This window comes from Conger conger, chromosome 11 (genome assembly GCF_963514075.1).
Source record: "Conger conger chromosome 11, fConCon1.1, whole genome shotgun sequence".
NCBI lineage: Eukaryota > Metazoa > Chordata > Actinopteri > Anguilliformes > Congridae > Conger > Conger conger.
The window spans coordinates 15,312,686-15,454,147 of NC_083770.1; the positions used below are offsets into that span (position 1 = coordinate 15,312,686).

Below are 141,462 nucleotides of genomic sequence, written 5' to 3' on the forward strand. Positions count from 1 at the left end.
AAAAGCCGTTGGTGTGTTCCTGACCTGTACGGTTTAGTTTGTGTTTTACTTTCGGTCAGAGTGAAAGTGGAAATACTGAGAGAGTACAGTACAAGGCTTTTTTTGCATCTTTTTTTTGAAGCTGACACTTCCTGAGGAAGAGAGGCTGTGACCTCACTTCCTGTTCTTCCAGACGAACAGGGCCGTCCATGCCTGTGCAGGTAGCCTAAAGTCAAGGAGCCGCCACCTGGTTTGTGTCAGCCTTCAGTCTGGTCTGACTGATCTTGTAGATTTTGTTGGATATCCACAGCTGCCCAAATGCGAGTCTCATCATGCATTGCATGGCGGAGAGGCAGTGCTGGTCGCAGGCTGCGTCCCCTGGTGAACTGCCCTTGGCTGAGCAGAAGCCGGCCTGGGATTAATTGTGACTGAAATATTGGTCTGTCTGCATAATCCAAACTAGGCCAGAGGTCGCCTGTGTACAGTGTGTGAGCGTGGCTGTTTGAGGCCAGCTGGACCAGAACATTTATCATATTTATTTTATATGTATATTATTGAATATTTTATATATATTTTGAGGGGAAGGGGTGAGGTGGGGGGGGGGGGGGGGTTAGGCTTTGCATAATTCAAAGCAAGGGTGTGAAAAATAGTTGATCTAATGTAATAATTACGGTTATTACTTGCTGGATAAGTGCTGTCAGGACCAAGGTAAAGAAGATGGCACTCTGAGGTTATGGCCAACATGGTTTCTATTTGTCAGGGCTCATGTTCCTCAATAGGGCCAACTTCAATTCAGAAAGTTCAGAACATTCATTGGAGAGAATTCCCCCAATGTCCTGTGAGCGTTTCGCAATTTATGTTTGAATTTCAGTTCATTTCCTGAACTGACTGAACTGAACTGGAATTGACCACAAACTTTGGTCATCAAACATTTTGACGTCACTTAACACCTCTAATCAATGTCGGTCATGGAGGTCGATGTTACGACACGATTTTATTATTACTTATTTTCTTTATATTGGTAGTTCATGGCGGCGGCACGGATGGTGCAGTGGGTAGCACTGCCGCCTCACAGCAAGGAGGTCCTGGGTTCGAATCCCCGTCGGCCGGGGCCTCTCTGTGCGGAGTTTGCATGTTCTCCCTGTGTCTGCGTGGGTTTCCTCCGGGTACTCCGGTTTCCTCCCACAGTCCAAAAACATGCAGGTTAGGCTGATTGGAGAGTCTAAATTGCCCATAGGTATGTGTGTGTGAGTGAATGGTGCGTGTGCCCTGCGATGGACTGGCGACCTGTCCAGGGTGTATTCCTGCCTTTCGCCCAATGTATGCTGGGATAGGCTCCAGCCCCCCTGCGACCCTGTTCAGGATAAGCGGGTTAGGATAATGAATGAATGAATGAATGAATGAATGGTAGTTCATGGCACCCAATACATTGATCTATTATAGGTAGGAAAGTGGTCACGTGGACATCAATTAGCATTGTATCCATTGCTATTACAACAGTTTGAGCAAGTAAACACCCTCCCTGTACTTACTGTGTACAGGCTCCTGCCAAGTCTGCCGACCGCACGAGTCAATCACTGATTATCTGTCAAACATGAATCAATCACAGATGAATCAAATGCACAAATACTGTAGATCACACAAGAATCACTCACTCTTGAATGAATAACTAATGAATCAATCATGTATGAACCAAGTATTAATTCAACAGTCGCTGCTATTGCCAGAGGGAGTGATCAGTACAGAATATCAGATCAGACGAGAGTAACCAGAACTAGTGAAATGCAAATGGTAGTAGAGTAGGAAAAGAGAATGAGATTAAATAATATAAACATAACTGGGTAGATGTGGAAATCTTTTTGACGTCTTAGGAAGACTATAAAAAGCTTCATTATCCTCATTACTTTCACTCGGTGAGAAAAGGCATGTTTATTATGCATATCTCATGGGGTTTATGGGTAAAGTTTAGGTGGAAAGGTCCTGTTTTTTATGCGTCGTAGGAAGATGTCTGTGACAATGTTTTTGAAAGCGAGGGTTGTGGAATATCTGGAGTCTCCTCCACCCGTTACGGAAGAGGCCCTGCTGTCAGGAACGGTGGCGCGAGCCGTTGAAGGACTGCCGGGAATGAGAAAATACGGTGCGTTCAGGACCGGATGCTTCCGGTAAACGGCCCAAGGTCATGGTTGCAGTCACTGACACGGCTCGTTCTCTCTCTGCCTGTCTGATTTTGACAAGCTGCAGTGCGGGATGGACTCACTGTCACCAGCTCTCTCTACTTTTATTTAATTTAGTATTTTTTATTTTAAATTAATTTCAGAATGTGTCCTTTTTCCTTATTCTAATTGGATATTGAAATTAAACTTTTTATGAAGGAGCTGGTTCCCAGTGAAAGCCTCCTTTTCCCCTCACGCCCCACAGAAGTGACCTCCATTTGGGGCTATTTTTAGGGAGAGGCTATTGGACATGGTCTGGTTGCGGTAATTATGTGAAAATAAATGTGTGCGGTCGCCCTGACCCAGTAGACCGGGTTCTGTAACCCAGTTTGCAGTCAGCACCGGTGATTGGTAGCTAGATGGGTTAGTTTCAGTGGGTTGATGTGGGAGCCCGTCTGGTTCCTATGACCACGGTGTATGTCTTACATAACCGTAGCCATACCTCGATCTGTGCCTCAATGATCCTGTCATAATTATTAGTGCTATTGGTAATATTATTAGTGTTCATATGTGTGTGTGCACACATATATAGGTACAAAAATAAGGTACAAAAAGTGCCTACAATGGTAGAAATGCTTGTCCGTGGTGCGGTACCCTATACTGTAGGTACATAAAATAGTGTGTGTGTGTGTGTGTGCGCGTATGTGTGTGTGTGCGTGCGTGTGTGTGCGCGTATGTGTGTGTGTGCGTGTGTGTGTGTGTGTGTGTGCGCGCGCGTATGTGTGTGTGTGAGTGTGTGTGTGTGTGCGTGTGAGTGTGTGTGTGTGTGTGTGTGCGTGTGAGTGTGAGTGTGTGTGAGTGTGTGCGTGTGTGTGTGTGCGTGTGAGTGTGAGTGTGTGTAAGTGTGTGTGCGTGAATGCTGTGCATCCTCCTCTTTACCAGGCCAATTCCTCCTCTCAGCTACATGCCGTTGACGTTGAACCGCGGCGCCTCATGAACTGATAAAATACTCCTTTTTTCCCACTACGTCTCTTTCATGTTTCATATTTGGATCCACAAATTGAGTGGAATTTGTGACAGGGATGTCAAGCCCACGACACTCTTTTTATTAAATCCGCGCAGCTCAGTGTGCAGATGAAACATATTGTTTGTCTGGTTCTGTTTGGCTCCCCGGGGCTGCTGATTTGGCGTAGTTAATAAGGGTGAATTAATAACTGTCACAAACTCCACAGGGCGCTGCCGTGATGAAAGGCCTTCCCAAATCGGCTCTGTCACCATGGCCACCCGTCGGGTTTGACGGCCAAGGAAAATAAACCCTTTATCCCAAAAAATTTTCTGCCCCGGAAGTTTGGTGCTGCCGGCGTTCAGCGTTTTGGTTGCTCGTGTGTCTGGCATGCGAGACGGCGGCCGCGTGCCCCGGGTTCCGGCTCGCCCCTCACGCCCGCGAATACGTCTTTCTGTCTTCCTTTCTTTCTTTGCGGGAGTGTGTCTTTCATTTGCTCTCTTTTGAAGATGGAACTAAGTGTAGTTATGGAATTAAAATGATGCTATTGCCACATCGCTGAGCTAGGGCCAAGGTTGTGGGAGGTGGGGGAGCAAGTTGGTTTTAGCCGGCGGTGTATTCTCCTCCTGTTTTCTCATTAGCGCCACCTCTGGTGCCTCTGGGATCTAACTTTGCCACTTTCCCCATTCGCATGACCCTCTCTCACACTGTGTCAATTTCACAAAGCCCTTTGTATAGTGTAAACCACAGATATGGTGTAATCCAGGGAGATCAATTTCTCACTTTATATCATCATTTAGATTGAATCTCTCATCCCTTGTGATGGTGTTGGTTGTGTAATTATAGCACAGTGCTCTTGGCAGCCAACACCACTGATTGTCTATGAGCTGTTGTTTGGACTTCAACGATACAGAGTGTACAGAGGTTGAGTGGCAAGCTATGCTAGTGCTAGCCTCTTCATGTATATTTTATGGCAAAGGTGCAAAAGCAGTCAGTCAAATGATTAGGAAAACAAAATACAAATTCCGTAGGTCTGAAAATGATAAATGTTCCTTTTTATCCATTCCTATAATGTTTCAAATTATCACACTTGAACTATATGTAATAATGGCCAAATGAGGGTGTCACGAGTATGGTTGGCATTTATTTAGCACCTTTATCCAAAGTGCTGTACAATTGATGCTTCTCATTCACCCAGTCATACACACACTCACACACCGACACACCAACAGCGATTGGCTGCCATGCAAGGCACCGACCAGCTCGTCAGGAGCATTTGGGGGTTAGGTGTCTGGCTCAGGGACACTTCGACACAGCACGGGCGGGGGATCGAACCAGCAACCCTCCGACTGCCAGACGACTGCTCTTACTGCCTGAGCCGTGTCGCCCCATTGGCAAAACATGAGTCATAACCAGTCATAACAGCATGTTGCTGTGTATTATTGTTCAGCGTATTATTAGAAATGTCACAAGGCTGTCAGCAATGTATTCACGGGCGGTTTTGCTCAATTAAGTATTACGTCGTGATTACGACACGGTTATGAAGGCTTGGAGCTCGAGTACCAGTTTCTGCTGACTCAGCGCCACTCCAGATGAAAGGCAGACGTCAATGAGTGGCGGTTTGACCCTGACAGGAGCTGTGATGAAAGGGCAATCGTCACCTCTGATTAAACCGCGCCCGCGGGCGGTCCTCCTCAGCCCCGGCCCCAACAGCTTGACCCGCGCTCCACTCCACCCCGCGGAGCCCGCTCAGTGCGCACGGGTCAACGGGAGGTCAGGAAGTCGTTTCCACCCTTTGGCGTGGTCGTGTCAACCCCCCCTCCCTCCACTCCCCCTCTCCCAATTTGTTCATTCGCACTTCAGCCTGATTAAGGCCCTGTTATGTCAGAAGCCCTCTGTAACTGACATTTCTCACACCCTTCTGTGCCTCTCCTTTCTGACAATCCCGGGGCGATTACATTTTTTTGTCAGGTGGCCGGGAGAACGCCCAGTGCTGTTGATTGGGGAAACTGGGGTGATTGACAGGTGTGCTGTCCACTGACTTCAACAGAAATGCAGCTGGGTGGGTCCTCCCTGTTTTAGAAAGCAGTCCTGCAGTCTCACTGATGTCATTCAGGGCTGTTGTTCAGTTTTTCTCTGCAACGCTTTTGATTTAATCAGAAAATTGGATGAATATTTCAGAAAATAACAGTGCATGACAACCTGTCTCAATAACAATGAAGACTGTTGTGTGTGTGTTTTGTGTGTGTGTGTGTATGTGTGACAGTAACTTTAACTGCAGACTTTATTGCAGTTGTTAGTTTTTTATTTTATTTTGACCAGTCCTTGAGTCAATGGAAACCCTGGGTTAGCGTGTAGCTGTGAGCCTTAGACCCTGAATCAGTTATATTTGGAGTGGTGAGGGAGTGGTGGTCACTGAGTATAAAGAGCTTAGCTTCAGCCCTCCATGAGGACATCTTTTTCAGATGGGACTATACTTAGGGCGGTGGGCCTATATGCCCCTCCCCCCATCGCTGTGCATTCTGGGAAATGACAGAACTTCAGGTTGCCAAAGACGCTTAGCAGTTATCATCATTTCCGCATCCTCTTTGCCACAGTTCCCTTGATAAAGGTATTTATATCTCAGTGGTTTTCACCTGGAGAAAGAAAAACACTGACTGCCTCCTTTTGATAATGGGAATCTGTGCACCAAGCAATGCCTTTGATCCCTATAGATAAAAAACTTTTAATTTAATTAATGCGCCTCTAAGTACACCTTCAAAATGGCTGGTGTGCTGTACTGTTGGTCAACTCATTTAATTTCGCTGTGCTGCATCCGTTTAGCAGGTGCTGTCATCTGGAGCTACTTGTGAAAGTACATAAGAGCTTTCAAATAGGGTCATAGCACTAGAGGAAAGGGTGATTTGCACTCTGAGACGCAGTCAATGGGCTCTGCAGTCTTACTGACTCTGAAACAGTAGGTATGTACAGTTTCTCCTGCATAAATAATAATAATAATAATTATTATTATTAGAATTATAATACATTATTTTATTTCTTTAGTGCTGTAAATAAAATGCACATTTTATTGATGACACTATAGGAATAAAATTATTTATGCTGTGATGCTAGATATAATGTACATGTATGTATTAACACTTTACAGAGCAGATGCATATGACTGTATCAAAGAACTGGACAGTGCACCATACAGTGCAGCAGTAACACAGGAGCAATAGTCAGTAGAAGTGCAAGGGGTGGATAGTTTTTAGTTCTTCCCTCTCCTACTGCAAAGTCACCCAGGGTTGTCTTGTGACAGCCTTTAGCTTGGAGTGTGATTAGTATGGCCAACCAGAAGTCTCTCCTGGGTTTACTGCTACAGTGCATACTCTTGTCCTTGAAATGCAGGGATAGATTAAAACATGCAGTATGCAAAAAATGAGGAGGAGTTAGCGAGAGCACTGCGGACCCTGGTGTAAAATCCAGCTGTGACCAGCTACCAGCTGTTTTCTCAGCTGGGACTCTTGAGTTTTAGATGAGATTTAGTTTAGTTAAGGTATGTACATTAGTTTTTTTTGCTGTTGTTGGGTTGGATGGGGGGAGGGGCGGTATGAAGAGGTCTCAGCGTCAGGGAGACGGTCAGCTCCGAGTCTCTGAGTCGCCTTGCGTTCTCGCTCCTCTTGGCTGCGCGGCCGGCTCTAAGTGGTGAAACAGCGTTTCCGCAGCTTAGCGGCATGGAACATTCCATATTCGACACGTCTTCCCCCTCTAATCTCATTACAGAGCTGTTGCTGCAGAGGCTGCTGTAACTGCTTAACCTATCAGCTGAGAGATACACACACACACACACACACACACACACACACTAGCGAGTTCCTCTCTGCAGACACCACACTGCAGCTCCACTGTCAGGCATATCCAAAAATGAAAACTGATGTCGTGGGTAAGCGAGACTTCCTGTTTTTGAGTGACTGTGTTTTGGTTGGGGGGAGGGGGGGTCGGGGGTCTGTAAGCCATGTGGGGGATGGGGGAGGGTCTTGTGCCTGCAGCTCGCGCTGAACTTCTTTGAACTTTGTACTGCATGTGACAGCTCTCCTCGCGTTCTCAGAAGGACCAAATACAAGGATGCGTGACGTTTATTGCGCCATTAAAATTTTAAAAAACCTTTTTATTTTATTCACTGCCTTTGTTAGTGTTAGTGTTCGGGCATTAGAGGTCGTTGCTGTGTGTGTGTTGTCTACGCGTACAGAACACAAGGCTTTGCGAATGGGCAGAATGTAGCTCACGACCCAAACGGGGCCTTGCTTCACAGAAAGCGCGTTCTCTGAGAGCTGCTTTGCAGCGGCTGCTGGCCTGCGGTGCTTACGGGACGCTCTCCCCCACGCGTCACAGAGTTCCTCCTCCTTCCGGCCCACGCTGCCCCTCAACCCGGCTCTCGGTAACGTCTATGGTTTTGGGCGGAGGGCGCGGGCTCTGGTTTCGCCCTCGCCAGGCCCACGCAGAGGGGCTGCGTGCAGTGCGTCAGCCGAACGAGACGAGCCTGGCTCTGGCATTCGATGCGCCTCCCTGGGCATAGGCGAAGGGAGATTAATTGTGAATCACTGCGTCAGATTATCCATTTTGGAGCGCAGAGAAGCATGTTCTCATATAATTTAGGATTAGATTGTGTGGCTAATCTCGTTATGGGGAGTGTGCCGCCTCAGCCTCCCTGGGGTGCCTGGCTGACATCCCTGAGCCCTTTCCTCACTTGTTTCTCATTCATTTCAAAAGAAGAGATTCATACGTTTTGAGGGTTTTGGCCTATACTGTATTTGTTTCCCACTTGTTTCTCATTCATTTTGATGGAAGAGATTGTTATGGGAGGTTTCTGGCAAGCAGCCAAAACCAGCCTTCATTTTTGAAGCTCATTTCATGGTCTTGTTGAGAGTTGGTGCTCACTAGCATCAATGTAGTTGGCTCCAGTAAAAGTCCAGTCTCTAGCTCCAATCTGTACAATATGGCAAATGACAAATCGCTTTTTACGAGCCCGCGGATCATCGAGGAGTGACGTCACAGACGCTTTGTTCATGTTTTTCTACAGTCTGTGGTCTTGGGTCTGCTGTGCGCTCGTGTCTGACTTATTTCTCTTTCTCTCTCTGTTGTTCCTCCACAGCCCAAATCGAAGTCATACCCTGCAAGATCTGCGGGGACAAGTCATCCGGGATCCACTACGGAGTCATCACCTGTGAAGGCTGCAAGGTGAGAGAGAGAGAGAGAGAGAGAGAGAGAGAGAGAGTGAGAGAGACAGAGAGAGTGAGAGAGAGACAGAGAGAGAGAGTGAGAGAGTGTGAGAGAGAGATAGAGTGAGTGAGCGAGAGACAGACAGAGAGTGAGAGAGAGAGAGAGACAGAGAGAGAGTGAGAGAGAGACAGCCAGAGAGTGAGAGAGAGAGAGACAGAGACAGACATAGAGAGACAGAGAGAGAGCGAGAGTGAGAGTATGTGAGAGAGAGAAATAGAGAGAGGGAGAGATAGAGAGAGGGAGAGAGAGTGAGAGAGAGAGAGAGGTTCAGTCATTGTTCAGTCACTAGCATGTTTTCCAATGCTGTCTGTGTAATGTTTTTGTAATCAAAAGTACAAATGTGACAAAGGGATAATCTAGCTCTAAGCCCATTTTCATACAAGGATATTCCCATCATGCATAGGGAAGAGGACAGAGATAATTCCCGTTACATTACATTATAAGAAGAAAAGGTGGAGTCATTGCCCAATGACATAATTCACTTCCACCTCAAATTACAGATATAAATTAAAGATTCGGGTTTCCACACCCCCACTGGGGCCACCCAACCCACCCTCTGCAATTCCCTGTATCCCACTAATACCCCTATAATTGAAAAACATTAGTGTAAACGTTAGCTAAATTGAAGCACACACACATAAAAAGGAAGAGTAGTCACGTTTTAATCCAATGAGTCCATTGCCACACAAGTCCAATGCATGCAGTGTACATAGGAACCAATAACATTGTTTAAATTATGCTTACGTTGCATTCCCCTCCTCTGTTACAAATGGTTTATACTATATAATATTACCCTGTAGACGTTTGCTGTTTGCTTATTGGTAATACATGTCTGCGGAGATTGGTTCCCCAGTCAACAATATAAGTCACATGGGCCTCATTTCCAGTACCCCGCCCACTCCCAGTAAACCAACCGGGGGTGGCAGTGGGAGGCTGCGGTGCGGATATCGTATTTGATCCCTGCGTTTCCGAAATGATCGCACAGCAGTTACTCCGAGGGTAGGGCAGAATCTACCCAGTCAGGATTTATAGGTGGAGCTGGTCTTTAAATAGACGCAGGATGGAGCAGTTGACGAGCCCAGCCCTAATCCGTCCCGAGGACCCGCAGAATCAGCTCACATCTCCAGCGCCTGCTGTGAACGTGTGGCCGGGCCGGTCCCCTGATCCCACTCAGGGGGCGTTAAGCAGCAGGCTTTAATGGGATGGCTAATGAACTTTGCTGTTAATAAAACAAACTCTCCCATAATGTTCCGGTTGGGATCGCACACTCTCAGAAGAATGGGTTTCAAAAGCGTCATCCGTGTCTGCGTAGAGCAGGGTGGCCCAACTATTTGTTTCGGCTCTAATTTGGCATGTTTTGCTCTACTAATGAGCAGCGTCAATGAGATTTCTAGCTGTTGAATGAGAGGTGCTTTGTTAGGGTTGACCGTTGTTCGTGAAGACCTACATGACGGTAAATCTCCAGGAACAGGGTTGGGCAGCCCTGCCATGGAGTTCAAGGGTTCTATATCGAGCAAAATGGTTAAATCATAGAGGGTTCCAGAAAGAATTAAAATTCTTCCCCTCTGAAGACAAGCCAAAGAAGCCTTTCAGAGCCTAAGACTGTACATGTCTCCACGTCTCCTCTTTGTCTGTTTGGATCAGTGGAGCTGAGAATGACTTGCTTTATGCTCAAAACTTCAGACAGGACTCGGGATCTGATGCAGTGAGACATAAGCTCAAAGAGTAATGTGAGGAAAAAGAACGGATATTCACCCAAACACGCGATCATGTTTTCTGTCTGGTTGTCACCACTCCTCTCTTTCACATTCAACCCCAATTAACCCCAATCTTTCTCACACAAATATGTCTTGCTGTCTCTGACCATCTGTCTGCCTGGCAATCTGCCTGTCTGTTTGTCTGTCATAAGATGTGTACTAGCAATTAGGCAAATTGGTGCACTGGATATGTGAAACTATGTCCAAATGGGAATGGCATTGGTTTTCAGTTCTGTCTTAACTCTGTGTTTATTGGGCTAATTTACTAATCGATACGTTTTCCTTTTCTTTCCGGAATATTCCAGGGGTTCTTCCGAAGGAGCCAACAGAACAATGCCTCCTACTCCTGCCCCCGGCAGAGGAATTGTTTAATCGACAGGACAAACAGGAATCGATGTCAACACTGCCGCCTGCAGAAGTGTCTCGCCCTCGGAATGTCTAGAGATGGTGAGAGCGGCGTTTTCTCATTGTTAACCGGAGTTAAACTGGCCTGACCATTCTCTAAAAACACTGCAGGTTGAGCGACTGGCAGAAGAGGCTTGCCTCAACGCAATCAGTACATTTGACAACCATCGCGGGATTGCTTTCCTACCGCAATCTGTAGATTAAGCAGCCTCCTAGAAGCCTGTTCTTACCCGCAGTCTGTAGAGTTCAGGAATGAAACAAGTGAGAAACGGCACAGATTTCAGCGAGAACCAGACAGCAGATAAGACGCTGGTAGTAGCTGGAGTGTAACATCCTATTTCCCTCTCTCTCCCCCCTTCTCTCTCTCTTCCCCTCTATCCCTCTCTCCCCCTCCCTCTCTCTCCCACTCCCCCTTTCTCTCTCCCTTCTCCCTCCATCTCCTCCTCTTCCCCTCCCTCCCCTCTTCCCCTCTCTCTCCCCCTCCCCTCTCTCTCCCCTCTCCCCCTCCCCTCCTCTCTCCCCCCCTCTCCCCGTAGCGGTGAAGTTCGGGCGCATGTCTAAGAAGCAGAGGGACAGCCTGTACGCGGAGGTGCAGAAGCACCAGCAGAGGCTGCAGGAGCAGCGGCAGCAGCAGACGGGCGAGGCCGAGGCTCTGGCCCGCGTCTACAGCAGCAGCCTGTCCAACGGCCTCAGCAACCTCAACACCGAGATCGGCGGCACCTACGCCAACGGGCACGTCATCGACCTGCCCAAACCGCCGCCCGGCAACGGCTTCTACGGCGTGGACTCCACCCAGCCCTCGCCCGACCAGTCCGGGCTGGACATGGCGGGCATGAAGCAGATCAAGCAGGAGCCCATCTACGACCTCACCCCCGTGCCAAATCTCTTCGCCTACAACTCCTACCCCGACGGGCAGCTGGCGCCCGGAGTCACCATGACCGAGCTCGGTACGTCAACCCCTCACCTTCGACCCCTCACCCACTGACCCCTGTCCCCCGGCTGATTTTGGTACTGAACTACACTCGAAGGGAGGACAGCTCCAATAGGACAGCCCTATCTAGTTAAACGGTTCTTTGTCAGGCAAAATGGTTCTTTGTCTGGGAGCATTCATACTTCACACCAATGACAGAAGGTTCGATAAAGAACTAGAAAGGGTTCCTCTGTGGAATAGAGCCGTGAAACTCTGTGAACTCGTCAGTGGGTTATCAATGCGGGAGGCAGCCATACCATCATGCACCCTGAGGAGATGCCGTATTTCAGATGAGACGTTAAACTGAGGTCCTGACTCCTGTGGTTATTACACATCCCATGACACTCATCGCAAAGAGAAGGGGGTTCCCTGGTGTCCTGGCTAAATTCTGTACCAGGCTCTCTCAACCTGCCACCTAATAATCCCCTGATTGAATTGCCTAAATTATTGTTCTCTCCCTCTCCACCTCTGGTGCTGATGTGTTGTGAGCTTTCAGGCACAAAATGGCTGCCGCTGCATCACCCAGGTGGGTGCTGCACATCGGTGGTGGTTGAGTTTCCTCCTCATCAGTGTAAAGCCCTTTGAGTATGAGAAATGTCATTACAAACAGCAGCTATCTTGTGTGTTAATGTCACACGCTTTCCATTCCTGCAGTCCTTTTAATCGCTGCCATATTATAATTCAGAGACACTCAAATCTGGCCCTTGAGGCCAGTAGCACTGCTGGTTTTCATTTTTCCCCTCTGATCAGAACAGGGTTGAAGCTGGCACACTTTGTGAGTTAAATCTCTGGCCAGTCAGTGGCATCAACTGATCAGTTAACTATCAGGTAGAATAGAGTACCGGTACAACTGGCCCCGGGGGGCCAGATTTCAGTATCAATGCACTAAATTCATTGAAAAATAACTTAATAGCTTAAAAAAGTAATAAAGAAAAAGACACAAGCCATAGAAAGTAAAAGTAATAGTCATGGAAAATGAAATTAAATTCCTTTTATAGCTAACAAAATAAAAAAATAAAAAAATACTCTGCACTTTGATGTCACTTTCAATCAAGGCATGCCGTGTCAAGTGGGTTGAAAGTCCTCCCGAATTTATGTATTAAAAACCCACCACACCTAAAGTGAATGGTGTCTGGCAGAAACTGCCAAGAGCATGTTCAAAACAGCCCAGCTCAACGGTTAAAAATAACCGAAAATGAATCACGTATCTCTCCGAAAAAACACATCTTTAAAATGTCATGGAGAAATCGGAACGATGAACTATCGAGTGAGTGATGGCGTGATGGAGCGTGATGTAAGAGGACATGAGCAGTTGGGGGGGGGGGGGGGGGGGGGTGTTGTTGATGAAAAGTTTTCCGAAGAAAATTTCTAATATTCCTGTGCTTGCCATCAGTCCTCCCAGTAATAAGACTTTTAATAATTTATAAATTGGGTTTCACTTCAGATTGTGGTAATGTATAAAATATAGTAACGACTACACTATACATAATTAAAATGCTTTATTGATGGTTAATTGAAAATAATAATGAGATTTAATTAATAAATGTTGCAGAATAGGTGAACAGTCCACATGGAAAGAATATAATTTTTTTGTTATTTCGAGCACTTTTGTTCTGTTGCTGCCGTCTGCACAGTGTGGCTTTATTTCATTCCAGACTGCTCGATTTTCTTATTATTAACACATTCTCTCACATTTATTAATTATGACTAAGGAACAGTGGTATATATTTTTTAACAAATGATAATAACTGTTAGTTAATACACTGAATAATGCATAGCATACTGAGTTATTTAAGGGTTTTTTTTCTTTTTAATTGAGTTAAGCAGTCTCAGAATATGTCCGTGTGTTCTTCAGTGCGGTCTTGCTGAAGGCGGCTGATGTTTAGGTCTCGATGGTGTGATGGCCTTCTGCGGGTCATCTGAATTTGAGAAATCGCCGTGCGTGCGGCCTGTGGATTGGACGTGAGCGTTGCCTGAGGGGCGGGGCCAGTGCTGGCGACTCAGAGACGGAGGCGGTCTGGAGGCTCAGACGGTCTTAGGCAGGCACATGTGTCGCGTTTAGCCGCTTGGCGTGTGTGGCAATGACGTGCCTGTGAGCCGCCGACCACGTCTGCAGGGCGGGGCGCACACTGGAGGGGCCCCGCCCGTGTTCTCCGTGTGTGAGGCGTGTGCTCCATGTACGTCGGAGCTGCCCGACCCTGTTCCAGGAGGTCTGCCATCCTGTAAGTTTTCGCTTCAACCCTAATTTGGCACACCTGACTCTACCAATTAGAAGCTCGACAAGATCTCAACGAGGTGTGCTTTGTTAGGGTTGGAGTGGAAACCTACAGGATGGTAGGTCTCCAGGATCAGGGTTGGGTAGCCCTGCTGTACATTGTATGTGTGCCCATAGTATATGCCAGTGAAGCTTGTGCCCACGTCTTTAGCATGTGTCCATATCTTTAGCATATGCCCATAACTTTAGCATGTGCTCCTATCTTTAGCAGGTGCCCATATCTTAATGTGTGCCTATATCCATGTGATTTGCTTCTCTGGAGGGCACCCTGCTTTTAAAACAACAAAAGGAAGAGCGCTATGTTCAAAGCTCACTCAGCTGTATCTAAATGAACAGCTCTAGCCATAGCTTTCTTTCCCTCTCCCTTTCTCTCTCTCCCTCTCTCTCACACACACACACACACACAGCATCATCCACCATTTCATAACACCCTAGCCCTCATTAATGACCGTCTTTCACACAACTGCGGGCTAAAAACAGGGCATATTCACTGCAGCTAAATAAAGCTCTGAGATAGCGTGGACTTAAGGATAGTGATACCATGGGCACATACAAACGGTGGCTATTCTTCATAGCTTGGCGGTTTGGGTGGTTATGACGGTGCCATCCAGGCCCTGTGATGTAACCCGTCTCCCGTTGTTCAGAAAAACACTCACGGCAGACTAAATTTAGACGTACCACATTTATTCCCGGGGTTTTTATAAAAGCGATTCTGTAGAGAAGAGTATATGTGCGGTGGGGCTGTGAGTATGTGTGGTGCGCAGTGTGTGACCCTAAAAGGCTTGAATTTCATTCAGCGTCATCATTCGATAGCAGAAAGTGATGTTTCATTTTGCTCGTGTCTTATTAAATTCGGTGTGGAGAGGTTCTCTGTGTATTCACGCTGTGTCCTCGCTGGGACGGACTCCAGTGCTCTCTGCCGTCAAACGGCCCTCCGGCTGCTACCCACAATCCACCGCATTGTGTGACCAACAACTTGGCACAATCATTTTTATCATCCAAAATAAAATGGTCTAAAAAAATGGACAATATGAATAACTGTTTGTTGATTCCTTTTTCTTTTACTGTGGAACCGAATTCTCAGAATCGGATCAATACTGGGGGGTGTCTCATAGCAACAGACACGACCCCAATCTACTGTCTAATTTTGTGTCCTCGCCTGGTGTCTGTCTGAAACACTGGCGTCGTGTCTTAATCATAAAATTATTACTGCATTCTGTTCCAGTTTGGATTTACTGGAAACCTTTAACTTCGGGTGGGGGGGAGGAGGGTGTGATGCCGTGCCCCAGTGTTACCCTGGTACCGATACTGTTCTTGTGCCTCCCCCCAAACAGATCGAATCGCGCAGAACATCATCAAGTCCCACCTGGAGACGTGCCAGTACACTGCCGAGGAGCTGCAACAGCTGGCCTGGCAGACGCACACGTACGAGGAGGTCAAGATGTACCAGAGCAAGGTGGGCCCCTGCCAGACCGCCGGGAGAGCGGGTCCGTTCGGATCCGTTTGTCCACTGCGCTCTTTTCAAATCGAACAATGACAATGAGGCGAAATTCACAACGTCTGCATTATTTCATTTGTTGTGTTTTCAAATAGACATTGCATGATATAACTGCAGTGCCGTTTAATCAGTCAAGAAAAACGTCTCTAAAACTCAGAAACTGCATTTCTCTCTCTCTCTCTCTTTTTCTGTTCTACTTTCTTTCCATTCCTGTCGCTCATCCCCTCCTCTGCCTCCCTCTCTTTTCTGCCTCTCTCTCTTTTCTGCCTCTCGAGTTATTTCTCCTCTCGCCCCCTGTCCCCTCCCCGTCTTCATTAAAAGCCGCCCTATTGGCTGATTGAAATTTCTCCGCTCGTTAGCCTCGCCGGGTAACCGCCTCCCCGAAGGCACTCCCGCCACAAAGGGAAGCGCCCAAACCGAATCTAATCCCGCTAAAGAGCGCCAGCGCTCTCCCGCTGACGACGGCCTCTTCTCGAGCAGAGCGTCCGCGCTGCCACAGCCGAGCCGGCTTTTCATTAAAACCCGCCGAGCCGCCGCTAATGGCCCGGGCCAAATTAGAACTGAAGACGTCTTCCCTCTCCCTGTGTCAAACTGATTATTAGTAATTATTCTGGGAGATATACGTATAAAAAAAACCTTTGAAAATGTATTTCACGGACATCTTCTGACAGTGGAAATTAAGAATGCATAGAGAAAAATTGCTGAGATCATATTCTTTGTTACAGGAGTCTTTTTTTTTTTTTTCACTGCAGCCAATTTACAAGTTTTGAAAAGTGAAGGAAAAACCTTCTGTTTGTTGTATAGGTTAACCCGGGTGATTTCTGATAGCAAGCAGAAGTTCTTGGAGTGTGAACACAAGTTCAGACTTCATGAGATGCATGTTTTCAGCCTGCACTTTTGTTTCATGTTGTACACGAAAAGTTTTGTTTTTACTTTTTTTGTAAAACCTTCCACGGGCTTGCATCTCCTCTTGTCAGAGCACAGATTTTCTGCTGTTTTCTGTCTTTTCCCTTGTCTTTTCCGCAATGTACTGTACTTTAAGTCATTAAGAATTCATACCCTCTATTTTAATATGAAGTACTGTGCTATTGCAAGTGAGTGCTATGAATCAGCTATGCTGCTTCATGCTGTTACATAACTTGTGCAGCTCATTAGCTAAAGGGTCAAGAGTGATATGATAAGGGTTAGGGTTGCAGTGAGGTTGATAGCTAGAATTTCAGGGAGCAGTGGTAATATTTGTGATATAAGGTCAAGTTGATATGCTGTCAGCATATTATTATAATGCAGCTGTTAATGCTTTATTAACCCTTCATAACAGCTCCATATTATAAAATGCTTCCAATGAATGAAAATGAAACCATTATCAACTGGACAGCCTGTTTTTGTCATTGTAATGGCATTATATGTTTAACAATGTGCATGATCTTGTGTCTGTGTGTGTGCGTGCGTGCGTGTGTGTGTGTGTCTGTGTGTGCGTGCGTGTGTGTGTGTGTGTGTGTCTGTGTGTGTGTGTGTGTGCGTGCGTGTGTGTGTGTGTGTGTGTCTGTGCATGTGTGTGTGTCTGTGTGTGTGTACGTGCATGTGTGTGTGTGTGTCTGTGTGTGTGTGTGTGTGTGTGTGTGTGTGTCCTCAGACGCGGGACATGCTTTGGCAGCAGTGCGCCATCCAGATCACACACGCGATACAGTACGTGGTCGAGTTTGCCAAACGCATCACTGGCTTCATGGAGCTCTGTCAAAATGACCAGATCCTCCTCCTCAAATCAGGTACGATGATTCCCAATACGTTTTTAAAAACATGACACTTCAGCCTGGATCAGGGCTCCAAATTGTTAGCATTTCATACAAAACTCAGCTCTTAATTATTCAATTAGCCTAATACTACATGTATGTGTGATGTGATGCATTGTAATATCTTTTGGCTGTTTACTGATATGAGCATTTGCCTGTATTGATATTATTAGCTTATTAGCTAACAGAGTACAAATAGAAACAAACCTATTAACATTAGTCTGTAACAGTGTCTTAAATCTCTTTTTCTTCAGAAAGTTTCTTCAGAAGTTGGCAGTTTAGAAAAGTTTCAAATTCGGCTTGTTCGTGTTTTCCCCAAAGGTTGCCTGGAGGTCGTCTTGGTACGAATGTGTCGGGCATTCAACCCCCTGAACAACACGGTCCTGTTTGAGGGGAAGTACGGGGGCATGCAGATGTTCAAGGCCCTAGGTACGCCGACCGCACAGCAACCACAGATCAACCGCAAACCAACCGTAAAACAACCGCAAGCCCGATCTAGGCCAGAGAGCCGGCGTCTGACTATTGGACCATTAATAACGCAGAGCTTTTTTAAGATCCGAACGGGACTCATCCGTAGCTTGAGGGGTGCTGCTTGTGGGTCAGGAAAGTAGAGCAAGTTTACTGTTGGGGGAGGTTTGGGAGAGGGGCGAAAGGAAGGAGGGGTGAGAGGAAGAGAAGATTTTAAGAGCTGAGCGTATTAGGCAATTGGGTACATGTTTATTATAGTTGTACCTATTCAGTTACTGATGTTATTGTCCTTTTGACATGGATAACTACATGCACAACCACACCTCCAAACTGAGATCTGTCTGTGTGTGCGTCCGTCTCCCCTCCGCAGGCTGTGATGACCTGGTCAGCGCCGTCTTCGATTTCGCCAAGAGCCTGTGCTCCCTGGCGCTGACCGAGGAGGAGATCGCCCTGTTCTCCGCCGCCGTCCTCATCTCCACAGGTGAGATGGATCGCCGTGCCTCCATGGCCAGTCTCTCACCTGGGTTCAGCTACAGGCCCAGTCTCTCACCTGGGTTCTGCTACAGGCCCAGTCTCTCACCTGGGTTCAGCTACAGGCCCAGTCTCTCACCTGGGTTCAGCTACAGGCCCAGTCTCTCACCTGGGTTCTGCTACAGGCCCAGTCTCTCACCTGGGTTCAGCTACAGGCCCAGTCTCTCACCTGGGTTCTGCTACAGGCCCAGTCTCTCACCTGGGTTCAGCTACAGGCCCAGTCTCTCACCTGGGTTCTGCTACAGGCCCAGTCTCTCACCTGGGTTCAGCTACAGGCCCAGTCTCTCACCTGGGTTCAGCTACAAGCCCGAGTCTCTCACCTCAGTTCAGGTGCAGGCCTGGGTCTCTCACCTGGGTCCAGCTACAGGGATCTGTTAGCTTTCGCGATGGGGCCTAACTCACTCTTTCCATCGGCTTCAGCTTCACTGGTTTTAGTTCACCTGGTTTCTGGTCAACAGCTTCAGCTTTGGGGCTTGATTTTGTCAGTGAACTCCAGCCATGAATTTGTCTCTAAAAATCTTTAAAATTGATATTGGCTGTACAAAATTAATACTTGTGAAAGTGTAATTGAAGGAATTTGGTTTTCTGCTGCTTATTAGGAAACATTCCTTTTCTCTGTAGATGTTCAGTACATATCCTGTGAGACCAAGTGACAAAGTGAATTCGGTCTCCAGTATTCCCAAACACACTTCTTCCCATTGAATGTGTTGTTGAATGAGGATTGGATTTTCCATCAGAATATCTAACTTTTTAATAAAGTCCATTATAAGAATATTCATCTAAAAATATGGTCCTTGAAAATTGTCCATGAAGCTAAAATCTTTTCCTTTAGAAATATTTGTCAGAACCCTGCTCTTAAGTTCAGCTAGAGGGTGATTTTAAGCTTTAGTGAGAAGAGATCTAACAAGGTTTCTCACATAAATGTGTAGCTGTGAGGTTCCTTTTTATTAAAATATATTTCATTTGTCACCTTGTGGCATTTCAGATTGCCACTTTTATTTATTTCTGAATCTTCCAAAAAAGCACCGTCATCTCCATTCTCTCATCTCACCTCAGTTCAAATGAACAGTCGTTTAAATTTAAATTGGGAATATTTGATATATTCTATAATTGTGAAGTTACCTTTTGATTTCAAATGCCCAATTCCATTTTCCTTTTGAAGTTGCAGATTAAAAAGAGCAAAGAAATATTAAGTAAGCCCTTTCCAAAGTACCCCTCCTCCCCCTTCAAGAGATTTCATTTTCTGAGTGGCTTGTACAATACTGAATATTCTGAAATGCACCAACTGCTGCATTTGAAAATTTAAATCTGAGTCTGTAGATTTGCCTTGTTTAAACAATTTAGATTCCGACAATTATATCTCTTATTCTTTGTCTGTCTCCATCTTGCTCTCTCTCATGTTCTCTCAATTTGCTAGTTCTCTCAAGTTTCTAACAGGTAATAGTGGTAGATACCAAATGCACATTCATATTTTTGAAAATTAATATTGCATTAATTTCTATCCAAATGCAACAGGAATTATTGTAAACAAAATCATTATACCGCAAAATTACAAGGGACCTTTACAATTATTCCGTTTTAAACCAAAAGTGACAGTTTTAAATTACTTGTTTATCTTATTCATAGCTACATGCTTACAGTATTTTATTCAGCGCTACTACATGGTTTTCAGTGTACAATTCATTTCTACAGCCGGATATCAACTGAAACAAGTTATGTGAAGTACTTTGCTCAAGGGAACAGCAGCAGTTTCCTACCCGGGGATCGGTAGGATAAAATCGGGAGCCTCTCATGCTGTGACACGTTTGGCTGCATTTTTTCACGTTCCCTCTTTCTGTGTGTAATTGTCAGACCGTCCCTGGCTGATGGAGCCCCGTAAAGTGCAGAAACTCCAGGAGAAAATCTACTTCGCCCTGCAACACGTCATGCAGAAGAACCACCTGGACGAGGACGCGCTGGCCAAAGTACGTACCGCACCTTCACTGCACCTCTCTTACACCCTTTTTACAGCCCTGTTACGCCCTCCTTACACCCCTGTTACACCCTCATTTAGAGCATCCCCTCACAACTAACATGGAATGAGGTTACACAGTAAAATGTTTAGTGTCAATCCAACTCAGAATACATATGATTCCAACAGAGACCATATATATCTTTAAGAGTTGATTCAACAATGAACATTTTACTGTGTAGTTATCTGAAAAAAATAATAGTAATAAATCCATGGACTAAAATGTACCTGTAGTGTGTGAAGTTCTGTGAGCATTTTTTAGTCCATTCATGTCATTTCATTTCTTGAACTTGAATAAACTCAGCTCAGCTCCACTACCTATGTTTCCATGAAAATCTATTTTACCCTGGAGCACCTGCAGTGATCCACAGCCAGCTCACAGGAGTTAGCAGCGCGGCTGCTTTGTGTGTTCACGCAGTCCCTCACTGAGAGCTCCTCTCACACGGGTGGATTTACCACTGGGGAGCTGACTTTCCAAAAGCCGTGTAAATTTGGCGCAGATGAAAACGTGGCTCCAGGTTCACGCAGGGCCATTCTGGGGAAGCACTCTCCGCCTGGTGTAAAAGAGCTTCAGCTCTGCCCCGAGCTGCATTTCCTGGTTTCATTTTTCATTTTTGGTGGCATCTATCTGGAGAAGGAAATACACCGCCATATAGCGCCGTGGGCTGCAGGATTTTCTTCAGAAACCCCGCTGGGATGCGTCTCGCTCCGGTAGCTAATCTGGTTTGTGTAGTTTGATCGTATTAAAGGGTTTTGTATTACCGCTGACTGTGGAGCGCAGCGTGGTTTATTCTTTACCTAGGGTTTCTGAGAATCTCACAAAGGCATTGCGATGCGGGCATAGCAAAGACAGACCTGAGACATGTCTCTTCTGATCATCTCTCGCTGCTAGCCTTCGGGGGGAGGCAGCCAAAGCATCCCTTACACATTTTACACACCTCGCAGTCATACTGTGAACTCCCTGTGAACTCCCTCGCTGTATCCACGGACACTGAATCCTCTCTGAAGCGCAGGGTTGTCCGTTACGTTTATACTGTGCCCCAGCAGACTAAGTCTGTCACTCCATTCCTTTATACACAAATGTTTAGTTGAGGGCTTTGTTTCTTAGTACTCTTCAACTGTTTCTAACAACCTTCTGTGTGTGTGTGTGTGTGTGTCTGCCTGCCTTTCCTGTGTGTGTGTGTGTCTGCCTGCCTTTCGTGTGTGTGTGTGTGTGTGTCTGCCTGCCTTTCGTGTGTGTGTGTGTGTGTGTGTATGTGTGTCTACCCTTGTGTCTCCCCAGCTGATCGGCAGGATCCCCACGTTATCAGCGCTTTGTACGCTGCACACGGAGGAGCTCCGGACCTTCCAGCAGCTGCACCCCGAAACCGTCAACATGCTCTTCCCCCCCCTGTACAAAGAGCTCTTCAACCCAGACTCTTCCACCGGGCCCAAGTGACTGCTGGAGGAGGGGCAGGGGGGAGAGACGTGGCCCGTCCGACCCTGACTGCCTGTGACCCCAGCCTGACCGTCTGCGAACGGACCCTAGCTGTCAACAGTCCGGCCCGCGAAGACAACAAACAACAGCAACAACAACAACTGCCACTACAACAGTAACCATTCTGTCCCGAAAAAAAAAGGAAACATCACATCTGAAACACTAGGAATGTCCTGCACTTAAACTGATTTTATTCACCGATACAGTCTACGAATGTAAATATCGGGCCCAAGATAAGGGGCTTTCAAGAACTGACCAGAAATGTACAGAACTTCAGAACAATTTAATTTGTCTTTTAATTGGGTAAGCTTATTTGTTCTTTTTTTTTCTTTTTTATATATTGTGGTATTGAAGGATAATGGGGAAGAGGAGTAGTTTTTGTTGATTTCCCCAAAGGGAGGGGGGAGGGGCTGGGGTAAAAAAAAAAAAAGAAGAATTCATAAAGCTATTGTAGATACTCTAGTGCAGAGCAGATTTTCAGTATTAATTCTTGTTCTGTTTCTAATTTAGTCCTAATTTAAAACAAAATCTGCCTGAAAGGCTAAAAATTTGTCTGTGTTTTGTTAGTTTTACATGTACAGAATTTGTAAAGTTTAAATAAGACTTGTAAAAGAACTTTGTGGTAAACTGGGAACATAATGATTAGCTTGGGTACAAAAAGAAGCCTTGTCTGGATTCTATAGACATGTTCATATAAAGAGGATATTACTGTCAGTTGAGGATTATAGAACTGTAAATTATTTTTTGTTTTCTAAAATGGTAATTTTTCCACATTGAAGATATAGGCTATATTTTGTGAAAATGCTGTGGCTGAACAAAATTTGCTGTCCTTTCAATGACATTTTATAGCTGCACTAAGGTCAGTAGTGACTGGGCTGCTGTTGAACAATCGCTGATGATCCGTCGCTGTAGGGGAGAAGACAAAAAAGACTTGCCACCTCAGCTGGTGTCGAGCGCTATCTCGAGGTGTTTTGTGATGTTGGCTCATCGCGATAAGGTTGCTTTAACATCGCGAGGAGGCCGCGTCCTCAACCAACCGAAAAATTTGCAACAATAGAGACATTTTGCACAGAAGCCTGCAAAGACAAGAGGCTAGTTCAACAAAAGGTTTTTTCGCAGAACAGCAATAATTATGTCATTACTCCATTTGTAGGAAATTTCCTACGAACAGGGTATTTTCTATAAGCAGAGTTTGAACTACAAAATGCAATACATATATTACTAGAAAGCAAAACAGAAATAGTATATGCTTTAAGAATATATATTGAAAGCAATCATTCTAGCCTACTACTGGATTTGAATTTGCATTCATTGTCATTTTTTTCCACAAGTTAAAGGGCCGATTGATTTCACATTTTGGGTTGATGCATCCGCTAGATTTGTCAGGCATTTTTCAAGTGTGTTCCTGCATCCTTAACGATTCTACCGCCGGGAGAAGTTCTCTCATGAAGGTCTGATTGACAGAGCTCTGGAACGAAAATAGCTGTGACACACAGTCAGCCTACTGATCATTGCAATCATGGAGAATTCAATCTCTTCTCCCCTGTCTCGCCGCATAAAAAACCTAATACTTTCATGAGCAAATTGTACTCGGTTACATTGTCGAAGCATCATATTTTGGGGTACGTGCATCTCTTCTGGTTACCTTGGAAACATAGTTTGGCTATTGGAAGGTGCGTGCTGCCAAGGCACTCGCAAGCACTTGAAAACGTCATGTTTAATTTTGTGATGAAATAGCCTGTATTTCTGTCAGATACAGCGGTGCTTGTTTTCTATGGTTCTCAAGGGGAAAAACCTGCAAACTTTAGTTCCTCTACATATAGTTTTGCTTAAAGTTTGGCATTTGATAACCATTCCCGTAGCACCGTACACTGTGCAAGAATTTTGCATTTGCGTTCACAAAATCTATCCGAGTGCCATCAGCTGGCACTTACTGTACAGAGCCATTCCTGTCTCGTCATTGGTTTAAAAAGACTTAATTGACAGAAACTCACGCTTCTTGGTACCATGCAATTCTGGAACACAGTGCAATCGAATCATTCCACTAAAAAAAGTTTCCAGTTGCAATACTTCAATCGAATTTTAATAGAAAACTGTGCTAGACAATCACTTAGTGTGTTTTTATTTATTTTGTAGTAAGTCAATATTTATCTGAAATTCTCAGCATGTCTGCCTACTTTTTTTAAATAACTGTAATTAAAATTGTTTGGCCACTACGAATAACTGCTTTTGGTTAGTATATGTTCTATTTATTTTTGAATACTCAGGGGCACAAAAATCGGTTAGTAAAAACATACTTTTCTCTCATTGTACATTGTACAAAAAAACAATTACAGTTTGAAGGCTAAGTTTGAGGGTGGGGGCACTAGCATTAGTTATTTTGAGAACATACACGGCCCAACAGGATACACTGTTTAAAATACTTGGCTTCACCACTAGATGGGGGCATTATAAAGTTATTTCATAATTTTGTCACTTCACTGCGGTAAAAAAATATACCTGTAATACGGCTCTTCCTTATTACAGTCTTTTTTTAGTAATCAGAAATTGGCTGGCAAATAACTTTAAGAACTGAGGACACACCGCTGTTCTTTGGCCCGATGGGGAAACCCTCTGATCTGCATTGGGTATTGTACAGACCAGAAGAGGGCTTATGTGTTGATGGTATATCAACAACCTACCTTGACTTTCATGTTAAGTGAATTGAAGCACACAGTAAAATGATGTTACTTTAACAACAACAGGGTCCAACAGGGATCAATTGAAGGACTTAAAAGGAATCACTGGTAATATTATTAGTCAAAACAATCAGTGAAAAAAGATCTATACAAATCCAGAATATATAAATAAGTGTGTGACATACATTACCCAGCGTTATTTTTGCATGATGCTAACAAAATTAATGTGACTCTTGGTCAGATTCCTGCAGTAATCTTTGTTACAACTTTGTCTTTTCCCCCAAAAGCTTACCTGAACGCCCAGTTCATTGCTTTGGATGCAGTTCAGACCTATTCACGCTGCAGTTTGGTCTGTTCAAACCTATTCACACTGCAGTTTGGTCTGTTCAAACCTATTCACACTGCAGTTTGGTCTGTTCAAAACTATTCACACTGCAGTTTGGTCTGTTCAAACCTATTCACACTGCAGTTTGGTCTGTTCAAACCTATTCACACTGCAGTTTGGTCTGTTCAAACCTATTCACACTGCAGTTTGGTCTGTTCAAACCTATTCACGCTGCAGTTTGGTCTGTTCAAACCTATTCACACTGCAGTTTGGTCTGTTCAAACCTATTCACACTGCAGTTTGGTCTGTTAAACCCTATTCACACTGCAGTTTGGTCTGTTCAAAACTATTCACATTGCAGTTTGCTCTGTTCATAAAGCAATGGGAGCCATTTTGTGTATTTGTCACAAAAAATGTCTTGTTATTTCACTAATACACCTTCTGACAAGAAAGTCTATCAGTTTAAATAAAAAGATATGTGTCTGTCAAGCAGTCATCTGTTGTAAAATGAATTTACTGAAGAATGGAATCTGACCTAAGTCAAAAGAGAATCAGTTTTCTCTTTTGCAGCAAACAAAGAAAATCTTTTTTTGCCACCATCTCTCACACCACCCCTATTCTCACACTTGCTAGCCTCCACCCCCAAGAAACGCCGCACCCCACTAACAACATCCGTCAGTCACCTTGGATAGACAATCACTTCTCAATGTAGCTGCTGCCAGCTGCATCCTCTCTCAGGGAACTTTCTTTGTGCTTAAAAGAAAATTTAAAAAAATCACCACTTTTTGGAAATAATGACTTGCAGTGCGCAAACTAGGACATACCCAGACAAGGCTTTCTCCTGTGTAGATGGAGAGCAATTAGCTGGTTTTGCAGTCAAAGCATGGATGTGTTTTGATTAAATTTTAAGAAGTTTAATAATTAATATAACAACAGTAATAATGAAAATTCTCTCCATAAACAATAAATAAGTCAGTAAAAAAGGAAGAAGAAAAAAACATGCTGACACTGTGGGTTCAGCTGAAATCGACTGACTTCTGCTCTTGTTTTTAAGTTCTGCTTCTTTCTCACTTAAACTGTGAAGGGGCTTGGTCTGGGGCAAAGTTTTTTTGGTTTGTTCATTTAAAAACATTTATCAAACATTATCACTGTAGCAATAACTGGAAGCATTTAAACACTGTCATGTTTGCATTGTAAACAAAACAAAACAAAAAAATGTCTATATAATATTGTTGTTTGATCTTATTTTTGTTTTTTATTTTTGCATGCCGTCGCATTAAAATGAAGTTTCCTGTGATGCTTCGGGCTGGGGTTAAGGACAGGGGTGTTTTTAGGGAGCCGGGTGGGTTAGTCTCTCTGAATGTCCTGGGGCTTTTTCCAATATGGATAGAGCTGTACACATAACAGTGAGTGTGCCTCTGTGGGGAGTTTGGGGGCCCTCAGACGCCCCCTACAGGTGGTAGAAGTCTTTACACTGGGACTGCTTGTGATTCCAAGGTTTGGTTTTCTTTGATAGGTTAAATACAGTGAACTATTTTTTTTTTTGCACAAAGCAAAAGCTAGTGAGAAGGAGGACGTGGATATTTAAAAAATAAATGTAGCTAAATGCATTACAATGCATGAAATTGGGATGGTGTAGCTTCAAATTTGTCTTTTGTCGTACAGATTAGAATGTGTTTGCCTCCCAAAAAAAAAAATTTAAAATATGTAGCACCCATGACCAAAACCCTTACGAGGAACCTAGGGTACTTTAATACTGTGTAAGGACTAGAAACAAAAATAAAAAATCAATATTTTTTGAAGTGCCATAGCTAGAGTGAAGTCTTCTCAAAGGCATCATGGGATAGATGCTTTACTGTACACGTCTACTGGAGAACCAATCAAACTGGAGAATTCATAAGCAAGTGTGAAAATAATTACAATGTTTTTTTGGTTGTTTTTTTTATGAAAGGTCCTGGCCAATTGAGAACCTGTTACCTGTTAGCTATGAACCCAATATTGTGGCCAGCTCAAAGCCACTTTGAAGGATGGGGTTTTATTTGTTTGGTTTTTTGTTTGTTTGTTTTGTTTTTTTGTTTGATTTATGGAAGTTCTGAATTGGTCAGGTCCCCTTTAGTGTTTCTTCCTTCAAGTTGTAAATACTAAGTGAAGGACTGAAAATGATTTTGTTAAATTCTATATTTTATGCTTTTGTAGACATTTGTGGGAAAAAAAAATAAAGCAAATTTTATGGATGCATTTTCCTCATTTTGCTGTATTGATATTTTGGTTAGTTTCTTTTTTTCTACCATGAATTGATTGTAATGCATTTTTTTCAAGCAGCTGTCCTTTGGTTGTACTGAACGAGCAAACGTAGCAAAAGACACATCATGTGCACTTCTGGTTCTCCTGACTTTCCAAAGAATATGAACTGAATGTTCAGTCAACACTAAGCAATTTTGCATCTTTTATGCAAAGGTTTCTTATGACCAGTTGGAATTTATATACTACCCAGAAAGTCATTTTGAATAAGATGAAGTAGATTTTAGGGCAGGTTTACTTTTGTACAACCACGAATGCATGCTCCTAGCTGACAAAGTACTGACAAAGAATTTCTGTTTCTAGAAAGGGTCACTTTTTTTCCCCCCAAACCATGCACAACAAACTATGTGTCCATGATTTGGCAAAAAGAGTTTCTTAGAAGGGACAAATATTGAGATGCTAAGGAAGTGCTAGCATGCGCAGCTTATTTTGCTTTCACAGTTCACTTCCTAAACTTGTGTAATGATTTGTTAGTCATTAATCCAGACTCTTTGTTTTGCTTACAGCCATCAACACATACACATACATAAAACGGAAAAATATATATTTTGCCGAAATAGCCGAGTATTCCCTAACTATAACTTTTTTAACGGGAGTGGGATTCCAGTGACAAAAAATAAGACTGTGTTAGAATACAATTGTAATCTCCAATAGCAAGCATTTGAGTCTGTGCATTTCTTTAATAAAAAGATTGAATTGTGTTTTTAGTACTTCCCAAGTCTTTAAAAATTTAGAAAAAATTACATTTCAATTTGCCTTGATGTGTATGCTTATTTTACCTAAGGAATAATTCCAATACGCTATTGTTTATATACTGTAATTTCGACACATTATTTTATTGTGTACTTATACCCCTGAAATCACTGTTATAGTCCGATTATACCCCGAAAGTGGAAGTTCTCATTGTTTCAATTTGTAAATATTAACCTTAATCTTGTAAGGCATCTAATGTTTTACATTACATTAGAATGTAAAGAAAAAATCTTGTTTATTTCCAGTTAAAAAAAAAAAAAAGAGTAGTTAAACCATTAATGTTAGATTTAATTTTATAATGCACAGAATATTTCTGAATGTTTGCTGTAAATGACAATCAATGTTTGTTTTTTCCTTCTTTGATGCTAAAAAAAATAAAGTTCATAAAATCCGTCATTGTGCACAGAAATTTATTCGGAAGGTTTTTACATTATAATCATTACATTATAATCACATTATAATTCATGTCATCACAGACTAAACCAGGCATTTAGCCTTAGTGGGCAAGTTGAAACAGGCTACAAACTTTAAGCTGAAAAACAGGGCCCAACTCAGAGGAGAAAACGGCGACAGTTTTCGAGGTACAGTATTTATGAGCTTGCCTCTCTTGTGTATTTAAATAACCCGCACATCCAGAAGAAAATAATCCCCAGTGTTCTTTCTACAGGATTGAATGAGATGAATCACTGAAATCTCAACACAATTGGTGAAAGGCAACTAAGATACCACAGTTCACACCCGTCCGTTTTTGACACAGCTTTAAATGGTAAAAATGGACAGAAGGGCAAACCTGTATGTAACAAAACATAGTCAATTTAAAACACTTATCAGCCCAGACAAGCAAGTCGCACACGGACAGCAAAGGGACGTGGCAGTTCTGCTGCATTCCTACTGTCTTTGGAAGTAAATGGATCCACTTCCAGGTCAGAGGTCAAAGCCGGGTCATGATCACAGCACTGTCCTCTTCAAAAGCTGGCTTTATTTTTCCAGGGAGGGCTTTGGCTTTCCTCAAATCTGACAACAACAACACAGTAATAAGAATAGTAATATGAAATAAAACTCATCAGCAGTGTGGCAACACAAATGAATAAATTAGAACAAACAAGGAATTTGATGAGACTGAAAATTAAGCTGATTTTTTTTTCTTCCCATGAATAATTTGTTTTGATTTGATGGTATTCTTGAAGTGGATAAAAAAACAAAACAAAGCACCTTTGAAAAATCAAAACACGCGTGGGCAAGAGGGGGTGTTCATCAGTTTGTTTATTTGTTTTTCCTTGGAACTTCTGAGGGGCTGGCTCCCACTAGATCTTAACAAGCTTCATGTGTTTGCGATGAGACGGTAATTAATATGTAATCAAAGTAAACACTTTCTTATGGCGGGGCACAGCACAAAAGACAGCCCTTCCCTCCCGGCTGCCTTTGTGTTGTCATGGAAATGTGATAATTTTCTCTTTCATAAAAGCTCTTCCGTGCTTAATTAGCCGCACAGCTTTGCGTTCATCTGAAGGTTCGGCGTTTGGTTTCAATGCCAAGAGGAATCTTGGCTGAGCTGGGCTGCACGGATGCCAGAGCAAGGCTCCGATTCTACCTGGGGGACCTGTGTGATTCTGTTAAGCTCAAAGAGCGATTACTGACCTGTGTGATTCTGTTCAACTCAGAAACAATTATTACTGACCTGTGTGATTCTGTTTAACTCAGAGAGATTACTGACCTATGTGATTCTGTCTAACTCAGAGACAAAGATTACTGACCTGTGTGATTCTGTTAAGCTCAAAGAGCGATTACTGACTTGTGTGATTCTGTTCAACTCAGAAACAATTATTACTGACCTGTGTGATTCTGTTTAACTCAGAGAGATTACTGACTTATGTGATTCTGTCTAACTCAGAGACAAAGATTACTGACCTGTGTGATTCTGTTTAACTCAAAGAGTGATTACTGACCAGTGTGATTCTGTTTAACGCAGAGACAAAGATTATGAACCTGTGTGATTCTGTTTAACTCAGAGACAAAGATTACGAACGTGTGTGATTCTGTTTAACTCAGAGACAACGATTACTGACCTGTGTGATTCTGTTCGACTCAGAGACAAAGATTACTGACCTGTGTGAATCAGGCTGAGTCACCTGAGAGAGCACAATTTCATGCACAGACTGTATGAGGCAGTGTGAATCGACTCCTGCTTGAGTCGATTAGTTCAGACAGAGTGATTCCAGACAAAGACCTGAGTGAGTCGTTGTGCTCACCTGAGAGGCAGAGTTTGGCACAGCAGCCGGTACAGGTGTGCTTCAGGATGAAACCGTGCATGGCCTCGTCCCCAAGGTTGCCAGGGCCAAACACCAAATCACCCGGCGAGCTGCCGTGTAGAAGCAGACAGCCATTAGACCTGAGAGCCAAGACTGTGTCCAAGTTAGACCGTTTAAGGTCATACAGGGGTTCCCAAACTTTCTTCTGACGCGACCCCAAATGAATGTTCAGAAATATACGTGATGCCAACACCCCACCCACACACACCTAACAAAACCGTTTACGTGTTATTATATTGGCGATATACCACAACCGCTCGTGTCTCCTTGCTTTATTATATGTGGATTGTTGTGATGTTTGACATGTAGTAGCCTACATTCACATCATTTAGAGATTTGTTACTTTTTATGAGTTTTTTTCCCCCCCAAATGTTTACCCCTGCAGTTAATTCCTGGGAAATGACAGTCAGGAACGGTGGAATGGTAATTTCTTGTGGAACACAGTAAGCCTCTGGGATTCCACAATATTCCAAACGCTCCACAGATAACACACCTTCCCTTTTCACAGCGCCTGTGTGCGCGTGTACCTTTTATCGTCTGACGTGATGACCGACGGGCCCGTCAGCTCCAAACCTACCCCTGGAGACGAGAGAAGAGAGAGACTTTCACACAAACCAGCACCGCACGCCACAATGACTACACGCACCCTCTCAGCTATTACATCATCTGTGAATAAGCAGTGAATTATTGGTAACACTTTACAATAAGGTTACATGAATTGGCATTAACTAATGTAGTTGTGAACTAATTACTGAAAAGTCAGTCTGTACAGCTTTGTCCATGTATCTGCACATTAATTCGTTCATTCTTGTTAACAACAACATTGGTTAATGCTAAATCATATTGGCATGAAAAAAAACTATTTGTAAATGGTTAACTAAATATAAGTTCATCATATGGTTTGAAAATGTATAAGTATTCATGTAACTAATACTTTTGTATTAGTTTGTAGCTTAAACATACTTGAAACTAATTAAAAGATAATTTCATGCTTACTTCATGCATTTGTTTCATTCATGTTCAATTCAATTCATGTTCACAACTCTATTAGTTGATGCCAATTCATGAACCTTATTCTAAAGTGCGACCAAGTTATTTGTATCAGAGCTGAAACACATTCCGGATAAAAGAAAACAGAAGTTAAAAAAGAAGATAAAAGGGAAGATGAAGGAGACCTTGGAGGTCGAGCACCAGAACCTCCCCTCTGGAGTAATGATAGGTCCAGTGAGAGAAGGCCAGCACGGTCTCCTCCAGCCCGCACACCGGGCTCGTCTCCCCCCCCGTGTTGTCGTTATATTTCCGGAAGTGTCCGTTCAGGTTCCTCTCGATGGTCAGCCACTGGTCCCGGGACCGCCAGTGCAGCAGGAAGACGTCCAGGAACCTGCGGATGGAGGTGGGTGGGATACGTCCCAAACAAACACCAAAAATAAATTGCCCACAACCCCCACAACTTTGGGGAGTGTGGGTTAAGGTTTAAAGGGACAGTACTTACTTTGGGGAGTGTGGGTTAAGGTTTAAAGGACCAGTACTTACTTTAGGGAGTGTGGGTTAAGGTTTAAAGGGACAGTACTTACTTTAGGAAGTGTGGGTTAAGGTTTAAAGGACGAGTACTTACTTTAGGGAGTGTGGGTTAAGGTTTAAAGGACGAGTACTTACTTTAGGGAGTGTGGGTTAAGGTTTAAAGGGGCAGTACTTACTTTGGGGAGTGTGGGTTAAGGTTTAAAGGGACAGTACTTACTTTGGTGAGTGTGTCATACTGTGCGGTTTGATCTGGTTGAAAACACGCATCAGTTTCTGTGCAGCACGCTGCTGCTGAATCTCCTGTGACAGACACATTACATTTTTCACATTTCTGCTTCAATAACACAACATGCATATTAATAATCAGCAAAAACACATCCATGTCCATGTGCCCATAATCATATACCCTCATTCATAATCACATCTCCATATTCAAATCAATATCCCTACACCCACACAAACATAAACATAATTCTAACTCTATTTACATATCCATAATCATATCTGCTTATCATAACCATATCTGCACTTCCATTGATATATGCATAATCATTTACCCTCAACTATAAACAAGTCTCCATATCCATAACATAATCGACATATCTATCATAGACAGAATATATCATCTTTTATTTGATAATTTATAAATTATAAAACATGACATCTATAATCTTTACTGGGGGGAGAATATTCTTTCTGTAATATGGAGGTCATGAACTCTGTGAGCATTGCTGGGGAACAGATGCTGAGGCCTGAACAGACATTACTAATGAATACCTTGACATATCTGGACAACCATTACAAATGAATGCCCTGGGACAAGAGGTAGAGGTCTGACCAGACATTACTAACAGATACCTTCAAACAAAGATATATACAGACATTAATAATAAATATCCAGAGGCAATGATCTGAGCAGACATTACTAATCGATATCTTTATGAACAGACATTGATAATGGATACCCAGAGACAGTGGTCTGAGCAGACATTACTAATTGATGCCTTTATGAACAGACATTGATAACGGACACCCAGAGACAGAGGTGTGAGCAGGCGTTACTAATCGATGCCTATATGAACAGACATTGATAATGGACACACAGAGACAGAGATCTGAGCAGACATGACTAATCGATGCCTTTATGAACAGACATTGATAATGGACACACAGAGACAGCAGACATGAGTAAACGATACCCTGAGGCAGAGCTGAAGCGCCGTGTCGCTGCGGAAGGCCCTCTCCCAGGTGTTCACCGCTTCGGGCAGGAAGGCCTTGGCGATGTAGACGGTCCCGGGGTCCAGCACCCCGCCCTCGGCCCAGGTGCACAGCACACGCGTGGCTCTGCGCAGACGGCCGTGCGTGGCGTCCCAGGAGAGGGGCTGCAGCAGGGCCGACCGGCCCCGCCAACACCACGAGGGCCCGGCTTCTCCCCCGTCCTCCGCCGATGACCCCTCCTCCAGGCAGTAGATGCTCACCTCCTCTCCGGCTGTTGGGGGGTCAGGGGTCAGCCAGGGCAGGGACAGGGGATGGGGGAGGAAGAAGAGGAGGATAGGATGACAGACAGGAAGCGGAAGAAGAATCAGACTTGACCATATGAAATGCATTTCGTGGACATAGTATCACATAGCAATGTAAGCTGACTGTCAGTATTAGACCATGTCTGAAACAGCTTATCTGCCGAATATTGACTTGTATGCAACTTGCATACTCCAGTAGAGGGCAAATAAACTGTTTCGGACATGGCCATAGACTTTCAAGGCACAATGGCTGAACTAGAATTTTGTTTTACTTTTTTCCTTTCTGACCCATTTGTCTTCTTTGCACAAATCTTGTTAACACATTTCACACAACTAATAGTTATCATCCAAAGGGTTATAACAAATATGGCCAAAAAACGAATTTTCCACATATAAATGCATAAAACATAGCAGCATTCATTATAACATTCAGTATCCATTATCACTAGGAGTACAGTATCATTCAGGGATTCAAATCACATTCAGAGCTCCTTGGTTCCCCCCAGTGGTAGAAGGACCCTACAACTGCAAAAACAAGATAATTTTGGGCAATCTTTCTGGTCTGGTCTGCTTGGAGAGTTACCTGAAGACATATTTATCGGTTTTCAGCCATTTAAAATAAAATGTGTTTTTCTTGATCACTGTTATAACATGTTTACTATAGCAGCATGTTTATTGCGTAATTTCTTTATGGAATCATATGTAATATTTCCAAATCCTTCGCTTACCCAGTAGTGAAATGGGAGTGAAGGGTATGGTGCCGGCGAGTCTCATTAAGTTATTCCTCTCCACCGCTGAAATGGGCAAAGTAAAGGCACACACACACAGAGAGTGAGGTCACAAACACAGAGAGTGAGGTCACGCACACACACAGTGAGGTCACACACACATAGAGTGAGGTCACACACACACAGAGTGAGGTCACACACACAGAGAGTGAGGTCACGCACACACACTGTGAGGTCACACAAACACAGTGAGGTCACACACACACAGTGAGGTCACACACACAGAGAGTGAGGTCACAAACACAGAGAGTGAGGTCACGCACACACAGTGAGGTCACACACACATAGAGTGAGGTCACACACACAGAGTGAGGTCACACACACAGAGAGTGAGGTCACGCACACACACTGTGAGGTCACACAAACACAGTGAGGTCACACACACACAGTGAGGTCACACACAGAGAGTGAGATCAAACACACATAGAGTGAGGTCACGCACACACACAGTGAGGTCACACACACATAGAGTGAGGTCACGCACACACACAGTGAGGTCACACACACACACAGTGAGGTCACACATACAGAGTTAAATCACAAACACGCACAGAGTGAGGTTGCATCAATGACCTCACAGATGAAATCGTGCAGCACTTCTCAGAATAATGACACTCACCTGAATAATGAGGATCGAGATCTTCACCGGTCTGGAACGTGGAGCCCTTTGCTTAAAGACGAGAGAAAATGTTAAATCTATACTGTGTGCGCACGTGTGTGTGTGTGAGTGTGTGTGAGTGCGTGTGTGTGTGTGTGTGTGTGTGAGTGTGTCTGTGTGTGTGTGTGTGAGTGTGTGTGAGTGAATGGGAGAGAGATCAGGCTGTGCAGAGACCTTTTGAGGAGCAGATGCTCAAAGTGAGAAAAGGGCACATCGACCTAGAAAAACAGTTTGATGACACCCAGGTACATAATATAATTTACCAAACTGAATGAATGAAATGACAGCAACATCAAATACAAATAATACAAATTTTAAAAAAATGTTTTTTTTTAATCAAATCAAAGGGGCACTTTGGACAAAAGGGGCAGGGACTCGTGCCAGGTGTGTAACAAGCATGTGCATGTGTGGGGCAAACAGAGAGAAAAACAGAAAGAGATGTAATAAACAGAGAGAAAAACGGAAAGAGATGTAATAAACTGGGAAAATAAACTTGGGAAGGAAAAAAAGAGAGATGTAAAAGGAACAAACATTGAAGGTGACACTCACAGTCCAGTCCAGTCACACTCTGAACCCTACAAACAGAGGGTAGATCACATAGGTGAATCCTATCTGAATGCAGAGTTGCTCTTATTACCATGTATTAACATGTATTACACATATGTTATTACGCATGTATTACTCATATATAACACAGTTATTACGGTGAGGGAACTTACGAAGATCTGCGGCTCTGAGACATGGACCAGCTGCTCCACACCGATGGGGTGGCGCCCAAAATATCCTGGAGAGACAACACCATCATCCACTTCAGCTTACTGTGTTAATGTGAATCAGACCTGGGTCAAACACCTAATGATTTTAGATTCAAATACTTTTCTGTGCTCAATTGATCTTGCCTGATAGAATTGAGCCAGCCAAGAGCACCAGAAGGCAGGGTTTGCCCTTTTTGAGAGTATTTCATAGGTTCCAATACACCAGACAAGCTCAGTAAAGCGTAGGAATTTGAATTCAGGACAATTATTCAGTCAATTAGTTCAGACAATTATTCACAACAATAGCAAAAAAAAGCCTTCACACACAATTCAAAACCTCCCGCAAGTTTGCTTATGAGTACTGGTATTGTATGAGTGCTATCCAAGTGCAGTTGAGGTCATTTTTAAGTGGTAAGGTACAGGCAAAATGCATTCATTTCTGTAGTTGAGAAGATTTGTCATACCTGACAGGAAATTCCACATTTATGCATTAATTCCATCTGTACGAAATCTGAAAGATGAATTATTGATGAGATTTTGACTGAGTTAAAACAAAGTTAAATTGACAGCCCCGCTACATGCTAAGGCAAACTCTTGAGAGGCCTACAAATTAATGTGTGCAGTGGAAATAGGTAATTGAGCAAGCTGCATGATATAGCCACGTAATGTAATATAGCGTATACTAACCCTAATCTCAACCCTGACCACTTCAAACAAATAATAACTGGACACCAGAGGAGAGATGTAGGTTAGGGAAACACTGGATTCTCAAACTTAGCACTCTATTTCCAAGAGGACTGAACAAACGCTCATAAAACACCTACACAAGAGGGACCAAATTCTTCCTACTTAAAGGCTAACTCTAATCCTAACCTCAACCCTGACCCCAACCCTAACTCTTAACCTCAACCCTTAACCCAACCCTAACCCTAACCTCAGCCCTTACCCCAACCCTAACCTAAGCAGTAAACCCTGACCCCAACCCATTGGTCCCAATGCAATGTACACCAAGTCAAAGCAACAGATTATCCATACTTTATCACTATATTCTACATTTACACAACTTTGAGATGTATTGAAGCAATTCAAGTCATAGTTAGTTTGCTTCAAAGTTTGCTCCAGCATTTACCATCATGACTAACTGTAAATGCTGAGGACTGGTGGCCATGTTGCTAGGCACCAGCACCAGTCCACATTGCAGTGTTAAGAGAACCGTGGCGCTAAATCACTGCGTTACAGTGTAGGATTAAAGTCTGCAGTGGCGGTGAACGCCCAGCAGGTGGCGTAATCTGGACGCACTGAGCTGCGACAGGCTAGCAGAGCTCCGGAGGTCTTCCCCTCGACGCCTCTTCTTTCGACTGGGATCCAGGGTCACATGGGAACAGCGGAGGCCACCGTCTTTTCCCCTCTTCTGAGGAAAAAGGGAGAGCAGAGTCGGGAGGTGTGACTCATCGACAGCGGTCTGCCTGAGGTCAAAGGTCATCTACTGCAAGTCATCTCAAGATGGGACTGCCCAAAGTAGAGGCCCTTACCGTGTGGTTCTCTTTGATCTTCACTGTCCTCTGTCTGCATTTCACATCACTCTCCGGTCTCTTGGACCCGTATATCTCTGATGACTTGGATATTTCTGTGTAACAATTAAAAAAAAAACTATTATAATACAGCCCTGCGATGGACTAGCGACCTGTCCAGGGTGTATTCCTGCCTTTCGCCCAATGTATGCTGGGATAGGCTCCAGCCCCCCTGCAACCCTGTTCAGGATAAGCGGGTTAAGATAATGGATGGATGGATGGACAATTATAATACATGATTGTTCAATTGTTCAAAAAGGTAACCACAACATCATCTTCAACAACCACTGTCATGTTCAACACAAATGTCTTCAGGGTTTTTTATATTTCTTCAGGATTGAATAAAAGTCATCCATTTGAATAGTGGAATTAGGATTTTTTTCCACTTTTTTGATGAAAGACTAGCTATAGTCTTATGAACTTTGTTGTTTTTTCCTGAAACATACAGTACATAAAGAATTCAACAACCATGATGAAATGAATGAAAAAGTTTTTGAAGACATTCATGATGAGAAAATATTTTCAACTGGAACTATGAAGAGAACTAAATGTTGAAGACTGGATTATCTATTCATATGAATGAGAAATCATCTTTATTCAACAGCCATGGCAAAATAAATGAATGAAAATGCGGCTTGACATTTATGACAAACATTTATTTTGATGCTGGGAATATACTGGGAAAACACATAATACAGTTTCACATCTAAAAAGTGAAAGAAATCAACATTTCTTCCCCTTCGGATGGAGGAGAAATAATCTTTATTCAAAAGCAATGGTGAAATAAATGAAAGGAAAATGTGCTTTGACATCTGAAATGAAAACTCTATTCCACAGCATCAGTACTGCCTGCTCTTCACTTTGACCAGTGAGGAGGACTTTCATCAAATTCATTCACTCTGGTTAGTCTGCGGTCAGTAGCATTTTATTTGAAGGCTCCTATATACATATGACCCATATAAGCCTTCATAAGCACTACATGGTCGCCCATAACCAGAAAGGGACATTATGTAATGGCGTGATGTAAACATTGATGCAGCAAGTGACATTACCATGGCATACAAATGAACTGACAGGAGATCCTAATGCCAGTTATTGACATAAGCGCTTATGAATGCTTATGCAGTACTTATGAATGTGCTATGTAGTGCTTATGAAGGAGTTACATAGCTCTTACTGGATGTAGAAGCCAAAGTGTTACCCTGCGGTCGTACCTCTGTGTAGGGCGTGGTGGACTGGAGGATTTTCACCCCTGTCCCACTGGCTGTTAGGCCTGTCATGGGGGGGTCCGGACGAGCAGGGCATGTTTGGGGTCCGGTGCATGCTCTCCAGGCTGGCCGACAGGGACCGGCACTGTCGGGACATACCCCCCTGGAGCTTTCTGCGGAAGCTTCCGGAGTCTCCTTCCCCGGAAAAGGCGGGATTAAGGAATCCCGCCACCCCACCGGTCTCGTGCAGAGAATCCGGGAGGAGGACGGTGTGGCTGGAAGCCCGGGACACGTCGAAGTCTTCTGGGCCTTCGTCTTCCTCCTCCTCTTCCTCATCTTCCTCCTCCTCTTCTCCATCCTCCTCTACCTGGCTGGTTGGGGACGGAGAGTCGTGGAGCCCGGGTCCGGAGTAGAAATGTTCGGGGGGGTCGCTGGCGCACAGGGGGTGTCTCCCCTGGGGCGGGACCCTCCCACGGCTCCCGAGGGGAAAGACGGCGGGGTGGGCGTGCCTGAAACTGAGGGGCAGGGCCGTGAGCAGAGGCTCCGCCCCTCTGCTGTCCGTCTTCACCATCGCTGCCGACAACCCACCGGAGCCCCGCCAGTCTAGGGAGGGCCGGCGGTTGCCGCGGACGACGCAGCGCAGCAGGGAGGGCGGGGTGCTGCGGTGCTGCGCGGGAGGCGGGGCCAGGCAGAGGCCGTCTCCGCCCCCAACCGCGGCGGTCACGTGACCCAGATGGCTCCAGCTGTGCGGAAGGCGCCGGCAGGAGCCGGAAAATGGCTGCCTGAGGCCCAGCAGGGCCTCCCCCGCCTGCCGGCTGTCTGCCGCAGACACCACGGCGAGCGTGTCCACCACCAGAGCGGACATGTCCTGCAGCCGGCCCAGCTGCCCGTCCAGACCCTGCAGCTCGTCCTGCACCGCCTGCACCTTCCCCGCCACTTCCTGCAGCTGCGCGCTCATTTCCTCCGCTCTGAAAACAGGAAGCAGGGCCGAGACCAGGTCAGCGCCGGACAGACCAATCGTCTCAACACTGTTATCCACCGATTAAGCATATTTTAATATTTCAATCCATAGTTGAAAGGATTTTTTATATTATTTTCATTGCTATTTAGAAAGACCGGTTGGCAATGACAAGAATCAAAGTAGCATTCGTAGCATTGAGTCAACCATATACAGTATAAATACCCTAAGGAAACAAATATCTCTGTCTCTCTCTCTTTGTGAGTACAGAGTGTGTGTGTGTGCGCGAGTGTTGTGTGTGTTCTAACTGCATCTGAAGGCCAGACTCAGTGTTTAGCTCAGAAGCCCTGATTCCAGACATAATCTGACTGTAAACAGGATGGAGCACAGAACAGGCAAGGAGGGAAGGGGGGTTGGGGACTCAACATGAATGAAGAACGGAAGTCAGAAATCAGCAGAGATCAGGGGGAGAGAATAAGAGCGCGTGGAGTCCAGTAACGTTACGTCTGGTTGGTGGATCTGATCCGGTTCTCCTGGCTGGAATGCAGACTCTCGCTCTTGCGGTGGGAGTGTGCAGCGAGGCACTGCTCCTCAAAGTCGTGAAGCTTCTTCAGGTCTTCTTGGCAGAGGTAGAGCTCTGGAGACAGGAAGAGGGAGTTTCCACAAAACAAGACCACATTCTTCATCAACATGAACACGTCATTGTTTATGAACACACGGCTGTATTTTAACCCTTTGAAGAGTAGTTTTTTGGAATCTTTGTGGAATTCTAAGTCAGTGTTTTAGAACCAGTAGTGATTGTGAAATCATGTTCAGAATATTCTAATCACATCTTTGTGATTTTACACCTTAAAGAGGGTAAATATGCCCATGCCATCATTACAGAACTAAGTTTGAAATTCACTTATTTTAAGAGGAATGCTTAATCATTTTTCAGCTACTTGCCCAATCATGAATGTAAACTTGTTGAATCCCTGCAACACTCCGTAAGTTCACTGTCTCAAGTGGCAAGCGCATGATCTGAAACAGGCAGGCTTGAGGAGGTAGAGGTGAGATGTGCCCTGCTGACTAGAACACTCAGTTCTCCCGGAAACACTACAGCCAAGAACTCACCACCATAGCCCTACGGAATGCCCAACTACAGCCACCACTGACCCGGTACGGGATTCCGGTTCCTTGCCCAGGAACGTCGGTGGGTTCAGGGCACTTACTCAGTCCCGACTGCGCCTCCTGCTCAGACGTCCTCCCGCGATGATGGCGGTGGACAGAGGAGAGGCCCAGGGTCATGTGACTGAGGAGGATGAAGGGCGGTGGCAGCCAAGGCTTCTCCAGGTAGGTCATGATGTACCTGTAGCGGTTGTACTTCCACAGCTTGTTGGATATGGACTCCATGTCGAAGTACACGTTGCTGGGAGACGCCATGGAGACGGCACAGAAATGAGAAGACGCCACCAGCAGCGTCAACGACAAGGGGTCCCGCTCAACACAGCGGAAACAACTCTGTACCCGCGAATTAATTCAGCCATTCAATTATTCATCAGTTTGTTTATTTACTTGTGCATTCGTTTATTTGTCAGACAAGCTCATCCAGAGGGAGGCATAATAATGTTGTCATGGCAACCCGACGTACTGCCAGCCGTAATTAATTTTACGATCAAGAGTAGGAGCCCAACAACTAAAGAGTCATGATGCAGGAGGTAGCAAGATATTGCAAGGAGACCTGGGTCAAATACGTCATTGTTTCGCATTCAAATACTTTTCTACGCCTTACTGAGCTTGTCTGGTGTATTGGAACCAATGAAATACCATAAAAAAGTGCAAACCTCACCATGTGGTTGTGTTGGTTGGCTCAATTGCACTAGGCAAGATCAATCGAGAACAGAAAAGTAGTTGAACCCAAAACAATTGAGTATTTTACCCAGGTCTGGTCACAAGGGCAAGTGCTTGAAATTTGCATTCTGCTAACGCACAGAACATGTGAAACCTGTTGATGGCTGGTAGCGGGTCATCTGTGGAGGACGTACTTGAAGAAGGCGATGAGGATGTTGACCATAATGATGTACTGGAAGAAGAGGTAGACGGCCTGCAGGAAGGGCGTTAGGAAGGAACCAGGAGCGCAGGGCTTCTCTGTCGCACAAGCTGGTTAAACACAAGACCAGCCGGGTTCTGCGAGGAGCTTTGACCACACCACTTCAGTGGTTTGTAGTATAGCCAACACAAACACAAAGCCTTGCGTGATAGTAGTGTTAGACTGAAATAACTGTGTCATAAGAAAGCATCAAACAAGATGGGCCAACCCTGGTGCATGAGTTACAAGGTCAGCTGATTTCCATTGCTACTCAGTTTATTAATGAAGTCAAATGATAAATAAAAGCAGTTGACTATGCAGTTAGCTTCCCTTCTGGGGTCTATTCAGTTACTGATGTTCAAGTGAAAACAAAACATACAGCAAAAAAAATAAAAACAGAATCCAGCTGACCCAAAGGTTCTCTCGGCATGAAATAATGATTACAGTCTCTTTCTAATATATTTGAGAGACTGTTTTCAGTGACTAAAGTGATTATTACCATTCAGTCTTGAATCCCGAACCCCCAGGTGTAGTTTACGTGTAGAAACTCAATACTCACCATCAATCTCCGCAGCATACACCTCCCCAAATATCATCCAGTAAGGCTGGAAAACAACGTCCCGGGCGAGGGTCCAGGAAGGGGGCTCATTGGGCGATAAGATGGCTTTCCTGGACACCCCGAAACTCAGCAGGACGATAGCCATCATCACCACAATGTAAAACATGTTGTTGGTCTGAGCAGAGAGGAAGAGAGCATTAGCCAATCGGAAGCGGTGAAAACAGGCTCCTCTTTTTGCCTGCACCTAAAACAGTGAAATTACATTTTATTTACAGCACTTAGAGAATAAAACAAGAAAAGAATGTTGCAGTAGATCATCTACAAAACATTATTTAAAATTCAATATTTAAAAATAAAAAATATATATATTATTTTTATTATTAGTAGTATCATTATTTTTTATCATTAGACAAAAAGAGCATAACATAAGAAATTTTACTGTCATTACTCCTCATTATTATTACTATTATTATTATTATTATTATTATTATTATTATTAATAGGAGTAGTAGAAGTATTATTACTGTTCACAGAGATGAAATCAGACAGGGTTTTTAAACGGCGCTCACCATTTTGGCGATCATGGTCAGGTAAGGTCCCGCATGCTGGTTGACGGCAAACAGGTCCAGGAGCCGCACGTACCAGAAGATGATGTCCAGGCAGTATGTTAGGCGCCCCGCTGTCCGTAAAGGGAGGTCCTGCCACCGCAGCACCAGGCCCACCAGGAAGAGGACGATGGCGATGAAGTCCACCACGTTCCAGAACTCTCCGAACCATAGCTTCAGCTTCTTACTTAGCTTCCGAGGCTCAGAGGTGAGCACCTTCCAGGGAGAAACTCTGCTGTCTGTACGCAGTCCAGTCACGGCTAGCGTGGCTAATATACGACAATACTACTTATTATTTTTTGCCATGGACTGGATTATTACAAACTACTAAAGCAGGTAGAAAACTGCTACAAAAGTAGGTACTGCATTGCCTCCAAAACAGTGGTTATATCCCTATAGTTATAAAGGTAAATACAGTTGTTAGAATATAATATTGAAGTTTGTATTGCACCTATTAAACCTATTATAATAGCGCTATTCACGTTAGTTTAGTTTTCAATTCGTTCTAAACTGCATGTCCTCAGTTGAATGGAACTATAATCATCCTTCGGGAAAAGCCGAAATGTAGCCAAACGTAGGCGCGATTTTAAAACAGAACCCCACTTTTAGTCTCCCGTCAATTCAACACATTTCAGAGTCACAAGTCTCCCCTGCATATGAAAAACGAAAGAAAACAGTCCTACACTCATAAATAAGAGAGCTATTCAACGGAGATTAGAGTGCTTAAAAAAGTACTTTTTTGTCAAATTGCGTCGTTAGGCATCAAAGTGTTAGGTATAATGAGGATCATATATCATTACCACTCTGGAAATGTTGTAATGTTGTGAGATCTCTATATCTCATTTAAATCAAATGGATGTGCGAAAATACAATTTAATGTAAAACGAGAGGATGGAAGGTAGGCATAGATACAGAGCTATGTCTGTCTATGTAACATTGATCATAATAGTCATTACTTTGCACTGTTCCTGTCAACTAAATGCTGTAAATAATGAAATCAATACATTGCATTTAACAGTTCAAAAGTTCATACCAAGATTTTTCAGCATTCAGTAGCCCATCAATAGTTACCATGATAACTGTTTTTTCACTTCTAAAGGGTGCTAAATCAAGTTATGTTTTTTCTTGAAATTATTTTTGTTCACCATTATAGGTTGAATTTCAGTTTCTGTAAATTTTACTTCAATGAGTAAATCCTACTGCTTGGAAGAACTTTTTTTTACTTATTGTTCACTGCTTTTGTCTGCATCTGATAGCAAAACAGGCTGTTTGAGTTCAAAATGTAACTTTCACAACACGTGCAGAGTGAACCCTTTCACCCCGCTGATACTGGCATGGATAGTCAAGGTGTAAGTTTGAACCTTTGATTTCAGCGAGCGGCAGATGAAACACTTCTTTAACAGCAGCGGAGAGATAGCGGTCGGCTTCGTCACCTTGTGCTCTCACCTCTCTCACTTTCTCCACGGTGGTGCTGAGGATATAGACGATGACCAGCCACTCCTGTGCGCTGGGGCTGGCCCTCATCTTCACCAGAACCGTGTAGGAGTACAACATGAGAAACGCCAGGTAGGCCATCTGCAATACAGGGTATGAGTACAACATGAGAAATGCCAGGTAGGCCATCTGCAATACAGGGTATGAGTACAACATGAGAAACGGCAGGTAGGCCATCTGCAACCCTGAGCCAGGTCGGTCACATATATCTCAGGGTATGAATAGAGTTTCTGTACGAGCCATGTAGGAGGGCAGGAAGTGTAGCATTGTGCGCACACAGACATGCTAGCATGAACATGCTAATCCGTAGGATCAGGTAAGAACGTGAAGGAAAGACGATGGAGAACCAACCGAGTGAAACCAGAACTTAACCACCGGGGCGCTGTAGAACTCGTACACCTTCCTGGTCCAGAGGATTCCATGTGGTCGAGCATCCAAATTCCCAGAATCCTCCTGTCCTTTTTCTGCATCACTCTGGATCTTGGGAAAACAGAAAAACTATCATTTTTGTTCATTTGGGGTAAATTCAATTAGTTATATATATGTGTTCATAAGCACCGTAGCATTGTTACCGTGCCGATGCGTACTTCATCTTCCGTGCCCGGAGCCGCGCCCGGAGTCCCGCCCGTCTCCCAGCCAAACTGCAGAGGCTCTTGGGACTGGGGCACGTGGGACATCTCGGCCTCGCTCTTAAACTCCAGCAGGAAGAGGGCCGGGGGCACCAGGATGCTCAGAATGATCTAAATGGCACAAAAAAGCTATTTCAGATTTTTTTTGGCAAAAATATTTTTTAATAGTGCTTCTGCACCCGTTCTATTTGTTAAGGATTTAGGAATTATTTCTTTTTGGCAGCATTTACAATTATGCAGCGTGAACAAGATAGTTATTATTATTACTGAAAAGGAAAAGGAAGAAGAAGAAGATTACAGAATTACCTACAATGCAAGAGAACATGAGGGCATTGAACTGAGCAATATTCACAAGATATTATTATTATTATTATTATTATTATTAAATTAAATAGGCCCTCGCACCTTGAACCAGGAGTTCTTCCTCATGTTGAGGCGGCCCATCCAGAGGTCGGTCAGCAGGGTCTGTGTGCAGGAGTGCGAGACGAAGGGCCGCAAGCCGGAGGACACCGCCATCTGCAGGCAGGTGAAGTTACTCCAGTCGCTCATCTCGTAGGTCAGCAGCTTCATGGCCATTCGCTCGTTGTCTCGGAAGGCCTGGTCAAGGAGGTCCACCGCCAGCTGCCCAAACTCTCTGCAGAGAGAAACCGCCTTAGCTTAGCTAGCCTGTCACTGTAGCACAAGCCACTGAGCTACAACTGACCAAAGTCACTGCATAGCAAACAGGGGAACCGCCTTAGCTTAGCTAGCCTGTCACTGTAGCACAAGCCACTGAGCTACAACTGACCAAAGTCACTGCATAGCAAACAGGGAAACTGCTTTAGCTTAGCTATCCTTTCACTGTAGCACAAGCCACTAAGCTACAACTGACCAAACTCACTGCATAGCAAACAGGGAAACTGCTTTAACTTAGCTAGCCTTTCACTGTAGCACAAGCCACTAAGCTACAACTGACCAAACTAACTGCATAGCAAACAGGGAAACTTAGGTTAGCTAGCCTGTCACTGTAGCACAAATCACTAAGCTACAGCTGACCAACCTCACTGGATAGCAAACAGGGAAACTGCCTTAGCTTAGCTAGCCTGCCACTGTAGCACAAGTCACTAAGCTACAACTGACCACACTCACTGCCTAGCAAACAGCTAGACTGTAGCACAAGCCGCTAAGCTACAACTGACCAAACTCACTGCATAGCAAACAGGGGAACTGCTTTAGCTTAGCTAGCCTGTCACTGTAGCAAAAGCCGATACGCTATAACTGACCACACTCACTGAATAGCGAGTGGAGACACCGCCTTAACTTAGCCAAACTCACGGCATAGCAAACAAGGGAACTGCCTTAGCTTAGCTTAGGTGTGAGTTGTAGTAATGTGTGAGTGCCACAGCACTGACAGTGAGTATTAAGGTTGTAGTAAAGTGTGAGTAGCCCAGCACTGGCAGTGAGTAGTAAGGTTATAGTAAAGGTGTAGTAAAGTGTGAGTAGCACATGACTGACAGCGAGTAAGTCTTGAGTTCCTCGGCAGTGCTGTCCCCCATGTTGCAGTCTCTGGCTTCCTGCGCCAGGGTGCGATAGAGCTTGCAGGCCACCACCGCCCGGGCCATGGCCTCCTCGCCCCGCTGCCACAGAAACAGCGCCATCTGCTGGCGGCGCATCAGCACCGCCCACACAAACAGGTCGTTGAAGCTGTGCACAAACAGCGGGGGGCCTTTGGCCTCCGCCCACTTATTCACCCGCGACTTCGGCGTAAAGCCGCTTCTCTCCTGCAGGGGGCAGAAGAACAAGACAGGTGAGGTCACATGGCTTCCTGCTAGAGGGTAATAGAGGGCAAGAAATAGAGGGCAGCGTGTGTCCTCTATTTTTCGGTGGGAGACCGGAAACATGGCAGTCTGCTTGGTGGATGACAGCCTGTGTGGAGGTCAGTTCCATTTCGACTCGGCCAATTCAGGAAATTAACCGAAATTCAAGTGGGAGATTGAGAAACGGCAACAGTGTGCCATGAGAATATTTTCCATTTAATCGAATTGTACTTTTTTTTCATTAATTGACTGAACGGAAATGGAAAATTGCCCTACCTCCGACGCTAACGCGATGACCTTTCCACCTTTCAGCAGGGCCACGATTGGCCGCTTTTAAAGAGCCGGCTTCTTGACAGAGACAAATTGGCTGGAAGGCCGAGGGTTCTGGGAAAACGGGGCTAATGACCTTGCGCTTGTAGGGCTGTGCCGTGCGGAAGAAGTGGGGGCGGGGAGGGGCTCCGCCTTCGGTCTCCTGCTGCATGCTGGGAGCTCCGCTCGGCCTGCTAAAGCGCCCTACATCCTCCCTGCCGCTTCCCTTCTCCGAGGACACGGACTAATGGGAAAAACGGAGACAACACAGAGGAAAACATCATTACCGTATCTCCAGCCTTTGAAGATGGCTTTATCCCGGAGTGGGCTTACTCCACGCGATTATCATTATTACTGTGCGCATAAATCATTAATGATGCTGGATACTTTTCCTGCACGAAAAGCCACAGTTCTCAACCCTGGTCGTAGAGAACCGCATCGACCGCTGGCGTTTTCTTTTCATTTAAAAATCAGCAAACCTTCCACACGCAACAGATGGGGGTATGGTGAAGTAACTAATCGGCTGAATTAGATGGAGTTTCTTGATCTGTTCGATGACCGCTTCTGGGGTCTGAGATTGATTGACAGGTGGGGGCGGTACCTTGCCCTGGCTTTGCAGGCGGTTGTAGGTGCTGCGGAAGTGCTTGCGGGTGTAGGAGCTGCGGTAGGCCCCTCCCATGAGATACTCGATGACGAGGCCCACGTCAATCAGAGAGACCCTGTACCCCACAGGGAGGTGAGTCTGGGGAAACAGACGCCCAACTGTGAGCTCCAGAACAGCAGGGCACGCAAACAGAAACCCACAACTTGGAATTTAATAACGATCGTGATGTAATGACACTGCAATTGCTAATTAACCAATGCGCAAGTAACTAGCCTGTTCCAACATTTTGTCATAAAGTAGCAGAGTTAGGAAGTTTGTTGTCTGAGTAGATGTACAGGGTATTTTAAAGTTAACACATTCAACACTTACCTTCCTCACATCTTGCACAAGATGATGTAAGAAATTATTTGCTGGGCCAAGCTGCTGTAAGATTGAAAAATGAACACAACTGACATAATTAATTTATCATGTTATTGACTGTGCAGATAATTATATCATAACTTATCCCAGCATTCATATGTATGGGAGAATATCCAGTTGGTACATTTTCTTAATTTTGATGGATGTATTTTTGTGATAGAAAATAAAGCTGAAAAACAGAAATAAACAAACTCACTATGTAAGATGTTTTCACAAAGAGAAGTGAGACACCAAAAATTCATCTCTCCTTAGTATGGGACGTTGTCATTTGAATTTAGAAATGTTTCCAGACACTATCATTGTAATTTATAATGATGTGCCGAGGGGTTTGAGCATCACTGTTGAATACGGAGACTAGTCATCATACGTTGTAGTGTTTCATTAGGAGGCTTGTTTATTTGAGATGTCCTCATCCAGGGTGATATCCAATCCGTACAAGTCTAGAAGCTCTAGAGGCTGACAGAGCTGGAGGTTTAACCTAGGATGACTGATGCGTTGTGTAAAAGATGCCGTGGTCATGACGCTTAGCTCCAGAGTCTATGGCTCTTCCTACTGCAGTATATCCTGACAAACAAGCCTAAGGTGGGGATGTTTTGTGGGCTGCGGTCACCGTGTTATAAAGCTCCTCCAGACTGGACACGGTGAGGAAGCGGTTCATGGTCAAACCATGTTCGATCAGCAGCTGGACAAAGTCAACGCGGTCCATCAGCAGGGAATCCAGCATGGCCTGCTCCATAGAGCCCACCTGAAATGCAACGTACAACATACACAGCACAATTCACAAGACAAAACATACACAGAAAGACACACAAAGTATATACCATTTAAACAACATACAGCGTACACAGCACAATTCACAACATACAACATATACAGCACAATTCACAAGATAAAATATACACACACCACAACTTACATACAAATTACACAACACAAGTAATTGAAACAACACAAAGTATACACCATTTAAACAACATACAGCATACACAGCACAATTCACAAGATAAACAATTTATACACCACACACAATTTAAACAGCATATATCATACAGAACTTGCAAAACACAAAAATACAAAACTACACAACCTAGTACAACACAAATAAATAATGTAAGCAATAGATTAAGCACCATTTAAACAACACGCAACATACACAATTTATACAACTCAAATACAAAATGACACAACATACACAAGTAAATAATTTCTGACAACGTACAGAATTTTTGTCAAATATGGTCATCCACCTGTTACTAACATGCACACACATACACACAAATGCAAACTCAGTACCTTCCATTGCTGTCCATAGACCAGAATGTGTTTCTTAGCGATATCCACTCTGTCCCATGCCAGTGCGATACTCAGCTGGTCTGGAGCCGGCGCTCGGCTACCTGCAACACAAAGCCAACATCAGGCAAGAGCAACCATTCAGATAGAAGAGATATCCAGCACCTTCAAACACAGCCTCGGAAAAAAAAAGTTCTGTGGCTTGTCTCCATAAGAAAACCATTTGTACTGTTCTTTATGGAACCCTTGAATGGTCGGTGTGAAAACTGTGAAAACTCCCAGATGGAACCATTTTGTCTGACAAAAAAACCATTGAACTAGATATGGTTCCCCGATGGAGACACAGAGGAGTCTCTTGCAACCCTTTCCTCTGAGTGTGCAGGTCTGACCCTGTGCCGGATGGATACCCTCTGGACTGATGAGGCTAGATGGACTGAGAGGCCCGATCTTATCATGATGTATTCTTATGATATGTTCTAATAACAACCGAATCACTGCTGAACTGCTATAACACTGTCATTAACCATGACCATGGTTTACATTTTATTCATACATTATCACTGAGCCCACCCTGTGGGTAAAAACCTACTGTACCCACCTTCATTAGCACCCCTAGTGGCTGTTTACTGCAAAAACATGCACGGTACACTATTTTAACAGAAGCTATTTTAAAAAGTACTAATATGAAGTTCACAAGGGTACCTTTGAATAACGCAGTCAGAATCACTGTGTCTGGGTCCTGCTGGTCCGCAGATTCAGAATCAAAGATGCTTATCTATTTTTACAAACAAAAGTAAAACAAATATGAACATTGAAACTTTCATAAAAAAACATTTAGCTGAGTAGGCTGTCATGCCAAAATGGCTTCAGCTGTTTACTGAGTGACCTTGTTCAGAACCAGGAAAACTTCAGAACAGGAGAATTTAAAAACAGTCTGTCACTTGTTCTAACTGGCATTGAATGCGGCCTCATGCGTGACGTCGTTTCAACGCAGGTTACCGTGACGACGTGGAACCCGGGGACCAGGGGCACAAACCTCGTTTCATTTTGTTCCAGTCCCCGCTCTGCCCCCGCCGAGTGAAACGCTTCCAATTGTTTCCAGTAGGGGGGCCTCCGTCCCGGGACCAAATTAATATCCCCGGTTTTATAAATATGTAAATATGTTTCGTGCTTATTATTCCAATTATTCCGTTAACTCTCAATTTAGACATTCAAAAGCTTTTGATTTGCGCCCGGCTGTGAACTATACAATTCTGTTTGATTGAGATCTAAAGCGGGGGAGCCGCCAACACCCAGAGCCCAGGCAGTGTGGCTAATCTCCCCGTCCACAGCAGGCTGCCTGGCACAAAACAGCATGATTATTTAGAGAGCAGAGAGCGGGAGAGAGAGAGGGAGAGAGAGAGGGGGAGAGAGAGAGAGACAGAGAGAGACAGGGAGCCTTAACAGAAGAAGTGTTAAAAGTTAAAAGTGCAGCGCTGAAGTTCAGTTTCACTGCCTGAATAGAACACGAGACGAACAGAGGCCCTGCCTACTGTATTTCTGCAGTGAAGTGACTCACTGAATCTCTGTGGTCCATGCACTGGACGAGGAGCCTGCAAAGCTGGTGGGACTGGACACTGCCCAGGCTGAAGGTGCGCTGGATCCTCATCACAACGTCCTCTCTGACACCTGCACCCAGGTGCCTTGTGGGAAAAAAGGAAAACAGATTTTGACAGATTTCCAACTGATAGTATTACATGCAGTGCAGGAGAGGTGAGGCTCTAAATAGGTGAGTTAAAGCTCTATACAGGTGAGCTAAAGCTCTATACGGGTGAGGTAAAGCTCTGTACGGGTGAGGTAAAGCTCTGTACAGGTGAGGTAAAGCTCTGTACAGGTGAGGTAACGTTCAGTACAGGTGAGGTAAAGTTAATTTAGAGTGCCTACCGGTTGTCTGTAGTTTGTTTATGTACAAAAGCCAGGAGGTCAGCAGCTCGGCCGGTCCCCTCAAACACAATGACTGGGACTGGGGGAACACTCCGCACATACTCCAGGACCAGGGACACAAGACCAGGACCGCCCTCCACCACCACACACACAACAGGCACCCTCTGAACCAGCCCTGACAGAGAGACACAGTCACTATTCACAGTCTCTCACACACACACACAAACACACACACACAAACACACACACACACACACACACACACACACACACTCACATACACATGCATACACACTCACACACACACACACACACACACACACACACACAGTCACACACACTCACATACACATGCATACACACTCACACACATACACTCACACACACACACACACACACACACTCACTGGGGTGGATCTTCTGCAGCTGGAGCAGTCTCTCCAGCCTGGTGCGGAGCTGTGTCTGGTTGCCCTGTTTTCCCAGAGTGCCGTCGTCCACCAGCAGGAAGTGGGAGTGCAGGCCGTTCAGACAGGTCCGCTTACTGAGGGGGTTCCCCACAGTCTGGTACGGCCTGACCACCTGCACCACAACAATCAGCACAGCAATATCAGCACAGCACAGGCAACACAACAGATATCCACACATCACAGGCAACACAGCAATATCAGCACAGCACAGGCAACACAACAGATATCCACACATCACAGGCAACACAGCAAATATCAGCACAGCACAGGCAACACAGCAAATATCCACACAGCACAGGCAACACAACAGATATCAGCACAGCACAGGCAACACAGCAAATATCAGCACAGCACAGGCAACACAGCAAATATCCACACATCACAGGCAACACAACAGATATCAGCACAGCACAGGCAACACAGCAAATATCAGCACAGCACAGGCAACACAGCAAATATCAGCACAGCACAGGCAACACAGCAAATATCCACACACCACAGGCAACACAACAGATATCAGCACAGCACAGGCAACACAGCAAATATCAGCACAGCACAGGCAACACAGCAAATATCAGCACAGACAACACACGAAATATCCGCACAGCACAGGCAACACAGCAAATATCAGCACAGCACAGGCAAAACAGAAAATATCAGCACAGCACAGGCAACACAGCAAATATCAGCACAGAACAGGGGCCTGTATCAAAAGCAGGATTACTTCATTAGCTGGATAACTTTCTATTTAGACATTCAAATGCTTTTGGTTTGAGTAAAACCCTGAACGCTGCCAAATCTGGAACACAGCCTGAAGTAAAAAGAGCTGTTCCCGGTTTTACTCAGAGCAGTTACACAGCTAATGGGGGGGGGGGGGGGGGTCACCACAGGTTGCACAGGTAAGGAGGTAATCCTTGGCCATGTCCAAATCAGCAAAACAGAAAAAAGGGTTCTTTGGCTTGTCTCCATAGAGGAACTGTCCTTATGGAACACTCTATCATTGGTGTGAGGTGTGAATGCTCCCCGAAAAATTTTTGTCTAACAAAAAACACTTAAACTAGATATTTTCAAGTATTTTCTGAGAGTGTACTATTGACTATACATTTACATTTTTGTCATTTGTCAGACGCTTTTAATCCAAAGTGCATAGGTTCTTCCACAAGTTAAAGCATCACATCCATAACTAGTAAAATACACATGAAGTGTTGTTCTAAACATACAGTCATCATAAGTGCAATTTTTTTTTTCTGTTTTTTTTGGGGGGGGTTAGACAAGAGGGATAGGGATATCAGAAAGGGGGGCGGGGGAACTATACAGGTTGAATCTTTATGTGACCTGTATACTCAATAGTAGGCAAGTGTGCAGATTAGGACACGGCCCTTCTCTCCTCCTTGGTGGAGGGCAGGGCACACGCGGGACTCACCTCCTTTCCCAGGAGGTCGCTCTGGTTCTCGATGACCCCCCAGGCAGCGATCCCCACAACGTACCTCTTCCGGAAGTCATGAGTGCCGTGCTGTTTGACTGCGTCCCCCACATACCTGGACACCCCTAAAGCAGTGACAAAATTCATCACACCGTTCATGCTACTTTACATTACATTACATTATTGGCATTTGGCAGGCGCTCTTATCCAGAGCGACGTACAGTCGATGAGACTAAGCAGGAGACAATCCTCCCCTGGAGCAATGCAGGGTTAAGGGCCTTGCTCAAGGGCCCAACGGCTATGCGGATCTTATTGTGGCTACACCGGGATTAGAACCACCAACCATGCGTGTCCCAGTCCTTTACCTTAACCACTACGCAACAGGCCGCCCTACTCACCGATCAGAATATTCAGGTTTTATATTACATGCCAATCACACTAAAGAGCAGTCACATTATGCAATGATTCTAATTGTGTTAAACACACATACCTGTACATATGCACATGCACACACACCTGTACACACACATGCACACCTGTATATAATAAAGTTATTTGTTATTTAGCTGACGGTTTTGTCCAAAGCAACTTAGAGTCGATTAGACTAGGCAGGGGTCAACCACCAACCTTCCAGGTCCCAGTTATGTGCCTTAGCCACTAGGTTACAGGCTGCCCATATACAGTATATATACACACCTATAAACACACACGCACACACACCTGTATACACACATACACACACACAAACATACACACACCTGTAAACACACACACATACACTTGTACACACACACACACACACAAACCTACACACACCTGAACACACACACAAATACACACACCTGTAAACACACACACACATACACACAAATACACACACCTGTAAACACACACACACATACACACAAATACACACACCTGTAAACACACACACATACACACAAATACACACACCTGTAAACACATACACACACACCTGTACACACGCACACACACACACATACACACACTTGGAAACAAACACACACACAAACATACACACACCTGTACACACGCACACACACACACACACACACACACACATACACACACCTGGAAACAAACACACACACACACACACACACCTGTACACACGCACACACCTGTGTTCATGCCCTCAGTCAGGATCCAGGCCCCCGTGGTCTCTGCAGCTTTGACCAGACCCTTGCTGAAGGCCTGTCTCACTCTGGGAGGCAGGGGGAAGGAGTCTGCCCCACCGTGGACAGAGAGCACCAGCTTGGGCATGTCCATCTGCCACTCCCTCAGCATCAGCTGCAGCACCTGCTCCGCCCTGGAGTCACACGACAGCCGCAGGTACTGCCCCACCCAGGGCCGACACAGCACATTCAGTCCAGTTCACACCAGTTCAATCCAGTTCAGACCAGTTCAGACCAGTTCAATCCAGTTCAGACCAGTTCAATTCAATTCAGTTCAGTTCAGTTCAGTTCAGTTCAGTTCAGTTCAGTTCAATTCAATTCAATTAAATATATCACAGGTTATATAGAACAACAATATCATTGTGACAGTATATAGGCTTATAGGATTTAACTTCAGTTTGAATATTGGTGTGGGTGAAATTCATCCCCCCATAAATTACGGCATCATATTTTCAGGATGTCAGACACTGCTCCACACACCTCAATCTTACTGCGTTGACAGAGGTTGGGGACTTGTTAAGGAGTTGCACAAACATTTCATCACACTGTTTATTCACGGAACAGACTCCTTACTCCGGGTAGCCTGGATTTTCAGAGGGGCTGGTTTATCGTGCGATTCAGACGTGCGACGCTGACCTTGGCTCGGCAGGAGCGCGAGCCGTCCTGGAAGTCGATGGTCCCAAAGGCATCTGTGGGGGCGGGCTTAGTGTGCAGGTCCACTGACCACTCCTCCTCCCCCGCGTCTGATTGGGCCTGCTGGTGTGGGGGCTGGGCACGGCCCAGGGCAGTGTGCTCCCCGATAAGTCTACCGCAACAGCACCTGGGAAAGAGAGAGAGTGAGAGAGAGAGAGAGAGAGAGAGAGAGAGAGAGAGAGAGGGAGAGAGAGAGAGGAGAGAGGGAGAGAGAGTGAGAGAGAGGGAGAGAGGGAGAGAGAGAGAGAGAGAGTGATAGAGAGAGAGAGAGAGAGAGGAGAGAGAGAGGGAGAGAGAGAGAGAGAGGGAGAGAGGAGAGAGTGATAGAGAGAGAGAGAGAGAGAGAGAGAGAGGAGAGAGAGGAGAGAGAGGAGAGAGGGAGAGAGTGATATAGAGAGTGAGAGAGAGAGAGAGAGAGAGAGAGAGAGGGAGAGAGACACAGAGCAAGATTATTATTATGATTATTATTATTGTTATTATTATATGCTTTATATAAGAAGCACTTTCTATCCAAACAGCAGTGTAACGTGCTTCATGGCAGATAAAAATGCAACGTGACAGCAACAGTATTTACTGACACACGTACATTACTGCATGCAAGCAGGGGTTACCGAATGGGCCTGTCGATCTCCAATAAACCCTGCTGCAGAACACAGGGAGGTCCCAAGAGGTGTTTGTGCCCAGGGGCCTTGGACTCGTGATTGGTCAATGATGGGAGAGTAAATATACTGTGTGATGTCATACCTGATTAAGTTCTGGCATACTTGACACATAGGAGAGCACCTGCAGCAAACAGAAAGTGGAATCATGACGAAACTCTATGGACATCAAGCTGCTATATTACATTACATTAATGGCATTTGGCAGACACACTTATCCAGAGCGACATACAGTTGATTAGACTAAGCAGGAGACAATCCTCCCCTGGAGCAAAGCTGACTGGATCCTGACTGAGGGCATCAACACAGGTGTGTGTGTGTTTACAGGTGTGTGTATGTTTGTGTGTGTGTGTGTGTGTGTGTGTACAGGTGTGTGTATGTTTGTGTGTGTGTGTGTGTGTACAGGTGTGTGTGTGTACGTGTTTACAGGTGTGTGTATTTGTGTGTGTGTGTGTGTTTACAGGTGTGTGTATTTGTGTATGGGTATGTGTGTATACAGGTGTGTGTGCGTGTGTGTTTACAGGTGTGTGTATATACTGTATATGGGCAGCCTGTAACCTAGTGGCTAAGGCCAAGGGGTCTTATTATCCCCTTACCCGGGGATCGAGCGACCAACCTTGCGGGTTCCAGTCATGTACCTTAACCACTACGCTATAGGCCGCCCTGTTACATGAAGTCAAAAAGTACATTGAAGAAGGCAATTCAATGCTGTGCAATTCAAATGTGAAATTTAACAAGCATACAATTTTGATGCGATGTGCATATAGTATCACTGCATGGTATCAGCAGCCAATATTTTATGTATTACAGCCAAAATCAATTCGATCCAAATGTTTCCGCTATAATATTTATGCATGTTTTTCTTTATTCATGTTATTTGGGAAATGCTTTTACCCATTGCAGCTAAGTCGTTAAACAAACGATGCACTAAATACGTGGAAAAAAGAATGTATTTAAAAAAGAAAGTAAATATTGACAGCCGTCACAATCCTCTTGGAAAATGAATGAGTGATTAAAACGTTCGTTTTAAAAGCTGCTGTTAAATACTGGCTAAGATGAAGATGGAGAATGAATGAATAGTGCCCCCTTTTGTAGTCATGTACAGTAATTTCCTGTGATTCACATGTACTGTAAACGGAAACCGTTTCTATTCCCCTAGGCACATACTTAACGTGGACCACCCAAAAGCTCATAGCAGCTTCGCAGCACCTGAGTGTCGTTTTCTTTTCTCGGGATTGATCAGTTCATACGGAAAAGTTGGGAACATAACTTAAAGGAAATCACAAAAAGAACACCTCACCTGTGAAGATCTCGTGACGCCGGGATAAATTTCACACAGTCCCTCTTGTGGAAGGTTTCTTCAATCCAAGATTTCCTGGACTGAAAGTTAGGTTTAATTCATTTGAAATTACATCGTCAATCAAAAAAAAACAAAAAACACCAGTATTAGACCAATGTGTAGTTGACCACTAAGTAAACTGTTTTGAATGAATATAGCCTATGAAATGTAGTAATTCGAAAAGTGCACATAAATAAGTATAAAGTTGTTTTCATTAAGAATTCTAAGAAGGAATTTGTTAGAGAAATTGACAGTAAAGGCTATGCCACAATTTCCACGGAATAACCCAAAGAATGTAAGGTAGATGAATATCTAGAAAATATTTTTCTATTGCAAATATATTTAACAGATTGTTTACTTGACTTTACGCGAATGTGCAAATATTGAAGAACTGTTGCGAAATAAAACTGACGCAATTTACTCTACAGGACATTCGACAGCCGACCCCGCACCGCCTTCCCGAAATATGAATAGGAAAATCTCATAATATTATGTGAATGCCGGGATAGATGAAGAGCCCATTCGGGGTTTTGTTCACATGGCTATCATTTTTAATAAACAGAAACGAATGAGTCCTCTTTTTGCATTTCGATTTAGAAAATGAATGATTCTATTTAGATTTGCACAATTAAATAATTAAACGGACATTCCCATTTCGCACGCCTTGTTCCTTTTCAGATTAGCAAACTAAACGTGGAAAAAAATCGTGCCAACTGTAAATAAGGCATCTGGTGTGAAAGATGATTGTCCTCATTTTTTAACTTCAAATAAACAAAGCTATAAAAAATGTTGCTGTCGCGTAGGATACCCTACAACAACGTATTCTACTGGCTACGGTAAAGGAAATCAGAACTTACCCAACACCTTGCCATTATAAAGATGATAGAAAACTTTCTTCAAAATATAACACATGAAGTTATAAGCTGCGCTCCTTCCTATAGTGAAAGCCAGGGTCGCTTCTCTCCGCAGTTCAAGCTAAGTGCGGGACTTTCCAAAACACATACATGGTCTTCCCCACGTTTTTCATTTCTCAAACTTGTGGTTCGGCGACTTTTAGGATTCATGCATACAGGCCATAAACTAGATGTTATATGTCGCACTCGACTTGAACATTAGCTTAGTCTGGACTTCCACGTCTACCCCATCCGATCCCAGAATAACATGTCCGAAGAAATCCTCACAGATCTCCATTGCAGGAGGATGGCCATTATGAATTCAACAGCTCACTTGCCTCCATCCGCTCAGCCAGGCCAGTCGTCAGTGAGATCACCGAGCTTGTGGTAGTTTTATGTAGGAAGTGGGAAAAAAAAGTTGTTTCCTTTCTCAGATTAAAATGCGACGTAGAGAACATTTAGAGCGGTTCACGTTTAGTTAGGCCCTACGCCTGTTCACTATCCAGAAGCGCATACTGTACAGCAAATAGGCCTACACATGCACCGGGACAATTAGGCTATTTCATTATTCAGATAATTGATCACTGATAACGATAACTGAATGCGTCCTTTCAAAGCATAACATACACCAATAAGAATAAGAGTGCTATTATTATTATTATTATTATTATTATTATTATTATTACTAACTCTTTTAAAAAAGACATGCCCTTGACTCTATGACATAGGCTCTATCACTAAGTGGCGATTTGTGTTTCTTAATATTTAATCTCTCCCACAATAACAACTGCTGTTGCCCAACAATGGTGGCCTATTTGTGTTCAGTGCGCTTTTGCTTAAGATATGAATGTTTGCTTTCCCCTCCAATTGGTCACTCTACACCTGGGAGGCTATCGGATTAGGCCGCCTATCTGCTGAGCGATGGAGATTCTAGCTGTCAGACTAATGAATGGAAGAACAAACAGAAGAGGGTCCGGTCCCATTCACAGCACGCAGAACGCCGTAAACATTATTGCAGCAGACCATTCCTGCTCGAGTGCATATCGCCCCTTTGGCCTGCTTTTATCGGCCAACTTTTTACTGAAAACTGATTAGTGAAAATTAGGCTAGTTAGAAAAACGCAACGTGTTACAGGAAAAGCACTGCCCCAGATACATATACGAAGATATTCAAGTCAAAATGAATGTTGAGCAGCGCAATTATTATTTCACAAAAATATTTCGACATTAAAATCACCCATTAAGTGGCAGGGTTATTTATTTATTTTTATAAGAAAAGAGCAGTAGGGTATAGCCTCATTTACAATTAAACACAAAACCCAGCGTTCTATGCCACGCCACATTGCACTACCTAGGCTACAGTCGTTCTTAGTTAAAGAAAAACAAAAAAAAACAAAAAAAAAACATAAGTGAATACATTTAAAAATAATAATTTCTAAAATAGCCCACCGGACTTGCATTTGATCATTTTGTTTAGGCTTACAGCACCGATCCCAAACCTACAGCAAATATTATCAAGGCCTATATGATCGGCGCATGGTGGTGAATACAAGAGTTTGATTGGAGATATTTTCATATATGTGCAGAGTATCTGTGCAAATCATGTTTCTCTAGGCTTACCATCCTGGCGGCGCAGATCTCAATGCAGCACCTGATCCAGGTAACTCATCAATCATTGGGCAACTGCTGCAGACTTCGCCTACTCACTCATTGGTCTGTCTATTTGAAGGGGCGGGGTTTTGTAGAGCCAGCAGTGCTCGGCCATTCCATAGTCGCATGCGTTCTGCGGCTATGATACGAGTATAAAATGAAGATTCCTTCGGACCAAAATATAGGCGTTCCGCTTTAAAATAATTTGACCCGTTTTTTTTTTGTTTTTTTTTTGTCTCGCACTAACACAGAATAACGTTTTGATCCATACATATTATGGCAGAGGAGGCACTAGTGTCTATTTCTGATTAAATCATAGATGAGAAGCAGAAACCCCGAATAACGTAATATTCATTCTTACCATTGAACGTTATGCAAGCATAACTTTACCAAATTTTTATTTTATTTTTTAAAGCGCATGATGATCCAATTTTCTGGAGTTTGGTCATTAATAAAAAAAAAAGGCAGTGTTTCCCCTACCTGCCAGCATTTATTACAATTTAATAGGGAATCGAGTGCACAGCCAATCAGACGGCACATAGGCAGAGAGATCCAGGACTGAATTGAGTGCACAGCCAATCAGAGGGCACATAGGCAGAGAGATCCAGGACTGAATTGAGTGCAGAGCCAATCAGACGGCACATAGGCAGAGAGATCCAGGACTGAATTGAGTGCAGAGCCAATCAGACGGCACATAGGCAGAGAGATCCAGGACTGAATTGAGTGCACAGCCAATCAGAGGGCACATAGGCAGAGAGATCCAGGACTGAATTGAGTGCAGAGCCAATCAGACGGCACATAGGCAGAGAGATCCAGGACTGAATTGACTGCAGAGCCAATCAGACGGCACATAGGCAGAGAGATCCAGGACTGAATTGAGTGCAGAGCCAATCAGACGGCACATAGGCAGAGAGATCCAGGACTGAATTGAGTGCACAGCCAATCAGACGGCACATAGGCAGAGAGATCCAGGACTGAATTGAGTGCAGAGCCAATCAGACGGCACATAGGCAGAGAGATCCAGGACTGAATTGAGTGCACAGCCAATCAGACGGCACATAGGCAGAGAGATCCAGGACTGAATTGAGTGCAGAGCCAATCAGACGGCACATAGGCAGAGAGATCCAGGACTGAATTGAGTGCACAGCCAATCAGACGCCATCCAGGAGAGATCCAGGACTGTTTATCTGCACGGAATGAGTCTCAACTCAGTTCATCCCCCAAACAGAGCTCCAGGAAAAGGATTGCCATACTAACATCTAATAAGGGCCAGGCCAAATTTAATTGATTTAACTGTGGAAAAGCAGGCCACATTCAGAGTGAGTGCCCCCGTGTGTGCACCAATTGCAAGCGTGTTGGCCATTGCAAGCGACAGTGCTGGTCAAAAGGAGGGGGGAAGGAAGGAAGGAAGGAAAAGGGCCAAAACGGCTGGGTGCACAGCGGCCTGTCAGAACAGCCCCAGACTGAAGGCACTCATACTTCAGGCCATGGGGATGCTGCTACTACAGCTAGTGTCTTGTGGGTATAGGTGTTCCCATGATGGGGATTTCCAAAACAACAGGAAAGAGACAATGGTTTCAAATTGAATTTTGGCCTTCCCAGATGTACTAATGGCCATTAGGGCAACAGAGGTGCATACCTTTAAAAATATATATATAAAAAAAAATATATATAAATAATAATAATAATAATAATTGGCTGGGATGCAAATGAGCTTTGACATCAGTGTCAATATGAATACAATTATTAAAACTACATAAGAATATACACTCACACTTGGTCTTTCTCCCCCCAACAGAACTCATCAGGATGAGGACAATGCTCCTGGTACTATGGACCAGACTATTTGGGGCCTGGTTGCACTACTACATGGTTCCTGTCGCATTCACAAACCACACACAATGTATCAAGCAAGGATAATATGCCCAGCTGCAGTTGGATTCACTGATTGGACTTCAGACATGGTGGAAAGACGGTGAGGCATCACAACAGAGGGCACATGGAAGAATTGCTTCGCAAAATAGAGCATTTGGTGTTACAGTAAAAGCATGTTAATGGTCATATAATAACATAATAGTTCCTCTACTATATTAAACTATCTATTTGAAACAAAGACGTACCTGCATTTATTTTTCCACTGACAATCGTACGGAGGAATATATTGAAATTCTACACTGTTCATCCCCAGTTCTGAGGCGATAGATTAAAAAGCACGCATGCAAATTCACTGTGAGATTAGTAAGGCGTAGCCTATTTATTGAGTTTCCTCAAAAGCACACTGTACACGTTCATTGACCGGCCTACTGCTAATTATGTTGCATGTGACACAGGTTCCCACCGCAAGAAAATAAAATAAATGTAATGCTGTAATAAATGCAAATGTAAGGCATAGCCAATACTACACAATACAACATGAATGAACTAACACCGAAGACAGCGATAGAAAGCAACGCAACAATGTCATGTTAATAGAATAGACGTCAAACAATGAACGCCAACAGGCTATTGCAACCATCTCTATGAAAAAGGCGTGACAGAGGCAGAAATACCAGAACGGCGCATGTTGATCACTTTTCCTTTTCGTAAAACCAAGCTTATACATAAAAAGCGTGACGTTACAAAATCCTATATTTGCTAAATTCGACTTCACGTCTCCATGGCATCGGTTTCCGACGACATTGATGAGTCTTTGACAGGGTGTTGAGAGAGTTCTTCCGCGTCACCGTTCGTCTGCAGGAGAGAGAGGTCTACCTCGGGCAGAGGGACCCTCCAGTACTGGAATGAATTAAACGTGCTAAGATCATCATCCGCCGGCGTCCCCTGAAAGTACATTAAAGGAAATTTACAAATTATCCGTGTTGCAGAATTACTTGTGGTAAATTTGTGATTATGGCAAAGGAAAAACACCCCAAACCTCAGCTGCTATGGCATCAAACTGGAGTAATATTAGGCTGCTAGCATTATTTCTGCACGACAATGTATATAAGCCTTTTCTAATATACGGTGAACACCATAATGATTGGGACAAATACTTTTTTCTAGATTTGTAATCAAACAATTCCCACATGGCTAAAGTACAGATTCTCAGCCTTTATTAAAGGGTATGTTTTATACATTTTGGCTGCAACAAGAATAAATTACAGCACCACTGGGTGATTTAAGTGCATGCCACTACAATGTCTCGTTTTGCTGACAACCGTTTGGGTCATCCCTAAACGGTTAAAATAACGTTGGAAATTGCGTCATGTTTTCAATCATTCAATTTACTTTGTCCCCAGAACGTAAACATGAATATCGAACTAAGCAGCTAGTTTGTACAGGGGGAGTTCTGTACACCAGGCGAACCCTAAAATGCTGCCTTTGCTTAATGATGCATGCCCATCCTCAGATGCATGGCAACAGGGCTCACAACATATCTTCAAAAGGCTTGGAGTATTTCTAAATAAAAAGGTATATCATAGCTAACTACAGAAAATATAAATAATGCTAGGTTTAAGCAGACGTTTAGTTTTTGGTGGCGATGACTAATCCATTGTATTAATTTACCAGATTCATTAGGGTTTTACGCAACACCTTTGACCAGAGTAGTGCCACCTACAGGCGAAGGTACAGTACGTTGCCTCCACAATCTCTGTCTAACACCAAATTAGCAACAAACAAAAAAATCGAAGGACTATCCTATGGACACTGCTCCTTCACAAATGGTATAACCTGTTATATATTTATTTGAAATTGTATCTTTATAAATGTATTGTTGAGGGAAGTTGCTGAAATGTCACAATTTCACACACGCGTGTATTTCAAATGGTCACAATGACTTAGATGTGCAACTAGCGACCCCTTGTGTTGAAGCTACACAATAATTCTCACGCAGCTCTACAAATAAAACTCCGAGTAAATTGGGGTTTTATGCAATGACTAACTTACCTTATCGAGCTGCTTTAACACATTTTGTGATCCGACGCTATCGTTTCGCATACGCTTCTTTGAAAACCTACAGGGTGAATTTAACTCCGAACCTCCAAGTGGCTTGTTCTCTTGTAGGAAACTTGCTGTATGCTTTAAGCTAATAATGTTGTATTTCCCTGACACGCGTGCCCCGACATCTTGGTTATCACAGCCCGTGGTCGACTTCTTCCAAGGTCTCGCTACTCCTGGTAATTCCTGTTCATCGAAACAAAACGCTCTCTTTCTGCAGGTCGCTGCAAAACCTGGGAGCGATGGTGGGTTCACGTTGCCTCCAAAGGCTACAGCCATGCCTGGCAACTGCGCATCAATCTTGCACAGCGAACGGACGCATCTTTTTAAGGAAGCGTCGCAGAACAAGGCGTCTTCCGCGCTTCTCTTCGTCATATAGGCACAGTAAGTTTATTGCTGTCGAAATATTTCGAAAGGCACTTTTATAAAAAGCAAGATAAATATTTAAACCTCCCCCCTCGGAACTACAACTCGAAATGTCTGCTGCTCTCTGCCCACCCACCAAACTTGAGAGTCAGTACCCTTTTTACCCACAGCGCCCCCAGCGGTAGGTGGAGGACAATCCATAAGGAAAAAATACTGGGACCCGTGTACATCCCCTAAAGTAATTCCTAAGAGTAATTTATTAGCAGATGTGTGCACCCACACTTTCCAAAATTGCACTTGGGTTTGAAATATCAGGAAACCAACACATACAAAACATGACTCAAAACAGTCTTGATAAAATACATGTTGTATTATGGAAAACACTCCATTTTGCACTTGTAAAAGTTTAAAAAAGTTTATTTTTTCCTTTATTGTAAAGTGTGTACAAGATGGAGGAAAATAAGCCATTTCCAAATACATTAAGTTTAAAACAACTTTAGTCATTTGAGAAAATAAATATACACAGTTGAAAATTACAATTGCCTTCTGAAGCGCATGCAAATGATTTACCGACACTTCAGAATGAAAAAAATAATAATCTGGGAATACATATGGACATGACAAAAGGCACCGATTCCGGTCTTTACTGAAGAGGGAAAAAAAAAAAATCAAACACTGATGACCTCGTCATTGGTCACCTTTGTCGAGTAGTGTCCGGTTATTCCTTTGCAGACTCTTACAGTATGAAAAGCATACTATGCAAGTTGCGAGGGCAGCATGATAATAATAATAAAAAAATAATAATTATAATTTTCTCGGCTGGTAACTTGTCTGAACGTCATGTCATGTCCTCGTCGTTTTCGTTCTGTTGCGACTCCCCGAACTGGCACGCGTCCGCAGCCGGGAAGCCGTTGGAGAAGAGGTGAGCGGGTTTTCGAGCTACAAAAAAGACGCAGTCGTACAGGTACTTGAGCATGGAGCGCTCGTTCTCCGTGTACGTGGTGGGGACGGACTCTCTCTCCACCTGCATAGGCATAGAGAGGAAGCCATTTTGATTTGCCATCACATTACATTACATGTTATTTAGCTGACGCTTTTATCCAAAGCGACTGCGGGTCCCAGGTGTTTACCTTAACCACTACGCTACTGGCTGTAGTAACTAAAAACACCCGTAGCACTCTGGATTCCTCTGTGGTATCTCTGCTCCATAGAAGCAACAGCAATAATAGTCTCTGTTAATAATAGTGATATGTATTATAGTTAATGCTGTTATTTTTCTTATTACTACTACTAAACAATGATGATAACGATTGCATAGCACACTCATTCATCCTCCCTGTTACATTTCATCTACAACACAATGTGCTCTACCTCCATTTGGAATCCATATTTTAAAATGACTGCCTTGATATCTTCGTAGCTGAGCTCGACTGACAGTTCATTCGCCATGTTTTCAAAGTGGTACAGTAGTGGACCTGGAAGAATGTCAGCAAATTATGTGTCACAAATTTTTTATCTTTTTTTACACTCTGGTGTAAGTATCCAGAAATATTTCAAGACAAAAGCAGAGAAAGCAGCAAGGATACATTTTCATTTACTAGTTCGGAATCACATTTGATCTAAAACTACTATTAACAATGAAGGAATTATAAGCATAATGCGAACTAATACAGATGTAAACAAAATAATAACGTATTGAAAACGACATTGTCTTAAATGATTTTGTTAGCTCACCTAAATTAATCCACACACCGCCGGGTTTGAGAATATTCCAGATCGTTTCTATGTAGTCAATCACATTGTGAGCAGTGTCTATGAAAAAGCAGGTGGTGACACAGTCCCAGGAATCTGGCGAGGGGCAGAAAAGCGCACTGGTTAAGGCTTGCGCGTGCGTGTTACGTCGCCTTTCATTATATGTACACCAACACAAACTCAGAGAGAGCGGCTGAGACACAGAAAGAAAATCGTACTTGGTTTTTCCTCTTATTTCTGTTTCTCTTCATTTCCAGACAAATGTGACAAGGACGAGTGCCAAAAAGTAGGGTCTGCATGTTCCTTTGGCCTCTGGTTCTTAAACGTCACAAGAAAGACTGAATAAAAATCACTAAATAGGATTTTATATTTGCAAGATCCTCCCCTCACTTCGCTGATGTGTGTCACTAGTTTCATTAGTTTGATGGCTGAGAGCCAACCTATTTCTTCCTCTTCAAGTGTTTACAGAAACATATTTATTTTATTTATTGATTTATTTACAAACGGGCTGCAGAATCTACTTTCTGACGTTTTTCTTTTGCTCTTAAATTAAATTATCTGTGAAAGCATTACCAAGGCAACCAAGGCAGACATTTTTATTGGGAGCAGGGATATTGACCCTAACCCAGGAACATTGAGAATGGCCTTTCAAGCACAATCCCTCCTTGGATGGCAGTGTCAAGGACTAAATTCTATTGGCTGGCGCTGTAAAAGACTGAGCTCTCATTGGATGGCGGTATAGGACACACTGCAGCTAACTCACTTGGCTCCGTGTAGACTTCCTGGAAGTCCCCTGCAACCATAGAGAAATCGGAGTTAGGCGGAAGACTCTGAGGGTTTACGTCGGGGAAGGTCACCGGCCGTGCCTGGTCAGCTGATCTCTTGTTATTGCTGAACTGGTGCACCCATGGATACAGCGTCATAGAATTCACTTCATCGCACCTAAGGGGGTTACGAAAACAAAAAACAGGCATCACCACCACATTGTTTCAGGTCAGCAGGATGGGGCGGCCTACATTAGAGAAATCGGTACATGCTTAATTCTTATTATGCTAGTTCAGTTAAGAACATTCTAACCACATATCTGTAATCTTCCTTCTTCACCCTTTCGGTCCCAAGGCCAATATAAAGAGGCTCCACCCAAACCCCGAGGGGGTTTTGACTTTGGTTGAGAAAATTGAAAAAGTTGAGGAAGTGTAGTAGGGTTTTAATTGAAGAGGGACAATGTCGGGAGTGCCAGATGGCACTTTTGAGATTTCACGGTAGTTACGCTCACTGAAATGGTTAAAGGGTTAAAGCCTCTCTGAGGGGGGGGATCAGTACCGAAGGTGGAGGAGTCAGCACAGTACCTGTTCAGCACAAAGTTGGAGGAGAACAGCATGAAGAAGCTCCACTCGTTCCCTTGGCAGGAGTAGCCCAGACTGGCGATCTCCCACGCCAGCCGCCCCAGCCCAGCCCCGGGCACCAGGACGTTCACCTTGGAGGGGTCGCTGCAGAACATCCGTCAGCACCAGGGTTATACATGGGGTTATCCAGGGGCTACACATTATATAGGGTGGCCTGTAGCGTAGTGGTTAAGGTGGATGACTGGGACACGCAAGGTCGGTGGTTCTAATCCCGGTCGGTGTAGCCACCATAAGATCCGCACAGCCGTTGGGCCCTTGAGCAAGGCCCTTAACCCTGCCTTGCTCCAGGGGAGGATTGTCTCCTGTGTAGTCTAATCAACTGTACGTCGCTCTGGATAAGAGCATCTGCCAAATGCCATTAATGTAATATACACGCGGGGTGGCCCAAGTGACACAAGAGCAGGGAATGTGAGAGGTGGCGTTATGCCTAAATACCATTTATCCCTGGGGAATATCTTCAGGATCTGGTCGATGAGGGGCTGGTAGCAGGTGTCCCTCTCTGGCTTTCCCACCTCGCTCCAGTCCCGCACAAACTGCTTGATGGTGGACTTGAGCTTGTCCATGTCGAACGTGGACGACGGGCGCACCTTCCTCAGGTCGTCCTGACAACAGCAGACAAGCACCAATCAAATCACCAATCCAAGTCGTCTGGCATCTGCAGAAACTGGCCCATCTTTAGCCCATGAAATGGCTGTCTGGCACTGAGAATTTTATTTATTGGCCATCAGTGATAGAGTGCTCCTCTCCAGGAGGCCGTGCCCTGATAACAGAAGTGACCCAAGCAGCAGTGTCTTGTGTGGTTTTAATTTATCAGAGACATAAAGCAAAGATATTCTCATTGTCCTTGGTTGGTGCCTTGCATGGCAGCCAATCGCCGTTGGTGTGCGAGTGGGTGTATGAATCGGTGAATGAGAAGCATCAATTGTACAGCACTTTGGATAAAGGCGCTATATAAATTCCGACCATTTACCATATTCAGTCCAGGTTCAGAACAGTGCTGTGCTACAAGGTGTATTATATGTCGAGTAATATGTGGATTTGTTAGGCACTACATGTCCGTACCACTGTTTTTAAAATCACAATACAACTCCGGGCCTCTAAAAAGCTTCAGCGTTACAGGAGGGTCGCAGAAACAGACACACAGAACTGTACGGAGCTCACGAACAACTCCACGACAGAAACGAACAGAAACCAACAGAGACGGCGCACAGCGAAGGACTCGCCCACCTCTTCTCCGTACTCCATGTTCTCGAACATGTGCACGCAGTTGAGCACGATGGCCTGCAGCACTTCATGGTTGTGGTCCACGCTCACCCGGACCTTGGCCAGGTTGGACAGGAAGTGGGGAAGCAGCATCCTGTGGTGCTCTGGGAGGAGCTGGAAGTGTCTCTCTGCTCGATTCACCCGCTCGTGAATGTGGACTCTGGGAAAGCAATCAATCAAATGTTATTGATATAGCACATTTTACAAAAGATGTCACAATATGCTTTACAGTTTACCCAAGTAAAAACTCCCTGGAAGACATGAAGGAGATTTGTTCCATCGCTTTAATGAAGGCCATCCAATAGTACCACAATCTGGCCAATGGTAGCAGAAAACTTCATCTGGATAAGCAGGCCTACGGACCTGCAAACATTAAGAACGTGCAAAGGCCGTGTCCGAAACAGCTTACTTGCCTACTGTTGAGTATATAAAATGAGAAAGTTAAAGGTACAATAGGAAAGATTTTTGTGTTAAAACATTGTTACAAGACTACTGTAAATCCCTTCTTATCGTTGAAAAAGGCTCACTGACATGTTGACTCACCCTCTGCCTGTGTTTATAGTCCTTAAATTCGGGTTTCAAAATATGCAGTTGACGGGCCGGCAAAACATCGTATAGCTGTACAATCATTCAAGCTCACTGGTGGAAAATTGGTCCTAATTGCCGCAGCCAATGGCGTTTCAACATCAGCGCATTCAGAGAAGGGGTTGGATAAACAGTGTTGTGGTTTGAGCGTGTTTGTTGCTGCAATTCCTCTATTGACCGTTAGGAGTCCGAATTTACCTATGGTTCCTTTAAGTAGGCAAAAATCCCTGGTTGATATATGCGTTTCCATGATTTCCTTGGGAATTATTTATCATTATTTAATGTGTGTTCCAACTCAAGGAGGGGTTTTATTCTTTCCCATTGCAGCCAATAAATGAATTCAAATAAACTACCTTATTCAACACTCAGCCAAGCTGCTCAAGGAGTAAATTGGTTTGCACCACTAATACTGCATGATAATATCCAGGCAATCTGCAGGTGCAATCTGCCCATGTTGTGAAATGTATGTTTCACAAAGTCAGAGAGGGCCTGCACACCTTGATAGAGTTTTTTTTGCAGGTGCAGCTTTTTTTGAGGTTAAACTTATGAAAAAGTAAGGGAAAAGCGCAACACTGCTACTTTACAGAGTCACCACTTTATAGGCAGGCGTGCTGACGTTTCGACACTAGGCCTTCATCAGAATAGAAATGTAGGTTTGAAAGTGTGCTCAGCATGAAATGTCTATGGAACCAAGCAAATAATCCACCACCAAGCGCTGTAGCTATGATTTGTATTATTATTCATGCCAGCATTACCTTTACAATGACAGGCGACTGGCAGCATTTTGCTTGCCAACCAAGTTGTTAGTTGACTCACTCTAAAGAGCAAGTCAGCTACTCGTTACTGAAATCAGTTACAAATGAATGTAAACGGAGTTTGCAGCGTTACAAACTTTTAATTTTCTTGTTTCGGAAGAACAGCATGCTAACTAATGTCCTGAGTGTCTCGTTGAAGTTTTGAGCATATCCTGCACAGATACTATGATCCTAATGACATCCAGACTTGATAGTAGAAAAGCCTGGTTGTGGCGCATCATAAAATTAAGATCACCTGATGTGCAATGTATCCATTTTATTTAACATTTATTCTAATTAACAACTCCCACATCCTCACCAACAACGCCTACAAGCCGAAGCATACCGCTAACTATAGCTAACCAGTGCTAGCTAGCAAGCTAACGCTAAATTGAGCCAGCCAGCCAGCTTACTTAGACCTGTTTGACGATTCTGAATGAAGATAGCTACCTATAATATCTGAATGCATCGATGACTTTCCAGAAGTGTTGCCGCTCCAATCGCTCCTCTTCTTCTGGTGCACATTTTACCCTTTTTCTGTAAAAATATGTCTCCTCTTGTACTCCATCTGCATTCAGTTCCTCCGTCGCCTCGGCCATCGCTGAGAATGACGTCAGCAGACGAGAAAAATCCAGTACCAAACTACGATGGTCAGGTTAAGCAATCGATTTCAGAAAACCCGTTCAAAGCAAAGAGACAGAAATGAGAGATTTATCTGAACTGGTATGTTCTTGAAAACCTGCTTGTATTACTATACCTGGGGCAGTGCCTTATCCTAAGGCATGAAGTAACCGGGTAACAGGGCAAGAAGGGCCTTGGTCAGGGAGGTGACCAAGCACACAATAATCACTCTCACAGAGCTTTGGAAATTCTCTGCAAATTCTCTGCAAAGATGGGAGAACCTGCTGGAAGGACGGCCATCTAAGCAGCACTCCGCACTCCATCAATCAGGCCTTTATAATAGAGTGGCTAACAGAAGCCACTATTGAGTGAAAGGCATATGATAATCCGCTTGGAGTTTTCCATGTAAAGGATCATACAAGCATGAGCAAAAAGATCCAATGGTCTGATGAGACAAAAATGGAACTCTCTGAGCATACTAATCAACATGTATTGTACATCAAAATACAATGGTGCGTTATTAATATAATCAGTGATCTGCTGCAATAATAATCAAAGAGCTTTACAGTGAAGGCGGAATATTCACCACAACCAACACAAATGTGAAATGCTCACCTGGGTGGTGCAGGTCAGAGCACTTATAGATCAGCTGAAATGGAGAGGAGGGGGGTGTACTGTTCAGCCAATGAAACCTGCAGAGGTATGATCAGGTGACCAGTTTAAAGAGCAAACTAATTCAACACTCGCACTCTGACTCTGTACTCAGGGTCTAATGTGAAGGACAGCCTTTTAAAAGTTACACAATATATTTTTGAGGAAAAACAGGACACACCTTTTTAGGATGTGCAGCCATTTGTAGACAATCATTCAGGCATGGCTCTATATATTAAATAACTTTTCAGAACAATGAATACTGAATGTGTGTGCGTCTGTGCGTGTGCATATGTGTGCACACACCCTTCAGTCTGCATTTTTAATGGGAAAAAAAAGCAAATGAAATAAAACAAAGAAATAGTTAGAAAGCATTTTTTACTTTTTATTTAACCTTTATTGCATTTTAACAGACAGCCCAATGGGCAATGTCTATGTCGCCAACGGATTCACAATTTTCCCCATGAAGAGAATACTTTTGGTGTCAGTGTTGCAGATCAGGAGCATGAAGGGCCGATCGAACTTCAGAAAGGGAACGCGGTGTGCAGAGTGAAGCGTGATGCTCAGCCCGGTTCCAGCGGCTGCAGTGCTCCCTGCTTCATCCACGCTTAATGAAGCCTGATGAACAACCTGAAATCAACCACACAGCAACGCTTAATGAAGCCTGGTGAACAACCTGAAATCAACCACACAGCAACGCTTAATGAAGCCTGATGAACAACCTGAAATCAACCACACAGCAACGCTTAATGAAGCCTGATGAACAACCTGAAATCAACCACACAGCAACGCTTAATGAAGCCTGATGAACAACCTGAAATCAACCACACAGCAACGCTTAATGAAGCCTGATGAACAACCTGAAATCAACCACACAGCAACGCTTAATGAAGCCTGATGAACAACCTGAAATCAACCACACAGCAACGCTTAATGAAGCCTGATGAACAACCTGAAATCAACCACACAGCAACGCTTAATGAAGCCTGATGAACAACCTGAAATCAACCACACAGCAACGCTTAATGAAGCCTGATGAACAACCTGAAATCAACCACACAGCAACGCTTAATGAAGCCTGATGAACAACCTGAAATCAACCGCACAGCAACGCTCGGCTGTTAAAAACATTTGAAATGCAGATTAGCTCATTTTATACTTACTGGGGATCAATGCTTGAGAAACTATAGTACTGTTTAACATAAAATACTGTACATAGCAACACAAAAAAGGTCCAGTGTTACAATTCACTCAGAAGCTAATTAAACAGCAAATATTTGCAGATGCAAAACTGTCACTATTGTTTCCATTGAAAACAAATGAGATTTTTTACCTTGGACACTTTAAGCTTTGATCCTTCATCCATTATTCCTGTGAAGTCAGCCGTGTTTTCAAATATGTCCGGCATTCCCATATCAGACAAGATGTCCTTGAGCAAGTATGACGTTGTGATATTGAATTTGGGAACGGACACTCTACACTCCCTGTAATGGTAAAAGTAATACTCATTACTCTGCTTTCTTGTTGCTTTTGGTACAAAATGTTCAGCGTTTCATCTTTGAAAGAATGTTCTGAGAGGTGAGAGGTTAAAAAAAGATATCATCTGCCATTTTTGTGCAATAAATCTGCCTGTATAAACAAAGATTTTTCAAACTAAAACTCACAAGTTCCTGGATGTGAAGTTTTAGTTTATTTTATAGGATATAAATACCACACAATACACAGTCCCAGTTGTCTGAATGCTGTTTGCTTAGATGCCTCAAAGCAATTACTTACGTTTTTGTCATCCATTTTAACCATTTTGCCAGGTGTTGGCTGCAGATGGCCTTTTCCAGAAGAGGCATCCCAGCCTCGGGAAGGAGCAGCAACATGGAGACAGAGTCATTATAGGGCAGCTGGAGAACTTGTGTGGAGATTGGAACATCATGATAAACATGAAAATGGTTCTTTTTCATCATCATTTGGACTTTGACTTCTGTTGTGTTGTCTACGAAGAATGGCCTTTCCGTTGTTGATTCTGGGTCGAATGGCACCTTCCATTTCCCTGAAAAAATACAAATAAGATAAACAACGTTATTTTACTGCCAACTACAGGAGAATGTTTCCCTGCATAAGTAACATGGTGATTTTAACTAATGAGCAGTATATCTGTTTAGAGAGCCTTCAATCTGAAGGGAATCTGACATAAATATCCATTACTGTCACATTCAGTTCTGCAGCTCTGCCATTCATAAAGTGATCTGTAGGTTTTGCAAAATATTCAAAAGAAAATTTCTTATTATTCTCCTGTTAGTAAACTTGGAAAGGAAAATGTAAGTATACACTCAGTGAGCCCTTTTTAGGATTTTTTTTAGACTTATTAAGTCTTCTGCTGTTGTAGCCTATCCACTAAGAAATTGGACGCATTGTGTGTTCAGAGATGCATACTTTTTTTTTCTGCATACATTCTCTGAAAACTCTAGAGACTGTTGTGTGTGAAAATCCCAGGATATCAGCAGTCTCCGAGATACTCAAACCACCCTGTCTGGAACCAACAATCACAGCTTTTCCCCATTCTGACATTTGGTCTGAAAAACAGCTGAACCTCTTGACCATGTCTGCATGCTTTTATGCATTGAGAGGCTGCCATATGATTAGCTGATGAAATATTTGCATTAACAAGCTGGTGTACAGGTTAACCTAATAAACTGGTCACTGAGTGTACATCTTCATCCTGGTTGGGGCTTAATGAACACACTGAATGCACAGGGTATTTATGTCTGAAAGAATGAGGGTTCCCAACCAGCCCTCATGGAATGAGACAAAAATCAGCATGTCCCTCACCTTTGAAGTATATGTAGTTGATGAGATACATGACTGTCAGCGGATCCACATCCTGAACCAGCTCTGATATTTTACCCTTGGTCTTTTCATTGACATACTTATTGATCTGTTCCTTGGCCTCTTCAGGCTTGCTGAAGTCGGTGCTGAAACCCTCTGACTCGTAATAGCGTTTCATGCTCTCCAGGAACTCAGGACGTGGCTTGATGTTCTCTCCAATGAAGAGTGCATTCCCGAGCGACAGGTCTATGCCCGTTTTCTCATTGAGGTTGTGATGGATGTGTTGGAAGGCCTGGTTCACTTCCTCTGTGGTGATTTCTGTGCTGTTGAAGCCCAGACCTTCAAAGAGCTGCTGGTGCGTCTTCCCTCTGGCTCCCACGGACAGAGCAGCCAGGGCCACGGACACGCTCAGCGGGGAGAAGAAGACGTTCTTGGACTGAGAATCGGGCTGGGCGGAGATGTGCTTGTACAGACGGAAAGCAAAGTCCAGGTTCTCCTGGTATATCTTCAGGCTTCCATCGGCAGAAACGCTGTCATCGTTATTGCCATGGTGACTGTGATCATTGTTATGGTGACTGTGATCACCGTTATGGTGACACTGGACAGTGGACCAAAGCAGCACCAGCGCAGCACACAAACTCAGGAGCACCCTCATCCTGGTAACTATCAAAACATACATCAGAAATGTGCATTAAATATGAAAAAATGAATGCTGAGACAAAATTGAGATTTTACAAATGGAAAAGTGAGATTATACAAAAAGTGGACAAGAACAGAAACAGACATCTCTGTCACACACACGCAAACACACACATGAAAATGTCTCCCATCTGCGGATTTTGCTGTAGAATAAAAGTGACACATAAAATATCTTCAAGAGGGCGCAGTGAAAACATATTAGCGAACAGCATTACAACTGACTAAAACTACTGAGCAAAAGTATTTTCAAAAGTTAGGGAAAGAGGGGGAAAGCAAGATTGCACATTCTGAAATACAACAAAAATCCAGTCAAAATACTGTTTCATAAATAGAAATGTCCCCCCTTGTTATCCAACTGACATTCAAATCTCATTCAAGACCAAATATCAGCAAAGTCCGGAATCATTGGTGTGCTTCAGGGTAATTATAGGAATTTGATGATTAAAACATTGCTAAATCTTGAAATGGCCACCAAGCTCTCTTAAACTGATCTACTGAAAGTCATAACACTGAGTAGGCTACTGTTCTCAGCAGAATTATTTCAAAATATTGTATAATAGAGATGACCATACGCTGAACTCACCTCTCCTGTGGCTTAAGGTGGATTTTTTCGGTGGCTCTCCAAATTTGTAAACATTTGTGGGTGGCCTTGTTTTTTTTAGATGTTGACCGTTGCCCCATTTTGAAAGCAAGCTCAAATTTGTACTGCATAATGATTAGCTACCCATTTTTAGGCCTGCTGACCCCAGGGCACAGGGCAAAATGAAATGGAGAGCAATGATCATGAGAGACATGAGTGAACTCCAGATATTATGTGTCTTTTCAGCACATACTGTATCTGAGTGCAGGGCTGACGGGATTGTCTTTTTATTTCTGTTAATCGTCAACTGTGTCACGCTAACTTGTGGAACTGAAAAGCCAACAGACATTTTGACAAAGGGAAACATTTTCAGTTCAGACAGTGTGAGCAGAGAATTATATTTTTGACAAAAATGGGTTCGTGTTATAAATAGTTTTTATAGGGCACTAAATACATGTGACGTTTCATACATGACATATGGTTTTTAATAAAAGTATTTAATAAACATTTAAAAGTCATATCTGCTTGGAGCCCATTCACTTTGGAATCTTTGAAGCTCACTATCTACTCAGATAGAGCCTTCTAACTCTCAGCTCCCAGCAGTAAGATGGTCTACCCTCTGAGCAGAAATACACAAATGAGTTTCCTTAGCGATGAGATTTTCTGACACAGCAGTTAGACTCAAAAATATATTTATTTTTAGCGTTTGAGGAAGAAAGTGAGAATCATGTAGGCTACTCAAGGTTTTCTTGCTCTATTTTGGCCACTTGGCATTAATAGGATTTGGGCTTTTTGTCTTGACAAATACTGTCAGATTGGCATGCAAGTTTCACATTCCCTTGCTTACTCTTATAGAGATGGAGAACTATCAAACAATAATCCTGGGTTTGGGCAGCCTATACAGAACTGGAGCAATAAGACTATATGAGACAACATTTGTTAAAACACATATTTCAATAACATACTTGTCACTCTTAAAAACTCACTCTCACAATCCCCGCCTTACATTCAATTCCATACATGTGTTTCAAGGTTATAAGTTCTGATTTTGTATACAGTACTGAAATTGTGTAAAAAATTTAAAAAAAGAAGAAGAAGAGAAAAACACGGCATATTGAACAGTTGTGAAGCAACCTTACATTTGCTTTTAGTATTGCAGATGATTTATGGGTCTTCCATTACAAAATGTTCAACACTCTCCATGTTTTACACTTTTGTAACACAAGTAGCAACATTACTATAACATGTTGTAGCTTAGCTCATTTTGCAAAATCAAAATACAGTTAAAAGTCATATCCAACACCAAATGTCTGTAAAAACAGACGTACAGAAGACACACTAGGACTGTGTTTTTATTTCATTAACAAGTGTGTATATGGCTGATGTATTATAGTGTTTTATTCACTCTGTATGAAGAGGTGATGAAGTGCTACGTAGAACAGACCGGTGTCAGCAGTTGGCATCTGCAGGGGGAAAACGACAAAAGTTCAGTGTCCATCCAAAAATACTGAATGAAAAGAAATTCTAGTGAAGCTAGGTGGTTGGCTTTTTCTGCTAATGGCATTTGTGCAGCACGATCATGCTGCGATTCTGCATACCCTCAATGAAAAGTCTCACAGTGGCTCTCAAACCGTTACTAGCCTTCAGTAAGATAAGAGGGCATTCCTCACAAGGACATCCTCCCCCAAATGTTCCATCTACTGTACACGGTTCACCCAGAACAGTCAGCTAGATCGTACAACCTCCTTGAGGTACAGTGGGCATGTTGTGGGCATGGGAAAGTTTTGCCCACTAGGTAGGTGGAGTAATGTATAGAAATGATTTATCTGGCCACAGTATAAAAGCCGCTGTTTGTTTCAGTCTCTTGTCCTCTCGTTTTCTTTAAAACGCGCCTGTAGGATTCTGGTGCTTCCGAGTATAGCTCAGGTCTTACCTAACCGCCTCTGAATCTCCAGCGTTACTTCCTCATAAACTCCCTCACTCTCATTCCATCCAGATACCCTGAAAATATGTAGGGTGAAAACATGAGTGGTGCTCGCCGGACACTGCCCACCCAAACCAAAAGTTTTCATGAGGTTTCATGAGCAGAATATCAACCATTAAGACACAAGAGCAAACACATTTTATCACTGTCCTCTGCCCACTCATCCAAACTTGGCAGTCGTGAAACCGCAGAGGATAACGATTTGTTCCATCGCTTTAATGAAGGCCATCCAATAGTACCACTATCAGGCCAATGGTAGTAGAAAACTTAATCTGGATAAGCAGGCCTACTGACCAATTTTACTCTCTCTCTCTCTCAACCTGCGGCTCGCCACATATGATGGAGAATGCGGGCATTGTGAACTGAGCTACCACGAGAGAGAACCGGCCCGAAAGTAAGGTCAGGCCCAGTGACCATGGAGGAAGCAATGAACACCTTACTGCGCTCCCAAGGTGCCCTGCAGAAGACCGTGGCAGAACTGTGCCAGAAGGCGGGTTCAGCAACACCCCCCAGAGCTCCCAAGGATGTGCTGCTGAAGCAGACGCCGGATGACGAGGTCGAGGCGTACCTGGAGACCTTTGAACAGACGGCACACCAGGAAAAATGGGCTCTATCCTGGCCCCGTTTCTCAGCGGGGAGGCCCAGAAAGCCTACCGAGGCCTACCCCCTGCCGAGGCTCATGACTACCCCACCCTGAAGGCTACCATTTTAGCCCAGTACGGCTACAGCCTACCAGCCCGGGCACAGAGATTCCATCAGTGGGGATATGACCCCGCACTCCCTGCACGGGCCCAGGTGATGGACCTGGGGCGGCTGACTAAGAGCTGGCTGGTAGAGGGCGACGGACCACCCCTCCTCGACCGGGTGGTGCTGGACCGCTGTGTCCGGGCCCTGGCCCCGGTAGTTAAAAAGTATGTGGTCCAGCAGGGGCCCCGGACCATTGACTGCCTGATCAGTCTCCTTGAGAACCACCAGATGGTGCAGGAGATGATCTGGATGACGAAAACGGACAGCCCAAGAAGACCTCCAGCGGTGGTCCTACCTGAGCCTCGGACCAGACCCCAGTGGAAAGAGGACGACCGGGGGGAGGCTGCCCGAAGGAGGGAGATGAGGCAGTGCTTCGCCTGCGGCCGGGAGGGCCATCTGAGCCGGGACTGCCCCGGCAGGGAGGAATCCATGGATGAATCCATGTGATCCCCAGAGAGTGGCCGACCCTGCTATTACCTCACCACGTGCTGGGCCCACCAGGGCACAGCTGCCCCGAGACTACCCATCTGACTCGGGGGCCAAGACACCGAGGCCCTGTTGGACTCTGGGAGCGCCCAATCGCCTGTATCCATGCTGACGTGCGACACTACCCCACCACCGAGGTAACCATAACCACCCCTAGGGGGCAATTCACAGGGAAGGTGGGGGTGGTAGAAAACTTACCAGTGGGGGTGTTGTTGGGGAGAGACTGCCCGTTGTTCCGTACCTACTGGGATGAGAGGCCGACATCGGGGAGACCAACCACCACCACCCGAACCCGCCGTAGGGCCACCGGGAGCCACACCCGGTCTGGGTAGCCCCGTCCGGGGAGAGTGATGCGGAGGAGACCCCAACCCCAGTAGAGAAAAGATCGACATCACAACCCCCCACGGGAACCACGGACACCGCCCCGGAGGGCCCAACCCCACCGCACCCCCTGGTGGCCGAGCCCAGCAGCACTGGGGAATTTTCAGAATTCCAACCAGAGGCAGAAAGGGCCCCAACGGATTTCGGCGCTGCCCAGCTGCAAGACCCAAATCTTGCCCAGGCCTGGAAAACCGCCGCCTATATCGAGGGTGTCCCACAAGACGGGGTGAGTAGGCCGGCGTTGCCCTATTTCCAAGTCCAATTTTTTGTCCCGGTTCGACTGGCCGGGTGTCAAGAGGGCCGTGGAGGACTATTGCCGGCAGTGTGCAACATGCCAACTTCACAGCCCGAAGGTGACGTACCCCTCCCCATCATAGATGTGCCGTTTCACAGGATAGCCATGGACATAGTGGGACCCCTACCCAAGTCCAGCCGGGGCCACCGCTACATCCTGGTGATCCTAGATTACGCCACCCGCTACCCTGAGGCCGTGCCGTTACGGGCCGCGACAGGGAAAAGTGTCGCGAAGGAACTTTTCCTGTTGTTCAGCCGGGTGGGGATAGCTGAGGCGCTTCTGACGGACCAGGGGTCATGCTTTATGTCTGGAGTGATGAAGGAGATGTGCCGACTGCTCCAAATCAAACAGCTGCAGACCTCAGTCTACCACGCTCAGACCGACGGGTTGGTGGAGCGCTTTAACAAAACCTTGAAGGCGATGATGAGAAAGATGATAGACACGGACGGCAAGGACTGGGATCACTTCCTGCTATATTTAATGTTTGCTATCTGTGAGGTCCCCCGGATACGCCCTCTTCGAACTACTCTATGGGAGGCGGCCCCGGGGGCTGTTGGACCTTGCGAAGGAGGCCTGGGAACAGCAGCCATCCAGACAGCGCTCCCTTGTGGAGCATGTGGTCGACATGGACCACCGGATGTCGAGAATCTGGCCGATGGTCCGGGAGCACATGGCCCAGGCCCAGGCGGAGCAGGCCCGGCTGTACAACAGGAATGCCCAGGAGACAAAGTAATGGTCCTGATCCCCACCAGCGAGTGTAAGTTCCTGGCCAAATGGTATGGTCCCTATGAGGTGGTGGCCAAGGTAGGGCCAGTCAACTACACCATCAGACAGGTAGGGAGGAGACACACCCTCTAAAGATATCACATAAATTTGTTAAAAAGATGGCATGAGCCTGTGCACAATACTGCTCCATCCTGTCTGACAGCAGGGGGCGCCACCGGAACTCCGAAGGTGGCCACGGGAGACCTATTAACAAACCGACAGTGACAAAACCTTCGGGAGATGGTGAATCGACACACGGACGTGCTTTCCCCCCTCCCGGGCCGGATGACACTAGTCCACCACGACATCGTCACCGAGGCCGGGGAGAAAGTGCGGCTGCGACCCTACCGGATCCCGGAGGCTAGAAGGCAGGCCATCCCGGAGGAGGTGGCAAGGATGCTGGACTTGGGGGTGATCGAAGAGTCCCAAAGCGCCTGGTCCAGCCCGGTCATGCTGGTGCCAAAACCAGATGGCAGCTGGCATTTCTGCAATGACTTTCAGCAACTGAACAAGATCTCCCAGTATGATGCCTACCCCATGCCCCGGGTAGATGAACTGATTGAGCGGCTGGGACCAGCCAGATACATCAACACTCTGGACCTCACCCGAGGGTACTGGCAGGTACCCCTCACCCCACAGGCGAGGGAGAAGACGGCCTTCGCCACCCCAGATGGCCTGTTCCAGTACCGAGTTTGGAGTCCATGGAGCCCCCGCCACCTTCCAACGCCTGATGGACAAGATCCTACGACCACACAGGGAGTATGCCGCCGCCTACCTGGATGACATTGTGATCCACAGTGCCGACTGGGAGAGCCACCTGAGGAGGCTGGAGGCCGTGCTGAGGGCCCTCCAGGAGGCCGGGCTAACTGCTAACCCCGCTAAATGCCGCCTGGGTCTGGAGGAGGCAGACTACCTAGGCCACACGGTGGGACGAGGATGTGTTCGACCCGAGAGCCGGAAGGTGGACAGGATCTCTCACTGGCCACGACCCACCACCAAGAGGCAAGTCCGGGCGTTCCTGGGGTTAGTGGGCTATTACAGGCAGTTCATCCGGGACTTCGCCACGAGAGCAGCCCCACTGCACGAACTGACGAAAAAGGACCGAGGCCATACCGTGAAGTGGTCTGAGGAGGCGGACCAAGCCTTCCTGGACCTGAGAGCGGCCCTGGGCCAGGAACCCGTGTTAACCACCACTAACTTTGCCCAGAAATTTGTTTTACAGATGGACGCCTCGGAGACAGGACTGGGAGCCATCCTATCACAAATACAAGATGCAACGGAGCACCCCATAATCAGCCGGAAACTTTTAAAGCACGAGAGCAACTACAGCACCGTGGAGTGCCTGGCCATCAGATGGGCAGTGGGTAAGCTTAAATATTACCTCCTGGGGCGAGAATTTGTTCTAGTCACTGACCATGGACCCCTAACATGGATGTATCGGTGCAAAGACACAAACGGATTTCTCCCGTCCCTAATTTTTTGGCCACTGACATTTTTTCCCGTTTTTTTCTTTTTGGGTTTTTGGATTTTTTCTTTTTGATTTTTATTTTTTGAAAAGAAAAGCACCTGGCTGTGCTGACTAGCTGAGCAGTGCCCTGAAGGCACATGTGGAAAACAATAAAAATCATTGTTTTGCACCAATTTTACTCTCTCTCTCTCAACCAGTGGCTCGCCACAGCGTTTCCATGGTTTCCTTTGGAATTATTTATCATTATTTAATGTGGTCCTTCCTGTGCTCCAACTCAAGGAGGGGTTTTATTCTTTCCAGCCAATACATTGAAATGCTCACCTGGGTGGTGCAGGTCAGAGCACTTATAGCTTATCAGCTGAAATGGAGAGGAGGGGGGTGTACTGTTCAGCCAATGAAACCTGCAGAGGTATGATCAGGTGACCAGTTTAAAGAGAAAACTAATTCAACACTCGCACTCTGACTCTGTACTCAGGGTCTAATGTGAAGGACAGCCTTTTAAAAATTACACAATATGTTTTGGAGGAAAAACTGGACACACCTTTTTAGGATGTGCAGCCATTTGTAGACAATCATTCAGGCATGGCTCTGTATATTAAAGCACTTTTCAGAACAATGAATGCTGAGTGTGTGTGTGTATGTGTGTGTGTGTGTGTGAGTATGTGTGTGTGTGTGCCTATGTGTGCACACACCCTAAACCCAGAAAGTTTCAGTCTGCATTTTTATTGGAAAAAAAAGCTAAAAAAAAAAAAAAGCTAAAACTAATAAATAATTAGAAAGCATTTTTTATTTAACCTTTATTGCATTTTAACAGACAGCTCAATGGGCATTGTCTATGTCGCCAACGGATTCACAATTTTCCCCATGAAGAGAATACTTTTGGTGTCAGTATTGCAGATCAGGAACATGAAGGGCCGATCGAACTTCAGAAAGGGAACGCGGTGCGCCGAGTAAAGCGTAATGCTCAGCCCGGTTCCAGCGGCTGCAGTGCTCCCTGCTTCATCCACGCTTAATGAAGCCTGATGAACAACCTGAAATCAACCACACAGCAACGCTTAATGAAGCCTGATGAACAACCTGAAATCAACCACACAGCAACGCTTAATGAAGCCTGGTGAACAACCTGAAATCAACCACACAGCAACGCTTAATGAAGCCTGATGAACAACCTGAAATCAACCACACAGCAACGCTTAATGAAGCCTGATGAACAACCTGAAATCAACCACACAGCAACGCTTAATGAAGCCTGATGAACAACCTGAAATCAACCACACAGCAACGCTTAATGAAGCCTGATGAACAACCTGAAATCAACCACACAGCAACGCTTAATGAAGCCTGATGAACAACCTGAAATCAACCACACAGCAACGCTTAATGAAGCCTGATGAACAACCTGAAATCAACCACACAGCAACGCTTAATGAAGCCTGATGAACAACCTGAAATCACAGCAACGCTCGGCTGTTAAGAACATTTAAATGCAGATTAGCTCATTTTACACTTACTGGGGATCAAAGCCTGAGAAAGTATAGTACTGTTTAACATAAAATACTGTACATAGCAACACAAAAAAGTACATTGGTCAAGGTCCAGTGTTACAATTCACTCAGAAGCTGATTAAACAGCAAATATTTGCAGATGCAAAACTGTCACTATTGTTTCCATTGAAAACAAATGAGATTTTTTACCTTGGACACTTTAAGCTTTGATCCTTCATCAATTATTCCTGTGAAGTCAGCCGTGTTTTCAAATATGTCCGGCATTCCCATATCAGACAAGATGTCCTTGAGCAAGTATGACGTTGTGATATTGAATTTGGGAACGTACACTCTATACTCCCTGCAATGGTAAAAGTAATACTCATTATTCTGCTTTCTTGTTGCTTTCGGTACAAAATGTTCAGCGTTTCATCTTTGAAAGAATGTTCTGAGAGGTGAGAGGTTAAAAAAAAGATATCATCTGCCATTTTTGTGCAATAAATCTGCCTGTATAATCAAAGATTTTTCAAACTAAAACTCACAAGTTCCTGGATAGTTTATTTTATAGGATATAAATACCACACAATATACAGTCCCAGTTGTCTGAATGCTGTTTGCTTAGATGCCTCAAAGCAATTATTTACGTTTTTGTCAGCCATTTTAACCATTTTGCCAGGTGTTGGCTGCAGATGGCCTTTTCCAGAAGAGGCATCCCAGCCTCGGGAAGGAGCAGCAACATGGAGACAGAGTCATTATAGGGCAGCTGGAGAACTTGTGTGGAGATTGGAACATCATGATAAACATGAAAATGGTTCTTTTTTATCATCATTTGGACGTTGACTTCTGTTGTGTTGTCGACAAAGAATGGCTTTTCCATTGTTGATTCTGGGTCGAATGGCATGTTCCATTTGCCTGAAAAAATACAAATAAGATCAAATATATTTAATTTCTTTGTTGTTTTTATCCACAAAGCAGCAGCGTTATTTTACTGCCAACTAAAGGAGAGTGTTTCCCTGCATAAGTAACATGGTGATTTTAACTAATGAGCAGTATATCTGTTTAGAGAGCCTTCAATCCGAAGGGAATCTGACATAAATATCCATTACTGCCACATTCAGATCTGCAGATCTGCCATTCATACATGACAATCAATCAATAGGTTTTGCAAAACATTACTTCAAAAGAAAATGTCTTATTATTCTCCAGTTAGTAAACTTGGAAAGGAGTGTAAGTATACACTCAGTGAGCCCTTTTTAGGATTTATTTTAGACTTATTAAGTCTTCTGCTGCTGTAGCCTATCCACTTAGAGATTGGATGCGTTGTGTGTACAGAGATGCTCTTCTGCATACATTCTCTGAAAACTCTAGAGACTGTTGTGTGAAAATCCCAGGATATTAGCAGTCTCAGAGATACTCAAACCACCCGGTCTGGAACCATTCTGACATTTGGTCTGAAAAACAGCTGAACCTCTTGACCATGTCTGCATGCTTTTATGCATTGAGAGGCTGCCACATGATTAGCTGATGAAATATTTGTATTAACAAGCTGGTGTACAGGTCAACCTAATAAACTGAGTGTACATCTTCATCCTAGTTGGGGCTTAATGAACACACTGAATGCACAGGGTATTTTTGTCTGGAAGAATGAGGGTCCCCAACCAGCCCTCATGGAATTAGACAAAAATCAGCATGTCCCTCACCTTTGAAGTATATGTAGTTGATGAGATACATGACTGTCAGCGGATCCACATCCTTAACCAGCTCTGATATTTTACCCTTGGTCTTTTCATTGACATACTTATTGATCTGTTCCTTGGCCTCTTCAGGCTTGCTGAAGTCGGTGCTGAAACCCTCTGACTCATAATAGCGTTTCATGCTCTCCAGGAACTCAGGACGTGGCTTGATGTTCTCTCCAATGAAGAGTGCATTCCCGAGCGACAGGTCTATGCCCGTTTTCTCATTGAGGTTGTGATGGATGTGTTGGAAGGCCTGGTTCACTTCCTCTGTGGTGATTTCTGTGCTGTTGAAGCCCAGACCTTCAAAGAGCTGCTGGTGCGTCTTCCCTCTGGCCCCCACGGACAGAGCAGCCAGGGCCACGGACACGCTCAGCGGGGAGAAGAAGACGTTCTTGGACTGAGAATCGGGCTGGGCGGAGATGTGCTTGTACAGACGGAAAGCAAAGTCCAGGTTCTCCTGGTATATCTTCAGGCTTCCATCGGCAGAAACGCTGTCATCGTTATTGCCATGGTGACTGTGATCATTGCCATGGTGACTGTGATCACCGTTATGGTGACACTGGACAGTGGACCAAAGTAGCACCAGCGCAGCACACAAACTCAGGAGCACCCTCATCCCGGTAACTATCAAAACATACATCAGAAATGTGCATTAAATATGAAAAAATTAATGCTTAGACAAAATTGAGATTATACAAAATTGGACAAGAACAGAAAGAGACATCTCTGTCACACACACACATAAAAATGTCTCTCATCTGTGGAATAATAGTTACACATAAAATATCAAGAGGGCGCAGTGAAAACATATTAGCTAACAGCATTACAACTGACTAAAACTACTGAGCAAAAGTATTTTAAAAAGTTAGGGAAAGAGGGGAAAAGCAAGATATCACATTCTGAAATAAAACAAAAATCCAGTCAAAATACTGTTTCATAAATAGAAATGTCCCCCCTTGTTATCCAACTGACATTCAAATCTCATTCAAGACCAAATATCAGCGAAGTCCTGAATTATTGCTGTGGTTCAGGGTCATTATAGGGATTCGATGATCAAAACATTGCTAAATGTACTGTTCTCAGCAGAATTCTGAACTCACCTCTCCTGTGGCTCAAGGTGGATTCCGCTTGCTTTTTTCGGTGGTTCCCCAAATTTATAAACATTTGTGGATGGCCTTGTTTGTTTTAGATGTTGACCTTTGGGCCATTTTGAAAGCAAGCTCAAATATGTACTGCATAATGATTAGCTACCCATTTTTAGGCCTGCTGACCCCAGGTTATGTAACACACGGCAAAATGAAATGGAGAGTATTGATCATGAGAGACATGAGTGAACTCCAGATATTATGTGTCTATTCAGCACATACTGTATCTGAGTGCAGGGCTGACGGGATTGTCTTTTTATTTCTGTTAATCGTCAACTGTGTCACGCTAACTTGTGGAACTGAAAAGTCAACAGACATTTTGACAAAGGGAAACATTTTCAGTTCAGACAGTGTGAGCAGAGAATTATATTTTTGACAAAAATGGGTTAGTGTCATAAATGGTTTTCATAGGGCACTAAATACATGTGACGTTTCATACATTACATACTGTTTTTAATAAAAGTATTTAATAAACATTTAAAAGTCATATTTGCTTGGAGCCCATTCACTTTGGAATCTTCAAAGCTCACTATCTACTCAGATAGAACCTTCAAACTCTCAGCTCACAACAGTAAGACGGTCTCCCCTCTGAGCAGAAATACACAAATGAGTTTCCTTAGCGATGAGATTTTCTGACACAAAAATAGACTCAAAAATATATTTATTTTTAGCGTTTGAGGAAGAAAGTGAGAATCATGTAGGCTACTCAAGGTTTTCTTGCTCTATTTTGGCCACTTGGCATTAATAGGATTTGGGCTTTTTGTCTTGACAAATACTGTCAGATTGGCATGCAAGTTTCACATTCCCTTGTTTACTCTTATAGAGATGGAGAACTATCAAACAATAATCCTGGGTTTGGGCAGCCTACACAGAACTGGTGCAATAAGAGATGAGACAACATTTGTTAAAACACATATTTCAATAACATACTTGTCACTCTTAAAAACTCACTCTCACAATCCCCGCCTTACATTCAATTCCATACATGTGTTTCAAGGTTATAAGTTCTGAATTTGTATACAATACTGAAATGGTGTAAAAAATAAAAAAAAAGAAGAAGAGAAAAACGCGGCATATTGAACAGTTGTGAGGCCACCTTACATTTGCTTGTAGTATTGCAGATGATTTATGGGTCTTCCATTACAAAATGTTCAACACTCTCCATGTTTTACACTTTTGTAACACAAGTAGCAACATTACTATAACATGTTGTAGCTTAGCTCATTTTGCTAAATCAAAATACAGTTAAAAGTCATATTCAACACCAAATGTCTGTAAAAACAGACGTACAGAAGACACACTAGGACTGTGTTTTTATTTCATTAACAAGTGTGTATATGGCTGATGTATTATAGTGTTTTATTCACTCTGTATGAAGAGGTGATGAAGTGCTACGTACAACAGACCGGTGTCAGCAGTTGGTATCTGCAGGGGGAAAACGACAAAGGTTCAGTGTACATCCAAAAATACTGAATAAACAGAAATTCTAGTGAAGCTAGATGGTTGGCTTTTTCTGCTACTGGCATTTGTGCAGCACGACCATGCTGCGATTCTGCACACCCTCAATGAAAAGTCTCACAGTGGCTCTCAAACCGTTACTAGCCTTCAGTAAGATAAGAGGGCATTCCTCACAAGGACAACCCCCCCAAATGTTCCATCTACTGTACACGGTTCACCCAGAACAGTCAGCTAGATTGTGCAACCTCCCTGATTTACAGTGGGCATGTTGTGGGCGTGGGGAAGTTTTGCCCACTAGGTAGGTGGAGTAATGTATAGAAATGATGTATCTGGCCACAGTATAAAAGCCGCTGTTTGTTTCAGTCTCTTGTCCTCTCGTTTTCTTTAAAACGCGCCTGTAGGATTCCGGTGCTTCCGAGTACAGCTCAGGCCTTACCTAACCGCCTCTGAATCTCCAGCGTTACTTCCTCATAAACAGCGGAGAACAGGTCCTCCCTCACTCTCATTCCATCCAGATACACTGAAAATATGTAGGGTGAAAACATGAGTGGTGCTTGCAGGACACTGCCCACCCAAACCAAAAGTCTGACACAGCAGGTTTCATGAGCAGAATATCGACCATTAAGACACAAGAGCAAACACATTTTATCACTGTCCTCTGCCCACTCATCCAAACTTCAGCAGTTGTGAAACCGCAGAGGATAACATCCCCTCTCTCGGTTGAGCGCGGGCATACCAGTTAAAGATTGATTAACATCTTTTCATTTATTCCCAAACCCGGAGCTGAAAACGCACCCAGATCAGTAACAATTTCCTCCATTTCCTTTTGGTTTTTCAGGAACATTGGCCACACGTATCCATCAAAGTACCCAGGAGGATCAGGAGGTGTGTATACCCTCAAACTTCCAGTCAGACAGAGTAGGGGGCAGCAGACAGGAAGCAGGCAATGGACCAATGAGAAAGAAGATAAAGAAAGGACCAATCACGCAAGAGAAACAGGTCAGGGACCACCTGGACTGACATAGATACAGTTGCAATCAAAATGATTCAACCCCCATTGCACATTAGGTTTATTGGCAAAATATACAATTTCTCAGCTGTTTGCAATAAACAAATTACACAAAAACTGTTTAAGTAGTTCAATGAAACATAATATTACAAAATATTACAAGGGTTTTTATCCACATTCAACACAAAATGCTACTTTTAATCACTACTGCAGTCTCAAAATTATTCAACCCCTTCATGACAAGCATCTTCAGTAGAGCACCCTTTTGCTGTTATGCCCTGCTGCAAACGCGATGCATAGCCAGACACCAGCTTCTGACAGCGTTCCTGAGGAATCTTAGCCCATTCCTCATGGGCAATGGCCTCCAGTTCAGTAATATTCTTGGGTGTGTGTTTGGCAACCGCCTTCTTCAAATCCCACCAGAGATTTTCTATGGGGTTCAAGTCAGGCAACTGTGACGGCCACTCTAGAATCTTCCATTTCTAGAGGTTTGCTTGGGATCATTGTCCTGCTGGAAGGTCCAACGACACCAAAGCTTCAGCTTCATCACAGACGGCATGAGGTTTTTCCATAATATTTCCTGATACTTGACTGAATCCATCGTGCCCTCCACACGCTGCAGGTTTCCAGTGCCAGAGGCAGCAAAGCAGCCCCAGAGCATCACTGAGCCACTGCCATGCTTCCCTGTAGGCAGGGTGTTCTTTTCAGCATATGGTTCATTCTTCTTCCTCCAGACATACCGCTGATCCATAGGCCCGAAAAGTTCCAGTTTTGTTTCATCGCTCGACAGAACAGAATTCCAAATCTTCTGTGGCTTATTTAGATGGTTTTGAGCATATTGGAGCCGACTTTTCTTTTTTCTTTTGGGTCAGTAGGGGTGTACGTCTTGGAGTCCGGACATGGAGCCCTTCAGTGTTCAGTATGCGCCTTACTGTGCAAACTGAAACCTCAGTGCCTGCTGCCACCAAGTCTTGCTGCAGGTGTTCTGCAGTCACTCTAGGGTTTTTGACCACTTGCCTCCTCAGGAATCTGGTGGCAGCCGCTGCTAGCTTCCTCTTTCTGCCACGTCCAGGTAGTGTAGCCACTGTTCCTTTAACTTTAAACTATGCTTCCAACTGTATCTCTAGGAACATTCAGTGCTTTTGCTATCCTTTTGTATCCTTTCCCTGGTTTGTGCAAGGCAATGATCTTTCTCTGAACTTTTTGGACAATTATTTTGCCATATTTCTAACATGCAATCAAATGTCACTCTCAACAAACCCCTAGCCAGTCCAGGTATTTATGTGTTTTATCTCAAGCACACCTGAACTAATTAGTTGTACCAGGTGTGCTTGAAACAGGGGGTTGGGTAATTTTGATTAGTTGCATCAGGTGTGCTTGAGACAGGGGGTAGAATAATTTTGAGACTGCAGTAGTGATTAAAAGTAGCATTTTGTGTTGAATGTGGATAAAAACCCTTGTAATATTTTGTAATATTATGTTTCATTGAACTACTTAAACAGTTCTTGCATAATTTGTTTATTGCAAACAGCTGAGAAATTGTATATTTTGCCAATAAACCTAATGTGCAATGGGGTTGAATAATTTTGATTGCAACTGTAATACACAACGGAGGACAGATGTCCAATAGTCCATCGGTTTTGTTAGTATGCTGCAAGGTTTGCACAAACTTCATAATTTTTGGAGTAAAGGCAAAAGGTAAAACAGGGAAACAAAAATAAAAAAGTGATATGGTACTACTGATTAAAAATATTCCCATTCTTTTTCTCAAAATAAAGATGTTAAACCTGCATCTCTCTCTTCCAAGGCAGTTCTTTATATCTTCATACTTTCATTCAATTATTTACTCATACAGGATTTTAAAAATCAGAGAGGAAGACAAAGACAGACTTACCATCGTCTCTTTTTGCAGACATCATACGGAATGGTCAAGAAGTACCTTTTATTCATTAATTCATTCAAGGGCCTAAAATTAAAACATATTAAAAACAAACCTTAGTGACACGTACAATCACATTACACATATCCTGATAAAACAAACTATACAGAAATCTCTCACTTGGAATTGTCCTTCGTACAAAGGCTTAATTTATACCATGTATAGGGCCAATACAATGAAGCAATAAACTGTCCAGAGCAATGTTACATTTTTTCAGTCATACTTCACATAATGAAAAATAGATATATTTTTAAAGTATGTTAGGTGAGATGAATTACAAGAATAATTATTGTGGGAGTGAGAATTTAGACCACTGAAATAATGCTAAATGCTTACACCGTTACCTGTAGTTGAAGATCAGAAAGCCCTCAATTATAAGAACATGAACCTCATCTTGGGCTTCAGGAATTTTGTGAAATTGAGGTTTCAGTCCCCGAGAGGCAAAGAAGGATTCAGGATTCCTCTGCCATGCCCGGATCTCGCTCATCATCCGGTCCATGCGGAGTGCATCCAGGTCTAAAGCCATCAGGAAATGAATAAAAGTAATATCACATAAATGACTGCTTAAAAAAAATAACAATGTTTCAAAGCCACATATTACATTGGGATTGGGGTCAATTTCATTTCACTTGAGTTCACTCAAGACATGAGCTAAAATGGAGCTGACCCCTACCGTGTATTGCACAATAGGTGTAGATAGAATATCTAAATAACAAATACATTTCTCATCTTGTGGTATGAGACGTTTCACAACATCCTGAAATGCAGGATGAGTGGGCTTACCGTCGTACTGCTTGAATCCATTGCTGTCAACAGCCACCAATGAGTCGTCCTGTGAATGGACCAAACAGACGGTTACCATGGTGCTAACAACAGCGGGGTCATTCCGTGAAAAATCAACCAGAGGTGAGGGAGTTCTTCATATATTCAACAGAGGACACCCAAAACATTATCCTCAGTGGATTTGTTGTTCTAGAGTTATCGGTTCTTAAATAAGGGGTGGATGGTACCCGAAAAGTCACTTGCGAGTGGAAATTGTGGTTTGTGTCGATTTTGGAGCCATTAAAGCAGGGAAAAACTCCCAGACCTGTGTTTTCTTACACAGAATGACCCAGCATTATTTATACTGAAGCGGCTCAGGTGAAGTAACTCAGTTCAATAAACAGCTGTAGCCCCTTCATAGCCTGGGACCGATGCGCTACAAATTTTACTACTTCAGGAAAGCAGAGATCTGGGACTACAGGCAGGTGATATACAATTTTAAATTATATCAGCATTCTGCAGGCTGTGCATTAAACAAAATGGGATTAGTCTTTTATTTGAATGAAGGCAAGAATAGTTTTTTCTATGGTGTAAAAAAAGAGCATACAATCTGACCCTTTGTTTCATGTAAGTAACTAAAGCTAATCTTAAACAAAGAATATACAGGTATACATTCATCAACCGTTTTCAAAAATAAGAACAGAAATGTGCATTCAATAAAAGAATAATCTGAATTGAAGAGTTGTAAAGGTAAAGACAAACATAAATCTTTAATATTAAATGTGTATAAGTGGCGTGAGCTTTTGCCTAGCTGCGTAACAGAATGCCCTTCAGAACAATGCCCTTTTTATTTGTCCCATCCAAATAAAATGGCCTGCCGTGACTTCTGCTTCTGCTGTGTCCTGAAACCAACTGTTTTATTTACCCAGGGTGAAGAGTGTGCAAATCACCCTGCTCGATAGCTCACCTGTGCATTTAATGCCACCCAATCCCGTATTGTGGGAAAGAAAAAAAAATATATATATATATATAATAATAATACCTTGAAGAACGCATCCTGGGCGACTATGCAGCTGTTGGGAATGTGCTCATGAAGACTCTTCGCCAGTGTGCTTTTACCCCCGTTAGTGATTCTGTTTTGAACGAAGACAGACTAGTTTAGCGATGACCGCGCCACCAAACACGAGACAAATTAAACGGAAAGGAACAACAATGCACATCCAGCTTATTTCAAACAAAGTGGACTTTTTAGTAGAAAGCTTGGCTGCAGGAAAAGGTGCAATAATGCCTGAAGGTCCATCGCATTCATATGCAAGATACTATCACTGTCAATTCTGCAAATGTCAACAAAATCATCATATGGGTCTCACCCCCCAATTCCGATGATTAGTCGCTTCATGACTGCCGTGGACTCCCTAGGAATAATGAAAACATTACTTTGCCCTAGCTGGATGCATGTGTTCACTTGCCAGTCTCAAAACGCATTAAAATCCATTAACAGAAAAGCAAGGATGAATTGATAACGCACAGACAGCCTCGCAGTACAGGTGTACGTTTTCAGAAAGTTGTTTACAAAAGATACATTAATTATGAAGAGTATCGAAATATATGGTTCTCTCGCGGTGATAAAATTGTTTAATCCTTAATATAACGGTTTGGGTAACAACTAAGCTAACTGTATTAGCACCGTGCTAACTGTTTTGCACAACGTTGCTGAAATTAACAATCTTCCAAACTCAGTTACTTCCAAAACAGTTACACTCACACTCACATATCTGAAGCATAAAAACACACTGCGAATGTTTAGATTCAGATAAACTCGCCTGTGGTCCCAATGAGTGTTTGTAGCCTAATGTTACTTATTACTGGTAGCCGGGCGTCGGGGGACAGCGTATTTTAATCAATGGGACAGATAAGCGAACACCAAGGCGACGGTCACACGGCCTATTACGTCACGTGTGTACGTCTGCTTCAAGCGGCCAGCCAGCATCACTTTCACAAATATGAAGAGTAAGGAATACTCAGTAGGATAATTTATTAGTATGGCTTTATGGCTTCCAAAGTATGTACACCAAGATACATTATATGAAGATAATGTACGACCCGCAGGAAAATCGGCAGCTTTGCTTTTCATATTTGCCAGAATGCAAAACCTCTGGAATCCAGTCAGATTTTTGCACGCGCCTGAAGTCTTTCATTATCTCTGGCGGCGAAGTAATGTAAAACGGATCCATTTTAACTCCGGCCAGGTATCTTGCTCGCTACGTTGTTTGCGTTAACTCATGCAGTCGCTTAGTACATTATGGACTTCAGGGGGAGCGGTCTCACTGCGTACAGTGTTGTTGAGACAGGCATGCGTCGTGCAACTTTTCCGCATCGCGCTGCAGTTCTACATTTTCTGCACTTCCTCATTGAGAGTTGCTCTGGGTGAATGCGTTTCTCGTACATTTTAAATACTTAAAACAGTCCTTTTGTAATAATATAGAACGAAACAACCAGAGATGTCAAAGCCTCCTCCAAAACCGGCCAAACCAGGTGAGTTAACTAGCTGTAAAGGCAAATCATACCATTTTACTTCGCTAACATTACGTAGCTACCTAGCTAGCTAGCATAGTCCCAACTTCCTTTCAAGAGCACTAGTTAGCTGACTAGCTTGGTGGTCAAACATTACTTCGTTTTGACAAGCTAACGTAGTTGTCTGACGAACGTTTTGGGTGTTTAGTTGTGTTGCAGTACGCTCGCTAAATTTGAACTTTCTAAATTGGTATGGCTATTTAGGTTGATAATCTAGCAGGCGACATGTGTGGTTTTCCGCACAGTTCCCCATTTTCCTGTCGTGTTTAAAAGAGGCTATCTACGGGCGGGGTGCACTTGTCAGGTCAGTGAATAACTTCCCAAACAAAGTAGCTGTGTCTGCGTAGCTTACCCCAACAGCAAGCTAACCAGCTTCTCTCCACCGCAAACTTCAGCCCGATCCTGCACTTCGGAGCCAGAAGGTCCTGGAACCCGCGTAAAGGTGTAGCTAGCTTTCTAGCTAACAGTGTGCGCCCTTTTGCTGTCCGGGGCTGTCCACGCAAGCATTTGCTTATATGCAAACGCTGCGAGACTGTTGCAGTGGAAACGCCCGCGAATAGCATCGCCGCCTAACATCATATACATCGATTTCCCTGTTATGTGCATCGCTATAGCTTAGCAATACCATTGAGTTTTTCTTATTTGTGGATAACTCCACTTTATTTGCTACTCGGTACAGTTTAGCGACATGCACCAACGTAGCACTATGACTTGGTGTACTGTATGGTTACTGACAGCAATGAATTCCTCTATGAAGTTTTTGTGTGGATGGGGTGGGGAAGGGTATCGAGTCCCCCCAACTGTTCATTGAAAGTGTTACGGCTGGAAACTGCACGGGCGTTAGCCGTTTTAAAGGAATAAAAAATAACAGACTGACATCCAACACAAAGCCAGCATTGTGTTTGCGTAAAACACCTCCTGTCAAACCCCATCCTGTCACTCATTGGAGTAGGCTAATCCTGATTGGTGTCGCTCGTTGTAAAGAGTTGACTTGAGTGTTGACTCTGAAATCCAGTAACACTTGGGAGTAATTTACACCTACAACCCAGATAAAGCCTATGGAAACATCTCGTTTCATCATGGCATTCAGATTGGGGAACAGAACGGTAGCTCCTAAATTTAGCAATGTGGGGGGCGGGGCCGGATTGGCCAACCAATCTGCGGTGCAAATTTGCAGCTGTTGTTGGCCTTTGGATTTTTTCGTTTACCGTATTTCATCTTTGCGCACCACTGTCAGAGTAGTCGGCTAGCGCAAGCCCATGCTTGTCGGAATGTTCCCTAAACAGAGTACTCTCTGTTACATGTAGATTTCACCCTTACGTGTGGCATTCCTGCGCAGCCTGGAAACCTGTGCGGAGTGCGCACAGAGAAACCAGTTTGACACACCGACTGCACTCCTCTCCGGAGCTCTGCGCCGCCGAGAAAGAAAATGTGTTTGAACAAACACAGATGTACTTGCCAACGAGTCGTGCTTTTTTATTTCCAAACGATGACAATTGACAGGATCGGTTTTATGAGAAGGGGCCCTGCAAGTTTACTGCGTGGGACCTTGCCCCACATAGAATGCTCTAGTCTAGAATCTGGGATTCCAGCTACTCCTACCGAGTTCTCGGAAATACGATTAGTGCACAAAAGTGCGTTTGTGTTGAGCTTTGAGAACTTTTATTCAAACGAACTGATTTGTTGAAGTCACAAAGGCTGCTAGTGCTAAGGCAGTCAGGACCGCCGTGGCCGTAGGTGTCGTGCAGATTGCTACCTATTGTGAAACTGCTACCGATACTGTTTAAATGAGCATATTGTAATGTGAATTTAGCTGATATTGTGCCCCAGTGTTCTAAAATGAGGAATTGACAATGTGTAACAGCTTTTCTTAATTTCATAAATTAAAATTACCATGTCACTCAACAAAGGGACATCTGTAGTCAAATACAGATGTGACGACAACAAGGGGAACCAGAGGATCATTTGAACCAGAACCATTTAATACTAGACGCAATGCAGCTCAGACACACGCAGCTAAATATTGTAGTGAGGACCGAGCATGACCTGCTGCTCATTTTTTGTTGAACATGTTTCATGGCATTCATATGGTGTAGATATCTTTGAAGAAAGCATCTGCCAATGAATGAACGAATTAATACACATGGTACGTGTTTTTAATGCATAGGGGAAAAAAACTGACAACAACTGTTAACTGTTCACATAGGAGTTAGATTTTTATACACAACCTGTGAAGCCATGTCCACATTGATGGCTCCCATTTCCATGCTTAATGTAGCACCAACAGCAGCCTTTCATCAGACTTAACCAAAATACACAAGATTACCATTTTATACACATTGTTAAATGACATGGTCATGAATTCCCAAGAAATACACAGTAAATCAATAAAATAGTGTCCATTAGCAGCGTATCTACGATCAATTCCAAGTTTGTTTGTGTCTTGTTTTAGTTCCACATTAAATGCTGCTCAGTGAGGGTCTTTTTATACTGACTTGGAAGATTCTGGAAAAGGGGTGTCCTCGAATGTTCAGAAAGAAGGAATTTGCATTAGGAGGCAGTACAGAAAGACTAGAATGTCGTTGAGCATTGTGACATCATCTGTTCCTCCATTTAGGCCAAGTCAAGGTCTTCAGAGCTCTCTTCAGCTTTGAACCCAGAACTGTAAGTAGCAAGTCAGTGTTAATAATTGCACACTCATTTATTTTATTAACTTGTTGTTAATATACCTTTTTTTTTGAGGGGGGTGTTAATTCTGCTTCCCACTCCCGCTATTGTGAATGATGGTTTACATTTTAAAAACTATATATATATATATATATATATATATATATATATATAAAATGTTTGTCTAAATTCCATGTACATTAAACGGAATGTTTTTTTTGTTTCAAACCAGGTACTGTAAATCAGTATCAAATCCTTCAATTAAATGCTGTTATGTGATATGGGGAAAAGTTTTCGCACAATTAACATTTTTATCTGTTTTAGATGTATAGAAGTTTGGCTATGCTTTATGATAAAAAAATAAAAGATGGGATGGATTTGCATGATCAATTGTGTAGGATCTTTGTTATGCTTAACATTGATTGGATATGGACGAAGAATGAAAAAAAAAAAAAAGAAATGATTGATTACATTGTGATTTTCTTTGTAGCCGGATGAACTGTACTTTGAAGAAGGAGACATTTTGTACATTTCAGACATGGTGAGTTTACGGTGTGATCTGGTGAATTTATTGATCGAAGGAAACTAGTTGATATTTTCCTTATTATATAAAACATAGATCCTGTGATCATTGAATTCAGCTGGTCCAGTACTGTTTTGGAATAAGATAAAATACCAACTCCTCCTTGCTTCTTCAAGTCTTTTTCAGTTTCTATATAGTACTTTTTGTTTGAGGGCATCATTATTAGTTTATAGATGTACTTGTGAAAATATTTTCAGGTGGGGGCTTGAATTTGTTGTTGAATGCTGAAAGGCATCCGGAATGTCTTACATAAAGGAACCACGTTCAAAGAAAAAAGAAAAAAAAAGAACTTCCAGACTTAAACTTTTATTAGAAGCATCTGGACAGGTTAATGCGTTTACCATGCGATCTCCCTGAGACCCACTGTTAGGTTGGAGCAGGGTTTTCACCACGCCATTTTCAGCGTGTGCTTTTTCATTTTTCTTTTTGTCTTTGGTGGGGTGTCTGTGCTCAGCTTAATGCCTTAAGCTGAGTCCGCCTGCATGATTTTACCATATACATGTTGTTAGATTCCTTTCGATGAAATTCACCTATGCGGGTCAAAGCCTGAGGCAGATCTCCCTTACCATATGAACAGTAAATCACTGTTTTATTCCATTCCGCTGTATTCCTTTGGTTTGTACTGGGACACATTAATACGGCTTTAGCTTAAGGTTTACCTGCTGCTGTGTTTCTCTTTCAGAGCGACAGCAACTGGTGGAAGGGAACCTGCAGGGGTCGAACGGGCCTGATCCCCAGTAATTACGGTAAGGGCTGCCTCTGCTCCACCTTCAGAATGACCGCATTACCACCGGAGCCAAACCGGGGGTCGTGACCACCGTCTGAACCAGGGGCTTCCGGGAAATTGTTCAAGGGCCGGTGTGCATTTTGTTTCCAACAGTTACCCTCCTGGCTAAATGACCTAATTGGCTGGAGGCACCAATATTGGTTCACTCAGAGATTTTATTACTGTTGGGACACAAGAGAACCGTCTTCAGCTGTCATTCAAGCGCTTATGAAGAAATGTAGGCGAATTGTCGGCTGGTGTAAATGTTTGGCCTAATAAGACCTGGAGTTGGCATGGAAACCAGAAACGGGTATGGCCACGTCTGGTCTGAACCCACATTATCTGTGAGTGGTGGATCAAGGCGCTCATCGACTAGGGCCCGTTTTTCCCAAAGCCTGGGAGTAGCTGTGCTGATCGAGGATCAGATTCCCGCTGTCCGTATCCTAGCCCGGGTCTGGCCCGCCCTGTACCTGGGGAGCCGCAGGCTGTGATGGTTTCTGTTTTCAGTCATCCGTTATTTATATATACACCGTAGTGCAACACGGAGTGCTTCCCAATGTTAACTGTGATCGACTGCACTAATTGATCAGTTAAGTGCCGAGTGCTGACAAAAGCCAGCAGAACGGGCGGCTCTCCAGGACCTGGGGTAGTAGGATCACTGAGTTGGCTGCATAAATTCACAAAGAAAAACCCAGAACAGCCGTTTTTACATCAGTCCATTTTCCGTTTTTGAAAGGGTTTCAGGTTTTACTAGGTAAACCATGTCTGTCCTAGCCTCATCCATTATGAACTGGAAGACAAAGCGGACCCTAGATAGGCCCTGTCACTCTGAAACCCATTATGAATCCAGGCCCAGGTTCTCATTGTCTCATCTGCTGTTGATCCTGTGACCTCCCAACTTGTATTCTGCGGTGATAAGCAGGCAGGACCTCTCGATTTAGAGGGTAAAATAGCCCTGAGATCTCCTGCATGCCCACTGTAGAGTAGTCCTGATGTGTTCAGTGGCAACATGCCCTTTAGCCAGAGATCAGTATCTATGGTACTGGAGGTTCCTTCACAAAGGTCTTATAAATACCGTTTTTGAATGCAGACCTGGCCACCCTCCAGATATAACCAGGAAGCCCACCGAGTATTGTCAAACTAGCACTGGCATAAATAGATGTCATTGTCATAGACTTTCTCGGGATGTGCTTTGCATGGCCATTTCCCTGAAGTTCAGGTGGACTTCTGCCTGCTAAAGGGCGGTATGCAATGCACCGGAATGGCCACTGCCCGTGGATGTGTGTGGAAAGCCTGACTGATCTCTCCTTTCTGTTGCAGTGGCTGAGCATGCTGAGTCGATAGATAACCCCATGCATGAAGCCGCCAAACGAGGTAGGAAACCACAGACTGCTGACAGAGCTTTCAGTAGTCCGACGCCTGGGTTTCAGATAAACAAAAATACATTAAACCTCAATTCACACGTGCTATTTACTTGTTAAGCATTTAAGGTCACAAATGTGTGGTTGGAATGTTCTTAACTGAACATTCAAGTGCTGATGTTAAAATCACTGCTGGTAATTGAAAGCAATGGAGTTCTAGAACATTATAGAAAAAAAAAAAACATTCCAAAAATTCTGCTGTTCCAAGGGTTCCTCTAGACACAACAGGAGTACTCAGCAGTACTTGGCTCACCACAAATGTGTGACTGTTTCAGGTGATATGTGTGACACATGTAATGCACAAATGTCCTAACATTTAATTTAATACATTTCAGTTCTTCCAACAATCTCAGTAATCTCAATAATGTCAGTAATGTCTTGGTATTTAAGAGAACAGCCACTAGTGGGCCCATGAATCAGTGCAGAGGCACCTCTGTCATCATCCACAGTCTTCTGGGTTTCGGAGCCCTGGCTTGACTGGTCCGCTGGCATTACAGCGCAGTGGGTTGCCATGGTGATGGTGAGGACAGTGGGCCGTAATGCCTGTCTTTGTGAACTCCAGGAAACCTGAGCTGGCTGCGGGAATGCCTGGATAACAAGGTGGGAATCAACGGACTGGACAAGGCTGGGAACACTGCCCTGTACTGGGCCTGCCACGGCGGACACAAAGGTGAAGCCAGCGCCTGCGTTTACCGCGTCCGAGTTCCGTGTTCAGCCTGTGTTCAACACGGCCAACGTGTGGGGCAGTTACTGTTTTAATTGAACATTTAAATGAACATTCCATTTCATTCACCACCGACGCCTTTTTAATACTAAACTTAGGTCTAACAATGCCACCTTGCTAATCTGTTGTTTACCTGTGATTTGTTTAAGGTAAGGACAAATATTACATTCATTAAAGTGTATTCTAACCGCAAAATGAGGCATCTTTTGCACTTCCCTCATCAGCAGCCATTTTTGTTCACCACGCACTACCCACTCAAATGTTAGCTAACCTTTGTGGCAAACGTTTTCCATCTTGAATGCACGTCTGGTTAGAGCACAATTTACACCAAGAGTGTCGAGACTACCGTCCTGGACGGGACCCAGCGTGTGCCGGTTTCAGGCTTCCGGAGTGCTTAATGCAGGTCATTGATTGGTTACGTTAGCTGCCGGTTGACAGGAAAGCACAAATGCCCGCAGACACTGCGGCTCTCTGGGAAATGGAGTTTTGAGGCCCCTGCTTTATAACTGGACGATGGGGTAATCGACCTGAGTCTCACCGTACGTCCCTCCTGTTTGTTTCCCGCAGATGTGGTGGACCTCTTACTGGGACACGCCAACATCGAGCTGAACCAACAGGTGGGTTTACGCAGGCAGGGTGGGATTCGGGGGGACGCTGTGGCCTCGTGAGCGCGATCCGTCTGCCTGCGGAAAGACCTGACAGTGCGCCGCGTAATGACTGGAGTCTGAACTGCGATACCGTGATGCGCTCCAGCACTGTCTCAGGGCAGAGTCTAATAGAATAGGATGATATCGCCGCAGTGTGTATTGTGAGTCTAATGGCACGGCTCCACTGCAGCAATCAATGTCAGTAATCGCCATCGGCCACCATTTTGACATTTTTCCGGCTCCATTGCAGCCATCGCCATCATCAATAAATCTTGACAACCTACTGTTGTGTTGGATGTCAACAGCTATGATGTTTTCACTCATAGATTAAGCAACGATGGTCTGGTTCGGTTGTAACCAGCTAATTTAGATAGCTAGCTAGCCCCAGTCACTCAGAAGACGACACCTGTAGTGATCACGTAGCCAACGTGAATAGCCATCCACTTCATTATTTGTATGGAGTTAAATAAGAGAAAACAAGAACAACTACATTTCTCATAAATCAATTCACTATATGGGAATGAATGCGCATGTCACCCATCGAGGAATGAACCTGGGCGATTCTCTTGACTTTGACACTGCTATCGAACATGACGCGATGGCTACAGTGGAGCCGCTGTCATTAATTACAATGGATTCAGTGTCCAATGGCTGATGGCGGTGGCTGCAGTGGAGCTGTGCTGTATGGGCTGTTATTTTAATGCTGACCTGACAGTAGTAAAGAGTATGCAGTGTGTAAATGCAGTATTGTAAGTCTATGGGGCTGGTATTTTAATGCTGACCTGACAGTAGTAAAGAGTATGCAGTGTGCAAATGCAGTATTGTGTTTCCCTGCAGAATAAACTGGGAGATACTGCGATTCATGCAGCCGCGTGGAAAGGCTACTCAGACATCGTGGAGATGCTGCTCAACAAGAGTGAGTGCCTTCTATTTAAACATACAGCCCCCTCCGAAAGTGCTGGAGCAGCAAGGTCAATTCCTAGTTTTTTTTCATACACTGAAGACAATTGAGTTTGAGGTCAGAAGATGTACACCAAATTTCAGCTTTTATTTCCTGCTATTTGTATCTAGATTTGTTAGAATCTAGAACATATCACCTTTTGTATCAGACCACCCAGGTGAACAGCATTGGAACATGTGACTGACACGTGTTTTTGTTTCCCAGATGTGTCCTGTTAGATTGATTGGTTAAATAATAAATAGATCTGAATGTCTACTCTTGGTTTTAGCCTTTGGTTTTGCCTATGAAAACTGCATTTATGTTAGAAAAGATAAACCAACATGAAGACCAGAGAGCAGTCTGTTGGAGAAAGACCAGCCATTTTGAAGCTTAGAAAAGCATTGGGAATAGCTTGTGCAACAACTTGGAATGTCCTGAAAAAGAAAGAAACTGCTGGCATTCTGGAAGTTTTATGGACTGATGAGACCAAGATTAAACCCTACCAAAGTGATGGAAAGTGTGGAGAAAGAAGGGATCTGCTCATGATCCAAAACATACAAGCTCATCTGTGAAGCACGGAGGAGGAAGTGTCATGGCTTGTGCTTGCATGGCTGCTTCTGGAGTGGGCTCACTAATCTTCATTAATGATGTAACTCATGATGGTAGCAGCAGGATGAATTCAGAAGTCTACAGAAACATTGATGGAGAAATGTGCCCAAAATTCATCATGCAGCAAGACAATGACCCAAAACTCACTGCCAACACAACATAGGGCTTCATAGGGTGAAAAAGTGGAAGGTTTTAGACTGACCTAGTCAATCACCAGATGTTAACCCGATTGAGCATGCATTTCACCTCCTGAAGAGATTGAATGGAAAAACAGGAACTGGAAAGAGGCTGCAGTTAAAGCCTAGAAAAGCCTCACAAAAGAAGAATACAACAGGGGATGTCAATGGGTTGCAGGCATGATGCAACTATTGCTAGCAAGGGATATGCTACCAAATATTAAGTGTTATTTACTTTCATTTACTTCAATACTCTCTGTTCTAATACTTTTGCTAACCTAAAAAATGGGTGGTCTGACACCAAATGTGCTATGTTTTAAGTAGTTTAACACATCTAGGTGTAAATACCAGGAAATAAAAGTTGAAATTCTGAACTCTTGTCTCGTGTTCATGTTTTTATCTGAACCTCAAATGTATTCAGTGTATTGCAAAAGCAAAGGAATTGGCCTTCCTGTTCCAATATTTTGGAGGGGACTGTATACAAACTCACACACATACATTCACATTTGAGCAGAAACGGGTGACCTGGGTGAAGGGTGGTTGCAGGTTCCAGTCACGAGTGTCCGTAAAGAAAAAGGACGACGTTAGTAATGTGCCTGTGTTTTCCCTCCGTGTGTGGCAGACGCCAGGACGGATGTCCTCAACAATGAGAAGAAGCTAGCCCTGGAGATGGCCACCAATGCACAGTGCGCATCCCTACTGAAGAGAAAACTACAAATCAGTAAGTCCTCCTCACCACCGGGCAGCACTGTCGGTCTGGGGAGAGAAAGGCTTCACACACCTAAGGTCTGTGGTCTCAAACTCAGTGCCTTGGAGGCCTGTGTGAATGCCGGTTTGTTTGATCTTGATTATACAATTGGTTCAACTATTGGCTGAAGTGGGGCTGTAGGGTTGCCCATAATGTATATAAAGTTAAATGTGTTATTTGTGCTGTCTATGTAACAACTGTTGCTAATAGTATGTGCTGTAATGCATTTAAATGCAGAATTAGTAGATGGATTCAATTAAAGGCGCATTATTTGGTTGGATTTAAAATATGGCAATGAGTTTGAGACCACTGCCTTATGACTTGCACGGAAGACATTTTGGCTCCTTGTCGCAAAATGCCACGGCGTTGGTTCAGCTCAGTAACTTACAAACTAACAAACTCCTCTCCTCTCGTTTAAACCAGGCTCGAGTCGAACACTCAGCAATGCGGAGGAGTACCTGGACGATGAGGATTCTGACTGAGCGGCCCCAGGGTTGAGCTTCCTCAGCCCGGGGCGAGGGCCAGGCTGCGTGGGGCCTGGGGTGGGGGGAGCTTGGTCCGGTTAGCGGTTAGCGACTGCGCACATTCCACACAAAAATAAAAGGAAATAAACATATTAGCTCCACAAACAGAGAAACCATCATTCAAAGTTCTTTGTGAAAACGATTCATTATATTGTTAAACTGGCCCTGTCTGATTTTAGGGATTTATAAACCACGTTTGTTGGCACTCTGCAGTTTGGGTAAAGAAATACAGCGGGAGTGAGACGCGTTCCCCTCCTGATTTTTTTTTTTTGTTTGTTTGTGATTGAATTTGAGATCCTGTTTCCAACGCCCCTCTTCCTCTGTATATACCTTAAAACTGCTGCTCTTCTCATTTCGCACATTCTAGTGCCTCAAGGAGAGTCTGTATTAATCTTCGTATTCAAACAGTTTTAATACAAACAGTGGACCAATCATTAAATATTTAAGAGCTGAATGCAACGGCATTGAAAAGTCATTCTACTTTTATGCAATTTTTTTTCTTTTTGCGGTTTTTGTGAGCAATACAGCTATTATTCTGTATCTTCATTTTTCTTTGATTTTCGTTCGTACTTTTTATTTTACAACCTCTGCTTATCTGTCCTTTTTGAAAAAAGGAGAAAGAAAACTATGCAATAAATTGATTCTATCTCATGGGTTTTTTTTTGTCTCTTTCTGCGTACCCAAGAACAAATTTAGAACAAATTAATTGGTATTTTACCAGTTTATATATTTCTTATTTATATTTGTTGCCTGCTCTGAATATGTGTATAAACCAAGCATTTTGCTGTCCTCGAGTGTCGTCATATAATGCTGTGCAAAGCAGTTTGATACTTGCCATATGAAATCTTGGAAAAATATATTTGGTGTAAACAAACCATGCAACTTGCTTGGTGTGTAACACTGCTATTGGATACAATTTTAAATAGAAATGCATGTTACTACATACGTTTGAGGTTGAACACATTTCCGCTCTGGCTGTGAAACCACACAGTTCATTTTGACACACAGTGTCGTTGCTAGGAAACGGTAGCTCTCAAGGTCCAATCTCCAATCAGTTGTAAAACAAGTCCAAGAGGTGAAAAATCCCAGGGCAGCAAGTTCTTCAGAAAATTTGACTTTATTGTGGCACACGTGCACAACAGCCGGTTCAAATCCTCAGATTTTCAACCTTGAATATCAGACTAAACTCTCATTTTATACACAGTCCTTATCTCAACACAACCAATAGCTTTCTTGAAAACCATCATATGACTTGGCTATGTTACAGGTATTTACTTTTCAGTCCTGAAACCATTGTGGCAAATTGCCCCATTGATTTCCAAAACAAAAAAGGATCTCATTACATACATCTTGCTTTGTAGGCTGTGTCTTCTAACAAACTGAAATCATTAACATGAAAAACATGTAAAACACGGTGCTATTCATTATATAGTGTTTTCCAGAATCTTCTACGATCTATAGATCATTTTTGGTGCTTTCCACCTCATATTAATCATTTTACTTAACTTTGGATTACACATGGGTCACTTACGTGTTTCTAACAACAATATTTATCAGTACTAAGTCATAGAGAGTATACAGAGTATACATAGAGAGTATACAGATTCTCATTGGCCTCCACTGGCTTCCTATTACCGCACGCATCCATTTCAAGGCCCTAGTGTTGGCATTTCAGGCTGCTAAGGGGACTGCCCCACCTTACATACAATCCCTGATCACTCAGCTAGACCACTCCGGTCTGCCAGCTCTGGTCGCCTTACGGTTCCCTCTCTACGTGCACCTGGCGGTCGAGCTGCACGTTCACGCCTGTTTTCCGTTCTGGTTCCTCAGTGGTGGAATGACCTGCCTACCACTGTCAGAACAGCAGAATCCCTCCCCCTATTTCGACGCAGACTCAAAACCCACCTTTTCAAACTCTACCTTAGTCCTCCCTCCTGATTTCCCCTGCCCCTCCTTTCTGATATCCCTATCCTTGTCTAACCCCCCCCCCCCCCCACAAAAAAAATGCACTTATGATGACAACTATGTTTAGAACAGCATTTCATGTGTATTTTGCTAGTTTCTGGATGTGATGCTTTGACTTATGGTAGAACCTATGCACTTGTAAGTTGCTTTGGATTAAAAGCGTTTGCCAAATGACTAAAATGTAATCTAAAACAGATGTACTGAACAGCAGTCAAATCAAAATCATAGAAATTATATGATAGACATCAGTGAAAATATAAAAATAAGTCATAGAAAGTATACAGACATACTGAACAACAGTAAAATCATAGAAAATGTATAATAAACATCAGTGAAATCATAGAATATATAATACTACATACCTGATTACTTTCTTCTAAGTGAATAAATGTAGTTCTTTAACTTGCAGTCTTTGCTCTCTTTTCGACAGTGTACACTGGTTTCTTGCGTTTTCATAAGCTCAGTTATAAAAAATGTTCTAGGTTCATTCAATTTAATAAAACAGCATACATATGATATATTGATTACAGGTTGTGTATACATATATAGATACACTCTTAACATAAATCTTTGAGAGCGTTGAAGGAAAGCATACATATGATATATTGATTACAGGTTGTGTATACATATATATTGATACGCTCTTAACATAAATCTTCGAGAGCGTTGAAGGAACCAGCTTGTTCATTAGGACAGAGTCTGATTTTGATTTGTACTTTTAGGGGGGGGGGATCTCTTGCTCTGTGAATTTTCCCTACAACAGCTCACGGCATTGTCACACCTGATCCCTGTTTCAGGAAGCAGGATTACTATGTTAGCAAAAGTAAAGAGCTGTTCTCGGTTTTCCTTGCCGTTATCTTGTCAACTCCGCAATATTGCTTCATTTCCTATGTGAGATTTACCGGAACTGATAGCAGTCTCAGCACTGAATTGTGTCCCGGTGGCCTGTTCTAAAAATGACCACAAGGTGGAGCTGGTGATACAGGAAACACACTGTTGATGCACTTGCCCTGCGGACGGCTTGCTTTCAAACACAAGAACTGCGTGAGAAAGAGAGAAGGAAAGGAAGACGCAGGTGGGGCCCTGAAAAACAAAACACTTCATGTGGCTTACTTTCTCCTTTCATTTGCAGCCAACGCGCAGGATGATGTAACTATGTGCTTTTATTGAAAATAATGTAATACATTGCGTTCACTTTAGCAGATTAGCATTTATCCAGTGTTTTACAATGTAAGAGAACATGCCTGCATCCACCTGAGTCACACTGGCGTGCATGTGTAAGTATGGCAAACTAGAACCATGCCACAAATCACGAATGCATGAAGATGGAGTCGTTACAAGAAGATTGATGCTCCCTGTGAAAAGGAAGATTGAGGGGTGTACAGTAAGCAGAGAGAGCTGTGCTGACACAGGTGTTTTGGGGTCAAATTGATGCGACACAGTCGCCCATCCCCCAATGAAACCCAGAATCATGTTGTGGCATCAGAGAGGGGTGTTGGAGGACTGACAGGTGCTGAGGTTTTGCAGGATGGGGGGGGGGGGGGGGGGGGGGTTGAGGGGTGTCTTTACTTCATGACTGACATTATTCACGTGCACAGAGGAGCCATTTCGGAGGCCAGGTTTTTGGTTGCTGAACGTACAAAGGTGAGAACTGACGGGCAGAGAAGTACAGATGCTACCTCTGACAGCTTTCCGGATATTTCTGAATAAACTGTCCCGGGGGGCCTCTAGAAAGGAGAGCAAAGTTAGCCGGATAATTGCACAAAGTAAGACTGCTCTTTTTACTTCAGTCTATGCTCCAGCTTTGGCAGAGGTCCAGGTTTTTACCAGTGCAGTTATCTGGCTAACTCCGTAATTCTGCTTTGTGGAACAGGCCCCTGGGTGTCTTGGCCACAGTTAAATCCACATAGGACAGCAATAGTGTCACTTTACCCATTAACGAATAAGACAGAGAGGAGGCCCGTGAAGAACAGAGCGTATCCATGACAACCAGGAGAGCTGCACTGACAGTATTTCTGGTTATACTTCAGATCCCTGTGGAAAAGATCAAATAGCACTTTATTTCAGTTTGCTGGCATTTATTGTAAGCTCTTATCCAGGCCGACTTCCAGTGAAACACAAGTGTAGTAATAAGAGATTTGAGTGCAGTAGTTCCCAAGTGGAGAATGTATACTAACAAGAGATTGTAGCCAAAGACACTCCACCAATCAGCCACATTAGATTCTCAATATTCAGTGGTAATAATTCAAACTAGAACTGGAATACTATTTATACTATTTTATTATACATAATTCCTCCCACACATGCATCTCTTTACAGCGCATACACCACACACACACACACACACACACATACAGATACACATAATTCCTCCCACATATGCATCTCTTTACAGCACATGCACCACACACACACACACACACACACACACACACACACACTCATACACACATACAGATACACATAATTCCTCCCACATATGCATCTCTTTACAGCACATACACCACACACACACACACACACACACACAATCTCTTTGTACTGCACAAGAAGCGTTTCTTTAGTTTTGTTAGTCTTAGAAAGGCATGGGGGAGAAGTACATTGTTGAAGCCTCTCCTGATCTCCTGTTTTCAAAGAATCGTGTGGCTTATGTTCCCCCCTGCCGCCGAACCATCGACCCCCCGGAGCGCTGTGGTGTGCCCGCGACCCCCACACGGGCCCTGCGCAGCGACACGGGGCGTCTGAAGCACCCCAACACCGGAGAGAGAAACAGAGAGACAACAGGAGATAGAAAGAGGAAAATTAGCACAGTGTCATCGCTGTGTGGGCGCATTCTCTCGACTTTCATCTTTAACTTCATCCAGTATATTTACATTACATTAATGGCATTCTCTCGACTTTAATCTTTAACTTCATCCAGTATATGTACGTTACATTAATGGCATTCAGCTCTGTGCCGCAGTCCGCGCACAATTACACAGGAAGAACTAAAGAGAACTAAATGCAATAAAATGGAATAATAATAATCTTATTTAAAATCCATTACATTTCTTATCTTATTTTGTGCCAGAAGATATTTTACAGCCATTGGTAATGGATATAAGTTGTATATAACTATATATTATCAAACTCTTTTGCTAATTTATATAGCTCAGGAGGTAAGAGCGGTGGTCTGGAAGTTTGAAGACTGCCAGTTTGATCCCCCACCCTGGGTGTGTTAAAGTGTCCCTGAACAAGGCACCTAACCCCCAATTGCTCCTCACAAGCTGTTCGGTGCCTTGCACGGCAGTCAATCGCCGTGAATGGGTGACTGTGAGGCAATTATTGTGCTTTGGATAGAAGCGCTATATTAATGTGGTCCATTTACCATCATAATATATTATACGCTGGCAGAGCTGAACTGTTTTGCTGAAGAAAGGAACTAAAACATTAACTTTGTCAAAGCAATGGAAAAATGTAAATTAGTTTAATCAGCAATTTAGTAATTTAATCATGTTGCATAATGTTGGTATATACTGTAGTGATTGTAACATCATGATAACCTGTATGATTGCAGAAAAAAAAAAAATTGGAAATTTGGTCTGTCATTGTTATAATTTGCATTCTATCATCACTTATGATCATACTCTATGTTGAATATTTTCTCTGCTATTTGATATTTTTGGCTTGGTAGGCAGTGTGTAGAGTATTTTGGCTGGTTTAAACAGTGTGGAGAGTATTTTGGCTGGTTTAGACAGTGTGTAAAGTATTTTGGCTGGTTTAAACAGTGTATAGAGTATTTTGGCTGGTTTAGGCAGAGTGTAGAGTATTTTGGCTGGTTTAGGCAGAGTGTAGAGTATTTTGGCTGGTTTAAACAGTGTGTAGAGTATTTTGGCTGGTTTAGGCAGAGTGTAGAGTATTTTGACTGGTTTAGGCAGAGTGTAAAGTATTTTGGCTGGTTTAAACAGTGTATAGAGTATTTTGGCTGGTTTAGGCAGAGTGTAGAGTATTTTGACTGGTTTAGGCAGAATGTAGAGTATTTTGGCTGGTTTAAACAGTGTGTAGAGTATTTTGGCTGGTTTAGGCAGAGTGTAGAGTATTTTGACTGGTTTAGGCAGAGTGTAGAGTATTTTGGCTGGTTTAGGCAGAGTGTAGAGTATTTTGGCTGGTTTAAACAGTATGTAGAGTATTTTGGCTGGTTTAGGCAGAGTGTAGAGTATTTTGGCTGGTTTAAACAGTGTGTAGAGTATTTTGGCTGGTTTAGGCAGAGTGTAGAGTATTTTGGCTGGTTTAGGCAGAGTGTAGAGTATTTTGGCTGGTTTAGGCAGAGTGTAGAGTATTTTGACTGGTTTAGGCAGAGTGTAGAGTATTTTGGCTGGTTTAGGCAGAGTGTAGAGTATTTTGGCTGGTTTAGGCAGAGTGTAGAGTATTTTGGCTGGTTTAAACAGTGTATAGAGTATTTTGGCTGGTTTAGGCAGAGTGTAGAGTATTTTGACTGGTTTAGGCAGATTGTAGAGTATTTTGGCTGGTTTAGGCAGAGTGTAGAGTATTTTGGTGTGTTTAGAGTGTAGGATAGGCAGGATTATAGGGTAGAGTATTTTGTGGTGTAGCAGCTCAGCTGCAGTGTGGCTGTGGCTTCTCCTGTTGCAGGTGTGTGGTGGGACCTGCACTCTGGGCTGTGTAAAGGCACACCTGGACTCTGGTGCAGAGCGGGGCAGGCACCTGGAGCAGAGGGCTGTACATGCCAGCCGTGCGCTCAGAACCTCCAGTACGGCTTTCTGCTCAGCTGCACACCCCTCATGTATTTACCATCTTTATTTAGCTAATTTCTCTATATATTTTATATGGGTTTATTTTATTTCTTTTGCAAAATAATTAAAATCGATCCATGTTGAGGTTGGATATGTTTCTCGATCTGCAAAATGTTACCGTGGAAATAAAATATATTGCAAAACAGCAATAAACCTACCCTGTATGAATAAAGGTTAATAATAATATATATGAATAGCTTTACACAAAATGGTTTGAAAGGATTTTTGTCTGCAAGCCATACAGATCAATTATGGCCTTACGGAGCAAAAAAAGTGACTTTTCTGCTCAACACGTTATGTGTTAACCAGCTTCAGAGAAAATATTTACTATTTGCAGATTGATTTCCTCCCATCTTTTTAAAATTCTGATAAAAGCTCTAAACTGTAGCATCATTGCTAATTTTTTTTTTACATTTTGTATAATTCATTGGAACAGTTTTTCCCTTTAATCTTCTCAAAGCAAGAAACCATGTATGTGTGCGTGTGTATTGTAAGTGTGTGCGTGTGCGTATGTAAGCGTGTGTATATGTATGTGTATAAAGTATATGCTCATTTCATGTAGGCATGCATTCACTGCAAAACAAGACTGTCTCAATTGTTATAATCTTTTAACGAGATTTAACACCTTATTTTATTTTATCTCAGGTAGAAAACATTAGTGTATTTTACGTTTTGCTTGCCTAGTGAAATGTTTTCACCCCAATGGCAAATCTTAAAATGAGTCAAACTGTCTCACCTCATTGTCTTTTTGTATTATTTTGCAAAAAAAGGTAATAGAAGTAAGATTTTAATTCTGAATACATGAGTAAAATACTGCCATATGTTTAGTTTTTTTGCTGTGCTGTGATACAGGAGGGTCTGTCTCGAGCTGAGAGAGGAGGCGGAGCAGGATGGAGGAGGGGGGCTGTCATACAGAGAGGGAGAGACTAATCACCTCTGCCCTCCTCACACACACAAACACACGCTGACAAACACACACCGTCAGGCACACACGGCACCGCGGACCCGACCGGGCTCAGACAGCAGGACCATGACCCACGGAGCGCTGGCCTGGACGGCGTGCCTTTGGGCCGCAGGTAGGCCACAGCCCAAACCCTGCCTTCTCTCAATCTTTCCGTCCGTCTCTCCCTCGCTCACGCTCTCTCGCTCCATCTCTCACTCCCCCTGGCCTCCCTTTCTCAGAGGGGCAGAGGTGTGGCGGTTGGTTTTTGTTTAAATGCCCGCAGGATGCTGAGGGTTATGGGTTCATGTTCATGTCCTCGTTCTGATAAGAGAAGGTCAGTTATGTGCCGATTTCAGCAGAGGAGATTAAGGAGGGAGAGCGGAAACGATCAGGCCTTGACTGTGATGGGTTATGACAAGAGTTATGATTGTTCAGTCATCACCATGAATGTCAGTACGCAGCACAAAATTCTGAACTGGAAACATAAAATTCAAATATGCTTGCACTGCAGTGGAGCATTGCGAAAGTGTTGTGAAAGGAACTTTTTTGAAATTGTTGTGAAATGAACTTTTTTTAAAGGTCGGAATGCAGCTAAAATTAACAACAATTTTATTTTTGAATTTACTAAAATCAAGTGACAGTCCATGTCAAGAAGACAGTCACTTGATATAGAGGATTGTGATGAAAATGATGTAGTCTTCTTTTATTTATTAGAAATCCATAAATACCCATATCAATATCTTTACCTGTGAGAAATGATTGTATTCTAAATACAGAAAAAGCTTCTATTTTTTTTTTACGTACATCTATTTGATATATTTGTGATGCGTGTTTACATATCACCTCAATATATCATATTGATTTTACATTTGTGTACGTTAATGGATATATAATATTTTAGCATTATTTCATTATTGGTGATAACTTGTGAAAGAAAAAGCGAAACACGCATTCACATTTTCTAAAGATTCATCGTTTTCAAGACCCAGTCTGTGAGACAGAGTTCAAGGAAAGGGTTGTTTCATCACCCTGCAGACCTGAATGTATAACCACAGGGTCAGCTCTGAGCGGTTGACCGTACGGTCCAAAAACCTGACCGTAAGACTGACCGTACTATTGAATGCTCAAGCTTAATTCACATTCAGGCTAAAGAGTGAATGTATAAAAGCAAGATATAAATCCCAGCACTGCAGAACACGTGTCAACATTTAAAAAACATATAATGAGGCGAACAGGCCATTCAGCCCAACTTAACTCTTCATTTATCTACAGACTACAGGCTACAGCACAATGTCTAACCTGATCCCTTCAATACCCTGTGCTTCAGATAAACTGTTCCAGGCATTGACAAAAATACTACTGTCAATACCTTTCTATAGATCCTATTACAACATGTGGCCAAAAATATAGACGTATGTGAGTATTCTCTTTTTGACAGAAGTAGAGAATTACACGGATGTTACAAGTAGCTCTAGTCTAGAGTGACCCAGAGGAGATATTAACCAGCGTCTGAATGAATTGAGCAAACTAGAAAAGGGCAGGTCTCCCAGAACTTGTTTTGAACGCCTGCCATTTCAAAGTCTTCTATGATCCAGCACCTGCAAACTGAAGTTAAATCACGGAGCAATCTCCTTCTGATTTCTTCTCATTTAAACAATGGTCAAATCTAAAGACTTTTTTTTTAGACTGCTGGTCTATTAATCATTTTATTTTTGCTCTTTTTTTTCATTGCGCAGTAATGCAATCTTTCATCCTCCCCGCATCTCTGTGTTGGTAGGCAGCGAAAGAGACTTTCCGGAGAGGTGGTGTAATTTCACAAAAGATGGGGCAGTCTTCTCTGTTTTACATTTTTATTTTCTTCATACAGTGTGCTTGTTTTGGCTCACTTCACGAATGTGCCCACTTTCGCATCACGTTCAACAGGCAGAAGGATCCGGCCTGTCCTCAACTGCGTAAACTTTGCACGGCTATGTCCTGCAAATATGACAAGACCGGGGTGTCCGATATTCTCTGAAAAGAACCTGCATGGATGCAGTGTTTAGTTTCAGCCTAACACTAAGACACCTGATTCTCCAATACTTACAAAGGTCTTGAATGAAGACTACGATAAGTTCATTTGTTGAATCAGGCGTCATATCCCTGTGCTAGAACAAAATCCTGCACGCACACCGGCCCTTTTTTAATAAGATTGGACACCCCTGCTTCAGCCTGAGCAGCAAACAGACATGAATTTCCGCTTTTATGCCCCTCTGTGTTCAGTATAATGTTTGACTGCGACCCAGCCCCTCGATTTCTCAAATTTCACTGAGAACTTTATTAGGTAGACCTGGACACCAGCTTGTTAATGCAAATATTTGATCTGCCAATCATGTGGCAGCAACTGAATGCATAAAAGCATGCAGACATGGTCAAGAGGTTCCGCTGTTTATACCAAATGTCAGAATGGGGAATACATGTGATCTAACTTACTTTGACTGTGGAATGATTGTTGGAGCCAAAAAGGGTGGTTTGAGTATCTCAGAAACTGCTGATCTCACGATTTTCACGCACAGCAGTCTCCAGAGTTTGCAGAAAATTAAAAAATTTAAAAACAAAAAACATCCAGCGAGCAGCAGTTCTGTGGGCAAAAACGCATTCTTAATGAGAGAGGTCAGAGGAGAAGGCCAGACTGACGGGAAGGTGACAGAAACGCAAATAGCCACACATTAAAACCATGGTAAGCAGAAGAGCATCTCTGAACGCGACGCATCATAACCCTAAGCGGATAGGCTACAGCAGTAGATGACCAATACGTCTAGAAAATAAGTCTCATAAATACCTAATAAAGCGCTCACTGAGCATGTATATGTACTTGAAATGACAAATTCTTATTTCTCTCATTTTTTCTCTGCATCTCTCCCGGCCCTTCCCGAAGTGATCGTCCAGTCGATACAGGCACTTGTGATCCAGTACCCTAAGCTGAACAGCAACGAGTCCATCCACTGCGAGTGCACAGACGCCAAATGTCAGGCCGTGGTCTGGTTCTGGCACCCCCGGCACAGACCGTCCGAACTCCAATACCTCTACTACCACAACGTGGTGGACAACACCTGGTCCATCGACAAGGGCAAATACAAAGGGGGCAGGAAAATGGGGTGGAAGACCGTTTTCTCCCTGATGGTCATAGGAGTGGCGGAGAGCGATGCCGGACGATACTTCTGCCAGACCCTGCTCCCGGGAAGCCGGGAGATTCCCAGCTTGCCGGGGGTCGAGCTGCGGCCGGGAGGTGGGATTTCTCATGTCCGGATGGCTTCAGCGATCCAGTAACTGATCCATTAATGCACTCAGACATCATATAACTATGCATCATCTTTATTTTTCAAAAAACATATTACTACTCTACATATATATCTACTGTATCTATCTATCTGTCTGTTTGTCTGTCTGTCTATATCCATCAACATCAGTCTTTCATGTTTTTCTTAGAAAATATACACCAGTTCACTTTATATTCTGAAATAATTATTTTTTGATAATATCTTTTGATATTTCTGTGTCACACGTATGAGTTCTGACAGACACATGATTTATATCGATCGGGTTTGAAGCAGGATGTTGCTCATCAGTGAACTCTCTCAACTGTCCCCGCGTCAGAAAGCGCCGTTATTCATTCCAGTCGGGAGAATGAGTTGATGACCATTGTTTTTTCATCTCAACCAGTGACCCTCTCTCCTTCTCTTCTCTTCTAGAGAAGGCCCCAACTCCTCCACCACCGCCCCCGCCACCCAAGATCCCCCTGCCTTGCCGCTGTAGGCCAGTCCCCAAGAACAATCCCCGAGGTACGTAACCGCAGCGATCACCCAGGGCCGAGAACCTTCACCTCCTCTCTGTCTCCATTTTACACCATTCATTTTTCATTGGTGTGTGTGTGTGTGTGTGTGTGTGTGAGTGTGTGTGTGTGTATGGGTAACTGAGAGGCATTCGTTGTCAAGTCATTTGCGGAGCTGTGTTTGCTGGAAAAGGCATTACATAAATTCGGCCCATTCACCATTTACCATTTACCCAGCTTCAGATGCTTTATATCAATCTGTGGGAATACAAAATTACTATATGGCCCATGTTTTCTCATTTTTATGTGTATTTCATATTTTTAATGCATATTTCATACTCACTTCAGCGGTAGTTTCTGTGTATGTACGCATAACACTTGTGTACATAGCAGGAGAGCTTAGAATAGTATGTGTTTGAGCAGTCAAAGCTGGCAATGAGGTTGAATGATCTCTCCAGTATTCATTTCCTGATCACGGTCACACAGAGTCGTGACTGCAGTAACACTGCTGTAGTACTCAGTGCTTTGGGTCCTCAGAGCAGACGGCTACATGTGTAAACACACTTCATGTGTGTGTCCTGTCAGGCTGTGGGTACCTGGTGCTTTGGCCCTTGATGGGAGTGCTTGCCAGTCTGGCCGTTGTGCTGATCGCAACCCTCTTCTATTTCAGCCGTGAGTATACTCTCACTCACACACACACACTCACACACACACACACACTCACATACACTCACACACACACACACACACACACACTCACACACACATACACTCACACACACACACACACACACACACATACACTCACACACGCATGTACACACACACACAAACATATGCACACACACACAAACACATAAACATACGCACACACACACACACACACACACACACAAACATCAGAAACGCACACACACGTAAACATACATGACTATTCTGTTTGCGTTTAGTAGGGGAGAACTTCCTTTCAGCCTAAAACATATATTTCAGTATGTATGTGCTGTAATCCTTTTCCTTGTATAATCCTTTCTTGTTGTATGAGACTGAACTGAAAGTCTTTGTTCTTGGTTTTGGTTTTCTTGAAATTCTCACGGAACCCAAACGCTTGGGCTGGGCCCTTATAGGGCTCTTTTAGTGAGCCTTTGAAGGCATCTGCGCTGACAAAAAAGTTTGACAAAGCGTCACATCTTTCTGCCCGTCTCTCCACGCTTCTTTCTTTGAGGTCTTTAACAGATAATGATCTGATATGGTACAGACGCAATAACATTATATATTTTAAAATCAGTAATAAAAACATTTTTAAGAAACAAACATACTCTACATCCATTCATGTGGACTTTGTAGTTTACCTGCTAGTTTAATACTTGAACTGTTACCATCTCAAACTATAGGCTAGCGGAGGATAGGCATCCCCCTATAGACGGGTTCCTCTCATGGTTTCTTCCCATCGGGGAGTTTTTTCTCATCAATGGCTTTTTTGGTGGCTTTGCTCCCCACTAGGGAGTCCTTTACCTCATATGCTATCCCAAATAGATACCAGCTTAGAGCTAATATTTCCCCTTTTTCTTCCCTTCTGTTCTTTGGAACAGTCTGTTGTGAAAAGCACTATACAAATACAATTTAATTTAATTTAATTGAAGATAATGTGAAATCTGTATCTGTTTTAATTCATTTTGCAGGACTACCAAAGAAATGCCGTCACAGGCTTGTCAAGTAAGTCTGCCCCTTCAGCTCTTACTGACGCTTTCCTGCACGTTGCCAGATTGTCCATCAAGCAGGCAATAAATCAATCAATCAATAAATCTCTCTGTTACACAAAGCTGAACAATTTTTTCAACATTTTATGTAGTAATGTTTTGGACAGAGTACATTTTCCACCTGGAATAAGATTAGAAAATGCAAAAGCCATTTGGGGAAAACAAATAGCAAGTAATTCTGTAATCCATGACATCTTCTATTTTTGGATTCCAAGACCTGGATTCCCTTTGAATGCAACTGTGAATTTGTTCTTCACGTAATTTTAAGCTTAACACCAGTTGTAGATCTTTTCTGTGGGCCTCTGTTGTGTTCACCGCAGAACTGTCTACCTGTCTCTGCATATCAAAAGCCGTACCTCCCAAATGTTCATACACTCTCAGAAATAAAGTCACAAAAAATTCATAAAATGTTATAAATGCTTGTTGCTGTGGTGCATAAAATTGCTAGCTAGCAACTAATTAATTTGACTATACTTTGCTTGGAAATCATTTTTACCCAAAGAGAACATTAATGTACAGGGTACATTTGGAAAATTTGATCCTTAAAGAACAAAAACGTAGCTCCACTGTCACTATTTCTGAAAGCGTACCTACAATTCCCATGGTTACCTGATACCTGTGGGAATCACAGTGTCCGTTGGTCTGAGCCTCTGTCTCTCTGTCTGTCCAGGAAACAGCAGCTCCGTTGAAGGCGATGGTGATGTGGAGACAGGTGAGTCTCGAACCCAGGACACTGCATACTGGCTGCTAGCGCTCTCTGACTCTCTTTGGATGAGAATGCCTGATACATCAATCAATAAATTATATGCTATGTTTCCAATCTTATTACAAAAAAGGGTCCATGTGGGTTTCAGCCCAGCACAAAAACACCTGATTCTACTTATCAAGATCTTTATTGAAGACCATGATTACTTATTTATGGGCAAGAACAGAAACCTGCTAAAAACCTGCCTGGACAAGATTTCACAGTCCTGTGCTAGAACTTATATTCATTTGAGGTTGTCATTCTTTTGGTAAAGTTTGTCATATGTTGTTATTATTTGTAGGTGATTATCTTGGCTGGCTGTTCAGACCTCCATTTGGACCAAAGAACCTTTTTATGCACTTCACACATTATGGAACAAAACAATGTGTCTATTACAATCCTGTAATTTACCCGCTATGGTTTTGTGCAAGGGCTAATAAGTGTACATACATGGTTAAAATGATTTATGAAAAAGATCATCTGTATGCAGACAAGATGCTCTTCTCCTTTTTCATTATGGTCTCTTTGTCAGCTTTGTTCATCGCTGGGATTCTTGCTTTCAACGCTGGTGACCTGAGTCTCTTTTGAGAATGGTCATTGAGGCATCTGTATACTGAGTATTTGGTGTAATTATTGCTGTGATTAATTTTTCTGTTTCATTCTTGTTTATATTTAAATATGTATAATTTTTTCACAAAGATATTTTTGTTCATGTGCAGTATGTTTTGTAATTCTATACCTGTAGGCTTGCAGGCTTATATATCGCTTGTCATAATGGTTTGGCATACATGAACAACTGACCCCAATACAGAGTGAATTAATGTTTGGCACATCTTAATAAAATCACATTTTGGGTACTAATACTCACTCATACGCACTTTTGCCACATTATATGTTGGGAGCTTCAAATTGGTCGTTTCTGGATCTACCATGTTTTATTTGTTATGGTACATTATTTGGTAGACCATGATGTCAGCAGTTCAAAAGCTTCAAAAGCTCTTCACAATAAGAGCTAATTGTGTGGTCATATTTGAATATTGAGATGGGACTGCTGGTTCACTGTGTCAGGCTTCTAGGTAAGGTGGTGTTGGGTTAGTCTAATGCTGTGTTCCAGACAAATCGGAAGTCAAGTTTTTACGACCTCCTACTCGGAAAAGCACAATAGAATGTCGCTCAAAGGCGGAATTCCTACTCGGGACAAATCCATCTACCCCGATTTTGTGAGAAGCAGTTGTCGCACGTCACACAATAATGGCAGCCCCCATGGAGGCACTCATCATAAATAGTAAACTATCAACTAAAAGGCAACGCAAAGTACAGTATTTGTTCCTGCATGACATTAAAATAAAACATACTGTCATATAGTAAAGCCTGTTCTGCATGTGAATTGATGTGAAACAATATTGCCAGTGTTATTAGTTAGCTTCTCAGGGCAAATTATCACTCACAGTTATCTTCTCTACACAAAAGTTATTTCAGAAAATGAAAAGAAATGCCAAAAAAACATGTGAAACCATTTGGAAGTATACCATTCCTGACTTTTTCAGATTGGCTACCAATGTAGCTAAACCCGAGCACAGTTCATGAGTGGTGTCAGCGGTGAATGCGTACACTTGCCACATAAACAGAACCAGTTTTTCGGTCAGCCATGTTTTTTGTTTACATTTGGCATCGTGCACCAGTAACGCTTGAATTTGAACATTTCAACTGGGAAATTCCAACCTCTGACAGTGAATGGAACGCAGCATTAGTATGGAGGGTAATCAAATTGAGTTCAAACTGGCTCTATTGACAGGGCCAATACCAAAGAAAAGCCAAAGACTGCACCATAATGGAGAAAATATACTTAGGTAGACTGACAAGAGAGGAAATAAGCGACAAAGCGTCACTGTGAAAGTTCACTGTGAAAATAACATAGCTAATAGTAAATGTAGAAAAATGGTAATTCTGATGAAAAATCATTACATTTGCATATGCATATTGTCAGCAGGAGTGGCAGGGCTCTCTCTCTGTCTCTCTCACTTCCTGTTTGGTCACTGAAATTGTGGAAAATTTCTTTCATTAAAGTTTTTGAAAGCATTTGTCATTTGTGCATGACATGAGACAGCAGTGTGAATGTAAATATGTTGTATTGTGTATGTGTGCATCATATGTGTATGTGTGTATGTGTGTGGGTGCATGCGTGTGTGTCCTTGCAGGTGTGTGTGAGTGTGTGCATGCATGCGTGTGTATGTATGCGTGTGTGTGTGTGTCTGTGCGTGTGTGTGTGTGTTCATGTGGGTGTGTGTGAGTGTGTGCACGCATGCGTGTGTGCATGTGTATGTATGTGTGTGTGTGTGTGTGTCTGTGCGTGTGTGTGTATTCGTGCGGGTGTGAGTGTGTGCACGCATGGGGTGTGTGCATGTGTGTGTATGTGTGTGTGTGTGTGTCTGTGCGTGTGTGTGTGTGTGTGTGTGTTCATGTGGGTGTGTGTGAGTGTGTGCATGAATGCGTGTGTGCGTGTGTATGTATGTGTGTGTGTGTGTGTGTGTCTGTGCGTGTGTGTGTGAGTGTGGGTGTGTGTGAGTGTGTGCATGCATGCATGTGTGCATGTGTATGTATGTGTGTGTGTCTGTCTGTGCGTGTGTGTGTGTGTGTTCATGTGTGTGTGTGTGTGTCTGTGCGTGTGTGTATTCGTGCGGGTGTGAGTGTGTGCATGCATGCCTATGTGCGTGCATACGTGTGTATGTATGTGTGTGTGTGTGTGTGTGTGTGTGTGTGTTCATGTGGGTGTGTGTGAGTGTGTGCATGCATGCCTATGTGCGTGCATACGTGTGTATGTATGTGTGTGTGTGTGTGTGTGTGTGTGTGTGTCTCCCTTTTCTCCGAGCCGTCCGGAACAGAGAAAGCGCTCCCATCCCACTGCCTGTAGGAGGTGTGGCTGAGAGAAAGCGGGTGACACTTTCAGAGGAGGGGGTCGCTCAGAATTTATACTCAGAAATATATTCCCTGAAAAGGCCTAGCTTCCTGTTACATATTTATCAAACAGGGGACACAGAGTCGGGCCTGCAACGGTATGCAATGATAACAACATCGTCATATGTCAACTTCTAAATATTAATTTTCTTTAAAGAAATTTTTGAGTACATCATACAGTTATTTTTCTTTTTTTATAGAAAGCGGACCTGAACAGCAGAGCTATGTTGGTAATTAAGACATCCTGTATGCATTTGTGTGAAGGAGAGAGAGAGAGAGAGAGAGAGAGAGAGAGGGAGAGAGAGAAATGGGGGAGGAAGAAAGGGTGTTATACACACTGAGATGATATCTCTACATCAGTGTATGAACTGAACCCAAAGCGACGTTTCGACTTCGAGCTTCTCGGCTCTGCCCTGAAACAAAGAGACCACACAGAGACCACAGACCACGCCACAGGCAGTGAGAGAGAGAAAGAGAGAGAGAAAGACAGAGAGAGAGAATTAAAGACAGAGAGAGAGTGGGATGGAGAGGAAGGCAACAGCCTCATGAAATTAGTCACAAAACACTGTGAAGGATTAGAGAACATTTCCAAAGATAATAACATGTCTTAACGGCTATGGAGAGGATATAATTCTGCACTTTGACAATGGCTGTCTGTCGTAATTGTGGGGCTGTGTTCTGTAGGACACAGCTGTGTGTCTGTGGTGGGCTATGTAGTGCAGGTGGTGGTGTAAGTGCATTTTCTCCTCTGCATGAACACATAAACAAAAGAACTGAAACTAACTGAAATATCAAAAATGAAAAAACTTTATTGGTATTGTTAGTCAATCTAAGTTTTACCAGGAACCAGTAAGATGACCGTTGTCACAGGAAGAAGCAGATCCGATGTTCGTCATTTAGAAAACAGGAAAGTTTATTGCAATCAGGAAAATGTTCCAAAGAGCAATGGTGTTTGGGATGTTTTAAAGGATTACATTTGCATATATTCAAATATGTCTACAAATCCAAGTGTAACCTCTGATTGGTGGTAAGGAATTGTGCCTATCCCGAGCACCTCGGATTGGGCCATTCAAATCCTTAATGGTTATGAGGCCTTGCCCTGCTCCCCCCTGGAGTCCAGTGGAAGATCCCCAGAGGGGGAACCTTGAAACTGATAACGGTCATTATCATATGTGAAGTGGTCCAATACACAAATTTGTCTGTCTCCCAACAGTATAATATATATAAAACACCGACACGCATACTCACACATACACACACACATGCATACTCACACATGCGCATACTCACACACACAAACACACACATACTCACACACACATACATATTTACAGTATTCCCTGGCTAATTATGGCGCATGTACAGAAATGTCATTAAAGTGCATTGACCTTGTAAAATAAACAAAAATAAAATAAAATACGTATACAAAATGTCTGACGGTCTCTGAAAGGACACATTCAAAAAGTACAGTTAACATTTTTTTACTCATAGGACAGACAAGCAGGAAAACAATGTGTGAAATGATGTGAACTGTACACAGCACTTGAAAAATATAGGTTCTCCCCAATAAAAATGAAATCTTGATAACAATACTACATTTGTATTTGGTTCTGGTTCTGTAGACTTTGCTTTACTGTAAGAAGGTACCGAGCTTGCATTGCGATGGGGCGTGCTTTATATATACTGAGTTTATATATGCTCAGTTTATATATGCTGGGATTGGCTCCAGGAGCAGATGGGATGGATGGATGGACAGATGGAATTTTGGCATGCCTTGTTTATTTTATACCCCCCAAATTCTTAGTTATAAGAACTTGGTCATTTATGTTAAAATTTTTATTTATGTTTTATTTATGCTTTATTCTTACAGGTAGCCTCATGGAGATCAACAGCAGAGGCCTGTGAACAAAAAAAATGTGTGTAAGAACTTTAAACAGACAAGTACAATTCAATCGCATGCTAAACAATATACAGGGATATAGCAAAGAAAAGGAAGTACAAAACATTAAGAAAATCCATATTTAAGACCAAACTTTTCTAAAATGTCAATATTTTTTTTTTTTTATATATCTGTGAGGGGCAGCATACTGAAAAATACTTACAGTTTACATGTGGTGTATCTAAAGTTAAAAAGTCCGGGGATCTAATACCATTGTTACAGGATATAAAAGTAATTAAATGTAATTAAACAAAAGTTTCTTAAGTAAAAGTTTCTTAAGCCTTATAGATAAACAAAATTGAACGCAGTACTCTTCTCTTCGCTAAAGAGCACATCCACATTTTTCATACAACATACAATGATGACTATACATCAGGCATTTTACCCTCAAGAGGCTTTTTACTCTGAAGCAACCTTAATCTTAATGGTAATCAATTCTGGGCAATAGCATGAAGTAGGTGAAATCTGTGGCTCAGTGGCTGTAGAATAGTTTAGTAGCAGCAAATACACAGCCTGTGAATAGCATTACTGACTCCGCTGAATGAGTTCACAAATATATATCAGAGAAGTACTCACATCACATTCAAAACAAGGATATGCGCAAAATGTCTCTATAATCAAATACTGGCAAGATGGCTGATTCATCAATGGTTTTCCAGTTATGAAAAGAGAAGCATTCTTTATTCATGTACAATAATCCAATTTCAGCTTCTAGCTTTTCAGACAGATTTTCCACATTGTGAGCTGAGAATGAGATGATTCTCTCTGTGTTCTGAGTAGTTTTGAGCAATTGTGCTTCAAAGATTCCAAAGTAAATGGGCTCCAAGCAGATATGACCTTTTAAATAATGTCTTTTTTCATTCCGTATTTTTGTATATAACTTTGCACATACAGTATATTTAGTGCCCTATAAACAACATTTATGACACTAACTCATTTTTGTCAAAAATGTAAGTTAGAACCTTCCAATTCTCAGATCATGATATGAGTCTTAAAGGACAATCTACCATCCAGCCAAATGTCTAAATCTTTATAAATCTACAGTTTCAATTTTGGTACCCTGAAGTGAATTCAGACATATATACAAGTCTATCCCTAATAGATTTCTTTAAAATAAAATACATGCATGTTTTATCCAAATTTAAAACAAGCTTGTGATTGATTAATGACAGCTAACTGAAAAGCATCAAAGGCGGATGGAAAATGAGTATTGGCCTTATTAAGTGTGGAGCTTGTGGCATACAAGATTGTATCATCTGCATAAAAATGAACATTACAATGTGATGTTGAGCATACTATGTTATCTCTATAAGTGTGAATAGATGTGGACCAAGAATAGACCCTTGTGGGACACCTTTACTAATTAAAAATAGTAGTACTGTAGTAGTACTACTAAGTAGATGCATAAAACCAGTCCCATCCAATCCTATCGAGGTTAACTTATTGAATAAATAATTATTCTCAAAGGTGTCAGTTGCCTTTGGCAGGTCCGTAAAGAGTGCAGCACAATGCTGTTTATTATTATTATCATTAATCACAAGAGTTTCTGCTGTTATTGTGTCATGACCTGGCCTAAAACCCTGTTGTGGTCGCAAAATGCTTTTCATTTCATAGCAGAGAGTTAGCTTATGACTCTAAGACCTTGGCCAAACAGAAAAGTTTTGCATTGTACAATAGTTGTTCAGATAGTATCACCACCTCCTTTATATTGAGGAATAACCTCCCATGAGTTTTGGATTTTACCTTAAATAAAAGTTAAAAGTTAAAAATGTGTTCAACAACTTTATGAGCACTGAGACGCAATAGGCAAGGATTAAGACTGTCTTGTCCCACTTCCTCATAGTTACGCTAGCTACTGCATTGTTAAGTTCAATACCTTACAGGTCTAAAAGAAAATTTGCTAGGATAAATGGGTTAAAGTTTCTATTACTGGGCTAAGTAAAGTTATCTGGAACAATATTAACACACAGCCTAGCAAACAAATGACCAGATACAATGATCATTAAAATCTTCTGCCATATTTGTTTTATTTATCATAAGATATATTATATCATATTTCACTGAACTTGTGAAAAGGAAGAGTATAGCAGTGGGATTATCATAGTTCACAAAACTATTTTACTGGGCTTGTTACCCAAATAGCCCAATTTGAGTTAATTATAAGGGACCACAGATGCTTGAACCTTCAAAGTTCAACAAAGACAAAACTGCTGTTGCAATACATTACTTGAAAGCTTTTAATTTTGAGAACCAAAATGTTTTACAGTATAAGAATACAGAACCAGAGTTCATACTACACTGTGTGTCTTATTGCTATTGATCAACATGAATTTCATATTAAATTAATGTAAACTCAGAATGAAAAAGGACAAAGATATGTGTATGGCTGTACTAATTGCTGAATCACTTTGAAGAAGCCGTTACAAAGCGTCACTTAAAAACAAATTATCAAATTCCTAGCTTTAATTTTTCAGAAGTGCTGAAAACATTGTATTGATGTTCTACAGTTCAACTGAATTCCCTGGATTTCTATAACTTTTACCACTCTTTCTTTAACACTCAATAATAAGTAAGCATTCATGTTTTCACTAGAAATACAACTTTCTTTAACTTTGCTAATTTGTGATCTGAGTGATGATTTCATATCATTTTGAGTTGAAATTCAGAATAGATGTCCACCTTTAGAGTCCATTGTGTAATTTTAAACGAGACCAATTATTTTTACAATACTAACTGACATTCAGATTTTCAGGTCATTTTATTTTATTTTTTTAAACTCTGCCTGTCACAGATGTGCAGCTCAGCAGCACAAAGCAGCCCATTGTCACTTTCATTCCTGTAAATAAGCATTTTTATGCATTTTATTAATTTGACATACTGTATGCTATATGCTACCTTTGCTTTACTTTCAATGTGTACTTTAAAAAGTACATATTCATCAAAGGTGCATTATGCTATGTTAATCATGGAATATCTTTAGCAATGGAATGAATAATGTGATGTCCGCCCCCTTAAAAAGATACATTGTGCAACAATTTTCTTTCTTTTTTTTTTCTTTAATTATCACATGAAATCATCATGATCATCGGTTACTTTTATCAAACTCAATTTCAATTTTAAGTTTCTGCAGATGTATTCTATTGGGTTATTTTCCCAATTTTTACGATTGATTTTATTATGAAACATGTATGGACCAGCAATGCCAAATTTGTCTGCATCCACCACCACAACGGCAAGTAGTGAAGAGGTTTATGTTGCTCATAGTGATTGATTGGGTATTAATTAGGTTACAACAAAGACAAGAATACTGCCTAGCCACAAAGACTGAATAAACTTTGTATTGAAAATAATCATTAATAATAATGAAATGCATTCTCCATTTCAGAATTAATCAGTCATAATGTTGAGCATGTAGTTAATTTACTGAAACTGCTTCAGTGAAGAAGAGTGACCATTTACAAGAATATGGACCCCCCCCCTCTCTCTCTCTCTCACACTCTCTCTCTCTCTCTCTCTCTCTCTCTCTCTCTCTCTCTCTCTCTCTCTCTCTCACGTCTTTACCTTGAAGTCAGGTGTTTATGGTTCCAGCACAAGTTAACACACAGCCTCAAAAGGTTCAGCACCACAGGAGTAAATGTCTCCAACCCACCGCTGAAGACCAATTCATTAACAAATTCATATTTACATATTTACCCACAACAAGGGCAGTAGCTACAGTGCAATTCACAGACAACAAAGCCAGCATTACAACATATTTTTGGGGTTTTGGGATACCTACAAGGTAAAACAAACTCTTTTAACTCTGTTAGAGTTGATTTCTGAGATTGTTTAACAGTGTAAGCCCAAGAAATCACCCAACATGACATTGTTACAAACTGGTTAGCACTCACAGGAAGTAGTTTTACAGGTCTGAACGATCTGAGTGGTACTTACATAGCTGCTTGGTTGTGAAATGTGTACAGTCCTGCTTCACCTGTTCATAGACCATATAGTAATGAGTGTTTAGGCTCTGGATTGCACCAGTCACAGCACCCCCCCCCCCCCCACACACACACACACACACACACACGCTCACACACACACACAGAGGTGTCTGTTTCAGGTTGAGTCTCCCTCTCAGTTTTGGGGTGACTCAATCAGGGAACCCCAGGTGGGCTACATACAGACAGAGAGGGAGATCGAGTATCGAGGTCTCAGGAAAGTTTGACTCAGCTCCAGGTCGGTGTGTGGCTGGTGTAGGGGGACACCAGGTAGAATGGAAACACAAATAGGTTGGTTGACAGTAAACTCCAACCCGAATCTCTGTTTAATTATGTCTCTCAACACCCACCCCTGTCCCAGAACAGAACAACAGAATCCCCCCCTGGATGAGGGCAGGGTCATACGTACAGTTAAAGAACGTGAGTGTTTGGTTTCATTTCCTGGTGCTGGACTTCCCCAGGACTGACATTCTTTTTTAGGTAGTTTCGTTTCAGAATAATATGTTTGTTTTAATACCAGAGGCCTGTGGGTGCATAGATTTTTCATGAAAAACAGGACGTTTCAGTACTTCAAGCCTTCAAGTCAATACTGCAAGCCGAACCCTGAACATGGCTATGATGAGTTTGACTAGGCAGTCCATGACTTGCCTTGCCAAGTATATGATTCTACAGAGAGAGAGAGAGAGAGAGAGAGAGAGAGAGAGAGAGAGAGAGAGAGAGAGAGACTATTGTAATTAGAAACTAAGATCAATTAAGATTATGACTTCAAAGTCATGCGTGTAATTGAGTGATTGACGTCGTAAAAAGACGCCCACGGTAATCGCCCAGTCGACGATTCCTCTACATTTGACGCAAGAGCAGGTTGCATAATCGGAGACAGGCACGGTTGCTTGCGTTTCACAGTAAAACGTTTTATTCTACGCCTACAGCTAGACGAACCAGCGAAGGTTTGAGCAGTCTCAAGGCAAAGGCTATGTGCTTTTAACGGCTGTAACTTTCCACTCGAGGAAATAACGCGCCGATAAAAGTGCATTTGTTAATCCAGTAGGTGTTGATTCTTCGACCTGACGAAATCAACTTCCTGCGACTGTCCGGGTTTGAGTCAGAGGACTTTTCCATTGCGCATGGACAGAAACAGCCATTAAATATAGGCCTATATTGAGGGCAAATGGTGATGATTATTTTGAAATCGTCATACACACTTTTTGCTCACAGTCGGAGTGAACCTGTTACCATATTTCCATTTACTACGTATTTGATAAGATTATAGCCTACTTCAGATGCACAATATTTTAATGACAGTACAAATTCTTGTGCTAATTCTATGATTTCACGGGTGAAACCTGTGGCCCAACTGTAGGTTTTTTCTTTTTTTTATCTATAAATAAATATCTTTATGTCCTATTCAGAAAATACATGGGTTTCCGTGGAACTAGTCCCTGTTATTTCTGGGAATATAATGCCCTTTACAGGAATTGAGAAATGCATATTTACGTAAATAAATGCAATGCAATGCAATTTAGCTTTTGGAAGCACCCTTTCGTACCATGAGAAAAGAAAACACCTTGAGCTCCTACTTGATAATTAGTCACGAATAAGGGAACCCCAACTCCCTTATCCATGTGGGCGGGGCCTATTACTCATGTTCGTCTCATGACAGCTTTGCTTGTCCTACAGACATTAGTTGGCACATTGCTCCCCTTGATTATACTTTTACATTTAAGTACACAACGCTCTAATGAACTTTATCAGTAGGCTACTAAGCAGTTAAACTCACACAATAATAATGAAAAATAGGCCCATTATTATTAACAACAAATCATAACGTTGCTAATACTATTTTATAATAATAATAATAATAATAATAATAGTAATTTGTATTATTATTATTATTATTATTATTATTATTATTATTATTATTATTTATTATTATTATTTTTATTTTTATTTTGATTATTATTATTATGTATAATAATTATATTACCGTTGTTAATAATCATAATAAAATAATGAACCATTTGTGTCTGCATGGCTATAGCCTACCATATAGCCAATTTCCCGAAAAAACCGAAGGTGAATGAGAAATAATGCAACTTCTAAATTGAATTGTAAATAATGCGTTAATAAAGTTGTCGCGTTCTTGTAATTTTGCCTGTTCGGGCGCTGTCCTCCTACGGGTAGGAAAGTTGTAGGTGGCGGAGTGATTGGTTTTCATTTGATCTGGGAATATATTGTGTTTTGGAACTGTTCGAAGAAAGGACATTTGCAATGCTATCTGCTTGTCAATAGAGGACGATAGAGACCAGCATAAACTTGAAACTGGAACTGGGTCCGGCAGACAATATTTGTAAAGCAAACGGGAAACAACATGCAAAATGAGACTATTCATCTTTGTGTGTAAATTTAAAGCACTATGATAATACATTAGCGAATCCACTTGCGTCTTTGAATAAATTAACTTAAGAAATGATTCCAGTCGAATACCTATGACAAACGGACCTGTAGGCCTAATGAAAAGATTTATGTTAACGATCAAAGCGCAGTACCAGATGGTGTCCGTGCGAGTGCTGGGCCTAAAAATATGAAAAGCTTGCTGCTACAATGATGACACAATGATACATGCTACAATAATAAATAACAACATTTTGTCACTTTTGTGTTCATTGCTGTGTCCACTGTAAGTAAATGTGTATGTGTTAATTTTTTTGTCAAGAATTTTGGTCGCCATGTCCCAAATTAGTTGAAAGTCGAGTCATTCCTGCCCTATAAAACTAGTTCCATTTTAAAGAATTGAGGTCTAATAAAGAAACCACTTACTGGACATTATGTTTCTTGTTTATGTACTGCAGTATATTGTCCAGAAATCACTCAAAAGTAAAGCCGATTATATTTATGCATAAAATTAATTTTCGGTGCCAATTGGCTGGCAGTGGAAGCACTGCATATATACAGTAATGCAGGAAAAAATGCATTGGCCTGTACTGATAGGCTTATATCAATCAGACAGCTAAATGTTGGCTAGTATGCCTATTTACTGTACGCTATGGCCTGAAGGCTGTTTTCGACAGAGAAACGAATACTACAGCTCCAAAGGTACCCGATGACTTGTGTAAACCACGAAGAAGAATAAGAACAAGAAGAAGTAAAAAGGTTGGCATCAGTGATGTACTATAGGACAAACTTCTTGCCACTTAAATAGACCCATTTTCAACTCGCACCTGGTAATGTTTGTTTGTATAGGTACCCTTTTTAGGCCATTACACAGAAATGAGAAGGGGGAAAAAGATGGTGAATTTTGAGAATGTCACAATAATAGACGAGTATTCACAATAATTCGATATCTGTTTTGATTTTTTTATTGTGTTCGTCAACCTAAGTATGACGAAATGCGAAATATTAACACACCTTCCTAGAATTCGTGAATACATAGTTTGTATAGAAATTGCATAATAAAATATGTGCACCAAATTAAACAGCATTCAGTCAATTATATATACAAATTCCCATTATATATAGTATCAAGTAATTACTATTACTATTTCTGTACGTTATTGTCGTTTCTGACAGTATTTCCCCGTTTCCCTGTGTGCATTTGTTGTCGTAGCTCTACTTCCTGTGTGTATCTTTAGTGTGATAGAAGATCATCGCCCCTCACCCTCGCTGTAATCTCTCATTACGCTTCAAGAAAACTTCTCGCGACGGAAACATGTTCAATTTCTTTATCTGTCTCCTTTTTCTCCTCAGTCTGGGTCGATGTAAGTGTTCTTTAAATTATTCTTCATGCAACCTTTGCCAATGTGTATATGATGTATAGTGTCCTCAGGATCTGTCTGCTCGGTTGGGGGGCCTATACGAATCAACCTGTATTCGTCTTTTGTAGATTCTCGTTAACATGCTGTTCATATTATGCAAACATAATTCCAACAGCAATAAGGAAGAACATTTTTAATCAACGAAAAATTATTTTTTATAAGCTAAATAATGTTTGGGTGGTTACATAGATTTCTCTGTTTCTCTAAATCTCTGTTTAGATTAGTAGGCTATGCCACAAGTGCCTGAACATATTAAGACCAAATGTACAAATGTAAACATCAGTGTCACTCAAATGTTGCACGATTCTTATGGTTTTGACTTGAAAAAAAATAAAAATAAAAACGAATCAAGAAAGCGAAGCTCTGAATGCTTTATAAATCAGAAATTACCCATGACTGAGGGCTATGTTTAGTCATTCTGTAAGAAGGACCCCATTAAACTAAATTATTTTTTTTTTACTAACATTTTTATGTAAAAAATAATAAAACATGTTATGCTTTATCTGAGGGCCTAATTAATGCGGTGCTTATTCATCAAAATTACTCAACGGATCAACGGATACTTTTGTGATTCCAGAATTTTTTGAAAAGGTAATAGTTTACTGATGCTCAAGAATATCAAGTTATGTTTTGTCCATTTCAGACACGGATTGTAAAGAGGATTCACCTATCTCGGATGGAACCACAGTGCCAATTAAATGCGATTTAAAAGATTCTCTTTCAACGGTCCTTTGGTTCCGCGTAGGGAACACAGGGATGGAGGTTTTAGGATTTGTAGATAGCAACGGAGTGGAACCTAAAGACAGCCTCACCATCAAGAGCAAGGCGCTACTGGAAATTAAAAAATTCAACAAGAAGCGCGACAGCGGAGTCTACGGCTGTTCGGCGATCAATGGGAAAATACTAACTTTTGGGAAGACCACAACCCTTCGAGGACCTGCTGGTGAGTTATCCCGACGCAAAAACGGTTATGCATTTTTAAAATTATTTTGTGTTTTAGCCTACGTTAGTCTAACTAGTGGCCTACAACTGCTACAGTTAGCTTACAGGTCTGCACCAACAATTGCAATGCTATTGCGAGAAACAGGCCTACACATAATAATAATAATAATAATAATAATAATAATAATAATAATAATAATAATACAATTCAGTAATGTCAGCGTATGCTTATTATTATGGCTTTATGATTTGTTGTCTCCAGACCCAACCACCACGACAACTCGTCGAGTGACCACAGCAACACCACCCAACACCACTACGACTCCCTGTCCCTGCCGAACAGGTTCGCCTTTATGCCGGTCTATGTCCATCTGCTCATTCTGGCGGGTACCACGGGAAGGCCATGGTTTAGACTATGACCAGATAAGGTTTTCACATGGAGGGTCGCCTTCAGTCTGACTGTATCGGTCCCCACGGTACTGTGTGCAAACCTCTGCTGTTCTAATCCACTCGCTATATGGTTTGAAGTGAGTTGATTTATGTGCAAGTGAACACAGTCAATAACAGACGATGAATGCTGGTAATTAAATAGCAACAAAAAAATCGTTAAATCAGATTTCTTAAATTAAAATTAAGAAGAAACAATTAAAATACAGTGAAACCCATATTTACAAGGAAACCTGGTTGAAATCGTTTAATCTGAAAATATGTTTTGACTCAATAAATTTGAACATATACACGCCAATAGTGTTTCCTCCAAAAACGAAAAAAAAAAAAAAAACCTTGACACTAAACCTTAGGCTAGCTCTTGCTCATAACTCAAATCCTGTCTCAGCCTACATACCGTATTCTTAACCCAAACCATAATCTCAGCCATATTAATACATTATACTCAGACTTGGCTCCAAAAAATATAGCATTTGAATTATCCAAAAACAAACAATAACCTTAGCACTATAACCCTACCCCTAACTCCTGAACATAACCTAAATCCCTCACTCAGCCCGAGCACTGACTGTATCCTTAACCCTAACCTCAGCCATATTAGCGCAGACGTCCACCCAGTGACCACAGTGCCTAATCTCTGTCCCTCTGCATCCTACAGGAAAGAAGTACAACAAAGAATCTCCGGACAGCTGCGAGACAGCCATCTTGGCTCCACTTGTGGCCGGCTGCATCCTCCTCTTTCTCATTCTCATCCTGACCATCCGCCACTGCAGCCGTGAGTTACCCCCCGAGACCCCATTTCAGCTCAACTCAGACCAGCCTGCCAGAGCACAGCTACACCCGTCTCCACCTGTCTTCACCTGGCTGCTCTTCATCTTCTAAATCTACCCGTACCTCACCTACGCACAGACACTATCTCGATACACACGTCTGAAGTATTTAGTTACATGTCCACATTTCATGTGTGATATCGGTTGCTCGTCTCTTTCTATACCTCTGTGACTCTTGCAAAGCAACATTCCACCACTCTACCATTTCGATTGTATTCCTCTGTGTATTCCAGAGGTATTTCATGTTTTGCAACTAGATAGATTCACAGATAATTTGCTAGGAAGGCTCCTGGACGCATTTAACCAAAGAAGACGTGAGAGTAACCGTAGTCCTCTGTAATGTCTTTCACACATTCGCTGTCACTCAAACTGCTCCGTGTCGCTGCTTTCAGGCGTCCGAACGAGAGGGTGCCCTCACCACCACAAGAGAAGGTGAGCCATTTCTGGAGTTCTTCCAGGGCTAGAACTTAAGAGACAAGTTTGCAAAATGGTGTTTTTCTCACGTGTGTGCCCTGTCTAACCATGCCCCTCCCTCCCCAGGCCCAGGAACCCCGCACAGGTCAACCTGGGGAAGCCTGGGAGATACGTCTAGCCTCCCCCAGCCCCCTCTCCCTCACAGGCCAGCAGACTGAGACTGAGAGCCACGTTCCTGAGAAATATATCAGCATTTACGGCTTTTAAATGATGCATTTAATAAGCATTTAAATGACGAACAATGAGGTGAGATCCCATATTAAGAACTGTCATATACCTATTAATATGAATATTCTATAATTCTATAATATTTTGTACAAAATCAAAGCACTTCCTGAAATAGTAGTAGTAATAATAATAGTAATAATAATACTAATAATAACTGCTATTATTATTGTTGTTATTATTATTATTAGTTTAGCTCAAGAGAAGATGAGAATGCTGTTGAATAGGATACAGGGCTATGGGTATGCTTAACGTTTCTGTTACCTTACATATTGTTCATAATTTTAGAAAACCAAACATAAAGATTACAGTAAATATAAGTGATATACATATGCTTAAATGTAATGACTGAAATAATCCTTCTTTTTGCAGTAAGTGTTTCATAGAGTTTTATTTTTAGTTTGTATAATAGTTAGTCTGGATTATTTGTTCAAAGATGGTGAGATGTTTTACTGTAGTTCCTGCAAGTCACATGTTTACCTGGTTTTGCAGTTGCACAATATCCGTGTCCCATGGAGTGTGTCAATGCACTGTGCTAAGTGTTTATCACATTCTGAAATATTTGCCATTATGTTTTGTCATACTTTATTTCAGTGATTTTTCAAGACTAATAAAGTTTTTGTCTTTGTGTTGGAAGTTTCACAAGAAGTTCCAGTAATTCTGGCAAGTTGCATTTCTTCGTGGATCTTGTAAAATTAAATAGACTGGGTGTACTTGCCTGACATGGTTTTGTGCTTGTTGTTAACCCTTTGAAGGGCAGGTTTTTAATGCTTATTCTCAAATCTAAGTCAGTGTTCAAGAACTCCATTGCTTTCAACTACAGTTCTAGTAGTGACTGTTACACCAGCGCTAGAATCTTCCGTAAAGAACATCCTAATCGCATATCTGCGAACTTACACATCACTTGGTTAAAGTGTACTATTGGCATTATATGTGTTGCTAAAAGCGTTTTTGAACGTACAAGGGACCTGGTTGGAGGGATAAGTGATTATGGTAATAATATCCCAGTCCACACGTCCAAGGAAATGTACACTCTGATGCTAAAATTGAACAAAACTATTGAACCATCTGCAAGGTTCTGCATGGTGAGCAGTATTGCTAGTGCTTTATTTTTGACACACAACTTTTAAATGAAACTTTACTTTACTTTGACTTTTTACATATTGTCTCTATGTGGCACATCCAATTGCACATACAGCTGTCGAAATGCATGCGTGTGACCTTAATATCATATGTGTAAATATTAATGCTTATGTTCTCCATGTACACCTGCATTATTTTATGCTGTTTCATGAATAGATTTGCTCGATTAATTCTCGAAGTAGCCCTCTTGTGTTGTAAAAATGAATTGCATGGAGCTATTCCTCATGTTAATCTCAAGGTGAAGTCTCTCTACTGTATGCGTGCATCATAAACAAAAAACAACCCAAACATCAGTATGCTGTATTCCTTTTTATTTTTTTTCCATTTTTATAAAACACTTTGAAATCCATTTGTTCCACAAACACCGTCATTAAAGCAAAAGTACCCACAACCATTCAACAAAAACAATGTAATTTCTAAAATGTTTTTTTTTCCTTTTTTTTTGTCACAGAATCTTGTTTAGCAGTTGCTATCAAAGCACTTTTCTATGTGAACCTCATATCTCAGCAGTGTCCTTATGGATGCTTCTACGGGTTAAATGTGTTGTGGGTTTTCTAAGGGAGAAACTACTACACAAAGTTTACACGAGATACAGTTAAGAAAGACAGAACACACTCCAAGCCTACGGATCGATGAGAATAGACAGAACAATTAGAGTTACCCGCGAGGACGATGATCGGAGAGGAAGAACAGAACAGAGGTATAGTAAGATTTGACAGAGAGATAAAAATATTACAATGCAAAACGGTAAAGTAACACAAAGTTAAAGACTGTGTTAACATACGGTAAAGGGTAATGGAGAGTAAACTAAACAGAGAAGCACAGACAGCAAACAGGGACAAGCAGTCAAAGATGTATACGAGACTTCCTTGTTGCACACCCTTTATCTCTCAAACACACACACACACATACACACAATCTCCCTTTAGTCACATTGTCTTTGTCCTTTTCTTTTTCATTCTCTCATTTAAATGGTAAACCTAAACCACTTAAAAATCAAGAAATATAAACAGCAAATTTTCCGTTGTGATTGTGGGATTGCCAGTATTCCACACAGATGAGAATCATCTCCCCCCTTCTGGAGTTTTGAAGCCCATTCAATGAGACCAAAATCTTCCTTTTGTCCCAGGGATTTTCGGGTGGAGTATTCCTTAAAAATTATTCCTTAGCTAAGGCTTTGCATAGTCGTTTAGACAAGTAGAGAGACAGTAATACGGACAATAAAATCTTGTGTACAAGAACCACAAGTGGTCCAGAAATTTAGTTACACAATCCTACTTCAACAACCAATTCTCATAGGATCACCGCAAACACACTGATGTTAGTGCCCTCCACCTGTAGAGACTAAAATAAAAAGAGTACCGTTTTATGCAGTATGCTTGTCTACCATGGAACTAATCAGATTTTACCTGTGACTTTGTGCTAGCAGGTGGAACCCACACATTAAAATGTAGCACTAAACTGCAACAACAGTCACTCCATGCCGAAGAGATGAAATTGTACTTCACAAGCAAATACCAATGGGAGGAGATGGCCATTTTATCATTTTATAATTAAACATGGGACGGAAGGTAGAGAAAATAACAGAAGGTGGCAGAGTGCACCATTTTCTAATTTTAAATTTGTTTCACACGAAGTGTTAGATGTTAAAACAGTAGAAATGAGAGAAACTTTTCCGTCAGTTTTAAAAAAATGTGCTGTAAAGTATTGTACATGACATACCAGCATGCATAAAGCAGCACAGAGCGTGGCAATAATCTGACACGAGTTAAAACAAAAGCGAGAAAAAAAAATCCTTCGAGTTTCATCGATCTTGCGAAATGATACTTTTCTGGCGTGTTTTATGTGAACCAAGGCACCGTGCTGGGTTTGTCTTCTTTTTCATTAATTTTTTTTATCTTCAATTTTCTTCCCCGTCTTTTAAAAGAGAAATGTTTATGAAATCTGGAGCAGTGTCCCTTTGTCTCTCTGTCCGTCTGTCCCTGCAGAGTGTGAGTCAGTCTCCTGAGGAGGGAAACGGACAGAATGACCCGGTTACAGCAGAGCCTGGTCACTGGGGGGCCGTATCTGTTCCTGGATTAAATACCAACTTCTGCTCTCAGTTATCAAATTAGCACAATCATTTATCATTTATCTGCCATTTATATATTAATGAGCCAGGCTGGCGGAAACCAAAACCTGCGCGCGCGCACACACACACACACACACACACACACACACACACAAATACACACACACACACACACACACACACACACACACAGCATTTATGGAACAGAATAGCAGTAGAATATTGAAATAATATTTTTAAAATATCATACAATGACTATACACTATGTCATACATCAGCTTATTTGACAGAAAAAAATGTTTTCCAACTGCGTCCGCAGACGCTGGCAGAGAGGTGGGGGCTCCCTGCGGAGCGGTATGAAGCGGTTCTCTGCGCTCAGACGCTGAAGCGACAGCGTCATCGTGCGACAGCGGGCGGCTCAGGCGTGCGATGCCGGTTTCCGTTTCCTGCGCCGCAGACTTCCTGAGCGCAGACTGGTACCTGCACAGCGCAGACTCGTACCTGTAGAAGTTTAGCTCTGAGCCGACACCATGTTTCCCGACAGGTCAGAGATGATGGGCGCATCCTCCACCATGGCCTGCAGTGACACAGGAAACGCGCCATTTCTCAAGTCAACTCCGCAAAAGAGTTCCTGTCACCTCCGCAAAAGAGTTCCTGTCTGAGGCCAGGCCATCTCGCCATCAGCCTATCTCAATGGTGCTTTATGGTGGTTTTAGGGAAGCTTTGCATCCAGTTGGTAGTTTAGATATACAATATTATAGACGATAATACATATGAATACCAGGTATCTGCTCAAATTTAAAAGGGGCACAAGAGATTTTACGGTTATGATTATATTTCTGACCAATTCGGACTCTGCATGAGAGACTTGCAGGTGCCATACAAGCAGAACCAATACCAACATACACAGTACATGAAGTACTGAAGAAAGCAACGTACCGCAGGGATTTCACTGGGAAGGGTGGCAGCAGGGCCGACACCGACGGTCTCCTCAGGGGAAGTCTGCGGAGGCAGGAAGAGGAAGTGATGCAATCAACAAGCATAATTTAAAAAATGCCGTACGTCTCCCTCTGGTTTGAGTTCTGGTTCTCGTCAAAGACCGAATCGAAGCCATCCTTTGTGTGAATTTAGTTGACCTGGTTGGCTTTAATGTCTGTGATGACCATTTCCTCTGTCTGACAAGCAAAAGGAAGTCGGCCTGATTACAGACAAGCTCCTACATCACAGTTCTGCTGTTTCCCCGCGGGAATCTCTCACGCCAAACTGATAACTGTACGACACACTGAAAATGATGATGGTTTGACAGGGCGAGTGACACCTGTCAAACAGGCAGGCGTCTGTTGCCATGGCACTGTCTCCGTTCTCCCTCTCCTCTCTCATTTGCCATGTAGATTGACATGTTTTTGTAAGTAATAAATCATAATAATTTTTTACAATAAATATAAATGGCTTGGTCAGTTCAGTATGGCAGTTAATGCCCAAGACACGCAAGTGTCACTTCACTTTGACGTGAAACATGTCTGCATAGAAATATTTACCAAAACTCTCGATGAACCACTCTTATGTAAATGTGAAAGATGTGAATGACTGTTGGTGAATATTAATATTGGCTTTTGTGCAGTGATTGAGCTAGAGTTTGTATAGGTTGTGTAGTATGCATCTTAAAAGTGCAAGGATATGTGAAATGTATGTATACTGTATGAGCAGACTTTCACCATTTTCAGTGGCCATTCACAGTTATCTTAGACCTTGTAAGTGAAGACTTTGCAAGTGAAGACATGTTGCTGGAATGCTTTTTTGATTTTTTTGATTTTTTTCTTTTTTTTGATCACCAGAGGGTTTTTCTCTGGGAGCTGGTGGGCCGGCCGAATATGTTCCTCTCTCTCTTCAAGAACCTTCTCCTCCTGAGGGGGCTGGGGGGGGGGGGGGGGGGGGGGGGGGGAGTATGGGAGGAGGGGTTAATAAGTAAGAATGTAAAATGAGATGGTGGCTGTGATAGAGAGATACCACTATTAAAAATAGCTCCCAAAATATGGCAAAGCTCCAACATGACCAAAACCAACTAAAAAGAGTTCACAATCCACAGAAATGTCTTTTTAGAGGTGAATATGATGATTCAATTAATGCAACATTAAAGTTTAACACTGAAAAATAAACAAATAGTTGCAACACAGGAGTTTAGATGCAGAGGGGTGAGATGGGTTTTGTAGTTCATAGTTACTGCTGGTAATGGATGAGCAGATTGTAATAAAATGGCAGCCATTTGCTGAGCTGTTATGGCCACTGTGTTCAGCACTTGTGTACAAGTGCATGCAAGATGCAAGCACACACAGGTGGCTTGTTAAAGTTGAAGAAGCTTATTAATCAAGTAAAACCAGTAAAATAAAATGTCTTCAGGACAGTTACCAGCTGAATATTTAATTTTCCCCACTTCCTGCTCCTGCTAGCTGAGTTATGGCACCTTGTGCCCCGATACCAACTGCTGGCTTATAAGGCTAATGAGCCAGCAGCAGCGAAGGCCCTGATTGGCTGTCATAAGGGAAACGAAACAAGTCAGTGATTGGCTGTTAAAAGAGGGTAATTTGGCAGTAGCAGTGACTCCCCTTATTTGCTGTTATACAGGGCAGTAAGTAGCAAATGCTCTGATTGGCTGTTATACAGGGCAGTAAGTAGCAAATGCCTTGATTGGCGGTTATACAGGGCAGAAAGTAGCAAATGCCCTGACTGGCTGTTATACAGGGCAGTAAGTAGTGAATGCCCTGGTTGGCTGTTATACAGGGCAGTAAGTAGCGAATGCCCTGATTGGCTGTTATACAGGGCAGTAAGTAGCGAATGCCCTGATTGGCTGTTATACAGGGCAGTAAGTAGCGAATGCCCTCACCCTCCCTTAGGACATGAGTGCCCTGAAGGGGGGCATTCTGGCCACACCTGGATTCTGCGTTTGACTGCAACAGGTTCCGGCTCAGGGGTGGAGTCAGGGGCCAGACCAGGGGTGAAGTCAGAGGCTGGTTCAGTGGTAAATTCAGGGGCCAGCATAGGTGTAGAGTCAGGACCCTCCTCATGGCCAGAGGCAGGGGACTGCTTGGTGGCTGAGTTATAAGTGGAATCAGGGGTTGGCTCAAGGGCCAGCTCAGGGGCATAGTCAGGGCCCAGTTCAGGTGTGGAGTCAGGGGTTGGCTTATCAGCCAGCTCAGGATTAATCTCTGGAGCAAATTCAGGAGATGGCTTATAGACCAGTTCATGGCCCATCTCTGGGGCAGACTCAAGGCCCCTTTCAGGGGTGGAGTTGGGGGTCAGATCAGGGGGGCTGGAGTCAGTGGCCTGATCAAGGCAGGATTCAAGGGTAAAATCAAGGCCCGGTTCAGGAACAGTTTTAGGAGTGGATTCATAGCCCACCACAGGAGTGGAGTCATCGACCACCTCAGGAGTGCATTCATATACCACCTCAGGAGTGGAGTCATATACCACCTCAGGAATGGAGTCACTGACCACCTCAGGAGAGGAGTCACTGACCACCTCAGGAGAGGAGTCACTGACCACCTCAGGAGAGGAGTCACTGACCACCTCAGGAGAGGAGTCATAGACCAACCCAGGAGTGGAGTCATAGACCACACCAGGAGTGGAGTCATAGACCACACCAGGAGTGGAGTCATAGACCACACCAGGAGTGGAGTCAAAGTCCACACCAGGAGTGGAGTCATAGACCACTTCAGGAGTGGAGTCATAGACCACTCCAGGAGTGGAGTAATAGACCGCCCCAGGAGCGGAGTCATAGACCACCCCAGGAGCGGAGTCATAGACCACCCCAGGAGCGGAGTCATAGACCACCCCAGGAGTGGAGTCATAGACCACCCCAGGAGTGGAGTCATAGACCACCCCAGGAGTGGAGTCATAGACCACCCCAGGAGTGGAGTCATTGACCACCCCAGGAGTGGAGTCACTGACCACCCCAGGAGTGGAGTCACTGACCACCTCAGGAGTGGAGTCACTGACCACCCTAGGAGTGGAGTCACTGACCACCTCAGGAGAGGAGTCATAGACTACCTCAGGAGTGGAGTCATAGACCACTCCAGGAGTGGAGTCATAGACCACCCCAGGAGTGGAGTCATAGACCACCCCAGGAGAGGAGTCATAGACCACTCCAGGAGTGGAGTCATAGACCACCCCAGGAGAGGAGTCATAGACCACTCCAGGAGTGGAGTCATAGACCACTCCAGGAGTGGAGTCATAGATCACCCCAGGAGTGGAGTCACTGACCACCCCAGGAGTGGAGTCACTGACCACCCCAGGAGTGGAGTCACTGACCACCCCAGGAGTGGAGTCACGGACCACCTCAGGAGTGGAGTCATGGACTACCTCAGGAGTGGAGTCATAGACCACTCCAGGAGTGGAGTCATAGACCACCGCAGGAGTGGAGTCATAGACCACCTCAGGAGTGGAGTCATAGACCACTCCAGGAGTGGAGTCATAGACCACCCCAGGAGAGGAGTCATAGACCACCCCAGGAGTGGAGTCATAGCCCACCCCAGGAGTGGAGTCATAGCCCACCCCAGGAGTGGAGTCATAGACCACCTCATGAGTGGAGTCATAGACCACTCCAGGAGTGGAGTCATAGACCACCCCAGGAGTGGAGTCACTGACCACCTCAGGAGAGGAGTCATGGACCACCTCAGGAGAGGAGTCATAGACCACCGCAGGAGTGGAGTCATAGACCACTCCAGGAGTGGAGTCATAGACCACCTCAGGAGTGGAGTTATAGACCACCTCAGGAGTGGAGTTATAGACCACCTCAGGAGTGGAGTCATAGACCACCTCAGGAGAGGAGTCACTGACCACTTCAGGAGTGGAGTCACAGATCACCTCAGGAGCGGAGTCAAAGACCACCTCAGGAGTGGAGTCATAGACCACCTCAGGAGTGGAGTCACTGATCACTTCAGGAGTGGACTCACAGACCACGTTAGGAGTAGAGTCTTGGGCAGAGTCAAGGCCTAACTTAGGGGCAGATGTAGGGGGCAGATCAGGGATGGGTTTAAGAGAGGATTCGGGAGAGGGATCAATGGTGACCCCAGGGGCAGTGTGGCCTTCCAACAGTGAGTCTAAACAGCCTTCTGAAGCACAGGTCCTCCCTGCAGACAACTGAGCACAAAGAGCAGGGCATATGCACCTGTGAGTGAGAGTGAGAGTGTGTGTGTGTGTGTGTGTGTGTGTGTGTGTGTGTGTGTGTATGTGTGTGTGTATGTGTGTGTGTGAGAGTGCGAGTGCAAGTATCTGTGAGTGAGAGTGAGAGTGTGTGCGTGAGTATGTGTGTGTAATATTTTTACCTGAGCAGGGGCAGCTAATTCTCCATCAAGCATGTCAAGAGCGTCCAGGCAGGGCTACGGAGAGAGAGAGAGGGAGAGGGAGAGGGAGAGAGAGTGAGAGGGAGAGGGAGGGAGAGATGGAGAGTCAGTCCTGCAGACTAAAAAGCAAGTTACGACAAAGTCCACTGAAATATTGCCATCTCAGCAAAACTATTTGTATTTTTAAAAAATCTTAAAATTGTTGGAAAATAGTCTATTGAAACTACATTGGGTGTGAGCGTGCCTTCATGTTCCACAGCTTTAATTTCACAATACATGTTTAGGGGTGCTAGTTTTCCTTTAAGTGGCATGACTGTGAACGTGCTGTACATGTTTAGGGGTGCTAGTTTTCCTTTAAGTGGCCTAACTGTGAACGTGCTGTACATGTTTAGGGGTGCTAGTTTTCCTTTAAGTGGCATGACCGAGAACGTGCTGTACATGTTTAGGGGTGCTGTAGGCCTTTGGTAAGTGTGCTTTCGTGTGCGGGAGCTGATGTCACCGTACCTGTTTGGGGACTGCGCAGGGTGCGGGCGCGGCAGACATGAAGTCACCGGACAGGATGTCCAGGGCCGCTCCAGAGTCCATGGGGGGCTGAGGGGAGGGGGGAGGGGGACAACACCAAAATATCAGCACCCTCTCGGCAAGAACACGCACGCTCATATTACCATTATCACCCTACTGTACACCAGGCTGCCATTCTTCCCGTGGGACTGAATGGGGTAGGAATGAGCTCAGAAATGTGGGTGTTTAACCTCTTTAAAGCACCCATTCTTAGTGAAAAGTGTATTCGCTACCCTGCTGCACACT

General features: G+C 43.2%; 10 protein-coding genes across 29 annotated transcripts in view; 4 read left to right on the top strand and 6 right to left on the bottom strand.

Annotated features, from left to right (window-relative positions):
• The first annotated feature begins 7,038 nt into the window (after positions 1-7,038).
• On the top strand, positions 7,039-21,537 carry rorb (RAR-related orphan receptor B). Its single transcript, XM_061260585.1, has 10 exons — positions 7,039-7,057; positions 8,267-8,352; positions 10,457-10,598; positions 11,093-11,503; positions 15,136-15,257; positions 16,933-17,065; positions 17,411-17,518; positions 17,928-18,038; positions 19,940-20,052; positions 21,382-21,537. Exons 1-10 carry the CDS (start codon positions 7,039-7,041, stop codon positions 21,535-21,537), a joined length of 1,401 nt encoding a protein of 466 aa, XP_061116569.1.
• A 6,489-nt stretch (positions 21,538-28,026) lies between these two features.
• Positions 28,027-57,639, bottom strand: trpm6 (transient receptor potential cation channel, subfamily M, member 6). 9 transcript variants are annotated; one of them, XM_061259909.1, is made up of 39 exons: positions 57,253-57,639; positions 56,357-56,436; positions 55,142-55,180; positions 54,341-54,524; positions 53,651-53,864; positions 52,509-52,633; positions 51,026-51,197; positions 50,619-50,793; positions 50,254-50,377; positions 49,398-49,470; positions 48,699-48,799; positions 48,016-48,150; positions 47,355-47,408; positions 46,983-47,123; positions 46,479-46,625; positions 45,771-46,036; positions 44,682-44,910; positions 44,235-44,387; positions 43,999-44,127; positions 43,600-43,728; positions 42,118-42,369; positions 41,549-41,723; positions 40,946-41,060; positions 40,133-40,329; positions 39,426-39,558; positions 37,970-38,931; positions 36,717-36,811; positions 36,484-36,595; positions 35,649-35,695; positions 35,149-35,213; positions 34,979-35,004; positions 34,391-34,441; positions 33,712-33,777; positions 32,663-32,952; positions 31,681-31,763; positions 31,118-31,323; positions 30,470-30,521; positions 29,883-29,992; positions 28,027-28,647 (listed from the first exon to the last, which is right to left on the bottom strand). In XM_061259909.1, exons 1-39 carry the CDS (start codon positions 57,265-57,267, stop codon positions 28,565-28,567), a joined length of 5,805 nt encoding a protein of 1,934 aa, XP_061115893.1. In that variant the 5' UTR covers positions 57,268-57,639; the 3' UTR covers positions 28,027-28,564. The 9 variants fall into 9 exon arrangements, 7 of the variants coding, with proteins under 7 accessions (XP_061115893.1, XP_061115892.1, XP_061115890.1 ...); XM_061259908.1 differs by having other exon boundaries at positions 43,999-44,121; positions 44,220-44,387; XM_061259906.1 differs by having other exon boundaries at positions 36,484-36,592; positions 44,220-44,387.
• Positions 57,640-63,629: 5,990 nt separating this feature from the next.
• Positions 63,630-69,680, bottom strand: carnmt1 (carnosine N-methyltransferase 1). 2 transcript variants are annotated; one of them, XM_061261317.1, is made up of 8 exons: positions 69,532-69,680; positions 67,667-67,862; positions 66,875-67,041; positions 66,383-66,523; positions 65,797-65,975; positions 65,016-65,129; positions 64,653-64,756; positions 63,630-64,305 (listed from the first exon to the last, which is right to left on the bottom strand). In XM_061261317.1, exons 1-8 carry the CDS (start codon positions 69,678-69,680, stop codon positions 64,120-64,122), a joined length of 1,236 nt encoding a protein of 411 aa, XP_061117301.1. In that variant the 3' UTR covers positions 63,630-64,119. The 2 variants fall into 2 exon arrangements, with proteins under 2 accessions (XP_061117301.1, XP_061117302.1); XM_061261318.1 differs by lacking the exon at positions 64,653-64,756 and having other exon boundaries at positions 69,532-69,666.
• Positions 69,681-70,714: 1,034 nt separating this feature from the next.
• Positions 70,715-74,545, bottom strand: LOC133140962 (alpha-1-antitrypsin-like protein CM55-SI). 2 transcript variants are annotated; one of them, XM_061261295.1, is made up of 5 exons: positions 74,456-74,545; positions 73,177-73,836; positions 72,130-72,397; positions 71,687-71,837; positions 70,715-70,983 (listed from the first exon to the last, which is right to left on the bottom strand). In XM_061261295.1, exons 2-5 carry the CDS (start codon positions 73,826-73,828, stop codon positions 70,786-70,788), a joined length of 1,269 nt encoding a protein of 422 aa, XP_061117279.1. In that variant the 5' UTR covers positions 73,829-73,836; positions 74,456-74,545; the 3' UTR covers positions 70,715-70,785. The 2 variants fall into 2 exon arrangements, with proteins under 2 accessions (XP_061117279.1, XP_061117280.1); XM_061261296.1 differs by having other exon boundaries at positions 74,445-74,468.
• Positions 74,546-81,347: 6,802 nt separating this feature from the next.
• LOC133140925 (alpha-1-antitrypsin-like protein CM55-SI) lies at positions 81,348-84,954 on the bottom strand. Its single transcript, XM_061261232.1, has 5 exons — positions 84,899-84,954; positions 83,763-84,422; positions 82,707-82,974; positions 82,273-82,423; positions 81,348-81,609 (listed from the first exon to the last, which is right to left on the bottom strand). Exons 2-5 carry the CDS (start codon positions 84,412-84,414, stop codon positions 81,412-81,414), a joined length of 1,269 nt encoding a protein of 422 aa, XP_061117216.1. The 5' UTR covers positions 84,415-84,422; positions 84,899-84,954; the 3' UTR covers positions 81,348-81,411.
• Positions 84,955-85,325: 371 nt separating this feature from the next.
• Positions 85,326-93,751, bottom strand: nmrk1 (nicotinamide riboside kinase 1). 3 transcript variants are annotated; one of them, XM_061260048.1, is made up of 9 exons: positions 93,038-93,751; positions 91,482-91,526; positions 91,154-91,244; positions 90,133-90,181; positions 89,694-89,865; positions 89,305-89,376; positions 87,197-87,303; positions 86,838-86,921; positions 85,326-86,368 (listed from the first exon to the last, which is right to left on the bottom strand). In XM_061260048.1, exons 2-9 carry the CDS (start codon positions 91,508-91,510, stop codon positions 86,355-86,357), a joined length of 618 nt encoding a protein of 205 aa, XP_061116032.1. In that variant the 5' UTR covers positions 91,511-91,526; positions 93,038-93,751; the 3' UTR covers positions 85,326-86,354. The 3 variants fall into 3 exon arrangements, with proteins under 3 accessions (XP_061116032.1, XP_061116031.1, XP_061116030.1); XM_061260047.1 differs by lacking the exon at positions 93,038-93,751 and adding an exon at positions 91,935-92,991; XM_061260046.1 differs by lacking the exon at positions 93,038-93,751 and adding an exon at positions 91,883-92,991.
• On the top strand, positions 92,439-103,141 carry ostf1 (osteoclast stimulating factor 1). The gene is made up of 10 exons (XM_061260044.1): positions 92,439-92,646; positions 95,303-95,349; positions 95,843-95,893; positions 96,618-96,681; positions 98,022-98,075; positions 98,685-98,792; positions 99,414-99,463; positions 100,331-100,409; positions 101,841-101,939; positions 102,390-103,141. The coding sequence occupies exons 1-10, from the start codon at positions 92,613-92,615 to the stop codon at positions 102,446-102,448; spliced, it is 645 nt and encodes a 214-aa protein (XP_061116028.1). The 5' UTR covers positions 92,439-92,612; the 3' UTR covers positions 102,449-103,141.
• A 7,053-nt stretch (positions 103,142-110,194) lies between these two features.
• On the top strand, positions 110,195-118,623 carry LOC133140902 (uncharacterized). Its single transcript, XM_061261190.1, has 7 exons — positions 110,195-110,321; positions 113,103-113,453; positions 113,917-114,006; positions 114,582-114,668; positions 115,676-115,709; positions 116,424-116,465; positions 116,800-118,623. Exons 1-6 carry the CDS (start codon positions 110,276-110,278, stop codon positions 116,440-116,442), a joined length of 627 nt encoding a protein of 208 aa, XP_061117174.1. The 5' UTR covers positions 110,195-110,275; the 3' UTR covers positions 116,443-116,465; positions 116,800-118,623.
• Positions 118,624-129,010: 10,387 nt separating this feature from the next.
• Positions 129,011-133,639, top strand: LOC133140203 (T-cell surface glycoprotein CD8 alpha chain-like). Its single transcript, XM_061259873.1, has 6 exons — positions 129,011-129,127; positions 129,828-130,127; positions 130,389-130,469; positions 131,232-131,348; positions 131,796-131,835; positions 131,944-133,639. The coding sequence occupies exons 1-6, from the start codon at positions 129,079-129,081 to the stop codon at positions 131,993-131,995; spliced, it is 639 nt and encodes a 212-aa protein (XP_061115857.1). The 5' UTR covers positions 129,011-129,078; the 3' UTR covers positions 131,996-133,639.
• Positions 133,540-141,462, bottom strand: part of LOC133140202 (calpastatin-like) — a 37,645-nt gene continuing 29,722 nt past the window's right edge. For all 8 annotated transcript variants that reach the window (XM_061259868.1, XM_061259865.1, XM_061259870.1 and 5 more), the window contains 5 exons: positions 141,160-141,246; positions 140,638-140,691; positions 136,256-136,318; positions 135,818-135,893; positions 133,540-135,249 (listed from right to left, as the gene is read on the bottom strand). In XM_061259868.1, coding sequence (XP_061115852.1) covers positions 135,828-135,893; positions 136,256-136,318; positions 140,638-140,691; positions 141,160-141,246 — 270 coding nt within the window. In that variant the 3' untranslated portion in view covers positions 133,540-135,249; positions 135,818-135,827. The remainder of the gene's footprint in view (positions 135,250-135,817; positions 135,894-136,255; positions 136,319-140,637; positions 140,692-141,159; positions 141,247-141,462) is intronic.

Excerpts from the sequence above, each read along its gene's own strand:
- ostf1 (XM_061260044.1), top strand. The coding sequence starts at position 92,613 with ATGTCAAAGCCTCCTCCAAAACCGGCCAAACCAG. Across the intron at positions 95,894-96,617 it reads TTTTGTACATTTCAGACATG|AGCGACAGCAACTGGTGGAA; the intron begins GTGAGTTTACGG and ends TTTCTCTTTCAG. Across the intron at positions 96,682-98,021 it reads CCTGATCCCCAGTAATTACG|TGGCTGAGCATGCTGAGTCG; the intron begins GTAAGGGCTGCC and ends TTTCTGTTGCAG.
- rorb (XM_061260585.1), top strand. Across the intron at positions 11,504-15,135 it reads AGTCACCATGACCGAGCTCG|ATCGAATCGCGCAGAACATC; the intron begins GTACGTCAACCC and ends CCCCCCAAACAG. Across the intron at positions 17,066-17,410 it reads GATCCTCCTCCTCAAATCAG|GTTGCCTGGAGGTCGTCTTG; the intron begins GTACGATGATTC and ends TTTTCCCCAAAG.
- LOC133140925 (XM_061261232.1), bottom strand. The coding sequence starts at position 84,414 with ATGAGGGTGCTCCTGAGTTTGTGTGCTGCGCTGGTGCTACTTTGGTCC. Across the intron at positions 82,975-83,762 it reads CAACTACATATACTTCAAAG|GCAAATGGAACATGCCATTC; the intron begins GTGAGGGACATG and ends GTATTTTTTCAG. Across the intron at positions 82,424-82,706 it reads TTAAAATGGCTGACAAAAAC|GGAGTATAGAGTGTACGTTC; the intron begins GTAAATAATTGC and ends TTACCATTGCAG.
- nmrk1 (XM_061260046.1), bottom strand. Across the intron at positions 89,377-89,693 it reads TTTCTGATCTTCAACTACAG|GCCCTTGAATGAATTAATGA; the intron begins GTAACGGTGTAA and ends TTTTAATTTTAG. Across the intron at positions 86,922-87,196 it reads GGAAATTGTTACTGATCTGG|TGTATCTGGATGGAATGAGA; the intron begins GTGCGTTTTCAG and ends ACATATTTTCAG.
- LOC133140962 (XM_061261295.1), bottom strand. The coding sequence starts at position 73,828 with ATGAGGGTGCTCCTGAGTTTGTGTGCTGCGCTGGTGCTGCTTTGGTCC. Across the intron at positions 72,398-73,176 it reads CAACTACATATACTTCAAAG|GGAAATGGAAGGTGCCATTC; the intron begins GTGAGGGACATG and ends GTATTTTTTCAG. Across the intron at positions 70,984-71,686 it reads CAAAGCTTAAAGTGTCCAAG|GTTGTTCATCAGGCTTCATT; the intron begins GTAAAAAATCTC and ends GGTTGATTTCAG.
- carnmt1 (XM_061261317.1), bottom strand. The coding sequence starts at position 69,680 with ATGGCCGAGGCGACGGAGGAACTGAATGCAGATGGAGTACAAGAGGAG. Across the intron at positions 67,042-67,666 it reads ACATGGAGTACGGAGAAGAG|GACGACCTGAGGAAGGTGCG; the intron begins GTGGGCGAGTCC and ends TGCTGTTGTCAG. Across the intron at positions 65,130-65,796 it reads GGAAGTCTACACGGAGCCAA|ATTCCTGGGACTGTGTCACC; the intron begins GTGAGTTAGCTG and ends GCCCCTCGCCAG.
- trpm6 (XM_061259905.1), bottom strand. Across the intron at positions 44,128-44,219 it reads ATGAAGTACGCATCGGCACG|ATCCAGAGTGATGCAGAAAA; the intron begins GTAACAATGCTA and ends TGTTTTCCCAAG. Across the intron at positions 30,522-31,117 it reads TCTGGTGCTCGACCTCCAAG|GGGTAGGTTTGGAGCTGACG; the intron begins GTCTCCTTCATC and ends TCTCGTCTCCAG.
- LOC133140902 (XM_061261190.1), top strand. The coding sequence starts at position 110,276 with ATGACCCACGGAGCGCTGGCCTGGACGGCGTGCCTTTGGGCCGCAG. Across the intron at positions 110,322-113,102 it reads GGCGTGCCTTTGGGCCGCAG|TGATCGTCCAGTCGATACAG; the intron begins GTAGGCCACAGC and ends CCCTTCCCGAAG. Across the intron at positions 113,454-113,916 it reads GGTCGAGCTGCGGCCGGGAG|AGAAGGCCCCAACTCCTCCA; the intron begins GTGGGATTTCTC and ends CTTCTCTTCTAG.
- LOC133140203 (XM_061259873.1), top strand. The coding sequence starts at position 129,079 with ATGTTCAATTTCTTTATCTGTCTCCTTTTTCTCCTCAGTCTGGGTCGA. Across the intron at positions 130,128-130,388 it reads AACCCTTCGAGGACCTGCTG|ACCCAACCACCACGACAACT; the intron begins GTGAGTTATCCC and ends TGTTGTCTCCAG. Across the intron at positions 131,349-131,795 it reads GACCATCCGCCACTGCAGCC|GCGTCCGAACGAGAGGGTGC; the intron begins GTGAGTTACCCC and ends CGCTGCTTTCAG.